The sequence below is a fragment of the Rhinatrema bivittatum genome, chromosome 2 (genome assembly GCF_901001135.1).
Source record: "Rhinatrema bivittatum chromosome 2, aRhiBiv1.1, whole genome shotgun sequence".
Lineage (NCBI taxonomy): Eukaryota > Metazoa > Chordata > Amphibia > Gymnophiona > Rhinatrematidae > Rhinatrema > Rhinatrema bivittatum.
Window position 1 is genome coordinate 687,541,500 of NC_042616.1, and position 133,884 is coordinate 687,675,383.

At 43.7% G+C, this 133,884-nt stretch overlaps 1 protein-coding gene across 1 annotated transcript; it reads left to right on the plus strand.

Moving 5' to 3' along the window:
• Positions 1 to 51,206: 51,206 nt before the first annotated feature.
• Positions 51,207 to 116,999, plus strand: LOC115083391. The gene is made up of 5 exons (XM_029587196.1): positions 51,207 to 51,347; positions 52,743 to 54,103; positions 116,199 to 116,321; positions 116,594 to 116,672; positions 116,776 to 116,999. Exons 2-5 carry the CDS (start codon positions 53,075 to 53,077, stop codon positions 116,997 to 116,999), a joined length of 1,455 nt encoding a protein of 484 aa, XP_029443056.1. The 5' UTR covers positions 51,207 to 51,347; positions 52,743 to 53,074.
• Positions 117,000 to 133,884: the final 16,885 nt, after the last annotated feature.

Sequence of the window (133,884 nt, forward strand, 5' to 3'; positions counted from 1 at the left end):
TTTGAAATAGGTGAATGCCATGTGGGTGTATCCATAGCAAAAAACCAGCCCTTTCCTGTGAGTCATAAGTGACCTCACAGCCCTGTCATAGAGTGGGTCAGACAGATTGGCAAGGAGACCAGAATGCAACCTATCAGCGCTAAGCATTTTTCTAATGCAGCGAATCGCCACTCTCACTCAGTGCTCTGCGACACTGTTCCTGATGACCCAGCACTATATATACGTTAAGCACTCGGCGAGCCACACACTTTCTTTGCAGGGGTGGTCTGGGGAGGTGGTCTGTGGAAGGTGGCTTCACTCAGAGCTAGTCTGAGTGTCTCAAATCTGTATTCAATTGCTAGCTATGTCGATAGAAAAAGATATTTGTTCGATTTGGCTGCAGTGCCAGCTACTAGTCCTGTTTTACTGCAAATTTGTTTATTGATCTGAGACGGTCTCTCTGTGCCACTGAGAAAAGATGCAAGCACTAGCAGTGGCATTTTGCTGCTTATTTTACCCCCTGGGGTCATTTGCAAGCAGCATTTGGGTGTTGTGGGTAGGATATATATTCAATTTGAAGCTAGTTTGATAGAATTGCCATTGAAACAGATATTTCATTGATTTTGCTGCTATGGCAAGCCAGGCTTTTTTATTAACTGGCATAACGGCAGTTTTTTTTTTTAATTGAACTCACTGTCTCTCTGTGCTCTTTTAATCCAATAACCGACGGGCGCTTTCAGAACATCCGATGTTTTGCAAACACTCTGCACCTGGTAGTGAAGTCAGCTCTGGGATTGGAGTCCAATCACCAAGAGAATGAATACCTGAATACATTACTACAGAGCTGCAGGAACATAGCAGTGCACTTCCACAGAAGTGTGAAGGCGGGGCAGGTTCTCCGACAAAAGCAGACTGATTTGGACAAGCCTCACAAGCGTCTTATTCAAGACATTGCCACCTGGTGGAATTCCACCTATATGATGTTGCAGAGGTTAGTGGAGCTGCAGACACCCCTTCATGAACTTTCTGGTTCAATGGACATAGGTGTGCAGAATCCCCTAGGGCATCATGATTGGTTAGTCATGAGTCAGCTGGTAAAAATCCTGCAGCCCTTCAAGGATGCCACGGAGGAGTTGAGTTCCAGAAGTGCCACCTTAGTTGACATCATCCCTATAGTTAATTTCCTGGATGAAAATTTGGAGGGCTTTAAACAGGAAGAGGGAATGACAGCTGAGGTGCTGCATTGTCTGGACCTTTTGCAGCAGCAGGTGCATGAGAGATTAAGGCCTTTAACAGGACCACACATACATGCTCGCCACAGTCTGTGATCCCCGTGTGAAAGTGAAACTCGCCAGTCCAATTGTCTCTCATTTGTGAAGGAACTGCTGTTAGCAAAATTCCGTGATCAAGAGTGCCAAAGGCAGAGACAGATTAGGCATGAAGCAGAGGAGGAAACAACTTCAGAGAGTTGTGCTCGCCCAAGCATGAGCAGCACTCTGTCAGTGACAGCTAATACCTCCTCCTCCTCCACTTCAGTACACCAAAGGCATGTTGCCCATAAAGATTCATCTTTTGTGCTATGGGCTAGAGAGAAAGCAGCTGGCATGAGTGACTCTAAGCCCACCCAAGCAAAGGAGACACCAGCACAACTGTCAGTGACACGGTATCGCTCAAAGCCCACAGAGGACATGCAGACAGATCCGCTGGCATATTGGGCACACAAGTCCAATGTCTGGCCGCACCTAGCCAAAGTGGCTCAGCGATATCTGTCATGTCCACCAACCAGTGTGCCCAGTGAATGTGTATTTTCAATGACAAGGGATATCATGAGCCCTCACCGCTCAAGGCTGGCAACAGAGTTGATGGAAATGCTAGTGTTTTTGAAAATAAACCTGCCCTTGCTTGGGTTTCCAAATTTTCCCTGTGAATGGCAAGATGAATAAAACAGTGTGCCTGTCCGACCACTATCCAGGCCGTACGTTCCTACAAGGGCCTGACGTCTAACGCTGTGCCTGTCTGAGTTTAGTTCTGGTATTTCTAATTTCAGTTTCATGTATTAGTGCATCACTTCTTTCCAGAATATTCTTTTCCCATTTTGCAACATTTCAAATGTAAGAATTTGGAATGTAGTTCATCCTCTGTCTTCCCTTAGTTTAGAGAGGCACTGTGTAAACCACAAAGTCAACATAGGTTGATATTGGAGATTTGGACTTGAGTAGCGGTTTTCTTATTTCTGAGAGCTCTTCATGTTCCTTTGTCATCAGCTGAAGTGCATAAGTACAGTTGATAGCAATTGTGTATTCACAAATAATCTCCAGATCAGTTCTTGCTTCACAAATGGCAGTCTCTATTGCTTTAAAAGCAATTCAACAGAGGATGCTTTTAAAGCAATAGAGACTGCCATTTTCAGAAATGAAAAAGATGCCATTTACTTCTAGCAATGAACCAGTTCAAGAAGAAGTGACAGATCAAACCACAACATACATGCACAAAGGAAATCCTCGAATGCTGTGCCTGTCCATCCAGGCCTTATGTCCCTACATGGGTTTAACCTCTATCCTCGATTGCTGTGCCTGTCCATTCAGGCCTTATGTCCCTATGTGGGCTTGACTTCAATCCTCGATTGCTGTGCCTGTCCATCCAGGTCTTATGTCCCTACGTGGGCTTGACCTCTATCCTCGAATGCTGTGCCTGTCTGTCCAGGATTTACATCCCTATGTGGGCTTGACCTGTATCCTTGAATGCTGTGCCTGTCCGTCCAGGCTTTATGTCCTTAAAAGGGCTTGACCTCTATCCTGGATTGCTGTGCCTGTCCATCCAGGATTTATGTCCCTAAAGGGCTTGACCTCTATCCTCGATAGCTGTGCCTGTCCATGCAGGCTTTATGTCCCTATGTGGGCTTGACCTCTATCCTGGATTGCTGTGCCTGTCCATCCAGGATTTATGTCCCTAAAGGGCTTGACCTCTATCCTCGATTGCTGTGCCTGTCCATGTAGGCCTTATGTCCCTACATGGGCTTGACCTCTATCCTCGAATGCTGTGCCAGTCCATCCAAGCTTTATTTCCTAAAGGGCTTGACTTCTATCCTCGAATGCTGTGCTTGTCTGTCCAGGATTTACATCCCTATGTGGGCTTGACCTGTATCCTTGAATGCTGTGCCTGTCCGTCCAGGATTTATGTCCCTAGAAGGGCTTGACCTCTATCCTCGATTGCTGTGCCTGTCCATCCAGGCTTCATTTCCCTAAAGGACTTGACCTCTATCTTCGATTGCTGTGCCTGTCCATCCAGGCTTTATGTCCCTACATGGGCTGGACCTCTATCCTAGATTGCTGTGCCTGTCCATCCAGGCCTTATGTCCCTACGTGGGCTTGACCTCTATCCTCGAATGCTGTGCCTGTCCATCCAGGCTTTATTTCCTAAAGGGCTTGACTTCTATCCTTGTTTGCTGTACCTGTTTGTCCAGGCTTTATGTCCCTAAAGGGCTTGACCTCTATCCTCAATTGCTGTGCCTGTCTGTCCAGGCCATATGTCCCTACGTAGGCTTGACCTCTATCCTCGATGCCTGTGCCTGTCAATCCAGGCTTTATTTCCCTAAAGGGCTTGACCTCTATCTTCGATTGATGTGCCTGTCAGTCCAGGCCTTATGTCCCCAAAAGGGTTTGAACTCTATCCTCGATTGCTGTGACTGTCAGTCCAGGCCTTATGTCCCTACATGGGCTGGACCTCTATTCTAGATTGCTGTGCCTGTCCGTCCAAGGCCTTATGTCCCCAAAAGGGTTTGAACTCTATCCTCGATTGCTGTGACTGTCAGTCCAGGCCTTATGTCCCTACGTGGGCTTGACCTCTGTCCTGGATTATTGTTCCTGTCCGTCCTGGCCTTATGTCCCTAGGTGGGATTGCCCTCTGTTCTCGACTGCTATGCCTGTTCATCCAGGCCTTTTGTCCCTAGGTGGGATTGACCTCTGACCTCGACTGCTCTGGCTGTTTGTCCAGGCCTTATGTCCCTACAAGAGTTTGACCTCGATTGCTTTGCCTGTTCATCCAAGCCTTATGTCCCTAGGTGGGATTGACCTCTGTCCTCAACTGCTGTGCCTGTTCATCCAGGCCTTATGTCCCAATGTGGGCTTGACCTCTGCCCTCAACTTCTGTGCCTGTCGGTCCAGGTGTTATGTTCCTAAGAGTGTTTGACCCCTGTCCTCGATTGCTGTGCCTGTCTGTCCAGGCCTTATGCCCCTACAAGGATTTGACCTCGATTGCTGTGCCTGTCCATGCAAGCATTAAGTCCCTAGGTGGGATTGACCTTTGTCCTCGACTGCTGTGCCTGTTCGTCCAGGCCTTATGTCCCTAAGAGTTTTTCAACTCTGTCCTCGACTGCTGTGCCTGTTCGTCCAGGCCTTATGTCCCTAGGTAGGATTGACCTCTGTCCTCGACTACTGTGCCTGTTCATCCAGGCCTTATGTCCCTATGTGGGCTTGACCTCTGTCCTCGATTGCTGTTGTTCTCCATCCAGGCCTTATGTCCCTAGCTGGGATTGACCTCTGTCCTCGACTGCTGTGCCTGTTCGTCCAGGCCTTATGTCCCTAGCTGGGATTGACCTTTGTCCTCGACTGCTGTGGATATTCATCCAGGCCTTATGTCCCTACAAGAGTTTCACCTCGATTGCTTTGCCTGCTCGTCCAGGCCTTATGTCCCTAGATAGGATTGACCTCTGTCCTCGACTGATGTGCCTGTTCATCCAGGCCTTATGTCCCTACATGGGCTTGACCTCTGTCCTTGACTGATGTTCCTGTCCTTCCAGGCCTTATGTCCCTACAAGGGTTTGACCTCGATTGCTGTGCCTGTCCATCCAGGCCTTATATCCCTACGTGGGCTTGACGTCTGTCCTTGACTGCTGTGCCTGTCCTTGCAGGCCTTACATCCCTACAAGGGTTTGACCTTGATTGCTGTGCCTGTTCGTCCAGGCCTCATGTCCCTAAGAGTGTTTGAACTCTGTCCTCAACTGCTGTGCCTGTTTGTCCAGGCCTTATGTGCGTAAGTGAGATTGACATCTGTCCTTGACTGCTGCATCTGGTCGTCCAGACCTTATGTCCCTAAGAGTGTTTGAACTCTGTCCTCAACTGCTGTGCCTGTCCGTCCAGGTCTTATGTTCCTAGGTGGGATTGACCTCTGTCCTCGACTGCTGTGCCTGTTCATCCTACGTGGGCTTGCCGTCTGTCTTCGATTACTGTGCCTATCTATCCAGGCGTCATGTCCCTACAAGGGTTTGACCTCGATTGCTGTGCGGGTCCATCCAGGCCTTACGTCCCAAGGTGGGATTTTCCTATGTCCTCGACAGCTGTGCCTGTTCATCCAGGCCTTATGTCCCTACGTGGGTTTTACCTCTGTCCTCGACTGCTGTGCCTGTTCGCCCAGGCCTTATGTCTCTAAGATTGTTTGAACTCTGCCCTCGACTACTGTGCCTGTCCATCCAGCCTTATGTCCCTAGGTGGGATTGACCTCTGTCCTCGACTGCTGTGCCTGTTCCTCCAGGCCTGTCTCTAGGTGGGATTGACCTCTGTCCTCGACTGCTGTGCCTGTCATCCAGGCCATGTGTCCCTAGGTGGGATTGACCTCTGTTCTCGACTGCTGTGCCTGTCTGTCCAGGCCTTATGTCCCTAGGTGGGATTGTCCTCTGTCCTCGATTGCTGTGCCTGTCCGTCCAGGCATCATGTCCCTACGTGGGCTTGACTTCTGTCCTTGATTGCTGTGCCTGTCCTTCCAGGCCTCATGTCCCTACAAGGGTTTGACCTTGATTGCTTAGCCTGTGCGTCCAGGCCTCATGTCCCTAAGAGTGTTTGAACTCTGTCCTTGACTGCTATGCCTGTCCGTCCAGGCCTTATGTTTCTAGGTGGGATTGACCTCTGTCCTCGACTGCTGTGCCTGTTCGTCCAGGCCTTAAGTCTGTAGGTGGGATTGACCTCTGTCCTCGAATGCTGTGCCTGTTCGTCCAGGCCTTATGCCCCTAAGAATGTTTGAACTCTGTCCTCGACTGCTGTGCCTGTTCATCCAGGCCTTATGTCCCTAGGTGGGATTGACCTCTGTCCTCGACTGCTGTGCCTTTTCATCCAGGCCTTATGTCCCTAGGTGGGATTGACCTGTCCTCGACTGCTGTGCCTGTCCATCCAGGTCTTATGTCCCTACGTGGGCTTGACCTCTGTCCTCGAATGCTGTGCCTGTCCATCCAGGCCTTATGTCCCTACAAGAGTTTCACCTCGATTGCTTTGCCTGTCCATCCAGGCCTTATGTCCCTACAAGGGTTTGACCTCGATTGCCTTGCCTGTTCATCCAGGCTTTATGTCCCTAAGAGTGTTTGACCCCTGTCCTCGATTGCTGTGCCTGCCGTCCAGGCCTTATGTCCCTAGGTGGGATTGACCTCTGTCCTCGATTGCTGTTCCTGTCCATCCAGGCCATATGTCCCTACATGGGCTTGACCTCTGTCCTCGACTGCTGTGCCTGTTCATCCAGGCCTTATATCCCTAGGTGGGATTGACCTCTGTCCTTGAATACTGTGCCTGTCTATCCAGGCCTTATGTCCCTACAAGGGTTTGACCTCAATTGCTCTGCCTGTTCAGCCAGGCCTTATGTCCAGTCCTAATGGCTGAACCCTCATTGTAAAGGGAAACCTCAGTCTCTGGCAATTTAAACTAGTAATCCTTCACTGCATGGATCCTTAAATAAAACAAACATTTTTCTTTAGTTTTAGGGCAGAGAAGATAACTTCCTCCGTCTTGCTTATGAAGTCATGTTCTGTTTGCAAATGTTTAAATCCTAACAATTTGTACCATTATACACTCTAGGGGAACAACCCATTCCAGGGAGCCCTTTACTGCTCAAAGGAAAGGGAATTCTCCCCGGTGTAGCAGCCTATCTCTTAGCACCTGTTGACCCATCTCCAGAACGAGAAAAGAGCTCCAAGGTACTTAGACTGTGGCAAACACAGTGAGATCATGCTCACAGTGAGGCCATGCACACAGTGAGACCCTGCTCCAGGTCGCCACGCTTTGAAGGCTCGTGCTCCAGTCTAGGGGCCATTCCAAGGAAGCCCTTTCCTGCTCAAAGAAAGGGCACTTTCCTCGGTGTTGCAGCCTATTTCTTAGCACCGGCTGACCCATGTTGAACCGCTGTTCACATGGCACCCTGCTCCACGTTGCCACGCTTTGAAGGCTCATGCTCCACTCTAAGGGCCAACCCATTCCGGGAAGCCCTTCCCTGCGTAAAGGAAAGGGAACTCTCCCCAGGTGCAGCCAGTCTGTATCTACCCTCTGACCCATGTTGAACCACTGTTTACATGGAAACCTCCTCTGCCTCGGCCTTGAAAATCCTCGTTTGTATATCTGCTAACTCCACCAGATTTTAAAAGACCAGCAAGAGCTCACTAGACGCCAATGTAAACACCCCACTCTAGGGGCGAACCCATTCTAGGGAGCCCTTTCCTGCACAAAGGAAAGGGAACTCTCCCTGGGTGTAGCCAGCCTGGATCTACCCTTTGCCTCTGTGCCTTGCTGCCATAAACCAGATGACTCACTCAACTCCTTGTGGTGTTCTTCCCACTATCATGGTTGCTCAGTGTGTTGGTGCTAGTCTTTCTGCTTGCTATGTTCCCCCTTCATTGTGCTGTAGGATTTTGATGCCACTTGTCTTGCCGCTTTACCTGTCATGCTGCCTTCGAAGGTTCATGCATCTCTTATCGGTGTTCTCTTTTGAAGCTGTGGTATGTTTTTGACACTCTCGCTGCTGCTTTGCACCTCTATTAAAACACTCTTCTTACCACTCCTGGTACCCCTTTGCCCCTTTAAAGTAACTTAGGCTATTCATGCCACTTTGGTGTCACTTTGCCACAGTCTAAGTACCTTGGATCTCTTTTCTTGTTCTGATGATTTCCAGAAGTTTCATCAAAATTGATAATAAAACCACAATTCTGCAGCCAAAAATATGCTGCAAATACCTCCCCCATTGACTTTAATGGGAACCGGTAAACGAATGCATGTATCAACGTATCAGGGTCGCCACTGAACGAATGCAACGTATTTGCTCACCGTCGAATACGAATACCGAATCAAACGAATCCGTACCCTCTGCACATCCCTAACTACTAAATCAGATGTGGCTATTGGAAGTATTGCATGACAATCGCTCCCAACCCAGAAAGCTTGCTGGTGTGTAGCTGGCTGCCAACCTCTAAGAGATGTGTTAGCAGCAAAAGCCATTCCTCTTGCTGTGCATGCGAATGTCTGTGGCAACTCTGCCGTCTGTCCTCCATAGAAACCCATTAGAAAGCCCACACACAGGGTATATGGCAGGCCACCAACTTGCGCAGGATACTGTTCGTGGTACCAGTGTGACAGGCTGTACAGAAACAATGTGCACCAATCTTTTTGATGCCTTAGTAATGGCCCACACGTGATGGTGCTGTGCCAGTAGTGTGGACGAGTGAAGCTTGAGATTCATCAGTGCCATTGTAAGAGCTCCCAAGGGGAGGATAGGAAGGGGGCCTTTTTGCTAATGTAGAAGTGCAAAGTGTCCAGTAGTTCCTCACTCAGCAACCTTTACATCCCCTGCATTGTCTGCCTTCACTCATTTTTCCGGCCTGTGAAACATTGGGGGCAAAAAGGCATGGCCTGGGCCAATGGCCTGCATACAAGACTGCACAAGGCACTTGACATGCGACAGATCATGTCCTCCCCTACAGCCACCTCCCATGTGGGTGCCCTTAGAGAAATAGGCATAGCCAGACATGGAATTGACATACAAAAATGTGTCTTACCTACAAGCCAACCATCACCGTACAGGCCAGCTTCAAAATTGTCAGAGAGGGCCGATTGCCTAAGGATAAAGGAATCATACGCAGCTCCCAGGTACCTGGCCACCATGTCCAGGATGCGCATTCCTGCATCACAGACCATTTGGAAATTCAAGAAGTGGAAGATCTTTCTGTTGTAGTACGTCTCCTCCCTCTGATGGGGTGGAATGATGACCATGTGAGTGCATTCGAGTGCTCCGACAAGATTGGGAAAGTGTGCAAAGGCATAGAAACCTCTCTTCAAGTCCATTGACTCCTGCATGCATTGAAGAAATTTGATGTAGCGATTAAGGTGGTCAGTGACTGCTTCAATGTCCTGGTTGAGACAGCTTGAGAAAGTGGTTTGGGACATCTCCCCCACGATCTCTACTGTGGTTTGGAAGGATCCGCTTGCTGTTAAATGAAGGGCAGCTAATAGTTTGGTGAGGCCGGAGACGTCGTGGGACCTTTGGGAGACCGGATCCAAATCCCCTCGGATCTCTTCATATAATTCCTGGATTGCCGGAGAGCTGAGGTGATACCTGCTAACCACAGGGTCCTCTAAGGACTGGGTTGCTGTGTACAAAAATGTTTGCTAATGAGCACTACTTTCTTTGATGCAAAAAGCCTATCAATTTTATACTCACAGCAACATTGGAGCAGCATGCATATAAACTCTCACATATACACACTTACTAACAGACCAGTGACGTAGTCATGGGTGGGCCATGGCCCACCCAATTAGGGCTGTCTGACCTGGAAGAGGATTGGAGCCCAGAGCAGGAATGCCGTCATGGGTTCCCATCCCCATGATGGCAAAGAGGAAGGCCAGAGCAGGAAGGCCATCGCAGGATCTGATCCCCGCGATGGCGAAGAAGAGGATCGGAGCTGCAGTGCTGTAATGGGATCCCATCTGCACTACAGCAATGAGGAGAGCCAGAGCAGGAAGATCGTCGCGGGATCCCATCCCCACAGCGGCAGAAGTAGGAGTTTGTCTGAGCCTAATGAAAAGGCCCTGTGTGTTTGGGTGAGAATGGGAGCTTGAATGTGTGTGTGAGTGTCAGTGAGAATGGGAGACTGGGGGTGTGTGTGGATTTGAATGGGAGCCTGGGTGTTTATGTGAGTGAGAATGGGAGCTTGAATATGCATCTGTCTGTGGGTGAGAATGGGAGCCCTGGTGTGTGTCTGTGTGTGTATAAGAATGGGAACCTGGGTGTGCATTTGTGTGTGAGAGAATGGGAGCTGGGGGAAATGGGGGGCTGAGAGATTGAGAGCTTGTTGTTGTGGAAGAGCATGTAAGAATGAGAGTTTGGGTGTGTGTATGTATGTGTGCGTATGTGGTAGAGCATGGGAGAGTGAGAGCTTGTGTGTGTGTGTATGTGGTAGAGCATGGGAGAGTGAGAGCTTGTGTGTGTGTGTACGTGGTAGAGCATGTAAGAAAATTTGTGTGTGTGTGTGTGTGTGTGTATGTGTGTGTGTGTGTGTGTGTGTGTGTGTATGTGGTAGAGCATGCGAGAATGAGAGCTTGTGTGTGTGGAGAGAATGTGATGGGGAGAAGAGCTTATGAGAGTGAGGGCTTGAGTGAGTGAGGAAATCTATGAGAAAAAGCATGATTCTGAGTATGTGTGTGTGCTATTGAGAAAGGGAAGAGCCCAAGGTTACCATCCTGAACTTTTCCTTTTGTAGGAACTTGTTTAAGGCTCAGAGGTACAGAATTGGACGAACGCCTCCTGACTTTTTTGGAATGAGGAAATAATGGGAATAGAACCCTTGTCCCTGTTGGGAGGGGGGTACTGGCTCTATTGCCTGTGAGTTGAGGAGGGATAATACTTCTTCCTCTAGAAGGGAGGAGTGGTCAGACAAGCCCCACGTCAGCCGAGGTGGGGAGTCTGCTGGCACGGTTAGGAAGTTGCTTTGGTAACCTTGAGTCACTATCGCGAGTATTCACTGATCTGTGGTGATTGTGTGCCAGATGTTTGGGAAGTGGCACAACCGACCGCCAACTGGTACAGATGGCAAGAGAGGATGGTCTATGTTCTCTAGCGATGAGTCAAAATCCTGACCCTGGGCCTGGCTGAGGAGCTGGCTGGGTCTTTTGAGGCCGGGATTGTCTGGACTGACCCTTCTGGTAAGGCCTGGAGGGGCGATCTCGAGTAGCAGGAGGATAATATCTCCGTGGCTTGAATGATGGCTGCTTAGAGTATCTTCTGAATGTCCTCTTGGAGGTGGATGAGAAATCAGAAGGCACTGAAGGAAGCTGATGTAGCGTCTCGTGGTGGTCCTTGAGCTGCGCTACTGTTTCTTGGATCTTGTCCCCGAAGAGATTATCCCCAGCACAGGGGAGGTCAGCCAAGTGGTCCTGTACTTCTGACCGTAAATCAGAGGACTCAAACCAGGCCCATCGACGAGCACTAATCCCCGCTGCAGACACTCTAGAGGCTGCGTCAAAGATATCATACGCAGCACAGACTTCATGATTGCCAGAATCTAGGCCCTTTTGGACCAAGGAATTAAGTTGATCTTGAAATTGGTGAGGCAAGGAATCAGAAAAATCCTGGATTTTCTCGAAAAAGTCCCTGTTATACTGGGTCATGTATAACTGGTAGGAAGCAATGCGGGAAATAAGCATTGAGCCATGAAAAACATGTCGGCCAAAAGCATCCAGGAATCTTTGCTCCTTCCCTGGAAGCATAGAAGAATGAGGCTTAGAACGACGAGCCTTCTTCTGGGCTATTCCACAACCACAGAATGATGGGAGAGCTGTGTTTTCTGGAATCCAGGGGCCATCTGCACCAGGTAGGTGGCATCTGTTTTACGGTTTACCGATGGTACAGTTGCACTTCAGCAGGTCAAGAAGGACTTCATGAACAGGGATGGACATGATCTCCTTGGGTGCATCCACAAATTGTAGCACTTCCAGCACCTTGTGCCTGGAATCCTCTTCTGTCTAAAGCTGGAATGGGATGGCCTCAGACATCTCCTTAATAAAATTTATAAAGGACAGGTCCTCTGGAGGAGAATGCCTTCTATCCTGAGGGGGAGAAGGTTCTGAGGGCAGATCACCTGAATCCTGGGAAGAATCATCTGTCCAAGGCTGGTAGGGTTGGTCTCCAGCACCCAGGGGATCCTCAGATGGAAGAAGCGGTGCAATTCCTTTGGGATCCAGACGAGGCATCGATGGCACCAGAGGGGGCATCGAAGGTGGCACCGAGCGAGGACGATGTGGCATCGATGGTGGAATCAGCACCGATGGAACCGGTGACATCGACGGGTGAGTCGGTGGCAGGACTCCCGAAGGCCTGGGGGTGGGCTCCGGCCTCGGTGCGTCTTCGACTTCCAATGATAAAGGAATCGGAGTGGAAGGAGTGGGAAATACCGGTGCCTGCGCTGGCGAAGCCGGAGGGTCCACCGGTAAAAGTGGAATTGCGGCTCCTGGCACCAATGCAGGTGGGGAACGCCTCGGTGACCTGGTCTCAGAGGAGGATGGGTGCTTCTCTGGATGGGGCTTTTTACTAGGAGGCTCTATCAACGCTGATGCCGTAGCTTGCCTGGATCGGTGGACTGAGCCTTATGATGGTGGTGGCAGCGTTTTTCTCAATGGTCACCGCGGTCCTTTTTCGGCGCCGAAAACGGAGAGGAGGTCAACGCTGGAGCAGCCGGCTTTGGGTGAGAAGCTCCGGTATCCAACTGCTGACGAGATGTCGACGGCGCCGGTTCTGACTATGTCGAGGCCTTCGATGGGGTCGGAAGTTTCGACTGAAAAAGAAAGTCCATTTTTTACGAACGGGCTTTACGGCCTTGGTGTCATCTGGGCACATTTGGTGCAAGTGAGGACATCATGGTCTGCCCCTAAACACAATACACAAACCCTGTGCGGGTCTGTGATGGACTTTGTCCGAGGACAATCGGGGCACCGACGAAAACCCGACGCCATGGCTTCGACAAAAATTTAGCCGCGGTGCGGTCGATGGCCCACAGGCCCCAAAGGGAAAACTCAATGGGAATCGACCGCAACGGAGGGTAAAGCCTTACCTTCATGACCACAGGTAAGAAATCGATAGGGGGATCCTGAATGAGGTAGAATTTTATTGAAATTTTAAAGAAAGTTCTGTGAGGAAAATTCCTGACAGGAATCTCTAGAGAGCTCCTTAACCACGTGGCTATTGCTGCATGGAAAAAAAGAGACTGAAGGGGGACCCCTGCTAGATGCAGGGTTAGTGCCATGCTGGGCAGGCCCAGTAGGTGCCAGTCAAAGTTCTAGAAACTTTGACAAAAGTGTTCCGTGATTGGGCTCCATCCTGATGATATCACCCATATGTGAGGACTACTATTCTGCTTGTCCTGTGAGAACACTAATACCCCACCTACCAGGGTTAACAGAACAAAATCCTACAGGAAAAACTATATGCCAGCAGAAATACTGCATCTCAGTTACACATGCAGAATTCAGACATGCCCTTACCTAACACAGACTAGGGGACTACAAATTAGAAAAAGAAACATGCACACAAAAATAAAGTGGAAAGCCCCAGAAACAAGATTCTGAACAGTGGAATATCAAATAAAGAACAGGATATAAATATGTAATGCAGTTGCACATTCCAAAGATGGCATATGCCAATTACTAAAAATTAAAAATATTTTTTTTTACCTTTGTTATCTGATTTTATTTTTCTTATCATTTGGCCCTAGGCTTTTTTTCACCATGGTCTCCTTTTTCCTTCTGTTTTTTCTTTCTCCACTTGTCTTCTTCCCTTCCTCCTTCCATCCATATCCACGCATTGGCAGTTTCACACACACGGACATACACACACATATCCATACACAGGCTCTCACCCAGCCACCCACTCCCACACACAGACTCTGAAACCCCACCTCCACACCACACATACACAGCCTCTCATCCACCCACAAACACACACTCAGGCTCTCACCCACCCACATGTTCTTACCCTCGCCCCCACATACAGAGGCAGGCACCCACATACAGGCAGTCATACATACATCCCCACCCACAGGATCTCACCCAGCCACACATACAGCCTCTCACCCACTCACCCCCATACACTCACAGGTTCTTAACCTCCACATACATAAAGCCTCTCTCTCACACACACACACACACCCTCAGCATCTCACCCACCGAGGTAGTCAACATCCACACCCACACACGGACAAGCAGTCACCCACATACACAGGCAGTCACCACCCCACCATCCAGGCTGTCACCCAGACACATACACACACACAAAGGGCCTGGGCCTTGTCTTCAGCCACCAGCAGGATGGAATCTGCTGGCAACTTTCATGCTCTCTTTCTTTTCTTGGCCGCCAGCAGGATGGGGTCCACAGGCGGTCACCATATCCTCTTTTCTTTTTTCAGCCTCCAGTAGGATGGGATCCACTAGTGGCCTCCGCGTCTTCCTGCTCTCTTCTGTCACCAGTCAGATGGGAGCCGCTGGTGGCCACTGTGTCCTCTCTCTTCAGCTGCCGTGGGACAGGCTCCGACAGCAGGAGTCAGGTTTATCCCAGCATCATCTCCTCTTGCCACGGGGCTGATCTCGCATTAAGAGCTGTGAGACTAAACCCCACGGCAGCAAGAAATGATGTTGGGATAAGCCTGACTCTTGCTGCCTGGAAGGAGGTGTAGGGAGGTGTGATGCCACTGATCGGATCAGGGATGGGTTTGGTTGATCCCTGCGTGGAAAACTAAAAGCTGTGCATGGCCACAAAAAAAGTTGTGTGGGGCTGCACATACATGTAGAGGAAACAGTGGACAGAAACCAGGTTTTGCCGTATCTTCCCAAGTAGGAGAGGAGGATTCTAAAATTTGAGGGGTTGGAAGGGAGAACTTACCCTATTGAGAGCTAAAGGAGGACCCAGTTTCCTACTAATTGACTCAATAAGCATGAGAAACTATATTTTTGTGCTAGATACTGAATTTCAGAATTTTGTCTTGTATCTATTTTTGTACTACTAAATTTTGTTGGTTTTTTTTGTTTTCAGTAAAGTATATTTGTTTTGGAATTACACCCAATTGTGGACTTTCTGTTTTTTGTGAGACTGAAAAGGGCTTTGCAGCTTTACTGTACCCCATGGAAGAATCCTGTTCTGGAGCTGCAGCCAGGTTTTCATCAACCTCTACATCTGAAAGTGGTCCTTAGCCTATTTCTGAGAGATCTTAGGAAAAAAAAAAAAAAGAGTGGTTACAAAAGCATACTTTCACAATAGGAACCTCTTGGAGTGCAATTTTGCTCTAATACAGAATATATACTAAGTATATATACTAGGAAGACAAGGCTATGCCAGCAGCCTATTATCAGCTCAACCAGGTAGCAAATCCAGAGGGAAGCTATACTTCTTACAGTAACTTTGAAGTCTGTAAAAGACCCACAGTGAATAATCTGACATGTCAGGAAATCCATGCTTTCTGTTTACCAGTAAACAGCTGCCAATTGTCTGTTAAAAATTACTTAGGGAGCCTTACTATAGTATTTCTTCTCATTACATTCTCAAAGTGCCCCAAAGCATAATGAAAACTATAAGAAACATATTTTGCACTCTAACAATGCATAATTTATATTACAAGATTTGCACAACATACTGGTGTAAGTCCCTTTTGTGGTCATTCTTGATCTTTTTGCAATGGCATTCAGTAGGAGAGTCTAAAATTAAAGGAACTGTTTAACAGGATGCACATTTTTCAATCAGAAATGCAGTTCACTTTAGAATTTAGTTTTGTGGACTTTTCAGTGTTTTGTAATTGTAACAGTATTCTATTTTATGAGATTATATATAATCAAGATCCTGAAAATGATTTTTGTTTAATTTTTCTTAGTCACCCTACAGTGTGATGTCAACCAGTATAATAGGGAACAACCAGTAGTTGACGAGCTACAATTTTCACTAAGCTACCTAGCAGCAAAATATATGACTATTTTTGTACCCATTAGCTTATTACAAAAAAACAATTCTTGAAGCAAAAAAACAATTCTTCAGCTCAAAAATTGAAAAATTTGCTAACAACCCAAAGCTCTATTCAACATAGTAAAAAATCTAACAAATGATAAAACATAGGCTCCCCATAACTTACCAGAAAATAAATGCAACAAAATAGCACACTATTTCATAGACAAAATCACAAACCTAAAAACTAAGATCCCAAATGCAACCAAACAGGATATTAAGATGCACAAAAGAGATGTAACACAATGGCAAACATTTGATAAAGTCTCAAATCTTGAAGTAGAATCCATGCTAAAAAAAAACGAAACCCTGACCCACATAAAATCAACTCCATACCTACCACAGACATAAAAAAAAAACTAGCGAACACAGCGTCCCAAACATTAACCAAAATCATAAACCTATCCCTTAATGAAGGATCGTTGCCAGATGTACTTAAAGGAGCTATAATCAAACCGATACTAAAGAAAAAAAAATAGCAACCCAAATATATTAAGTAACTACAGGCCAGTCTCAAACCTACCCCTACTTGCTAAACTAATAGAAAAAACAGACAGAAACAACTAGCTGAACACCTAGATAACAATAACATACTTTATCCCTCGCAACACGGATTCAGAAAACACTATAGCACTGAAACATTATTAATCTCTCTAACAGACAATGTACTGAAAGCATTTGATAGTGGTAAACACTACATTATGATACTGTTAGACTTGTCAGCAGCATGTGACACAGTAAACCATATCATACTACTAAAAAGGCTTGAAGAAATAGGACTACAATATAAAACAATTGACTGGTTCAGATCCTACCTAAGCAATAAATACTTCCAAGTACAGATAAAAAACACAATATCAGACAAAATAGAGCTAAAAACAGGAGTACCCCAGGGATCTTCACTCTCGGCGACACTATTTAACATTTACCTACTACCCCATGTCACCTCCTGGCTGGACTAGGTATCACACATTACATATACGCCGACGACATTCAACTAATTTTACCCATAAATGAAACAATTGAAAAAACATTAAACCTAGCAATGATGTATTTACATATAATTAAACAACTGCTAAACCAAATGGAGCTAGTAATCAACATCAAAAAAACAGAATTTATACACCTAGAACGAAAAAGCATTGTTTTCAAACCCCTATCAGACTTAAAAATGATAAAAAAAAAAAAAAGTAGAGCTAGCCGAGAAAGCTCGAAACCTAGGTGTGATAATCGACACGGAACTCAGCCTTAAGCAACACATATCACTGAAGGTTAAAGAGGGTTATGCCAAACTTATGGTCCTCAGAAGGCTGAAACCCTTACTAACCCTAACACACTTTCAGACAGTCCTACAGGCACTTATATTTGCCAGCACAGACTACTACAACACACTGTTTCTGGGATTACCATATTCAACAATAAGACCACTTCAAATCCTGCAAAACTCTGCTGCTAGAGTACTTACTGGCAAAAATAAAAGAGATCACCACTCAAACACTTGCCAAACTTCACTGGCTGCCAATAGAACAAAAGGTTCAATATAAAACACTCTGCACAATTCACAAACTAATTAATGAAGAAAAAGCAGATTGGTTAAACACAGCACTGCGACTGCATGTCCCCCAGAGAAATCTTAGATCAGTCAATAAGGCCCTTCTAACCATACCTTCAATCAGAACAGCAAGACTAACCCAGGTTAGAGAGGGATACTTATCCCTAGCTGGTCCAATTTTGTGGAACACAATACCCCTGGAAACTAGATTACAGAAAGATTTAAAACTATTTAAAAAAAAGTTTAAAAACCTGGCTTTTCAAAAAAGCTTTTTACAGTGAAAATGGAGAATAAAAAATATGAACAAACTGGCAACGGAACATCAACACACAGCACAAAGTCACACATATGCGTACTTGCATAGTTTATTATTTTTCTCTCATATGTTAATCCTAATGATAGATAGAGACAGTATAAAGTATTATACTTATTTGATCACCATATTAATCATACATATGGAAAGATCTATATCACCTTTCATATAGTTTGTATTATTAAAACTTGTAACCAAAACTACATTGGCACTTTGTAAGATAGCATATCCAAAGCTGAACATTAAATAATGTGCCTCTCTGTAAAACTTTGTGATGGTGCTTGACCAAACGACGGTATAGAAAAGATTTTAAATAAAAATAAATACATAATTAAATAAGTGACTTTTCAGAGGTGTAAACTACATGGGTAGTTTTCCTTAGATAATTCTGTAACATATACATGGATACAAAAGCATCTATATATTTTGCTCCTCCTGTTTCTGCATATACAGTTGGAGGTCAACATTCAAAGGATTTTTCTGGCTAATCCTCTGTGTTTTAAATTTTCCTCCCAATCACCAGCTAAATTATGTCTGGGGAAATCATTGCCTGCACAAAATTTACTCAGATAGAAAGAGGTAGTGTTAGGGTTGTACCTAGGGTGTGGTTTTACTTTGTTCTGCTAGTGTTGTTATTCAGCACTAGCTGCCTGGACAAAGTTACTTTGCCAAAAAGCTGTCCTAAAAAAGTAAGGGGTAAGATGACCCCCCCCCACACACACACACACACACAAACACACCTCCACCACCACCACACACACACACACACACTTCCTAATCCCTTTCTCCAATTTCCAAAGATTTAAAAAAAACAAAACAAAAAAACAGTGGGCCTGCAACACCAAGATCCCATTCTGTTCCCTTAAAAAAGTAGTGTACCAAATCCCCACCCCCTAATGCCCAGAAGTGTCCCTGAAGTCCAGCAGGAGGAGAACAGGGTCTTACCACCTCACACTGGGCTGACTACACTGACAGCTACACACAGAAGGACGGTAACTTTCAAACCAGCATGTGAGCATATTTGCGCTGGTTTATAAAGTAGCCTGGCCACGTGCACATGTGCAACAAATCTTAAGTGGGCACATGCATGTGCGTGCAAGTCCTGCTTCTCCCACGTAAATCAGGGGATTTTAAAAGGGGCGCACGCCGATGCCATTCCCAGTTTTACCAGTTTGGTTCCAGTTCACACAGTTAAGAGAGAGGTCCTCCAACCCCTCCCGGTTTGATAGCCCTCACGCCACCCAGTTAGCCCCGACCCTCAAAACCTCGCAGATCTACCTAGTTTTCATTAAATTTTAATTTACACAGCATCCAAAGCAGAAGTAAAGTTACATGGCAGGGGGCCTTGGTGCGCGCTTGGTCGCATCTGTATTTACAAGCACTTCTTTGGTTTATGCCCCAAGATGCCTATGCCCTTCACAGACCACTTCCACACCCTGCCCCTTTCTGAAAACTTTCAAGATGTGCATGCTGCGGGAGATACACACAAATCTCGGCAGCTTTTAAATTCCACTCGGCACGTGCTAGCCCGAATTCTTCATGCATCCCCTAGCTAATGTGCATGTCTGGCTTTTAAAATTTACCTAATAATATTCATGTATTCAGTTCACTCTGTAGTGAGTAGGCCAACCTCCATTCAGAATTGCAATAGCTTTCCCAAGTCTGCCCAGCTAATACTTCTTTATGGAATTTTCCTCCAGAAACCTGTCCAGATCTCTTTTAAATCCCATTATGCTAGTCATCTTGACCATGTCTTCTGGCAACAAATTGTATAGCTTGATAGTGTGTGGAGTGAAAAGATACTTTCTACAATTTGTTTTAAATCTTCTGCCTATTAGTTTCATGTAATGTCCCATTTATTTTGTTTGTTTGTTTTTCTATACCGACATTCGATATGGAATATCACATCGGTTTACATGGTAACTCATTGGATAATATGACAATGGTGTCTTATTATTTTTACATCTAAACATAATAAATTATTTAAAATTTGGAACTTTCGTTTGCAGAGGGGGAGCATGTAAATGCTGAAGAGGGTGGAGGAGAGTGATGATCCTTGTGGGATGCCTTGTGAGAGGGGGAATTGCTTTGATTCACTGGTGTTGAGTCTTACTTTGTATGTTCTGTTTGATAGGTAAGAGCCGAATCATTTTATGGTGGTGTTGCCTAGGCCAATCTCCCTTAGCCTGGTTAGGAGGATATCATGGTTGATGGTGTCGAAGGTGGCAGATATGTCCAGTAATATCAGAAGGTAGGAGTGGCCAGAATCTAGTCCTTTGAGTGCTGTGTCGGCGAGGGTTAGAAGGAGAGTTTCCTTACTGAGTGAGTTCCTGAAGCCGTGTTGTGTGGGGTACAGTATTTTATGGGTTTCAAGGTGTTCGGAGAGTTGGTGGTTTATGATTTTTTCCAGGATCTTCAATATGAATGGAAGATTAGATATAGGTCTAAAGTTGGCTGGGTCGGAAGCATCGAGCTGTGGTTTTTTGAGTATGGGTTTGATTACTGCACATTTCAGGGCTTCAGGGAAGTTGCCTTGTTCAAGGGATATGTTAATTATGTCTGTTATAGCTCTGGCAATGATGTCTGGGATTAGTTTGAGGGTTTTTACAGGGATCGGGTCAAGGGGATGGGTGGCTGGGTTTATTTTTTGTATAATTTTCTTTACCTCAGTTGAGGCGATGAGCTCAAAGTTGGTCCATGTGGGGACTGTTGTGACAAGAGGGTTTGGCATTTCCTTGCTTGCCTGGAGGATAGATGTTATTAATTTTGTGATTTTCTCAGAGAAGAACTGAGCTAGTTCTTCACAAGGTTTTGGGGGGTTTTCTGTTGTGGATGGGATGTGGTTTGGTTGCGTCAATTTGGAGACAAGAATGAACAGGGCTCTGGGGTTGAATTGATGGTTGTGAATTTTCATTACTTAGTATTCACGTTTGGCTTTGTCTGTGTCTGTTTTGTAGATGTAGAGTAATGTTCTATATTTGTCCAGGTGGAGTGGGGTAGGGTCTCTTCTCCATTTTCTTTTGGCTTGTCTGAGCAGTCGCTTGATATTTTTCAGTTCAGGTTTGCACCATGGTGCTTTGTGGAAGTTATTAGTTTTGATTTCTTTGGTGATGATTGGGCATTTAGATTTCTCAACCTCAGAGTTGATGGTGAGCCATGAGTTAATGGCTGTGTTTGCTGTGTTGAGGTCAAGGGATTTTAAGGCATTGGGGAGGACCTCTGTAAGGTCTTCACTGGAGCAAGGTTTCAGGAATTTGATGTATTTTTTGTTGTTGTTGGTTTCTGTGTGGTTGATTTCCAACTGAAGTGTGGCTTGAATGAGTTTGTGATCCAACCAGGGCATGCTATTTGCTGTAGGTGGGTTGTTGGTGTGTGATACTTTGTCGTTGATAAATTTGAGGTCGAGAGTGTGGCCTGACTTCTGGATTGGTGGGTTGATTATTTGTTTAAATCCAATAGCTGTCATAATGTCAAGCAGGAGTTTGCATGAAGGTGGCGGTGGAGTTGCATATATGTGGAGGTTGAAGTCCCCTAGGATAATTGCAGGAATGTCCATGTTGATGTGGGAGGGAATGGCTTCGATGAGTGAAGATAAATGGAGTTCTAGGCATTTCGGCAGGGCGTATAACAGCATTATTTCTAGGTTTTTTGCTTTAAAGAGGCCAATTTCCAGTGGAGGTGGTAAGTTGATGGGGTGATATGTGAGCTTGAATTTCTTTAGGGCCAGAAAGAGTAGGTCGCCTCCTTTTTTTTTTTTTTGGTCTAGGCAATGAGAAAATATTGTATGCTGAGTGAGGTAGTTGGTTTATTAGCGCTGTGTCTGAGTTTTTGAGCCAGGACTCGGTGATACAGAGAATGTCTGGGAGGTTGTCCATTAGGAGGTCAAGTAGTATGGGGATTTCCCCCATGTTTTAGTATTATTTAAAAGGATAAATAACAGGGGTGAAACTATATTTTTTTTCATTTTGGTTTAGGGTAGAGTCATTTTTGTGCCCAATTCATGGCTAAAATGGGTCAGGGGGTGGGGGTTCATTTTTTCTGAATTTTGTTGTTACCGCGCAGTAACGAGAGTGTGCACAGTAACTCTTGTTTTTGGCCAGTAACACTGATCTCGCACAGTAACTAGAGTTACTGTGCAGGAACTCCCATTACTGCACGAGATCTGTGTTCCTGCACAGTCACAAGATTTACTGCACATGAACAAGTTCCCAAACAGTAACCTGTTACTATGCATGAAGGCAGTTCTCACTCAGTGGCAGGATTTTCTGCACAGTAACAGGAGTTCATGTGCAATGGTGTATTCGACACCATTTTAAATTTGTATGATGTCAGCCAGCAGCACCTGCCTGTTTGAGACAGTTGTCCTAGTATTATAGACTGCCAGCACTCCAGCACTCCAGCAGGACCATCTGGGCCCACCAGCAGCACCAGGAAGTAAGTATATATACTTTTATACTATATTATAATATTAGTAAAAGTTAGTAAGTAAAAGTTAAACTTACAATGTATGTATTTTATAGTTCAGCTTCCTTGCTAAAGGTTTAAACGGTAATAATTAATTATTAAAATTAAAGTGGTTTTTAATTGTAGCCCCAGATTGATGATGGCAAGTTTGACAACACACTGAAAAGAGGAACCGGCCGCTACATATCGAGCTAATATTTCTATGTAGTGGCCAGGTCTCTCTTTTAGATATGTTATCACAGAGAAGAGGCTGTGAGTCCAGGTTCAAGTCCAGACAGGGAAGATGATTACTCCTCTATGGCCCCTGGTGCTATCATTGATCAAAAGATACTTTAGTGACTTCTCAGTAGAGTTGTAAACTAAGCAGTTAAGCACTCCAAGCAAGTACTAGTATGTCTCTTATCTGTCTTTAATTTTATTTTTTTTTACAGTAACGGACAGAGATGGAGAACATTCTTCAGTATTGAAGGGCTCTAGGATGAAGGGGCCATCCAGAAAGCCCTGCTTTATAAGGGAGGATGTGGACTTTCTAGCACACCTTTTCATCCGGGAAGAGGAAATACACTTCAGCCCCCAGGGCTCCCACAGAGTCCTGGTACAAGATCATGCAGCTTGGGAGGCCCTTCTGGAGGAGTATAAGAGGCATGCCTCTATCCATTGGGAGATGGAGGACATTCGGAAGACGGCACGAGATCTCTATCTCTATGAGGAGGAATGGTTGGAGGAGGTCCGTAGGATCTTACAAGTTTATAAAATATAAACTACTAGTCTACATGTAGTTTGTGTGATAGTATTAGTTATAATTACTATATGACTAGTCATTAAAATATTAAGTAATCATCACATGATTGTTGAAGAATTTACTAAGTTAAGTTTAATTAATTATATGTTCAATGAAATGCATGCTTTTTCTCGGCCTACTCCCATTTGCATCAGAATTTAAGTATATAAAAATAATATAGAAGTAGATTTTCAAAGGGTTATGCACGTAAGATACGTGCGTAACCCCCGAAAACCTACCCTGCGCACGCCGAGCCTATTTTGCATAGGCCCGGGGCTTTTTAAAGGCCCGGGGCTTTAAAAAATGAGCAGTCTGGAGGCGGGGCCGGGGGAGCAGCAGTGGGCCGGGGGCAGTCCGGGGGTGTTCCCGAGTCCTCCGGCACAGTGGCTGTGCAGGAGGTTCGCGCGCCGGCAGATGACCGGCATGAGCAAGTTATGTAACAGCATGAGCAGGTGTAACTCAGCGAAAAAAGTTAGGGGGGATTTAGGTAGGGCTGGGGGTGGGTTAGCTAGGGGAAGGGAGGGAAAGGTGGGGGGGGAGCTAAAAAAAAGTTCCCACCAAGGCCGCTATGATTTCGGGGGAAAGCCATTGGGGCTCCCCTTGGGCTCGGCGCACACAAAGTGCACAAGTGTGCACCCCCTTGCGCGCGCATGTTATAAAATCGGGTGTACATTTGTGTGCACCGGGTAGCGTGCACAAATGTACCCCGCGCGCGTAAAATTAAAAATCGGCCCCATAATGTGTATGCATTCATTGTATTGTTGCTGTTTGTGCTGTGCATTTTCCCAAGTAGAATATTTTAACTTAAGCATTGTTTCATACATGCAGCATATTAAAACATGTTGCTGTATTTTAATGTTATGTTATGATTGTGTATTACTATATTAAAATGATGGACTTAAAATGTAATTGGCTATTTATTATCGTGTCTTCTTGCATGCTGTTGTGTGAACAATAATACATTTAAGTTATGTTATCTTTTAACATCAAGTTACTCCACCAACATTGAAGTGGAGCTTTCTGGGACAAGGACAGAAGGACCCAGGAGTAGAGGTTAGTTTAAAAAATAGTACTAGTTAGTTTTGTCTATCTGATTTTTGTGTCACTTGGCCTAGTCTAATTTAATCAAAGAAGTCGTGTATGTGTCTGTGTGTGAGTTACAATTTTATTGCATTATTGTATTGGCCTGTAAGGGTATGTTTGATTTGGTGTGGTTCTATAACTTTAGCTTATATTGCAGATGATGAATCGTTTTCGTACGGAAAATGGCGCCGGCAGGAGATCGACTGCAGGAGGTCGTTCAGCGAGGCGCCGGAAACCCTCGCTGAACGACCTCCTGCAGTCGATCTCCTGCCGGCGCCATTTTCCGTACGAAAACGATTCGCGGCGGGAAATCGCTCCCTGACCCCTGCTGGACCTCCAGGAACTTTTGGCCAGCTTGTGGGGGGCCTCCTGACCCCCACGAGACTTGCCAAAAGTCCAGCGGGGGTCCGGAAGGACCTCCTGCCGTCCAATCTTTTTCGTCTATGGCCGCCGCCATTTTTCGGCGCCATTTTGGAAAATGGCGCCGGCTGAAGACGACAAGATTCAGGAGCAGGAGCCCGTTCCGGACCGCTGCCGTTCCGGACCGCCGCTGGACCCGCAGGTTATTTAAGTTATTGGGGGGGGGTTCGGGAGGGTGGGGGATTTAATTTAAAGGGTCGGGGTGGGTTTTAGGGGTTTTAGTGTGCCGGCTCACGATTCTAACGATTTATAACGATAAATCGTTAGAATCTGTATTGTATTGTGTTCCATAACGGTTTAAGACGATATTAAAATTATCGGACGATAATTTTAATCGTCCTAAAACGATTCACATCCCTAATATCGGACGAAATTTTAAATCGTCAAAAAACGATTCACATCCCTAATAGTACACACACAATACTATATTTTATTTATCATAATAAATATTGAATGAATAATATATTCCTTGCTGCTGCTTTTGAGATATTAATGTAATCCTTCCTTTTAACTGTGTCAGTCAATTTCTCAGAATTTGACGCTTGTGCACATCTATTACTATCAACACCAAGCAAAAGACTTGGCCAGACGTTTTCAAGCTCGAGGCTATCCACCACGCATTAAACGAGCCTACACTCGAGCCAAATTTGCCCACCGAGATTGGTTTAATGCTTCCACGTCCGGTTGATTCTACTGACAAATTGACTTGTAAATTACCTTTTTCATCTATGAGTCAGACCACTAAGAATATTATTTTAAGAACTGGCACATTCTCCAATTGCACCCAGAATTTCAGGAAATTCCTTGATTTATCTTTACTTGAGCCACCAATTTGCAGGATCAATTGGTACACTCGGACTCAACACCACAGACAAGTGTTGCAGCTAAAACTATTGGGTCCCATCAAGCATGTGGGGCATGTTCAGTCTGTAACATTATGATCAATACGTCCACTATTCTTTTTACAAGATTGAATTTCACGTGGATATTAAGAAACCACACTAATTGCTCAACATCAGGCATTATTTACCTTATTCAATGCCCATGTAACCTCTGGTATGTTGGCAAGACATCACGTTCCTTCAGAACATGTCTTGTGGAACATCGCTCCTGTCTGAACAAGAATCGGCTGTCCACACCCTTGGTAGCGCATTGCATCAAGAAATCTCACACTTTTGATTCACTGCATGCTTGTATCCTCGAGCAATTACAACCCTCTTGGCGAGGCGGTACTGCTACAAGCAGAGCAGCGATGGATCCACAGATTGAATTCTGTTCACCCTTAAGGACTCAACACGTCATTGGATTTATACGTTTTCTTATGAAGTGACTTTTGGAGTTGTTTACTGCTTGTTACCATGACAGCCCCGGCGTCATGAAATCATCACGCCGTTGAAACGGGGGCTATTTAATAATCACTTCGGGTTGTAAGCGGTCTCTGTCCCGGTTCCTGCAAAATTTTCGAGACTAGGCATCATCAATTTGAAGGTTCCTGCTCTCCGTCAATGTTTAAGCTAAGTATACTTCGCTGACCAGTGAATTATTGCATTTTTGACACGCTGTTTTTCTAACATCTTTTTTAGCACTTACATGTAACTCACCCCTGATGAAGCTACATGATATTGTAGCAAAACACCGGCCACTGTCGGGCGGGTTGAAAGTACAGCAAGTGTGACGGGACACTGTTTATAAAATATTAGTTACAACTATATATATCATCAATGAATGTTGCATACCATTAACGAATATCATACAATAAGGAGTTGTCATCTAAGCCGCAAATGATTAACAGTCCGGGCGGTTCTAATAGTTTCTATAGAACACGCCGACAGGCTTGCTGATGCGGCACCTTACAAAACATTTATTACTTTTGTTTATATCATTGAATTTTTCTGATGGGTGAGCTTTTGTGAAATTTTGGTTTGTTACCGGTTCCCCTGTTGTTACACTGACATGATAGATGGGACTGAAGTGTTGTGCTCTTTTTGATGTATGTACTTTCCCAGGTAAACCATTTAGATAGATAACTTATCAGTCTAAAAGGCCTTGTGAATATGTGTATCGTCTGGACCAAAAAGTGTTTGAAAATTCTGGTACGCTAAGTATATTTTAATATTTATTTAATAGTATTATAATATACTTACTTATGATTGATCATTCATCATCCATCCAATCAAACAAATCACAAACTTTCAATGAGGTTGAATTAGCACAAGCTGTAAACTTGTGAGCAGCAGCATAAAAAATGAAGGCTTCAACCCTTGCTACTGTTACGTGACGGGGTGTTTAGTGTGCTCATCAGCCTCAGCCCGACCCCAGATGGATCCAGGACTGAACCGAGGATTGACAGCGTGTTCCACCATGGCAGACGGTCTGACCCTCTGCCAGGCCTGCAAGCTCCCAAGGCCAACAACAAGATGATGTTGGAATGTGAATGGTCCTCCGACCATTCTGAGCCCTTTCGGACCTGCTGTTTGGAACGGCATGGAGCAGCAGGCCGGCCTGAGGATGAGGGCAGACGGAAACCTTGACACAAAGACATGGCAGACTAGGATTGATGTGACTGCATCACAGACAAAGACTTGGGTTGATGCAACGGCATCACAGACGAGACTTGGGTTGATGCAATGGCATCACAGATGAAGACTTGGGTTGATGCAACGGCATCACAGACAAAGACATGGGTTGATGCAACAGCATCACAGACGAAGACATGGGTTGATGCAACGGCATCACAGACGAGACTTGGGTTGATGCAGCGGCATCACAGACATGACGAGGAACTTGAAATCCAAACAAGGCAAGACGCAAGGCAGGAGGACATTGGCACTGTCTCTCAGGGTGCCCTACTCAGTCCACCCGCGGGACTGAGTTGCGGACCACCCTGTCCCACTGCACACCCTACACAGCCCGAGGAGACTGGTCACGGACCACGCTGGGAGCGGGACAAGTGCAGGAAGGATCCAGGCGAGGTGGGACTCCGACGACAGAGCCAATGTCATCCGAAGCACCAACACGGCTGGCAGGACAAGACTGCTCAGGAGCTCAGGACACCAGTCCACCTGCAGGCCTCTCCAACCCGGGAAAGACGTCGTCCGAGGGAGCAGGACCGACAGGACCAGAAGGCTCAGGAGCACAGATGTGAACACCAAAGAGGGCAGGACACCAGGAAGCGAAACACCAGGAGACGAACACAAGGACACCTGGACGAGGACCTCAGGCACGAAGACATAGCATAAAGATATAACTTAACATGGCGAGACGAAACAAAGAGGAGCTCCACAAAGAAGACCTGAAGGAGCTCTGGCAGGCAGGAGCCTCCAGAGTGAAGTAACTCTGATGCAAGGCAAAGACTGAAGAGATGGAGCAGCCCTTTATAGGGCTGGAGCAGGAAGTCCAATCAGAGGTGGGGCCAGCACACTTCCTGTGTCTAGTCCTTTAAATCTTGTAGAGAGACGCGTGCCGGCACCTAGGAGGAGCAGGAAGCTTGTGCAGGACCACGGACAGCGGCCTGCACCAACGTCTGTATGCAGAGATGCAGGGCTGGCCTGGAAGGCAGGCCTCGATGATGGCAGCAGCTCCAGCTGCTGCAGGAGGCCCCGGGGGCAGCTCCAGCCGCTACTTGAGCCCGGGACTTGCGGCCTCCGTGCTGCGAAGAGAAGATGACATTGACGGCTGTTCTGTGTCGCGAAGATGGACGCTGGGAAGTCCGCGGCACCGACCGTGGCGAAGGGCGGCTTGATGGGCGGCCTCCGGGCCGCAGGAAGCAAACAAGTCCGCGGCTCCAGCCGTGTGGGCAGGCCCAACGGCGGTGTCCGTGCCACGTCGGGGAAGCAGGCAGCATGAGGTAAGTGAGAGCCTGCTCGCGGGGAGACCCACAGGCAGAGGTTCATAACAGTTACTGTCCATTCACATACCTTTCAAAATAATCATTCATGCTCCATGTATACCTTCATCCACACAAACATTGGTTTTGAAATGGAAGTGAGTCTGAGTCAATGACCCCAAGGTTTTCAGGGCAGACAGACTCACAGTCTATTAACTCTTCTGTGCTATGAGTCTGTCACTCACTGTGATCCAAGATTTGTGGGGTTGACAGAGACACAGCCCAGAAGCTCATCTAAGCTGCAAGTCTCTCAACCAAGGGTTTCAGGGCACACAATAAGACACAAACATTTAAAGTATCTAAGTGTTAGAGTTCCAGCCCTGAGAGGCTAACAAACACAGATGTTTCACCAAGAGGCTTAGATGAGGCATTTCAGTAGGGTTAGAGAAATGGAGTTTCTCTAAGAACATAAGAAAATGCCATACTGGGACAGACCAAGGGTCCATCAAGCCCAGCATCCTGTTTCCAACAGTGGCCAATCCAGGCCATAAGAACTTGGCAAGTACCCAAAAACTAAGTCTATTCCATGTTACCATTGCTAATGGCAGTGGCTATTCTCTAAGTGAACTTAATAGCAGGTAATGGACTTCTCCTCCAAGAACTTATCCAATCCTTTTTTAAACACCGCTATACTAACTGCACTAACCACATCCTCTGGCAACAAATTCCAGAGTTTAATTGTGCGTTGAGTAAAAAAGAACTTTCTCCGATTAGTTTTAAATGTGCCCCATGCTAACTTCATGGAGTGCCCCCTAGTCTTTCTACTATCTCAGAAAGTACAGATGTGAGAAAGAGCTTTTCTACCCTACATACTTTGAAATAAGGAGATTTTAAAAACTTGAAAGGAATTTGGAAACATTGAAAAGTAAACTTGGAGAGTGGTGGAGACAGATGCCTTTTTACACCAGGACCAATAGTGTGTCTGACTGCTCTCTTCCCCTTTTGGTATTAACATAAACAACATAAACAACTTTCAATTTTATTGCAAATCACAGCGAATTTCTGGGAAACCAAGCAGAGGAAGGTTCATTTTGATTTAAAAAAAAAAAAAAAACAATTGTTCAACTAAGTCTGGAGACAGACATGAGTGGCGTGGACTGACAATATTCACTTCTTATAGAAAATACCCTTTCACTTGGCACATTAGTTGGCAGGTAGGAAAGGAAGTGTTGTGCTACTTTGGCAAGGTCAAGACAGACTAAAGCCTTATTTGCCCAATATATCAAGGGATCTGTGGCCATGTTCTCAATTGGCTAGACAGGTAATGCTTGACTGAAATTTATGAAAGCTTCTCCTGAGGACAGTGTTCATCACTTACACTTCTACTGCCAACTGCTGAGGCAATGGGGGCTTTGACATGGAAGCAATTTCATCAAAGATAGGTTGGATAGGTGGTGATTCATGGGAGGGGATCAGGACGCAACTAATTGGGAGCAGCTGATACTACTAGAGCTAGATGTGGTACCACTACCTAACACTTCTTCACTGCCACTGACCTTCATTAACAATACCTTTTTAACTGGCACAATCAAATTAGTTTTCCAGAGTGTAAGAGTATTGGACTTGAGCGCAATACTGCCTTTCACACATGGCTCACATATAGTAGCTATCATATATCTATCCCGCTGGGTGAAAGATGTTAACCTTTTAACAATGTACTCCTTTAAACATTTCACAAATACCAACACCTCCTTTGTCAAATCCTGTTGTTGCAGAAATTCTTGTTATACCTGTTCCAGGAATGATGCCACCCAAAATGGCCATAGTTAAACTCATTGTATCAGTATACTCTTTGAAAGGCTTGATGACATACACCATCTGTGCAATGTTTGTCTAGTCCTGACATCCAAGAGTACTTTCCAATCCAATTTCAGAGGCCAGAGTCAAATCATGAAGAGGTTTCTGCTGTTCAGACAGCTCTGCAACATAAGAAAAGTAGAATGCCATCTAATATATACATCCTGGACAAGGTTGTGCAAAGGTGCCCCGACAGCTATTTGCCTCTCTCTGAGCAACTTCCCACTCTGTTTGACGTGCCCAGATATTTTGCGACACTTCGCAGTGAACCACTTAGGAACTTGGTTGCCACCGTCCTTACCTCCAAGCCCTAAAGCATCCCTCACTACCACGTGCAGCATATGGGTGAAGCATCGTGTGCCCTTGCATCCTCCATCAGCTTGTGCCTTGGTAATATTGGCACCATTGTCAGTAATGAAATATATATTCAAATAATCCATTTCACTCTAACTAGCCCATGCCATCCTTCCATCATCCCCTGTATTACCTGCAATATATTTTCTGGCTTTTGTCTAGCACTTGAGTGTGCAGCATGGCCCATTGGTATCCTCTATGAGTTCACTTTTTAGGGGTGCTTTTTTTCAGCTAATGCCTCATTCACCTCTCACAAGTGTACTGTTAGAAACAAATAGGATGCATTGCATTCATACTAGGCCATATGTCAGTAATGACATGGATGCTCCTCCCCTTTGCCAGCAAAGTCTGCAATTGAGCGTGGAACTGTGTGTACAGGGAAGGAATCACATGATGGCTAAATGTCCTTTTGGAAGGAACTGTGTAATGGAGGCAAAGAAGTAGATCAGCCACTTAAATCCCACATTATCTACCACCTGCAGCAGCTGATTATCTAAAGCAATAATTTCACCAATCTGTCATGTAATCACTTTAGATGCTGCCTGCTTCCTGCACTGAGACAGTGAAGTGGGACACCACCCCATTTGCTCCATGGTAGCTTGACACCACTGCCGGGGAAGAGGTTGCTGCACAGTACCTGAAGAGGGAGAGGGCTGAGGGGATAACAGTAGAAGATGACTAAGGTCTCTCCTATCATACTCCTGTGACTTTTCTGTTGCTGTATTTGTTGATGCATGAGCAACCACTATTCCAGCCTCTTCTGCAAACAACAATGCTCTATATTAATTTCCCATGTGATAGACAGATGACCAAGTATCCTTCCGCTGCTCACAATTCTTTTTACAGTAGATACATTCCACAAACCTCTGATCAGCCAGCACATGATCAGTCAGATCTGAGATTTCTTTCTAGTATGCCTAAACTGCTGCTTAGTTACTGTAGTACGGGCACTAGTGGTAGTACTACAAGTAGAACTAGTTGAAGAAGTAGTAGGAGGAATAATAGTAGTCAGTGTCACTGCTACTGGCTGATGAGCATCAGATGGTGTACGAGTGTTGCACTTGGATTTTTCACTTTGGCAAACATTTTCTGCAGCTACATTGCCATTATTATTAGTAGCATTACCATTGCCATTGGTCTCCTTTCACTCCTCCTCAGAAATCTGACTAGCAGAAGTTAAACCCTCACACCCTTCTTCAGTGGTCTTCACTTTGCTAGCAAAAGCAGCAATATCAACTGATATTTGGAAATCCTCATCAGATTCTTTTTCACAGTCAGACTCATCGTCTTCATCTGAAAAATCTTCATCTGCATGAAAAACCCTATCTAGCGCTAAATCATTGATCAAACAATAAAGTGCACTGCACGGATTTGGCTTTTGTATATCCCTCATATTGTTCAGTTTTCCCTCCTTTCTTGCTGCTGACCTGAACCTACAAGCAACCTTCATTTCTATCCTCAGAAGTTTAGAATCATCACTCTTTCCCTTTCCAAATAAGCATTGTTTCTTGCTAGGGACTCGGGTGCTGATTTTCAAGTTCCTGGTGCCCCTGTTGCCACTGCCAGCACTACTGTTGCTAGGTTTAGCTTTATTAATGCCACTACCAATGCCAGTACCAGTACTTTGCTGATAATAGTTGTACTACCATATTTTAACATCTGATAGACAGCAGAACCACATTTTCTTCTGATTGGCATGATTGATTAATTATTTTAATACTTACTGTTACTACTACTACTTGCTTGTAGTGGCACACATTCACACACACTAACTCCTAATGTTTGAATTGTAATGTAGAAGGAGTGCAGTTATTTATTGTCACTGAGGTCAGTTGGCCAGTGGGCCAGTGAAAAAAAAATGCCAAGACACAGAGATACACAGTGAAACAATCTCACACTAAGGCCAAAGGCACAGTAAGCATAAGCAGCATAAGCAAGAAAAGCAGCTAGCCAGTGAGCCTTTAGAATTGAACAGTCTAGATTATTTTTATAAAATCTATTAAAGCAGCAGGGCAAATCATTCACTCAGCCTACAAAGAGAAAAAGCTGAGTCCAGGCCCAGAGAAATGCCTCATCCCCTACTTTACAAGCAGGTAGGTAGTAGGCAGGCACTGGTTGGAGCCTGTCACTGGCTACTACTGGCAATAGCCACTGTGATATTACTGGTGTGGCCACTAGTGGCTAGCTAGCTTTCGCTTCCTCCCAAGACTGACAGTAAGTCCACCAGCAACATCAATAAGTTCATTTGCTGCAGGTAACAATGACTGAAGATTAATAATTTGAAATTTGTTGTCTTTACAAAGACATTCAAATGACCAAAGAGATTTTGTCTCCTTAATTTCCACAAAGGAAAGAAGCAGGCTATCACCAGAGCAATCCTATTATGACAGGCAGTTACTGCTATTGAGTCAAAAAAAAGCAGGGTAAAACAAGAAGTGACCACTTGCTTGGCTGAATCAAACACATTTGCGCCAATCACCATGTAGTACCCCTGCCTCTTATACAAATGAAGCAGGATTTGTGAAATCAAATTACAAGCACAAAATACCAGGGCTCCTTTCCTAAAATAATTAGGGACTGGCTAATTTAAAAAATGAACTTGCTGAGCATGTTTTTGCTTATGCTGCTGACAACTTCTTGACCTTATTGTTTATTTACCCTTGTAACCAGGCAAAGAAGCAGGTGGCTCACCATCCCCACACACACACCACCTTGCCATCTTGGCAATATGAACCTGTAACTAAGGAGTCAGCTAATGGAAATGCCAAACCTTATCTCTGGCTAAGGAACTGCTCCTCCATATGACACTTTTTAACCTAAATTGTAACATTTATTTTTCTCCATGGTAACTCGCATTACTGTGCAATAGCTCAAGGTACCATGCAGTATATCTGTTACTGCATGGTTACAGTGTTTCCACACAATGACACAAAATATCAATTTTGCATGAAATATGAGGGATTTTTCTTTTGTTTTCCTGCCCCCCCCCCCCCCCCGAAATGAGATGAAATAGACAATTCTGTTGTGATTGTCTATTTCATAAAAAACGACTGCCCATCCTTAATAAATAATTGACTCTTATAGATCTGATCCACTCCACTCATGATTTTATAAACTCTATCATATCCCCTCTCAGTCATTTCTTTGCCAAAATCAAGAGCCCTAACCTGTTTAGCTTTCTTCGTAAGGGAGTCATTCCAAACCCTTTATGACTTTTGTTGTCCTTCTTTGTACTTTTTCAAGTTCCACTATGTCTTTTGATATGGGCAACCAGACCTGCATGCAATACTCAAGGAGGGGTTGCAACATGGATCAATACAGAGGAATTATTATATTCTCCTTTTTATTCTCCATTCCTCCAAAAAAAATTCCCTCCTTACATGCACACAATGGGGCAGATTTTAAAACCTACGCGTGCGGCCTACATTTGTGCGTGCTACCCGGCGCGCACAAATGTAGGCCCGATTTTATAACGTGCGATCAGCCGCGCGCATGTTATAAAATCCGGGGTTGGCGCACGCAAGGGGGTGCACACTAGTGCACCTTGTGGGCGCCGAGCCCTAGGGAAGCCCCGGTGGCTTTCCCCATTCCCTCCAAGGCCACTCCGAAATTGGGGCGGCCTTGGAGGGAACTTTCCTTCGGCCTCCCCCCACCTTCCCCTCCCTTCCCCTACCTGTCCCACCCCCCAGCCCGAAAAATATACCCCATACCTTTATCTCAGAAGTTACGCCTACCAGAGGCGCCCATTTTTTCAAGCCCAGGGACTTACGCGCATCCTGGAGCTTTATGCGTGCCGCCGGGCCTTTTGAAGATAGGCCTGGGGCGCATAACCCCCCCTACGCCCGTAAATCCACCTGGATTTACGGGCGTAGGGGGGGTTATGCCCGTAAATCCACCTGGATTTGCCCGTAAATCCACCTGGATTTACGGGCATAGGCTTTGAAAATCTGCCCCATTGAGCAGAGGATTTCAAAGTATTATCCACAAGGACTCTGAGGTCTTTCTAATATGTATCCCAGCACTGTGTAACTCATACTTGGGATTATTTTTCTCTATGTGCATCACTTTGCACTTTTCACATTAAATTTTATCTGTCATTTAGATGTTCAGTCTACAAGTTTTGCAAGGTCCATATGCAGTTTCTCATTTTTTGCTGTTTTAACAAATGTGAATAATTTCATATCACCAGAAAATTTAATCACCTCACTTGATGTTTCCTTTTCCAGACATTTATGAATATGTTAAACAGCACAGGCCCCAGTATAAATTCCGGGGCACTCCACTATTGATTGTTTTCCATTTGGAAAGCTATTTAGTCCTACTCTCTGTTTCCTGTTTTTTAACCAGTTACCAATTCATACTAGGATACCTCCTCCTATCCCATGATGTTTTTTATTACTCTGAGGAGTCTCTCTTAATGGACTTTGCCAAATGCCTTCTGAAAATCCAAAAACACTATATCAACTGGCTCACTTTATCCATATGTTTATTTATACTTTCAAAAAAATGAAATAGATTAATAAGGCAAGAATTTCCTTTGCAAATACCATGTTGACTCTTCTCCATTAAGCAACAATGGCTATGTATATGGCCATAAGAATAACTTCTATCATTTTGTCTGGTATCAACGACAGGCTCATTGATCTATAGTTTCTCAGATCATCCCTTGAACCCTTTTTAAAAGTCATAATTATTAATTGCAGAAATGAGAGATAATACATTTGGTGGTTCATGTAGTAGTTTACTGGTTGCCACCCCTATTCAAGAGTGTGCAATTTCAGAATTGTTCTTGTTTATCTAATACTAGTATAGGAATATGGCCCAGTAAAAGCTTCTAACTAACTGTAAATATGCTGACAATATGAAATTTCTCTTGCAAGGACATTTAGGGCTTGACATCTTTCTCTGAATAAAGACAGACTATTCTCAAAGCAGATTGCAAAGAAAGAAGTCTCTACGCAGGAAAATAAGAACAATGAAAGACAGTTTTCCTGTTATAAACAGACCTTGCTAGGCAGCAGTGAGACTGGGGTTTATGATCTAGCTACACAAATCTGCCTATCAGAGCCTCAAAACTTATCAAGGAAATGTTTGCCACAAACTTATGCTCAGTGTCTCTTAGACTAAAGAAGGACCTGTGGTTTGAGAAAAAAATCCTGGATAAGCTGGACCAATGGCATTGAGGGTCTTGAAGTTAAGTGCTTTGCATTAATGAACTAAGAAATGCAGATTAATAAGAGGTAGAACAAAGAAAAGAGGGATATCAGGGCTGTAAGATCATCAAGGTAGAGGAAGAGGAGCCATGTGTACCACCTGAAGCAGACCAACACTCTCTCTGCTGTTTCTCATCTTCAGAATTGAGGAATCCTGGTTACCTTCAATTGGCCAGGATTGCCCCCTGATCTGCTCTGAGGTGCTACAATTGCAGAAGGTCAGCTGAATAGGAGACATCAGAAGCATTAAGAAAGGATAACAACATTCCCAACAACCTCTAGGGGCGATGCAATAAGATGCATGTTGAAAACGGGTGCTTCTATTGAGCACCCCTTTTCCTATCACCCACGCAGCCACATCCTCTGGGCACCTGATGCAGAATTAAATGAGAGGCTGCATAAAAAAGGATGCACTAGGGGAGAATTGTACATCCCTAGCGTTCAAATGCTAGGTGCCCTCAATTACAATGAGTGCTCAATACAAGATCCATTTTTATACCACTTCTTCTGGCAGATTTTGCTGAGGTTACTGAAGACGTGTATAGCTAAGTGCCTCTTGCTATGGGTGTCTAAATTGTGCATCCAGAAGGATTATTTTTTTTAAATCAAGCCAATATAAATTTGTTTTTCAACACTGCAAGTAGTGCCACAATGATACTAAGAGGAAACATAGAAGAACATATTTTTTAATTTCTTAAGAGCCCTTGTCTTGCGGATTGACTTTACACAATCTCCGGGGCTGAAGTAAAATTTGCCACATTAAAAAGTGTGTGTTGGGTGCCCTGTGATTTTCTGCATTGTGGTAATAGCTTCATCTACATGGAATTTACAAGTGCCAATCTCCTTATTGCATCAGATGCTAGTCTAGTGCAATAGCTGCCATGACTGTGCAATAAGGTTTCATTGCCATTTGTGATGTCTCCCATAAGTCCTATTTCAGCTGAATTGATGGGTTCAGAGAGAGAGACTGGCCATAATATCATGGTGCATAGGTAGGTATTTGTATCCCTATGGTAGGCCCACCTAGTAACTCGAGGTGGGGATTAGGTACGAGAGAAGGGGGTTAGGGGCCACTTTGACATTCTACATGACACCTACGAACAGGTCTCTTGTGAAGATTTGCTGGCCTTCGGAGTGAGGAAACTCACTCCAAGATGAGATTTGGGCAAGGTTCTCTCAACCTAGCTTGATGTTACCCAGGTAGAGAGTCCATCAAGATAGGTTGAGAGAACCTTGCCCAAATCTCATCTTGGAGTGAGTTTCCTCACTCCGAAGGCCATCAAATATTCACAAGAGACCGCTGTTCTGTTCATAGGTGTCACATAGAATGTCAAAGTGGCCCCATAACCCCCTACACTCTTACCTAATCCCCACCTTGAGTTACTAGGTGGGCCTACCATAGGGATACAAATACCAACCTATGGGCCATGACATTATGGCCAGGTTCTCTCTCTCTCTCTCCCTCTCTCTCTCTCTCTCTCTCTCTCTCTCTCTCTCACTCTCTCTCTCAAATATGGGCCTCCAAAAGATATTCATACTACATTGGTTGAAGGTAATGTAGGCTGAACTGGAATTTTTTCCCTTTACTACTCACCATTGGAAAAACATTCAAATTATGTTGTCAAGTCAGTTACAGTGACTCAAAGCACCTCAATTACCAGAAACTTTGTGAAGTAACATACAAACCCTGCAAAAAGTCACTCAGAACTATATAGCAAGCCTGCCATACCAACACAGCATTAACTCTCAGAACTCAAACAGCAACAACACTGAATAATAGGGATGTGAATTGGGCTTCGGACGATATTTTCAAAATCGTCTGAAATCGGGGGCTCTCGATAAGAGAACCCCACAATTTTGTTCCTGGGGTTCTCTTATCATTTTGGGGGAGGGCGGGAAAAATGGCACACCAAAACAGTCCCTAAACCCACCCCGACCCTTTAAAACTGTTCCCTTAGCTTCCCCCACCCTCCGGAACCCCCCCAAAACTTTTTACAAGTACCTGGTGGTCAGTGGGGGTCCCGGGAGCCATCTCCCGCTCTCGGGCCATCGGCTGCCACTAATCAAAATGGCACCAATGGCCCTTTGCCCTTACCTTGTGACAGGGTATCCGGGCCATTGGCCGGCCCCTGTCACATGGTAGGATGGTCCGTGCCATTTTTAAAGATGGCGCCGGCCGTCCATTACTCCTACCATGTGACAGGGCCCTGCCAATGGCACGGATACCCTGTCACATGGTAAGGGCAAAGGGCCATTGGCGCCATTTTGATTAGTGGCAGCCGATGGCCCGAGAGCGGGGCCATCGGGAGGGTGGGGAAAGCTAAGGGAACAGTTTTAAAGGGTCGGGTGGGTTTTTTTGTTTATCGGCTCGGGCAAGGTCAATAAACAAAACCGCGATCGGGCCGCACAAAAAAAAATTAACGATGTGAATCGGAACCGGAATTAGAACCGATTCCAGTTCCGATTCACATCTCTACTGAATAAAGAGGGAACACTGTAAATATTGCACCTCAGCTTGAAACACCAATAAACCTTCTAGTGAGAAAGCAGAACTACTACAGATCCCTAAACAGAACCTACATGCTAGCAGAACACTTCACCTTTGTCACCCATACAGAACACAGACAGACCCTCACCGAATACAGAATAAGGGATCACAAATTATAAATAGAAATATGCAGATAAAAACTGAATTTTTCTTTCTCCTGCTATCCTCTCCAGGCCCCCCCTTCCCCCCACTTTCTGTTCCCTGCAGTAGGAGAAGAGAAGGGGAACAAAAGAGGAGAAGAGACTGGATTAGGGAGCATTCTTCTATTTATATTTATTTATTTATTTAAAATTTTTGTATACCGACATTCGTTAAGAAAACATCACATCGGTTTCCATGTAACAAAAAATGGCCAACTGGGCTTTACAATGAAACTGATAAGAGAACTGGGTAGGGGGGGAGAGGGGGGGAAACAAAGGTAATGCTGTACAAATAGATAAGCGCAATTAAATGGTTAGATATGCTTTGCACTGTACTCTGTCTACTCCAGACACACCTCCACCCCCCATCTAGTTCCTTGCATGCTGCCTAGGATGGGAGGGACTAGAGTAAGAAGCAGAGGGCTGATCTCTGCTACCTGAGATTTTGGGCTCTGGCCAATAGAGTCAGGCTACTTTTACGTATGAGCAGAGTCTTGTGTGCTTATGCCCATAGGTAAAAGCAGTCTTGATGATAATACCCCCTTGGACTTGACACCCAGGGTAGACGCCTCCCTTGCACCCCTCTCCCCTCCAGCCTGGCTCTGAGCATTAATAAAGGAAAGATAGTCTTCTTGCCTTTAATCTACCCTGAGGTGTACTAGAGATGGGGAGGGCTGCAGATATAGGAGCTTGGAAATAGAAAGGGGAACAGGGGAGCTACAAAGGGGTGAGAAAGGGGGTGAGAAAACTGCTGGGAGATGGGAAGAGGAAGAAAGGGCATGCTTGCTGGGAGATGGGAGGATTGGTTATAAAAGAGGATAGTACACATTCAATTTTAACAAACGTCAAAAACGCAGTGAATGAGGACATTTTTTGTTCTTTTCCAATGGAACAAACTGAATATAGCCGCCTAAGAAATTACCTGATGACATTTACTTAAAAAAAAAAATGGCCTTCAGCAGCCTTGAGAGGCCTTTCCTGGTACTGAGGCCTTGCACTGGGCTGGGGTCCAGTGCCAAGGCCTAACCTAGATTAGGACCCAGTGGCAAGGACTAGGCCTGACACTGAGGCCTAGTCCCTGGGGAGGTTGCAGCCAATATGCATATTAATCTAGCTGCTTTGGTGGTTGACTCTGGAAGTCATGACAACCCATATCAGGCCTGAGCTTTTCCCATCCTGTGCTCCTCAAGCACCTGGCCAGGTACTGGGGAAGCTGCGACCCATCTGCATACTTTTCCCAGCTACCTTAGTGGATGACTCCATAAGTTGCCACAATCCTCTGAGGCCTGAACTGCTCCCACACTATATTCCTTGAGAAGCTGACCAGGTACTGGGGAGGTTGCAGGACTCTTTCCTATGGTTCCACCACTAACACCAAATTCACTTTTCACATTCCCTACAGTCTTTATCTCATCTGACATTCTGTCACATGCACTGTCCACTGCTCTTGAACTTCAAAATATTCTTCCTCCCATACAGCGATCTCCACTGACCCTGAAAACACTTCATCCTTGTCATCAGACCTTTACCTCTCTTTCATGATTTCTCCTGTTTTCCTCCTCCTCTCAATCCCAGTCATGGACTTTCAAGGCAACTTTCATCCCATCGGTACATAGCAAACCATTACCCTTCCAGTCTTATCACTATTCCCTCTTTTTCTTCTCTTCTACTCTGTTTCCAAGAAGTTTGCCTGATGATCTCTTCATCTCTTTGCCTTGACTGAGACCTGGCTTTCCCCTAAGGTCTCTGCTTCAGTTACTGCTCTCTATCATGGAGGTTATTACAGTCATTGTTAAATAGCTCGCATAGTAAATTGGAACACAGGGAAATAGGGATTTAATACAGTTAGACATTAGCTCTGCGTCCACGCTATACCACATGACAACTTGATCAGGAGACTAAAGCAGATTGGTGGTAATGTTCTCCTATGGTTTGTTTTTCTTAACAGGCTATAACAATATGCAAAGTTAGGACACTACAGATATGGTTGGTTTAATATGGTATCAAGTATACCTCAGGGGTCATCACTATCTACCATGCTTTAATATATATATATATATATATATATATATATATATCTATATATATATATATCTATATATATATATATATATATATATATATATATATATATATATATATATATCTGAGTGTGTGTGTGTGTTTGTGTTGGCTAAATTAATTAAAACATTTGGTCTTTATTTTTTTATATACAGATGACATTCAATTTTTTATACCCTGTACATTAGAAGATGTTTTTACTAGTACAATTAGTACAATGTTTGATAATTCTATGAACAAAATATGTGATTGGTTTTGGTGCAATGTTTTAATCTTGAATGCCTCTAAAACCACCCTGTTATGTATTGGTAAGTAATCTCTTAAGACATGATTCACCCTTTGATTTATGACAACTCAATGCCGATCGTTTTTGAAGCCAAGTTTAATCGTTCATTTATTTTTAACACATAGCTAGCTTAAGTCCAACAAGTCATCATGGACAACATTAAGGGTAATGTCTAGTACATCATCAGAAGAATCATGGTATTTAGTGAGGATAAGATGCATTCTATTTTTTTAGTTAAAGTATAATGAGGGAGAAGACCCAAATCCAAATCCAAGAGATGACACTCCCAAAAAAAGAGAAGAGAAGCAGAACTTCAGAGAAGCAGCACACTAACTGTGGGGGGGAGAGAAACGAAGATAAAACAGATAAGTATAAACACAAAACGATATCACACAAGTCTAGCTAGACTCAAGAACAGAGATATAACAACAAAGCAAAGAGTGAGAGAGACATCAAGGACAGTATTAAAGTATATCGTCTCTACAGTAATAGAAAGGAGAGAAAAACACGGAACAGAACAAGAGTCACAAAGAGATAGAAAACCAAGGGAGGCATACAAGGATAGACACATACAAAAGGAATAAACATTTACCATACTTACCTTAATCCGTACTAGTACAAGGATCTGCTATACCTGAAACAAGAAACTGAATAACAAAGACTCACATTCTTTGGATAATTAACATCAGCAAGCATATTATTTACAAAAATAGGACTGAGAGTATTAAATACTGATCTGATAACCACATCTTTAGGTTAATTTATTTATTTAATTTATTTATATACCGTCGTATTTCACAGGCCATCACAAAGGTTTACAAACATAAGAAAATAAAATCTTCATCCGTAAAACAAAATAAAAGTACAATAATAACATAATAGTACCTATAACATAAGATTTGCAATCAATCAAGTTCTAAATAAATGGAAATATGTTAAGTGTTATAACTTTTATTGCAAGTGTATTATACTACTAGTGTATAACATTTTCATCAATTGCTGTTATTTCCTTACATGTGTTATAATAAGTTGAAAAGCTATAGTTTTAAAAATGTAACTTGATTCCATCTAATTTCATTATTCAAAACTCTGCCTTCCTTCCCGATCCCTGGAAGACTATCTGGGTGGGTTCTGTCCCTTGTTTCCTGTAGGAAGACCCAGCTAAAAGAAGAGCAATATTCCTCACTCTTGATTACATCAGACAGTGATTCACTCCATACCATGAGATAAACCATTAGGACCACTGCCAGCTTAGCCACTGAAGTAGAAGAGTCACTGAACAAAAGAGACAGGTTAGACAAATCTTGGAAGGATACTAAAGAATCAATGGCGTTAGAGCATCCCGATAGAGAGGTTCATGTGCTTATAAGTAAAGAACAAACTAAGGGGGTTATTTTCCAAGCCATGTTATGGGCTTTTTGCATGGACTCTCTACCTGGGTAACAGTTATTTATTTATGTAGATTTATATTTTGCTTTTTGCAGCACTTCAAAGTAGATTATATTCAGGTACTGTAGATATTTCCCTATCCCCAGAGGGCTTACCATCTAAGGGGGTCATTTTCAAAAGCGACCCCCTTAGATGGTAAGCCCTTTTTGTGTGCGATCACTAAATGGGGGTGGAGTCAGTCCTGGAAGAGGAGGAGTCGGGGCGGCACCGGGGCCGACGCTGCGGTGACATCGCTGGCAGAGAAAGGTAAGGACCCTTATCACCGCCAGTTTTGCGCCAAATAACTACACCTTTTATAGTGTATTATTTGGTACGAAAGCCAGCAGCCAGCGTACCGTAGTGGTGTGATGGCTGCCAGCTTTCACAGCCCCACCCCCTGCTTTGCACCCCCGCCCCCCGTTACCGCCGGATTTGCTAAGGTCTGTGACCTTAGAAAATCCAGGCCTAAGTTTGTACCTGAGGCAATGGAGGGTAAAGTGACTTGCCCAAGGTCACAAGGAGTGGCAGCAGGACTTGAACGCTGGTCTCCTGGTTCATAGCCCACTGCTCTAACCACTAGGCTACTCCTCCAGCAAGCTAGGTTGAGAGAACATTGTACAAATCTCATCTTTGTGTGAGTTTCCTCACTCCGAAGGTCATCAAATCTTCACAAGAGTGTACTGTTCTGTTCATGCATCTCACTCTGAATGTCAAAGTGGCCCCTAACCCCTACACTACTACCTAAACCTCACCTCGAGTTACTAGGTAGGCCTCATATTAGAGGTATAAATACCTAACTACTATGAGAGCCTTATAGTCTCTCTCCCTCTCCCTCTCCCAAATGAACCGGTTGTAGGCAGGAACTGCAACAATTGTGGTACTTACCACAAAGTGTGAAAAAATTATCGCACTCTGTGGTAATACCTATGCGAAGTGCTAAGATAGCACACTTTGCGATAAATAGGCTGTTACCATAAAACATGCCCCTCTTCCTAATACATGCAATAGTTTGATGAATCCTGGCCTAATTTAAAAGATGAGAATAATCAACTAGTTATTGATGTATAGGCACCAATAGAATTACCTACTGCTAGGAATTGCTATCTCAAACCAACTTTTAAAAATTTTTAATCAAAGGAAGTGGACCTCAGCACCGGCTCAATCATTCTGTTAACAAACAGTAATCAAATGATTACAAAGCCGAGTTAGTACAATCACAGGTCCACTGCCTCAATTTTATTCTAAACTTATTGAGAATATATATTAATTTTTATGGAATTTTTAATTTCTACATTTATTGAAAATATTTTAAAATTGAGAACCTTCAGATTCTTGATGTCCAATATTAATACTCCCTCGAAGCCTAATGATAAATTTCCAAATGAACGTTTTCACAAATCAATGCAGTAATTGAAATGAGTTTTTAACTGTATTGTAGAGCCTTCCGGCTTTTGTTCCACTCAAAATTGGCTGCAATGATGTTTCTCCAAATGAGCAACTTTTAATTTCCGATGTTGTAAATCATTGCAGTGGTTGAAATGGATTTTTAGCTTGCATTAAGAGCCTGCCGGCTTCTATTTTTCCGCTCAAAACCAACTGCAGTGATGTTCAAAAGTGCCACCCAACAGAATACAGACAGTGACCTGTTCAAAAGGGGCAGTATAGCCTCTCGTATCCCGACTTGCACGTTCCAACAGTTTCTAATGATTTAAACCAAACATCTTATTGGCTGATAAAAACTTATCTTCAAAATTTTTAGCCAATGGTCTTCTCGGCCATAAGCCGCTCCAACTTCTCGAATTGGCTTCCGTAAAGAAATTGGAAGCGTTTATAGCAGCTTCAATTCGAGAAGGCTTCGAGGGAGTCATAATATTGGACATCAAGAATCTGAAGGTTCTCAATTTTAAAATATTTTCAATAAATGTAGAAATTAAAAATTCCATAAAAATTAATATATATTCTCAATAAGTTTAGAATAAAATTGAGGCAGTGGACCTGTGATTGTACTAACTCGGCTTTGTAATCATTTGATTACTGTTTGTTAACAGAATGATTGAGCCGGTGCTGAGGTCCACTTCCTTTGATTAAAAATTTTTAAAAGTTGGTTTGAGATAGCAATTCCTAGCAGTAGGTAATTCTATTGGTGCCTATACATCAATAACTAGTTGATTATTCTCGTTTCTAATTTAAAAGATTCCAAATTACCCCTGTAAAATGATATGCAGGTTAACACAAACAAAAAATGTACTTTGAAATGTCAGTATGTGAATGCCAGAAGTCTAAAAAGTAAGATGGGAGAGTTAAAGTGTATAGCATTGAATGAAGAGGTAAACTCTTCATTCAATGAATTTGCCATCTCAGAGATCTGGTGGAAGGAGGATAACCAGTGGACAGTTCTATAACATGGTACAAACTTTATTTCAATGATAGCAAGAATAGGGTGGATCAACTTGGCAGTCTGTGGGGGGGTGGCACTTTATGTTAGAGATGGCATATAGACCAACAGGATTAAGATGCTACAGGAGACTAAATGTACAGCAGAATCTTTATGGATAGAAATTCCTTGTGTGATGGGGAAGGTATCTCGGTAGAGGTATAGTACCATCCACCTAGCCAAAATAAACAGATGGATGATGAAATGCTAACAGAAATTAGGGAAGCTAAAACATTTGGCAACACAGTAATAAAGGAAGAGTTCAATTACCCCAATATTGACTGGGTAAATATAACATCAATATATGCTAGTATAATAACAATTCTAGATGGAATAAATTATTGTTTCAAGGTGCAGTTGGTTGGGGGAACCATTTTAGACCTAATTCTTAATGGAATATAAGATTTGGTGCAAGAGGTTATGGTTGTGGGGCCACTCGCTAACAGTGATCATAATGCGATCAGATTTGACTTAATCACTGAATGGAGGACATTAAGTAATTCTACAGTTCTAGCATTAAACTTTTGAAAGGGAGACTATGATAAAATAAGGAAAATAGAAAAAAATGAAAAATGCAACTACAAAGCTTGAGAGTTTACATTAAGCATGCACATATTTTAAAAATACCATTATGGAAGCCCAGACCAGATATATTCCATACATTAAAAAAGGTGGAAGGAAGGCAAAATGACAACCAGCATGGTTAAAGGGCTAGATTAGCCAAAAAACTTCTTTCATAAATTATCTGAAGAAAATAGTTAAAAGTATACTAAGCACTGGCAAAATAGATGCAAAACATTGATAAGGCAAGCTAAGTGGGTATTTGAAAAGAAGCTAGCAGCAGAGGCAAACATTCACAATAAAAACTTTTTAAAATAAATACAAAACAGGAAACCTGGGTGGGAGTCAGTTGCATCATTAGATGACTGAGGAGTTAAAAGGGTATTTAGAGAGGGTAAAGCCATCGGGGAAAAACAAAATTAATTTTTTGTTTTGGTGTTTACTGAAGATGTTGTTGGGGAGATACCCATGCCAGAAACAATATTCAATGGTGATGATCAGAAGAAATGAAATAAATCATAGTGAACATGGAAAATGAGCTAGGGCAGATTGACAATCTAAAGAGTAGGAAATCATTCAAACCAGATGGTATACACCCCAGAATTCTGGAAGCACTCAAAAATCAAATTGCAGATCTATTACTAGTCATTTTTAACCTATCATTAAAATTGCCCATTGTACCTAAAGATTGCAGGATGACCAATGTAAATCCGATTTTTAAAAAGGGGTCCAGAGTGATCTGGGAAATTATAGACTGATGAGTCTGAATTCAGTGCTAGGAGAAATTGAGGGAACTATTCTAAAGAACAAAATCACAGGACATATATAAAAAGACATAGTTTAATGGGACACAGCCAGCATAGATTTACTCAAGGGAAATCTTGCCTCACTAATCTTCTATATTTTTTGAAGGCGATAATAAACATGTGGATAATGTTGAGCAGGTGGATATGGTATATTTGGAGTTTCAGAAGGTATTTGACAGAGAGCCCCATGAGAGACTCCTGAGGAAATTATAAAGTCATGGTATAGGAGGCAATGTCTCATTGTGGATTGCAAACTGGTTAAAAGCTAGGAAAGAGAGAGTAGGACTAAATCGTCTTTTCTCATTGGAGAAAGGTATAAAGTGGCATGCCTCAGGGATCTTACTGGGATTGGTGCTTTTTAATATATTTATAAATGATCTAGAAAGAGAAATGATCAGCAAGATGATCAAATATGCAGACGACTCAAAATTATTTCAAGTTGTTAAATCGCAAGTGGATTGTGAGAAATTGCAGGAGGATCTTGTGACACTGGAGGACTGGGCATCCAAATGGTAGATGAAATTTAATGTGGACAAGAGTTACATATAGGGAAAAGCAACTTGCACTATAGTTACCCGATGTTAAGTTCCATAATAGGAATTTCCTGAAGGGAAAGGATCTGGGTGTCATCATTGACAATACTTTGAAACCCTTAGCTCAATGTGTGGCAGTGATCAAAAAAGCAAGCAAAATTTTAGGAATTATTAGGACAGGAAAGGAGAATAAAATGGAGAATATCATAATACCTTTGTATCGCTCCATGTTGTGACCATATCTAGAGTACTGTGTGCAATTCTGGTTACCGCATCTCAAAAAAATAACTGGAAAAGGTACAGAAAAGGGCAAACAAAACAGTAAAGGGGATGGAATAGCTCCCCTATGTGAAAAGGATTAAGAGGCTAGGTCTGTTCAGCTTGGAGAAGAGACAGCTAATGGGGGATATAATGTAGGAATGTGCATTTGGGAGAAACAAAATAGGCAATGACAACAAAATTTCCTATTTTGTTTCATTTCATTCTCAAAATGAAATGATTGAAAATCTGATGATATTTTGTTGGTTTTCAAATTTTGTTTTGAAAACAAAAACAGATATATAAAAGTGATCCGTTGGGCCTAGGTTCAGTCCCGAGGCCGGGGTCTTGTCTCGGAAATAGGTCGAGGCCCAGTGCAGGAGCTGTGGCCTAGGCCCATGTGCGACACCAGGGTCTTGGCCTAGGTCAGAGCCCGACACTAGGGTCTTGTTTGAGGCGACAAGAATTATCCCTACTTCCTGCTCCATTGAGGATCCAACATTGCGACCCATGCACAGGCCCGATATTCAGTCCTTGGTCTAGGCCTGGGGTGGCCAACTCTGGTTCTCATGAGCCACATCAGACCAGAGTTTTAGGATATCCAGCATGAATGTGCATAAGATAGATTTGCTTAAAATGGAGTTTTGGGACTTTTGCTCTTTCATCGTCAGCATTTCTCATTGCAATTCTGCTGCTGTTGCAAAAAACAAAAACTGCTGCTCTCTGAACTCCAATGCTCATGGTTTTAATGACCAAATCAGAGCGAGTCTGCCATGATATGGAAACAGCCCCAGGCATGCGAGAGGCTGGTGCAGGGGTGGCTCTATAATGAGGCAGGGTTAAGTGGACGCCTCAGGTGGTAAAAGTTTGAGGCAGCAGAATATACTCCCCCAAAATACTCATGCGGTAGCTGCTTCACTGCCTCGCTTAAATGAAAGTCAGAGGGACTCCCACACCCCATTGACAGGATAAAGGAAGACAAACACGGTGCCAAAGCACTGATGAGGAGCTGGCAGAGTTCCTTCCCCCTGCCAGCAAGAAAAAGGCCCCGTGCGATGCTGGCCCATATAAATGACGTGCTGGTGGGTTTTCCACTCCCCAGCTGCAAGAAGGCCCATGGAACATCGACACATACAAATGATGTGCTGGTGGGTTTTCCACTCTCCACCAGCAAGAAGAAGGCCCTGCATGACGCGGCGCATAAAAATGAAATGCTGGTGGGTTTTCCACTCCCTGCCAGAAAGAAGGCCCTGGGCAACGCTGGCATATAAAATAAGATGCTGGCAGGTTTTCCACTCCCCGCCAACAAGAAAAAGGCCCTTCGTGACGCTGGTGCATAAAAATGACTGGCAGGTTTCCATTCCCTGCCAGCATGATGCTGAACCAGCATGGCCGCTCCGGATAGTGACTGCTGGTTGGAGGAAAAAAAGGAGAAGGGAGGGGAGGAAAGACAGGCAAGTGTGAGTGAGGAAGTAAGAAAAGAAGACGAGTGATGGAGAGGAAAGAGGTGGAATGAGAGGAAAAGGCAAGGGGTGAGTGGGGGTAGTGGTGAGTCAAAAGGAGGGATAGTAAACAGAGTAAGTGAGAGAGCGGGAACAGAAGGGGGTATGAGTGAGAGCTGAGGGAAAGAAAAGGAAGGGATGAATCAAAAAAGAAGTGAGAAGGAAGCAGGGATGAGTCAAAAGGAAAGGAAAGACAGGGGGTGTGAGTGAGGAGTAAGAGATGGAGGTGAATGACTGAGGAAGGGAAAGATGATGGCAGGAAAGGGGAGTGCATGAGAAAGAAGGGAAATGAATGGAAGGTAAAGGGGGGTGAGTCAAAAAGAAGGGATATTAAAGGGAATGAGTGACAGAGGGGGGACAGAAGGGGCATGAGTGAGCTGAGGGAGTGGCCCAAGATAGCAGCATAGCAAGAAGGACTGACGAGTCGTTCCTGCCTTGGCTGATTATTTCGAGAACGTATGCCGCATTCAGCGCGGAAGCGTATAGCCAGGGAGCGCTTAGCTTCGGAAGCATTCCCAGTATTTTCTGTTGTAGGACCTATGGATGCCCATGTCCGGCGTGAATCCATAGCTGGAGAGGGAAGCTCGCTGACCGGTGATCGGAGGGAAGCAGAGCCCGAAGCCAGTATAGAGCTGCTGACATCTCTGTCCCTGGCAGAGAGGTCACCGCCTGCCAAAGATCGCTGAGATAAGATCGCTCCAAAGACGAGGAGACCAGGGGAAGCCTGAATGGCTAATCCCTGGAGGGTATCTACCGGAGCCCATGCAGTTAGAGCAAGAAGACTCGGTTCAATATAAGATCCATGGGGCTAATGGTAGAAAGCCTGCTGGAGCTGCTGAACTGGAGACTGTAGAGGTAACAACTGAGACCTTGGTGCTTCAAGTTGCTGACCTGGTAAGGCCTCAACTTTATTCCCTAGAAGCACTATGGGAAGCAAGAAATACTGTTAATAAGAATATGATAACACAGCTGCATACCATAACAGATAATGTTAAAAAGCTTGAACAACGGATGAATGATGTGGAGAATGAAGTTTTGAAATCAAAAGAGAAGCTCGGTGAGAAGTTTGCAGAGTGGGAGTAGGTATATGTTGAAGAGGGTGGAGGAGAGTGATGATCCTTGCGGAATGCCGTGTGAGAGGAGGAATTGCTTTGATTCATAGTTGTTGAGTGTTACTTTGTAGAATCTGTTTGATAGGTAAGAGCCAAACCATTGTATGGTGTTGCCATCTAGGCCGATTTCGCTTAGTCTGGTTAGGAGGATGTCATGGTTGATAGTGTCGAAAGCGGCGGATATGTCCAGTAATATCAGTAAGTAGGATTGGTCGGCATCTAGGCCTCTGAGTGCTGTGTTGGCGAGGGTTAGGAGGAGTGTCTCCGTGCTGAGTGTTTTTCTGAATCCATGTTGAAATGGGTATAGTATTTTCCGGGTTTCCAAGTGTTCAGAGAGTTGAAGGTTTACAATTTTTTCAAGAATTTTCGATATGAAGGAGAGGTTAGATATGGGTCTAAAGTTGATGGGGTCTGCGGCGTCAAGGTGAAGTTTCTTGAGTATGGGTTTGATGATAGCGCATTTCAGGGCTTCAGGGAAGTCACCTTGTTCGAGGGATGTGTTGATTATATCTGCTATAGGTTTGGCAATGATTTCTGGAATTAGTTTCAGGGTTTTAATTGGTATGGGGTCGAGGGGGTGGGCGGCGGGGTTTATTTTTTGTATGATGTTTTTTTTACTTCTGTGGAGGCGGTGAGTTCGAAGTTGGACCATGTTGGGATTGTCTTGGGTTGTGGGTTCGGCTTCAGCTCTAGTTAACTGCAAAGGCTTGCAGTGGGTCAGGGTCGAGGGTCAGGGAGGTCCACATTGACCAACAGGGATTTTCGGAAACATGTAGTGGGGGCCTTCAGGTGAGCCTCGTGACCTCTTGAACAACAAGGCAGTTCTGAGGATCTCAGGCCAGCATCATACATTGCTATGGTCAGATATGTGCAAAGTTCGAAACTGTGGCCACATGCATGCAAAATATTTCCTATGTTATATATGTATGTATAGAGTTTGCTATAAATAATACAAATGAGCTCAGATTTCAGTAGCTTCTGCAGCAAACTTTTACAAACTTTCTTTAACCTACCAAAAGTATTTCAGGCTAGTATATCAGCCCCATAATTAATTTTGCATACACAGAATTTTACATTTAAATGTGGTACTTGTTACAGGTAAAGTAGGGCATTGAATAATGTGAATGGTATGTGAAAAATCCAGAAGATAATGATCATATTATCGAAATTCCTCGCTTTACTAGTAACATACACATTGAAAGTTAACACACTCTATTAATGTCAAAACAATTGGAGATATAGCACCTTGACATTTGAAAAATCTTGAAACATGCATCTTTACCTTTCTTTATATTTATCTTTATTAAGATTTGTTAATCGCCTTAAAACAAGGCTAGTACAAGATAAAACATTCATAAAATGAATAAAATGAACATATAACCAACCAGAACAATTACTAAAATAACATTTACAACTATAAACATTATAAAACCAAATAGTATCATGTGTAAATATATTTATAATAGACAAAACAGGAAAAATGTGTATTATCATCAGCTACAAATATGCATTTTTACTGAAAGGAGCTGTAGAAGTGTCCTAAATTCTCACATAACTAGTTCCACAAAGGACATACAGCACAAACTGCTATAAAGTTCCAGTGGGAAATATGTGGGCATTCAAAAGGAGGAAGTTCTTTATTGGAATGCTCTTTGCATGTGCATCTGTGCAAATCTGCAGCTTTAAGGAGGCCCTGCCTCTCGAGGCAAGGGCCGTATAACTGGGCAGACGTGCAGTAGGCAAGAGGGAGGGGGGCACAGCTCAAAGGAGCTAGGCTAGGTGCGGAGAGGGGCGGACAATAGGATTAAGGGCCAGTTCAAACCTGAGCATGAGCCAATGAGACAAGGAAGGCGGCGTCTCTGAGCTCAGGTTCTTAGAGGTGGGGTGGGGGGAGCACATTTGCAGCCTGGAATCGAGAGCAACAGGCTGATCTCAGCACGGCTGTGCTACAACAGTTTTGCTTTTACTTTCACTTTGCCTACAGCACGGCTGTGCTGTAAGAGGAGCAGATCAGCTATAGGAGCAGGAACGATTTCTTTGATTACATCATTGGGTAAAGTACAAAGAGTTTGTGGCTGATAGGCAAAATGTTGAGAATATTAATGGTAATTTTGTGTTGCTAAGGTCTGGAAGGTATGCTCACCCCCCCCCCCCCCCCCCTTTTGCATTGAACTGGCTCTGCATTACCAGTACTTTATTTAATGAAAAGGCTTTGAATGCATGGCTGCTTCTGCCTGGAATGTTATTTTATTTAAGGAAATGCCTTAGCACATGGCTGGTTATATATATTTTAACTAATATATATTTAGTGAAATGCCATGGGCACATGGCCACACTTTACCTGTTATTATATATATATTTTATGAACTCATGGCTGGCTTTCAGCACAATGCTTGCTCTGCATGTTGCTGTATTTATTGAAAGGGCAGTGAGTGCAGGGCTGGTTATCTTTCACTTGTAGCCTCTTAAGAAATGCCATTGAAGGGGTCTACACATGGTGAATGCATAGGTGGTTAGAGCACATGGCTGGCAGTAGCAGGCTTGGTAGCTCAGTGGTTAGAGCACTGATCTTGTAGGCTTGCTTTACTTTAAAATCGAGGTTTTCTATGTATTGCTTTACCCCTCGCTCTCTAAATTGCTAGGAAGTGGGCAGGCTTCATGTCTACCATGCTACCTCAACAACCTGTGGATGTGCTTTGTTATACCTAAGTAATCTGACAATTAAAAAGTAGCCAGCATCCCGTAGTTGGGAATTCTGATGATATGTCTATGGGACAGCGGTACGGCATTTGAGTGCTCAGCCAGGTTAACAGGATGTTTTTTATATTAATCCTAAAGGTGATATTTAGTATTCGGTTACCATTTAAAGGGACAGCTGTCCCATGTGCACGTTTATATTGAATTATAAGGGGTACAGGACCCTCAGCTTGATAGATATGATTTAGGCTGCGCTATGCAGCTCTATACAAAGTAAATTAAAATATTAATGAAAGGTCAGCTTACATCTTAGCATGGTATTGTGGTTCTTATTGGAAGGGCTTGCCAGCAGAGGTCAGCGCATGGCAGCGGCCATTTTGGGAGGTCAGCGCATGGCAGCGGCCATTTTGGGAGGTCAGCGCATGGCAGCGGCCATTTTGGGAGGTCAGCACATGGACTTTCAGGATTTTCTTTTACTATTACTTTTCTTTTACTCCCCAGGCCCCCCCCCCCATGCGCCGGCACTCCCACCTCCCCACGGAGTCCGGCTGCCCCCACCCCCATCCTATTCCCGTCCAGCCCCCCCAAACTTGCTGGGCCCAAACGTGCGCCCCCCCCCCCCCCGGCTCCTTGCCCCCTCCCCCACCCACCCCCCTTAGCAGGTGTGCGCACACCCACGTTTGGCTACCTATTCATATGCCCCCCCCCAAAAAAACTGTGCGGGATCTAACCATTTAATATGTCTACACAGCATGGCTACCACTCAGTTTGCTATGGCTTCTGCCCCGTCCGCACTTATGCCGGACCAGGCTCAGGCTCCAGCCAAGCGAGCACGTCGGAAGCCAAGCAAATTGCAGGAAAACTTCGCGGCAACGCCAGAAGTCGAAAAATGTAAGACCAAGACACAGAGGAATAAGAAGAGGAAATCCGCAAGCACACGACAACCGCGTAGCATCAGCCATTTGGGCTGCTATGTACCGGAGCAGCCCCCTCCACGGGGCATGACCCCTGCAGCACCGACCCCCTGCAGCACCGCCACGAGAGAACTTCGGCAATGTTACCGAACGACAGCTGCGTCAGCTCATGGACCAAACCTTGTCAGCGGCTGCTATCCATGGCACGGACAGGGTGAAGGCAATGCTGGATGCCTTAACGCATATCACTAGCCCATCCCCTGGCTCAGTGCCCATCGGTCCACAGCACGGTGCAGCGGGCAGCTCCAACAGTTCAGCTGGCAACACCCAGCCACCAGCACGTCAACAGACAGCTCATGGACAACACGGGCAACCGCAAGAAGGACAGAACTGTGAGTACCCTGATTTAAACCGGGGCCAGGGTAATGCGCAGGTACCCCCAACACAGCCCAGTTACCCACCACCAAGGAATGGCAGCGAAGTGTGGCTGGGGCCACAAAGCGCTCCTACTGACACTTTCGCTGCTATGAAAGCTATTTTCGATAACTGGCATGGGCAGGGTAATGCTAACACTAGCCCAACACAGGAAACAGGGCAGTCAGGACGACCCATGGGGGATATTTTACTTGTGACACCAACCCCAGCCACAGCTACAGCTGTTGGAACACCAACCCCAGCCACAGCTACAGTGGTTGGAACAACGGTGGGTCAGCTGGGGACCAATGGGCACAATACCACTGGTAGCTCAGCCACGAATGGCAATAACGTTGCACAATACACATGTACAGTGGGCTCACTAACCGCGCATGTGTCAGAGGCGTTAAAAGAGAAAATATGGCGCAGCGAATATGTAGATATATTCGAGCTGCTCAGGAAAGAAGGGGAGGGTTCCGATTCCAAATGCCACGAAGCGTGCAAACTCTCAGCTAGGGAGAAACCCTTCATCGCTAAGACGCTAGCTAATTGGTCAGCAGGATTCAGAATTCTGTCATCCATCATAGGTCAAAAATTTCCTGAAAAATGTTGCTCCTTAATTGCTTACCAGGACGTCATTTGTGGTTCTTATCGCATGTATGGCGGTACGGCTTGGTTGGAGTATGATGAGCAGTTCAGAAGGAATATGGCTGTGAACCCAGGTTTAGAATGGGATCGCAAGGATATTGACCTCTGGCTCTCAAAAATCACACCGTACCGACAGGTGCAGGAGGTTGTCCCTGGCTTCGCTGGCAATGCATACCAGCCGAGTACATGGTTAACTCCTCGCCAACATACTTTTACGAGAAGATTTCCATTTCGGCAAGGTCAGCCCTTTCGTCAAGGGCAAAGGTGGGGGCAAGCCACTAGATTTAGGGGCGGGGGGGACTCCCATCTGTAGGCTGTTCAACTCTGGTTTTTGCAGATTCGCTGCTGCCTGCAAATTCAGACACGCCTGCATGGGATGCGGTGCAGGCCACCCTCAAACAAAATGCTCAAGGGGAGGAACCATCCCCCACACAGAGCAACAATAAATTCATTAGAGCACCTACCCCCATTAAGATACATAGCTTGCAGGTCTGTTTAAAGGGTTATCAGCCCAAGGAGGCCAGATGGCTATACGAAGGGTTTTCCCAAGGTTTTCACATACCTTTCATGGGGCCAGAAACCGCCACAGAGGCTAAGAATCTGTTATCTGCGAGGAATAATGAAGAGGTCATTGCACTAAAGATCAAAAAAGAAAGCGACATGGGTAGGGTGGAAGGCCCATTCAATGACAAACCTCTACCTCATTTTAGGATTTCCCCTCTTGGGGTGGTTCCCAAAAAAGAGCCAGGGGAATTCCGAATGATTCACCATTTATCCTTCCCAGATGGTGGGTCAGTGAATGATTACTTGGACCCCGAAGCATGCTCGGTCGCCTATGCCTCATTCGACCAGGCATTAGACATGGTGAGGCATTGGGGGCAAGGGGCATGGTTGGTAGGGGTGTGCATTCGGATTGACCGCATTAGTAAAACGCAACTCATATTTTTTTTTTACTTAAAAAATTGATTCGACATAAACGATCGGATTTCCCACATATCGAACATAGATATGTTCGATATGTGGGAAATCGCGATTGTTGAGCCAAAATAAAAATATAAACCCCCTCACCCTCCTTAATCCCCCCCCCCCCGACTTACCACAACTCCCTGGTGATGGAGCGAGGAGTGAGGACGCCATTTCTGCAATCCTTGGCGAGAAGCATGTGACGTCGGCGTCACGTGATTCCCGGCTCGTTCGCGCCGGACGGCTCGTTCGGCCCAAAAAGAACTTTTGGCCAGCTTGGGGGGGTCAGGAGGCCCCCCCAAGCTGGCCAAAAGTTCTTTTTGGGCCGAACGAGCCGGGAATCACGTGACGCCGCGTCACTCGACGTGCCACCGACGTCACATGCTTCTCGCCAAGGATTGCAGAAATGACGTCCTCCTCGCTCGATCACCAGGGAGTTGTGGTAAGTCTGGGGGGGGGATTAAGGAGGGTGAGGGGGTTTAAATTTTTTTTTTTTTGCACATATGTACATATACCCAACTCATTGGATTTTTTTTATGTCCATATTGGCCGCAAGTGGGACCCCCTTTCGGACATAAAAAATATGAACATAAAATTTTGCTCTGCACATCCCTAATGGTTGGCAAAAGCCGACATTGAATCAGCCTTCCGCTTGCTTCCAATACATCCAAGCTGCTTCCATCTGTTGGGGTTTCAATTCCGAGGTAAATATTACTTCGATAAATGCCTCCCGATGGGCTGCTCTATATCTTGCGCCTACTTTGAGAGGTTTAGCACATTTGTGCAATGGGCTGTAGAGCAGGACATCGGGAAAGGGAAAATCATACACTATTTGGATGATTTTCTGTTTACCGGCCATAGGGACACACAGGCCTGTGCGCAAGCCCTCGAAGCATTCACCCGGAAAGCTGACGAATTAGGTATTCCGCTAGCTAAGCACAAATCAGAAGGACAGTCACAAAAATTGTCATTTCTCGGTATCGAAATTGATACTCTGCAAATGGTCACATGCCTACCGCCCGCAAAACTAGAAGCGTTACGCGCCAACATATCTACTACCGAACAATCACGCTAAAACAAATGCAGTCACTCATTGGTCACCTCAATTTCGCTTGCAAGATCATGCCCATGGGTCGCCCCTTCATTAGAAGATTGTCCCAAGCCACAGCAGGTATTTGCAGGAGCCATCATTTCATTAGAATCACCAAGGAGCTCAGGGAGGACCTCATAGTATGGAAGACATTCCTAGGGGAATATAATGGGCGGACAGTTTGGAGGGATCCAATCATGACCAATAGGGAGCTGCAGCTCTACACCGACGCAGCGGGGAGCGCTGGATTTGGGGCCTATCTGGCTGGGAAATGGTGCGTGGAATGATGGCAAGTACAGTGGGAAGCCATGGGTTTACTCAGACATCACTTTTCTCGAATTGTTCCCCATTGTTGCAGCAATACACATGTGGAAAGCATGTTTCCACAACAGAAGAGTGGTTTTTTGGTCAGACAACATGGCGGTTGTACAGGCGATAAATTCTCTCACCGCTCACTCCCCTAGGGTCATTAGGCTATTGCGGGATTTAGTACTGCTCTGCCTGCGCATTAACCTGGTCTTTAAGGCTAAGTACGTTCCGAGGGAAGCTAACGGCATCGCTGATGCATTGTCTCGTTGTCAGTGGTCTCGTTTCAGATTCCTGGCCCCGGAAGCAGAGCATCAACCTTATCGCGTCCCTCCTCGGATTTGGGAATTAGGGCGCCCGGAATCGCCTCCATATGGAGATCGGCTCTGGCAGAGAGTACGGGGAGAGCATATGCACGCGGCTGGAGCTTGTTCCAAAAATTTTGCCAATCAAATAACACGCAAGTTCAGGGGACAATGACAGAGAGAAATGTAATGACAGAGAGAAATGTAACAGAGTTCTTGCTCTACCTCAAGAACTCGGGGGTATCAAGAGCACAGGCAGGGCAACATGTAGCTGCTATTGTTTTCGTCTCCAAACTATGGGGTATAGGCACAATTAGCAACTCCTTTCTCATAAAAAAGATATTAGAGGGTTGGCGGAGACAAGAACCAGTTAGAAGGGACGCCAGAAAGCCTATCACACCAATGCTGCTACAAGCACTGGTAAAGGAGCTCCCCAGCCTAGTTTGGGACAATTATGAGGTAAAGCTATGAACCGTGGCTTTTTCACTAATGTTCTTTGGTGCATTTAGAAACAGCGAGCTTATCCCGAGGGCAAAGGTGACCACCAGGGCATCGGATGGGGGTCTCCTGATAGAAAACATAAGGCTGGTTAAGGAGACAGTACAGATCTTTCTCAGGCGAGCAAAAACTGATCAACGGGCAGTAGGTCGCTGGATTACATTATACCCGGCTCATACGGGGGAGATATGCCCCGTAAGGGCTACAACAGAATACCTCAAATTACGCCTGCTGGGGGGAGGGCCCTTTCTAAAACACAAAGATGGCAACGCGCTATCGCGTTACCAGTTTATCAGTATACTACGCAAAGGCTTGGAAAAGATAGGGGAAGACGTGGGAGCTTATCACACACATTCATTCCGAATAGGCGCAGCATCCTTCGCCAGCAGCAGCGGTTTAAGCGAAGATCAAATTAAGGCGCTAGGGCGGTGGAAATCCGGTAAATTCAAAACATACATACGACCCAATAACCAGACAGCCCAATGAACAGTTTCACTGGGAAACATATAAAGTATATATTTACTGTCCTGTTACACATAACCGTTTTATTTTGTCCATCATAGACTCGTCAGCGGGGAGCGCGAAAGTGATATGGATCATGGGGCACTCGTACATTTATTGGGCGCACATTAGAACCAAGAAAAAGACCTCCAGCGAGCAGATGGGCATACCGCGTAGCAAGGCCAGCTTATTCTGGCTCGGCAAACGAGGGATGAGGTGGGTCCAACTAATACCTTGCATCCTCCAATACGCCAGGCAACTACCACAGCCTGATATTATCATCTGTCATTTGGGCGGTAACGATTTGGTCGCAGTCAAAAACATTGACTTAATAATCACGACCAAGAAGGACTTGACTGCAATTAAGGCTATATGGCCAGCCGTGGTATTGGTGTGGTCCCACATTATCCCCCGATTGGTATGGAGGGACGCGAGGTCGCATAAAGCCATCGAAAAAAGCAGGCGCAAATTGAACAAAGAAGTGGGGACGTGGTTGAGAGCTATAGGGGGATATGTCATCAAGCATGATGATATTTCGCTCTCATGTTCAGGCATGTATAGGCCGGATGGGGTTCACTTATCAGACGTTGGGGTAGATATCTTCATCCTCGCCCTGCAAACGGCCACAGCAGCTTTAGTAATTAGTGGGGGTAGGAAACAAATAAGGTTTTACTGTTTCCTACTTTGGCGGGTGCCCTCACCGGAGCATAAGGGGATGTATCGCTGCATAGAGGGGAAGTTTTTGGTGTTGGGGAAGGGGAGGAGCACAGCACCAAGGACTTTGCATAGGGGGAAAGCGGGGGCATGGATATAACTAAGCATGGCGGAGACCGAGATAATGGCCGGTCGGGGGTGGCCCAATGAAGGCCTGGCAAATAACTAAGCATGGCGGAGACCGAGATAATGGCCGGTCTGGGGGTGGCCCAATGAAGGCCTGGCAAAAGCAATAACCGCGGCCCGCAAGGCCAGGGGTGGGAGGAGGCGGCAGAATACTGCACGGAGCGGCAGTAGCCACGGAGGCGTTCACGGAGCGGGATGCCAGTAGCGGGTGTTCCCCTTCACGGAGCGGAAGGCGGGATTGGCATTCACGGAGCGGGGTGCCAATGGTATACCACCTTCACGGAACGGAAGGATGGAGGGCTGCCGTCTCCAAAAAAGCATTGGGGTGGGAAGAACAAGAAGGTACCGGTGAGGGCGTGGCATTTAGCTAATGCCAATGGCGTTTAAGCTGCCGCAATATAAAGTAATAATGTTAATTTTGGCTGTGGCCGTTTCTTCCACTTAATAAAAGTTATCTTGGTTTACCTACTCTGTTGTCGTGTGGTCAAGGGTGGGAGGGGCGGTCGGCCGTGAGCTACGGCGTGCCAGAGTTAAGTAGGCCCTGCCTCTCGAGGCAAGGGCCGTATAACTGGGCAGACGTGCAGTAGGCAAGAGGGAGGGGGGCACAGCTCAAGGGAGCTAGGCTAGGTGCGGAGAGGGGCGGACAATAGGATTAAGGGCCAGTTCAAACCTGAGCATGAGCCAATGAGACAAGGAAGGCGGCGTCTCTGAGCTCAGGTACTTAGAGGTGGGGTGGGGGGAGCACATTTGCAGCCTGGAATCGAGAGCAACCCTCCCACCACCCCACAGCGCAAGGGGGCACTGGGATTGGGGGGATAAGTCGTCACAGCCATAACAAAAGGAACAGCGGGTGCCCTCACCGGAGCATAAGGGGATGTATCGCTGCATAGAGGGGAAGTTTTTGGTGTTGGGGGAGGGGGAAGGGGAGGAGCACTGCACCAAGGACTTTGCATAGGGGGAAAGCGGGGGCATGGATATAACTAAGCATGGCGGAGACCGAGATAATGGCCGGTCTGGGGGTGGCCCAATGAAGGCCTGGCAAATAACTAAGCATGGCGGAGACCGAGATAATGGCCGGTCTGGGGGTGGCCCAATGAAGGCCTGGCAAATAACTAAGCATGGCGGAGACCGAGATAATGGCCGGTCTGGGGGTGGCCCAATGAAGGCCTGGCAAATAACTAAGCATGGCGGAGACCGAGATAATGGCCGGTCTGGGGGTGGCCCAATGAAGGCCTGGCAAAAGCAATAACCGCGGCCCGCAAGGCCAGGGGTGGGAGGAGGCGGCAGAATACTGCACGGAGCGGCAGTAGCCACGGAGGCGTTCACGGAGCGGGATGCCAGTGGCGGGTGTTCCCCTTCACGGAGCGGAAGGCGGGATTGGCATTCACGGAGCAGGGTGCCAATGGTATACCACCTTCACGGAGCGGAAGGATGGAGGGCTGCCGTCTCCAAAAAAGCATTGGGGTGGGAAGAACAAGAAGGTACCGGTGAGGGCGTGGCGTTTAAGCTGCCGCAATATAAAGTAATAATGTATAATGTTAATTTTGGCTGTGGCCGTTTCTTCCACTTAATAAAAGTTATCTTGGTTTACCTACTCTGTTGTCGTGTGGTCAAGGGTGGGAGGGGCGGTCGGCCGTGAGCTACGGCGTGCCAGAGTTATGGCAGTCTGCAGTGTAATACACAAAATGCACTGTAATGCCATGTACTATTGTGAGGCAGCAGTAAAAAGGACACTAGCTGGCTATTGTGCTGTATTGCCTGTCAGGAGGAAATAAACTATGTGGTAATTTATAGCAAAAATTACCATAAACCTTTCAATTAAGGAAATAACACAAAACTGTAGTCACTAGAGAATTGCAAGCCTTGCGTATTTGCTTCTTTATACATTATTTGAAGTTTCAAAGTATTCAGATTTCATGGAAATTATCTCTTTAAATTAGCTGGGGAGTGGGGGGGGGGGGGGGAAGTACACGTTAAAGGAACAACAAAAAAAGCTGCTGTGGCAGGGAACTTTGAAACCCTAACAGATCATTTTTTTCAGACATCTTAAATATCTGTGAGACCTCTACAGCTTATGTACTAACTTTTTTTTGTTGGTCTTTGAAAATGTAATATACTCCAGTTTCTCCAATAGGATCACTAAGTCTGCTTTCCAAAATAGCTTATAACTCTTAAAAACAGAGAGTGACCCTTTGATGGGTGCAAAGTATGGTATAACATAGTAATCATTCTTCCATTAATAAAGCATTTATGTCTAGCTTTGTGAAAGAAGTATAGCATAGCCATAGAAAGTAAGGCTTAATTTTAACATTCACAATAAAGTTCCAGGGCTTCCCAGTCAGTCAGGTTTTCAGAATATCCACAATGACTATGTATGAGATAAATCTGCAAGCACTGGAGACTCATCATATGCAATGTATCACATGCAGTCATTCTGGCTTGCCTGAAAACCCAACTAGGGAAACTGGAGTATCCTGATTCTTCAGGATTGAAAAGGTTCTTCCATTGACTTCTTTCTACACACTGTATAGACTAGAGGTAGGCAACTCCAGTCTTGGATTGCAACAAACAGTTCTGGTTTTTAGGATACCCACAATCATAAATACATTTGCATATAATGGTGGCGTGCATGCAGATATACCTCATACATAGTCATTGTGGATATCCTCAAACCCAAACCCCTTCGTGGCACTCCAAGACGGGACAGCCTACCGTTGGAACAGAAACTCATTTGGTTTACTTTGATGAGCACAACTAACTTCGAAATATCGATAACACCCCCCCCCCCCCCCCCCCAAAAAAAAAACAACAAAAAACAGACAGGAAACTTTGGGGGATCAATTTCCAACTAAAAATAGTCACCTTCCCACTGCACGCCAGCCTCACCTGCTCCTTTCCTATCTGCAAAACCCTCACAATTCTTCCTGAACCCATTCGCAATAAACAACCGAAGAAAAGAATAAAAACATATTTTAATAGACCTGTACCAATTTTGAAATTCTCATCTTCTTCCTTTCCCGCTTGTTTCATTGCATAGTGTAGATCTGACACTTTCTCTGGTCGTTTATCTGCCTGACTGTATAGCGATTTGATAATAACAATAACAATAAAGTCGTCTAAACCTAAAGGGGGTGAACAGAGTATATAATTACCTATACGAAGAAACTCTAACTTTTGAGTTAGGGTTCTTCTAAAATCCCAGCTGTGTGTGTTTTTTTTTTTTTCTTCTCCATTCTCAGACTGCGACTGCTATCGCGGATCTCTAGCACATGCCAGCACGCGCCTGCCTCCTCCTCCTCCCCCCCCCCCCTCTCCCTCCCTCCTGCGCTCTTATGTGGTGCGCGCGGCGCGTGGCAGAGTGAGAGCCCGCGCGTCGCTTTGAGAGCGCCTGCACCTGCTTCCCCGGCCGCGTGTGCTGCGGGCGCCAGTCTGGGCGCCGGTGACTAGAGTTGGGCTCCGCTGGGCTTTCCCCCTTCCTTTCTTTCTTTGCACTGCCTGCGAGGCCGCCTGGCCCCGAGTCACGTGTCAGTGCCCGAAGCAAGAGACTGCGAGAAAAGCGCTTCATTCCTTCTTCCACCGCCATACTGTATTTTATACTAAATCTCATTTTTATTCCAACATTTTACTCCCTCTCGGTGAGTACCTTTTCAGTGGCATTCTTGTCTTTTTTGTCTTTTTTTTAATTATTTTTTTTTTTACTTCTTTCATTATTGTTTAAAATGGGAGCTGAAGCATGGTTTTTAGCTTTTTTTTTTTCTGAATACAAGTTTTTATGGCATGCGATGGTACTGTGTAAAGGTGCTGTGTCTGTGAGTCAGTGGCGGCAGTCACTGGGAAATACTTGCAGTCCAACGAAAATGTGCAACTGGTTTTATTGAGAGGCGATGTATGCATTTTTACAGAAAGGCATGTTTCTAACTCTTTTTGTATACCTTTTTCTGGTGTTTCTTTTTGTAGAAATGGCATTTGCGATGCATTTTGCAGCAGCGGTGTTTACAAGAGTTTGTGGTCTTGCAGATCTAGTGCAAACCTCTAAGCAAGACGTTAATTTTCTTTTTCTTTCCTTTTTGAGCCCCAGTGCAACTGCAGTTTTTCTTCTGGATTTTAAATCCATTATAACGTGAAACTTTTCTTGCAGCTTGTTTCTGTGATCATTTTGAAATTCTTGCTTTTTTTCCCCCTCCCCTCCCTTAAAATTGCCTTGACTTTTGCACATTTTACTTTTTTTTAACTACTCGCAATGATTTTATGATATAAAAAAAAACGGTGTGTGCATTTTCAAATGATGGCACTGGAAGGTTTCTCTGGAAAAAGGAAGTGCGGTTTGGTTTCCTTGTCAACGGAAGATGAACAACCGAGCAGCTCCCAGTGCAGGTACTTCATCTCCTTGTAGGCGTTTCCACTCGTTGCAATTACAGCAGACGTTTACATTCGCAGCAGCCCGATCCTGCAAATAAAATGAAGCAAAAAAAAAAAAAAAAAAGCAACCAAATTCCTTGTGCTTCTTTATGGCTTTGGGCTTGCGACAATCTGTTAAAGTGACAGGGCGACTCGTGCCGCTAGTTGTGCAAGCGGAAGAGTGTGTGTCAGGATGGGAGACCTGGTTTTAAAAGCTCGGGATGTCCGTTGATCCTATCTGTCTGTCTATCTATCTAATCTATTTTTAGGAAGAAATGACTGGTTAAAAAATACTGGCTTGTATAGGTCTAGGTTTCGTGTAAATGTACATACAGAGAGTAAAAAGTGGGCAGCTTTAGACTGTTCAGAACTGAATCAGATTAAAGGGCTCTTTGACCATTTTGGAAGCTGGTGTTAAAAGACCTGTTAAAGAGTGCTTCCAAAGAAACAGTAATTTTCCTTCCAGTTATTGAATTTCCTGCTCCAGTAAGAATACGAACAAATCGGAATGGATGCTCTTTGGGCTTATACTAGACCACAGGACCTCGTTCTAGGAATGTTTTTTCCATTCCTTAGGATTATTAATTCACTGGATTGGTAAAGCAGTTACTTTCCGTGAGGGCCACAGAGAGTTCGGTACTGGAAGGAAACTATCACTCTCTATTAACGGCACTTCTGGACAGAATCTGTAAGAGCCCAGTCTTGAAAGAGACGGATTTCTGTAATAGAAGAAAAATGACCGTGACAGATCTCCCACTGATAATTTATCTAGAAATAGACAAGCGAAACTGTATCATTGAAGCTGAAGAGGCAAATGAAGTGCTGAGAGCATTAGGGTTTAGAGGGCATGGAGTAGGCATAAAGCTTAGCATTCTACCTAAATATTAAAGTGCTGTTTGGTAGTTAGAAAAGTACCTGCTTTGATTTTTACTACCAAAATATACATTGTGGTTATATAATGAATTTCATAACTATGTTGTGAGGCTTTTCTTTTCTTTATTTTTTTTTTTGAAGATGCAGTCGAGATTTCCTTATATATATTTTTAAACTGATTGTACTTCCAAATCAAATTTGTCTAACTTTCTTAATATACCAATACAGAAGGCGTTTGAATACTACGTAGAATACATTTTGCCTGATAAGAAACAAAATAAATCTCACAAGTACCACAGAAACTATTAGGATGTCCCCAGTAGAGTTTTGGTTCTTTTAGAAAGCCAGCATGAAGGAAAATCAAAGGCTTTCTGCTCACTAATCTGTCCAGTATGATACTGAGACATTGCACCCTACAGAGCTTGATGTAAAAGCCTCTTTGAATGCGGACAAGTGTATGGATGGACTTGTTTGTGGCTGAACAAAAATCATAGATTGACTATAAATTGAAAACTGTGCTGTGCTTGTTTAGTATTTGGGATTTCATTTAGAGAATAGAAAGCTTACCTTTGCCTGGCATGATTACTGAGGCTGTGGATTCTGTGCTGACTACATCCAATAGATTCACTTATTTCTCTGCTGATGTACAGTAATGCACTGTAGCAATCGGACAAATTTAATTAAATGTTGTTCCAAGATCATTTTTGATTATTTCATGCATCTCGACTGCTAGTTATTCAGATGATGTTTTGCTGCCAAACTAGATGTTTTGTGTTCTTATACAGTTGTGTTTTTTTACTTTTTTCGGTTTTTTTTACATTTCTTCACAGGTGTTTTAAGTATGTTAGATCAAGTCCCTCCAAATTAGTATGATTCAATGTTTAGTAGAGAACATTGTGAAATATTTGAAACAATCACCAATAATTAAAAACAAGATCAAAATTACTTTTTAAAATGCCACACAGATTTTTATCCCATAGGTATATATAGATACTTCTGATAAATAAAATATTATTGTAAGGTATAATGTGTTCCACAATAGAAGAAATAATAGGCACACTTTGTTTTTAATTGACTTATCTTGTATGCTATACAGATAAAACTGGGTAAATATAATGTTGCATGAAAGGTTTCTATAGTCTTGTACATTATTGTAGTATTGTGTTGGGCATATTTATGCCATTGTACAGTACTGTCAAGAGTTGAATCTGGATTTTAGAACAACATTTTTGACACTTTCCCTGTGGGTTACTTGATATAATATACTGTACTGTCTGAAGAAAATATATTCTAGCATTTTCTGTGTGGCACTCTGGAAGAAAGGTCAGTGCTGTTTTTGTTGTACAGAATGTAAAGATATCAACATGCTTTATTGCTGAATGTTGTCGAGGGTGTACCAAACAAAAGCTGAGGGCCAGTAAACTATAACTCACAGAGGATTTCTACTGACCATTTTTCTTTTGGCTAACTATCCAGTCCTAGAATCTGTTCTTCTATTCTGAGCCTGCCAGCCAATGGAAACTAGACTGCCTTAAGTTTCAGTACCTTTGATTATTTATTTATTTATAAACATTTGATATCTCTCCTCATACGAAAAAATGTCCTCAAGGTGGATTACAATTCGATTTAAATGAATAGTAGATACAGTAACATTAATAGGTTATTTATAGCCAGGAGAGGAAAGGGAATAATCCCTGAGACTGACCATGAACCCTGTGGTGGACTTTGGATGTGCTTCATTGCCTTAGAGTTCCCTTGTAACTGGATGCTCCCACTTTAGCCATTCAAAATAGGTTCCTGAGCAGCTTCTTTTTTTTTTTCTTCTGTGTCCTTCACTTCTCTTACATCTCTCTGGGGGAATATCTTTGAAATGTTATGATTCACCCTTACAAGTTGTTAAAATGTAATTTTGCAAAAGTTTTAGTATGTTTTGGCACATTATTGTATGTTTGTGTTGAAAAGTTAACACCTTTACACCATGACATTAATTTAGTTCTATTTCATTTGTAGTTAATCAACAAGCTTGGGTCAAGTGAGTTTGAAAACCTTGCTAATCCCCTATGTTTTGGTGATGACTGGGGGTAGAGTGCATTTAGGACTTCTCACATTTGTATAAGTAGAGAACAATTGTTCTGAGAATTTTTTTTTTTTTTAGTTCTCTTATCCCAGTCTGTCTGCAAGACATAAAGCTCACTCTTTATTTTAAAAAAAGGCAAGTTTAATTTTCTTACTTTCAGACAGATGAAAAGAACTCTTTTAAGTAATAGCCTAGGGAAAACATGTGATACTGAACAGTGCAAAGGATATTATTAAAGGATGAACCATTGTACTAATATAATGGAGCAAACTGTTGCACAGCTGATAATGTCATAGTATGTTTTATGTGATGGATTTCTTACGTTCAAATTAATAAATGCCTTCTGCTGTGTGAGTGTGTGCTCCATTTTGGTAGGAGGGACTATGGCTTTGTGGTGCACTTTTGTTTCTTACAAAAGTTGAATGTTAATATTTTATGGGTGGACTCGGCACTAGGCGAAGCATGAATTATATTTTAAGAAAAAAACTCATGCTATTCTCTTTTGAAAACAATTATCTATGTATAGCATATTATAGTCAAAACTTTAAGAACATGAGAATTTGCCATACTGGGTCAGATTTAGGGGCCATCAAGTCCAGTATCTTGTTTTCAACAGTCACAAATACCTGGCTAGACCCCAAACAGTAAATAGATCCCATTGTACTATCGTGCAATGATAAGTAATGGCTATTTCTTAGGGCTACTTAGTTTTTTGTTTTGTTTTTTTTTAAACTATTTTTTATTGATTTCAAGGTGTACAATAGAACAAATAACCAGAACATCAACAATAATTTTCAACTATTTTTCACCCTCTTCCCTTACCCTACTCCCCCCCCCCTCCCGCCCTTCCCTATAAATCCAGAATAAAGATCTCCATTGCAGCGATTGATCAAGTTCCTGTTGGTGTTTCTTGCGTGGCTGTATCCTCAATGGTGTCCAAGTCCACGTTCCATGGGTCCTGGCTGGTGCCTGTGTGAGGAGCTAAATTTTGTTTAAAAGCTGACCAGATTTGAACTGTATTTATAGACTTCTTTGGCATGGCAGTAGTCAGAATGGCATGCTCCATGGAGCAGAGGCGTAACTAGGGCTTCCAGCACTTATCCAGTTAGGATGATTTTTTTTCCCCACCAGGCCCGCTTTAGTGAGGAACCACTGTTCTGAAGTTGTTAAATGTAGTTGGGCTGTGGAGTCCAATCCAAAGAGCCATAATGTAGGGTCTAAGGATAGCACCCTTTTTAGAATTTTAGCGCAAAACTTACGTATCTGACCCCAAAATCGGGCAATGACTCCGCAGTCCCAAAAACAGTGATAAAAATTACTATCCTCATCCAAACACTTTGGACACTGTTTGGAGTTTGTAATCCGCATTTGTTGTGCCTGTAAGGGGGTAATATAACTCTGCCAACTTACTACGGTTTCACGTAGTAAGATATTGTCAGACACAAAAAACAACTCTGTAAAGCAATTCTGAAATTCAGTGATCATGAGTGAGAATAAAGGCCATACCGTCCATCTTTTGTGGAGGGGAGCTAATACATTTATCTCCTGCAAACGTACAATCTCTTTGTAGTAATAAGATGTGGTAGGCCTTCTGTTTTTCCCCATTTGTACTAAATCTTTAAGCCTTTGAGTTTCTATAGTCTACTAGTTTAGGCTGTAAAGCCCTTATAAAGTGCTGGACTTGAAGGTATGCATAGTGATCTGTGTGCGGCAAGGCGTAACGTTGTTGGAGTATAGGAAAGGAGATTATTGCTCTTGTCGCTCTGTCATACAGATCGGATATGAGGGTCAAACCTTGTGCGTCCCACCGATGGAAAATTCCCCTGTGCTTGCCAGGTAGAAAAAGGTCATGACCTGTGATGGAGATAAGTGGAGTCAGCCGGGTCGGAACTTTCCCGATTTTACATAACATTAGCTAGGCTTTTCTACACGTGCGTAGAAGCTCCTGTGCTTTAAGGTAGTGGGGAACCAGCAGGATGTCTAGTTGTAATAAAGGATTTAAGGAGGTTACTCCATACCATTTAAGAAGATAGTTATACGGGGTAAACGTTGACATGGAGAACAGCCAGTCCCGAATGTGTCGAAGGCTGCATGCCAGGTTATAACCAGCCAAGTCTGGACAATCTAGTTCCCCCCGAACCTTAGGGCGGGAAAGAATTTTCAAGGTTAATCGGGCCCTCTTTCCCTTCCACAGAAAGGATCTCAAGGCCTGACGTATCTGGTTGTGATCGTGCTTTGTGATCCAAAGTGGCGCCATTTGCAAGACGTATAACCACTTAGGAAGCAAGATCATTTTAAATAATTGCATACGTCCTGTCAATGGTAGTGGTAATGTTGTCCATCTTTGTAGTGTAGCTAAAGTATGGGTAAGCAGAGGTTGTATGTTAACCCTATACAAATGGCCTATGTTGGTGGGGATCCGGACGCCCAAATATTTGAGACTTCCTGTTACCCAGCGAAGGGGAAAAACACCTGGCCATGCTTTGTGTATATGCCCTGTGATATCTATGGCTTCGGATGTATCGTAATTGATCTTGAGGCCCGCAAATTTGCCAAAATCTTCCAGAAGTTCCAGTACCACCGGGAGTGATCGTAATGGCTGTGTGACAAATACCAAGAGGTCGTCTGCAAAAGCGGCTATTGTAAATATCTGTGTGGGGCCGCCAAACCCCTTCACTACTCGGCATGCGTCTATCTTCCATAAAAGTGGATCTATATAGAGTATATATAGAACGGGTGAGAGCGGACATCCTTGTCGGACCCCCTTTTGAATCTGAAAAGCCTCTGATAGACAACTATTGGCTAGTATATGGGCCGACGGGCGGTGATATAGGAGGGAAATGTAATTAAGAAAATCACCTTTGATGCCAAACCGTTGTAGGACTGAATATAAATAAGGCCAGGCCACTCGATCAAACACCTTTTCTGAATCGAATCTAAAGGCCAATGCCGGAATATCTTGGTGTTGACAAATATGGTGGGCTGTTAGAAGTTTAATTATGTTAGCTGTCGGTTTTCTCCCCCTAATGAAACCCGTTTGATGGCAAGATATTAAAGTGGGGAGGAATACATTCAAATGCTCTGTCAGAATTTTTGTTAAAATTTTTAAATCACAATTTAGCAAGGAGATTGGTCGGTATGAGGAGGGTTGTTGTGGGTCCTGTCCAGATTTTGGAAGAACTGTGATATGGGCCTCGTTGAATGAAGCTGGGAATTGCTCTTGTTTCAACCCAGCTGTGTAGTAGTTAGTCAAGGGCATACTAACATGAACGTGGAGTAGCTTATAAAAATCATAAGAAAACCCATCTGGGCCTGGGGACTTCCCTGCTTGGGTGGCCATAATAATCTGCAAAACCTCGTAGTTCTGAATTGGTCTGTTCAGAAATTCAAGTTGGGAGGCCGTTAGGGTTGGCATTTGAAGGTCTTGGAAAAAGGACTCCTCATCTGTGTGGGCACGTAGCAGGTCCGAGGTATATAGAGTATTGTAAAATTGTCGGAACATTGCACATATTTCCTTTTCTTTGTTTGTGTGCCCCCCAGGTTGGGTTTTTAAGGTAGCTATAAAGGACTTCTGTCGTCTGATCTTCGTGAGATTTGCCATTAGTCTGCCGGGTTTATTTCCAAATCTAAACAGGTTTTGCTCCCCTTTTTGCAAGTACTGACGCGCTCGAGTGTCTAAGAGAGTGTTTAAATGACCCAGTACCCCGTAGTACTCTGTTCTATGTTTATCCGTGTTCTGTTGCGTCAGCTGCTCCTTCGCCTGACGGAGCAAACCCTCTAGGTGTATTATACTCTTATTGAGTTGTTTATTGCGGAAGTGAACATATGCTATAATCTCCCTGCGAAGTATGGCCTTCCCCGTCTCCCAAAAGAGTAGGGGATTATCTGCGTGTTGTTGGTTATTTTTCGCAAAATCTTTCATTTTTCTCGGAGTATAGTCTTGAATGAAACATCATCTTTGAGAGAACTGGGAAATCACCAGAGACATGTTTTCGCAGTGTGTATATTCGAAGTGATGGTGATAGATATTGGGGCGTGATCCGATATCACTTGGGGTTCAATGGTTGCCTCGGCTATTTCAAAAAATTGGGTTTGAGAAATGAGAATATAGTCTATACGTGACAGACTGCCATGGGATCTCGAAACATGTGTGAAGTCAAGTTCACTAGGGTGAAGTGTACGCCATACATCAAGTAAACCCAATTGATGGCAGAGATATGCTGCACCTTTCTTCTTCTTCCCTGTTTTCATGAATTGTGGGGAGGATTTGTCAAGAGATGGGTCCAGGACACAATTAAAGTCCCCTGCTACATATACTCTCCCTTGCCCATGTGTATTCACTAAATTGCTCAAATGAACGAAAAACTCATGGGAATAATCGTTTGGTGCGTAAAGGTTACATATGGTCATTAGGGTATTGTTCCGTGTTCCCACCACTATGATATAGCAACCCGCCGGGTCTGATATACTTTGGATGACCTGGAAATTTGCGGTCTTACAAATGAGAATTGCTACCCCTGCTTTCCGATGCACCGCTGCAGCATAAATACAGGTGCCTACCCACTCTCTGTGCAGTTTTTGGCTCTCTTTGTCTGTGAGATGGGTTTCCTGTAGGCAAGCCACCTCGGTCTGTAAGTGTTTAAGGTGGGACAGTACCTTCTTCCTCTTTATCGGGGTTCCCATACCATTGACATTCCACGATATAAGCTTAGACATATCAGATAGTTAGTAATGTATCAAGGGAGCAAGAATGTACAATTTTGCCAGGCTGGGGGCAGCCTGGCAACTCCCATGAATGGCTTAGTACTCAACCTTATGAGAAAACATTGCATTGAGAGTATCACCACTTGGAACCTTATGAGAAAACATTGCATTGAGAGTATCACCACTTGGAACCACAGTATCAGAAATATTGCAATCAAACATCTGAGATCACACAGTCCCATTACTTGATGGCTCTTCCCTCCCTCCCAACCCTCCCCTTCCCCCCCAATTGTAAAACAGCACCCCCAGTAGGAGGTAACTAGGTCACGTGTCCTGTGCCCGAGTGCCATACTCCCCCAGAATCCAAGATGCGCCGTTTCCATCATTGGTGCGGGGGAATGCTGCGGAAGTGCGGACTAAAAAGACAACAGGCGCTTGGTTGTACCACTGGCTTGCCACCTTTGCTAGGGTCATTCCATTCCGTTTTTCCGGTGCGGTCAGATGTCCTTTAGCAGTTCTCCTTCTGCTCTCCCTCCGCTCGATGTTAAGAAGCATATGGTGTGTGTTCACACTATCATGGCTTCCTGGGTTCCCTCTATGGGGAGTGTGTCTTTTACTTCCAGTTAGGGCGAAACGTTTGGTGCCAGGTCCTCAATTTATCCTCGAGGTCCAGGTCAACAGTGAGTAAATGTGAGAACGGCTAAGAAATAAACACAGCCTGTAAAGGGGGCTATGGGATCTTGTATGCCCCTCTCCAGTTACTTGTGCCATATCCAATTGCCCTGGGTATTTTCCCTCAGTCTGTCAGGGCATCCAAGTAAGCTTTCGTGGAATCTGGCGTTCTGATGCCAGATTTTTAAGGTGGCCGGATACTGCAGGGCAAACTTTATTTGTTTGGTATAAAGGCAGGTGCAGATCTGAGCAAATCCTTTGCACTGCTCTGAGACCTGCACTGAGTAATCTTGAAAAATCCTGATTTTATGGGTCTGGTATCTGATTTCCTGTTTTGCCCGATATGCCCTCCAGATTTCAATCTTCTGCGCATAGTTGAGGAGCTTTGCGATTACTAAATGGGGCCTGGTCTCTGTATCCCGCTTGGCTCCCAGCCTGTGTGCTCGTTTGATAGCGAGTTTCCCCTGCAGACCTGGGAGTTCCAGCACCTCCGGCAGCCATGTTTCTAGTAGGGAAACTAGCTCTCGCTCCCCCACAGTCTCTGGAAACCCCAAAAATCTTAAATTTGATCTTCGTGCCCGGTTCTCCAGGTCATCAAGTTTCTCAGTAAGTTCTTTTATGCCCTTGCCATAGATATCCAGGGTCCGTGAATGGCCGGCGATATCATCCTCGGCCGCGCTTAGCCTTCCCTCCAGTGTTAAATCATTGAGGGCAGTTCTAACCTCCGTCAGCTGGCTAGCGATACCGGCTAATTTGTCATCGAGTGCCGCCCGTATAATATCCTCAATCGTGGCGAGCGTGACCCCCGCTGCTCCTGCGGCCTGTTCCGAGTTAGTATCTTGGCCGTCGCCATTTTGGGATCGGGTCCCCGGGTCTTGTCTTTATCCTTTTTGGTTCCTTTGGCAGCCATTATCAGCGAAGAGCGCTGCATATATCGAACTATGGACATAAGCTGAGTCTCTCCCAATCTTTTTTCACGGCAGTCTTCGGCTAAGCAGTTATAGATGCGGTTGGATGGGTTGTAGGCACTCGGAGCCACGGATTCAGCGTCCTCCCTGACTCACCACATCACGTGACCCCCCACAAGTGGGCTACCTAGTTAATAACAGTTTATGGACTTCTCCTCCAGGAACTTGTCCAAACCTTTTTTAAATACAGCTATGCTAACTGCCTTAACTATATCCTCCGACAATGAATTTCAGAGTTTAATTATGTTTTGAGTGAAAATGAATTTCCTTTGATTTGTTTTGAATGTGCTACTTACTACCGTCGTGGAACAAACTTCATGAAAACACTTAGATTTTTAAAAACTACGCGCGCACATCCATGTGTGTGCGCTACCCGGCGCGCACACATGGACACACGATTTTATAACATGCGCGCACCAGTGCGCATGTTATAAAATTGGCGTGGGGCACGCAAGGGGGGTACACGACACATCGGGGCCTTCTCCAGTTCCCTCCCAGTCCGCTCCAATTTATGAGCGGATTGGGAGGGAACTTTCCTACCCCCCTACCCTAATCTCCCTTCCCCTTCCCCTCTCCTCCCTACCATCTAAAAACCCATTTTACATTTTTTTACTTTTTTTTCCGAGTTACTTCAGGGCCCGACCTGAAGTAACTTGCGCACGCTGACAGCCAGCCGGCGTGCGAGGCTCCGGGACAGCAAACGGTGCTGTCTTGGACCTCCCCCCCCCCCCCTCACCCCTCACACCCCACCCAAAACACGCTGTCTGGCCCGCCCCTTCCAAGAGGCCTGGCTCTTGAGTGCATCTTGGCCTTTACGCACATGGCCAGGCCTCTTGGAGGATTCGCCCGGCGCGCGTAAGGCCCGGCCACGCGTGTAAAGGCCGGGATTTACATACGCAGGGCTTTAAAAATCTGCCCTTTATTGTACCTGAATGTAACTCACCTTGAGCTACAATGAAAAGTCATGAGCTAAATACACTAAATAAATAAATGGAGTGTCCCATACCTTTTGTGTTTTTTGAAAGCATAAATAACCGATTTACATTTACCTGTTCTGTTCCACTTATGATTTTATAGACCTCTATCATATTGCCCCTCTTTTCTCCAAGTTGAATAGTCCTAACCTCTTTAACCTTTCTTCATAGAGGAGCTATTGTATCATCATTTTGGTAACCCTGCTGTGTACCTTTTCCGATGCAACTATATTATCAGTCTGTTTTATTTGTTAGTCTTTTTCCTGTAGGATTCAAATGTTCTGTTTTTCTCTGTGCTATCAGGTTTTATACCATCTTGGTATATTTTTACCATTGTGTGTATGTGTATATATATATATATATATATATATATATGTATATGTATATATATATATATATATATATACTCAAGTCTGAAAAAAAATGTGAAACACTCAAAACATTATTTTGCTTACAGCTGCCTCAATTGGCATTTTATCTCTGTGTCAATTATAGCTCAGTGAACAGCACCTTCACTTCATATTCAGGGGATCATATGTTCAGGTTCCATATCTTGACCTGCTTTCATTTTCCTTACTGACATTTGATGTGACATATTAGGCAGCAAAGTGTGATCACACTTAAAAAATATTCTTTTATATTTAAGGTAGGTTTTAATTTTTGGCAAAATTGCTGGCAAAAATTAAATCTTTGATTAATTCTGGGAAGAGATTGTTAATTATGCACTTGAAATACATTTAAATCTTGTACTTAAAAGTTCCACAATCATATAAAAATGATTGAAGAAAAGAAGAGTCAATATACAGGGAGCCTACTTTGCTGCATGGGCCAACTAGAGTAGATCAGTGGATGGGCCTAGCCATACTTGGAGAAAGAGGAAGGCGAAGGAAGGACAGAGGACAGGAACGGGGGAGGAGAAGTGCTTTGTCAGAAGCAATATCCCAGCAATTGAAATGCAAAGGACATGGGGAAGGGAGGAAGCATTATGAGCTGTCCTAAAAAAAAAGATGATGATGTTTCTATTTATATCAGTGTGGCCTACAGGCCTCCAATTCAGACAGAAGATCTGGAAAGAGATCTGATCGAAGACATAGAAAAAATGGGGAAGAAGGGAGAAGTGTTGCTTGTTGGAGATTTTAGTCTGCTGGATGTAGACTGGAGTATCCCTTCTGCGGAATCTATGAGAAGTAGAGATAGTGAATGCCCTCCGAAGGGCTATGCTGAAACAAATGGAATGGAACCCATGAAGGAGTATGATACTTGATCTAGTGCTCACAATTGGGGATAATATCTCTAATGTCTGGACTGTTGCCCATCTGAGTACAAGTGATCATCAGACGGTATGGTTTGATATCATGAATAAAATACAAAGAAGTCACTTGAAGACCCAAGTTTAGAATTTCAAAAATACGTCTTTGACAAAATGGGGATGTGCCTGGAGGAAGAACTAAGACCGGGAGAAAATGGGCGAGGTGGAACAGTGGGCTAAATTAAAAAGAGCTGTTACAAAGGCAATAAATCTTTGTTAGAAAAGTAAGCAAATGTACAAGGAAAAAGAAACCAATTTGGTTCTCAAAGGAGGTGGCCGCAAAAATAAAGGAAAATAGATCATTGTTCAGGAAGTATAAAGGATCCCAAAAAGAGGAACACAGGGAACAATACCTAGTGAAACTGAAGGAGATGAAGAAAGAATTAGGAAAATCAAAAGGTCAAGAGGAACAAAGGATTGCCAAAGTGATAAAGAGAGGTGACAAAACATTTTTCAGATATGTAAGAGAAAGAAGGAATGTAAGAGAAAGAAGGAAAGCCCAAAGTGGTATAGTGACACTGAAAGGTAGTGAGGAGCAATGTGTCGAGATAGGCAAGGAATTGGTGGAAATATTAAACTAACCCTTCAGTTCTGTGTTCAATAAAGAAGACCCTGGAGAAGGACTATTGTTGGTTGACAAGATCATAGAAGGGAATAGGCTAGACATAACTCCTTTTACAGAAGAGTATGCAGTTAGTATAGCTGGGTTTAAAAAAGGATTGGATAAGTTCTTTGAGGAGAAGTCCATTGCCTGCTATTAATTAAGTTGACTTAGAAAATAGCCACTGCTATTACTAGCAACGGTAACATGGAATAGACTTAGTTTTTGGGTACTTGCCAGGTTCTTATGGCCTGGATTGGCCACAGTTGGAAACAGGATGCTGGGCTTGATGGACCCTTGGTCTGACCCAGTATGGCATGTTCTTATGGGAAGAGCTAGGAAAACTGAATGTGGACAAGTCCATTGGGCCGGATGAAGTACATCCCAGGATTCTCCGAGAACTCAGAGATATCCTGGCGGGTCTGCTAAATGACCTGTTCAGTGTGTCCCTGGAAATGGGAGTGGTGCTGTGGAATTGGAGAAGAGCGGTTGTGGTCCTGCTTCATAAGAGTGGTAGCAGAGAGGAGGCTGGAAACTACAGGCCAATTAGCCTCACCTCGGTGGTGGGAAAATTAATGGAGACGCTGCTGAAAGAAAGGATACTGAACTATTTACAATCCAGTAAGTTTCTGGACCCGAGGCAGCATGGATTCACTAGAGGAAGGTCCTGTCAGATAAATCTGATTGATGTTTTTGATTGGGTGACTAGAGAATTGGATCGAGAGAGCACTCAATGTTATCTACTTGGATTTCAGGAAAGCTTTTGATACTGTCCCGCATAGGAGGCTTGTAAACAAAATGAGAAGCTGCGGAGTGAGTACCAAGGTGGTAGCCTGGATTACAAACTGGTTGACTGATAGGAGACAGCATGTAATGATAAATGGAATCTACTCTGAAGAGAGAGCCATATTAAGCAGAGTGCCACAGGGATCGGTATTGGGACTGGTTCTATTAATTATTTTTGTGAGCGAAATTGCGGAAGGGATAGAAAGTAAAGTTTAGCTAGATCTGCCACAGAATGGACATGCCTGAAGGAGTAGAGAGAATGAAAAGTGATTTACGAAAGCTTGAAGAGTGGCCGAAGATTTAGCAGCTGGGATTCAAAGCCAAGAAGTACAGAAACATCTAGGATGCGGTAATCCAAAAGAGCTTTATGTTTTGAGGGGAGGGGGAAGCTGATGTGCACAGACCAAGAGTGGGACCTTGGGGTGATAGTATTTGGCGATCTGAAGATGGTGAAGCAATGTGACAGGGTGATAGCTAAAGCCAGAAGACTGTTGGGCTGCATAGAGAGAGGAAAAACCAGTAAGAAAATGGAGGTGATGATGCCCTTGTACAGGTCCTTGGTGAGGTCTCACTGTGTTCAGTTATGGAGCCCTTATCTCAAAATGGATAGAGACAGGATGGAGCCTGTCCAGAGAAGGGCTACCAAAATGGTGTGGGGGTCAGTATCAGAAAACCTATGAGGAGAGACTGAAGGATCCAAATATGTATACCCTGGAAGAGAGGAGGTGCAGGGGTGATATGATATAGACCTTCAGATACATGAAAGGTTTTAATGATGTACAAATGTCAAACCATTTCCGTTGTAAAGAAATCCGTAGAAATAGGGGATATGAAATGAAACTCCAGGGAGAAAGTTTCAGAACCAACATCAGAAAATATTTCTTCACAGAGAGGGTGGTGGATGCCTGGAATGCCCTTCTGGAGGATCCACATTATTTATCCCAAAAGGGCATGGAATAAATACTGTGGATCCCTAAAGGCTAAAGGATGGAAAAGAAGAAAAGAGTGCATGGGGGTAACTTGCTGATGCGGTGGTTACTACCCTAAACCAATAAGCCTGATACTTTGATGCAACTCAGACATTGCTCTCTGCTTCAATGGCCGGAGTAAAAGGGGAAATGGATTTATACAGCAACCAACAAGGGCCCCGACTTTTAGATCTGGGGAAACAAAGAAGTATGGGGGTAACTTGTTGATGCGGCGATTAGTACCCTAAACCAATAAGCCTGATACTTTTATGAATTCAAACATTGCTCTGCTTCAAAAGCAAGGTGTTTTGGTGATTTGGATTCATGTCAACCAACGAGGGCCCTGACTTTTACAGAGTGGGAAACTGATAAGCATATGGGTAATGGGGAAATTGGATTCAAATAGCAACCAACAAGGAAGGGCCCTGACTTTTTCGGTCTGGGAAACTGATAAGCATGGGGTAACTTACATGGCGCAGCAGATACTACCATAAGCTTACTGGGCAGACTGGATGGACCATTTCAATGTTTCTTTGTTTCTGTGTTAAGTGAAGAAAAAAGATGTCATGGGGAAGGGTAAGAACATAAGAACATAAGAAATTGCAATGCTGGGTCAGACCAAGGGTCCATCAAGCCCAGCATCCTGTTTCCAACAGAGGCCAAAACCAGGCCACAAGAACCTGGCAATTACCCAAACACTAAGAAGAACCCATGCTACTGATGCAATTAATAGCAGTGGCTATTCCCTAAGTATAATTGATTAATAGCCATTAATGGACTTCTCCTCCATGAACTTATCCAAACCTTTTTGAACCCAGCTACACTAACTGCACTAACCACCTCCTCTGGCAACAAATTCCAGAGCTTTATTGTGCGTTGAGTGAAAAAGAATTTTCACCGATTAGTCTTAAATGTGTTACTTCCTAACTTCATGGAATGCCCCCTAGTCCTTCTATTATTCGAAAGTGTAAATAACCGCGTCACATCTACTCGTTCAAGACCTCTCATGATCTTAAAGACCTCTATCATATCCCCCCTCAGCCGTCTCTTCTCCAAGCTGAACAGCCCTAACCTCTTCAGCCTTTCCTCATAGGGGAGCTGTTCCATCCCCTTTATCATTTTGCTTGCCCTTCTCTGTACCTTCTCCATCGCAACTATATCTTTTTTGTGATGAGGCGACCAGAATTGTACACAGTATTCAAGGTGCGGTCTCACCATGGAGCGATACAGAGGCATTATGACGTTTTCCGTTCTATTAACCATTCCCTTCCTAATAGCAAGGGAATGAGAGAGATGGTAGAGGAAGTGGGAGAGGTGAAAGGGGAAGAATAGCAAGAGACAGAATTTAAAGAGACTGAAAGAAGGATAAAATATGGAAGGAAGGACAGAATTGGAAATGGAAGAAGCAAATGAAACACTAAGCTTGTAAAGATTGATAAAAAAAAAACAAAGAATGAAACAATTGAGAAAGAGAGCAGTGCAGCAAGTAGATAAAATGCTACAAGGGATCTACTAAAAAGATGAAACCCATTTAATTAAAGCAATACTAATTGGGCTGAATTGGTCCAGGCTTAGTGGCAATGATGTGCAGTTCCATAAGTAGAACCTGGGTTTGATTCTTGGTCAGTTCTTCTATTTCTTGGGCCTTCTGGGACTGGGATATTACAGAGGCAGTGTTGACGGTCCATGTTGGAGTGAAACCCTGCCATTACATGATGTCAAAACCTAGTTGCTGGATTTAACACCCAAAAAGGCAGGGTTCTGGAAGAAGCCCTGGTGCATGTTTCCTAGCCAAGAACTGTCACTGCAATGTCTAGGATAGGTGAGCTGGGAAAGGGTAAAAATAGGAAGAAAGAATTCCTGAATATTTGCTAGTGGAGCTGATTATGCTGGAATTCTGCTCTGTTTCTATTTGAGCTGGAAGCCCAAAAGGAGCAGGAGGAAATTGCTTCCTCTATCTCCTAAACAGCAACAATATTAATCAAAATTAGGGGTTTATTTTTCAGATTATGCACTGGGGTGGGAGGAGGGTGTTTTGAATCACAGAAACCTCCTTGTTAGGAATTTTTAAAACTTGGCATGCATGTAAAAAAGAGAGTATTTACTGTCATGCTTCTCTGAGGAGATGGGTGTATAATTTTCAACTATTTTTAATTATGCAGATTGGTTCTCAATTGAAGCCTTAATTTGCCTGCTTCTCATATGGAACATTTCCTTACCTCATATCTCTACTGCTCAAAATTCTTGACATTAAGAAATGCAAAATCAGTAAATTGAGGTTATGGAAACTTTTGGAGACATTAAAGACAATGCGTCTTATTTTCTAAACAGATTAGCAGCAAGCAGTAGGCAAAGAATGAAAAATACTAATCTTGATCCACAAATACAGGAAAAATCACAGTTTTATTTGGGGCTACCCAAGAAAAGAAAGTTTATCACCAAATGCAACTCTTCAGTAAACATCCCTGTAGCAACAACCCTCCCACAAATTGCTAATTTTGTGATGCAGTGTACTGTGTCAACACTGAATTATGGGAACAAACCGTTTTTGTCACATCTCATATTTTAGAGGCATAACTTTGATTATGGGTTCCTTAGACACTTGTATGTGATATGATGGATCCAAATGTTAAACTCTGTTTTTTCGCATGCTATTGTGGAAGACAGTAGTGCTGGTAGTTCACTGTTCTAAGGAAAACTCATTACTGTACTGAAGTACAAGTCAATTATAGGGCTGCATAAATACTAAGGGAGTCATTTATCAAAATGCTATAAGGCGTTTTTGCATGTGTTAAGGGCTTATCACATGTGATAGTACCATAACATATGGTGCGATGCAAATCCTGAAGAGAGGAGGGGTGGGTTTAGTGGTCCTATTGCACAGCTTTACTGCTGATTTTAGCTATATCTGTTTCAGTAGTGTTAAGGTGCAATAGGTTGTGTTAAAGCTGCATTTTGTGATGTGTTCTCAAAGGCCTGTTTTAGTAGTTTTGAAGGAGAAAGAAAGAGAGAGAGAGAGAGAGAACACCTACCCAAGGTGCCCTCACCCTAGGTAGGTATTTATATCTCTATGGGAGGCCCACCTAGTAACTCGAGGTGAGGTTTAGGTATTAGTGTAGGGGTTAGGGGCCACTTTGACATTCAAAGTGAGACGTATGAACAGAACAGTGCTCTCTGGTGAAGATTTGATGACCCTCGGAGTGAGGAAACTCACTCAAAGATGATATTTGTGCAATGTTCTCTCAACCTAGCTTGATGGACTAGGTACGTCTCACTTTGAATGTCAAAGTGGCCCCTAACCCCTACACTAATACCTAAACCTCACCTCGAGTTACTAGGTGGGCCTCCCATAGAGATATAAATACCTATCTAGGGTGAGGGTATCTTGGCTAGGTGTTTTCTCTCATGGAAAAAATTTTTCACAATTTGTAGTAACTTATCTCTTCACATAGGTATTATTGCAATAAACTGCCTATTACCATAAAACATGCCCCTTTTTCTATCACAGGCAATATTTAGTGCATTTTGATAATCCAGGCCTAGGTTTCTATAAGTATGAAATCATTTATTCATCTGGACTGATTACAATCACGATATGGACCATGGACATACTATGACAGTTATCAATAGTTCTGAGTATCATTTCATTTTTGTTTACAGTTCTACACTGTTATATTTTTTTTCGAAGAAAGCCCTAGTTTCAAAACTGTTTCTCCAGCTCTGTTCTTTTGGCCAACACCATTTGAAAACTGGAACCAAATGAATTTTTCCTTGATTTATCGGGTTTATTCTCTCTTGCATTTATGCATAGTATCACTACATTTTGAATGCCCTTCAACTGATACATGTTCAGCAATAATAATGTATAAAGAGAAATACAATTTTAAATGTAATAGTTCTATATAATATTGTACTCATATGATTTAGGTCTGAAAAAGTGGACAATAATCTGATGATAGGTGGCATACAAAAAATAATCTTGTATTATTTTAGCCATTTTTTGACGATTTTAGCCAAAAAACGTCCTTCAAAAATTGGAAGAAGGATCCATCTGAAGAAAATAGGAAGAAGCATAATCATTGGCAAGTTAAATTTAAAACACTAATAAGAAAGTCTAAGAGAGAATTTGAAAAGAAGTTAGCCATAGAGGCAAAAACTCATAATAAAAACTTTAAAAAATATATCCAAAGCAGGAAGCCTGTGAGGGAGTTGGTTGTATTGTTAGATGATTGAAGGGTTAACGGGGCATTTAGGGAAGATAAGACCATGTGGAAATATTACATTAATTCTTTGCTTCAGTGTTTACTAATGAGGATGTTGGGGAGATATCCTTTCTACACATGGTTTTCAATGGTTATGATTCAGATGAACTGAACCAAATCACAGTGAACCTGGAAGATGTAGCAGACCAGATTGACAAACTGAAGAGTAGAAAGTAGCCTGGACCAGATGGTATACATCCCAGGGTTCTGAAAAAAACTCAAAAATGAAAATTCAGATCTATTACTAGTAATTTGTAAACTATCGTTAAAATCTTTTATTGTACCTGAAGACTGGAAGGTGACCAGTGCAACCCCAATCTTTAAAAAAGGCTCCAGGGGTGATCTGGGAAAGTATAGATTGGTGAGCCTGACTTTAGTACCAGGAAAAATTGTGGAAACTATTCTAAAAAACAGAATCACAGAACATATATAGGGTTATTCATCAATCTGCGTTAGTACCTCATTGCACGATAAATGGGGTTTAATGAGCAAAAGAAGCGTGATATTTATCATGTTGTGTGTTAGTATTTAAATAAGATCAAGAGTATGCAAAACCAGGAAAATGATGCAAATGAGGGACATTTATTGCATTTTGTGGAAAAATATCGCATAATAGCGCTAGATTTAAAGTGAGATATAACAGCACCTTTTTGAGGTGTGGTAAGGTAGAAAAAGTTTTTATTGTTCGACAACAGCCATTATTGCGGATCACGGATAATATTGCGTGCAATAAAAAGAGGCCTTTTCTTGGACACAACTATACAGCCCTGGTAAGCCAACAAAAATACCTTTTGTTACCTGCCCTGTCTTCCTAAAGCTACGATGTTAGGGGTAAGTGTGCTAGTAGTGTGATATTGTCTACTTCAGGCTGCTCAACAACAACAACTACAACAGACAAGTGAGGTTCAAATGCATCCTGGGGAAGTATCCGCACTGGAGCCAGAATTGCAGTCCCCACCGGGGAAGCACGCCCTGGCCCACTTCAGGGCTTACTACGCAGGAGGGTACACAGGCAGTTCAGGGAGTGCATCTTTCATCCCCGCAGCACATTGCTGGGGTTGCCAGAGGACCACTTGGTTATGAGGTACAGCTTCTGCTGTCAGGCTATCATGGAATTATATCAAGAACTCAGAGGGCATCTGGATCTGGACACAGAAAGGTCCCACACTATAAAATGACTCACCAAACTATTGTACGGCCTGCATTTTATGGCATCTGGTTCATTCCAAACATCAGTCATGGTTGTTGGGGGAATGTCCCAAATGTCTTTTTCCCGCTGTCTGGGCCAGGCTATAAGAGCTGTACGTAGCTGCATTATTCATTACATGAAAGGCAGGACTTGCCGGACTTGAAGAGAGGTTTTTATGCCTTTGCCAACTTTCCAAATGTTGTGAGAAATATTGACTGCAATCATGTTGCCATCATCCCAGCCTGTGGTAGGGTTGAGATTGACTACAACAGAAAGCTTTTCCACTTCATCAGTGTGCAAGTGGTCTGTGATGCTCAATTGTGCATCCTTGATATGTCGCCAGGTACCTGGGAGCTGCACACGATTCCTTTATACTTAGGTAATCTAGCCTGTTTGAACAATTTGAAGATGGCCTCTACAGAGACGGTTGGCTCATAGGTAAGAGCCGTGCTTCTTTCTATCATCCCTCTCCAGCTATGTGTTTGCAGCAAATGGCAGTGACATGGGGGGCTGTCAGGGATGTGACTTTATCAGTTAAATGACAAGTGGCTTGCACAGTTAGGTCAACGAGCCATCGTGCCAGGGCCCAGATTTCTCTCTCCATGCTTTAGAGGCCTGCTAATGTTATGTATCCATACAAAGCACTTTCCACTAAGGTCTGTGTGTGACCGAGCACGGCAGACTTTCAACTTGTCAGTTTAAGACAAGTAGCAGCTCAAATCCTCTCTCTTGGAGATGTTGAAATGTCACTTGTCTACCCAAACACTTTTTTGGGCGCACAGTGCAGGGACTCCCAGGTCAAGTGTGCCTGTTAGTGCTCTGTTGAACCTCAGCTAATGGTTCCCATACTGGTATCCTGTCTGCAGTGCTTCTACTCTGACAGCCACAATGTCAGCCACAATTTGTCTTCAAAATAACAGGGGTACAGGGGTTCAATGGAAGCTGTGGGATGTATCATTTGTCCCAACCCTATTCAGTGTGTCATGTCTGAAAAACGTTTATCTCTGAAGGACTTACTGCAGAACAGCCAGGGACATGAACAATCATACCATGAGACTGATGTCTTTCTGCAGTGACGTGTGGGAGCTGAGGTGTACAGCTTCATTGTTACAGGAGTGCTAGAACTGGGTACAGATTGCTTGTTTGTGAGTGACAGGTACACATTTTGCATACACTCCAGATGCATTTTTCCATTCATGAAGATCTGACATACCATAACAAAGTGCTATAGCATACATGTAGTGTTACAGTAAAAGGCAGCATGAACTTAGGGTTTGGAAAAAGCTTTCCATGGCTCACATCAAGCTATAGCTTAGCTTCTAGTGTCTTATAGCATGCAGTGGGTTGGCAGTGAGGTAACAAAGTCACGGGGGCCATTCTCTCTATGCCACAAGAGATTTGAATTATGAGTGCAGGACCTGGCTTCTCAACCCTGTCACAAATCTGAACATGCCAGCAGAGACAAGGTTAAACGAAGCCTTATGTTCTATGTGCTGTGTCATTGAATGCACCTTCTGAGTTCTCAAAAGTAGATTTCACTGTTTGGACAAAACAGGGGGAGCTTTAATGTATGCCCCGTCCAGAGTATCAGAGATAGTGCTTGTTTGCTGTGTATTTCATAATCTGGCTATAGGTTATGACATCCCATTAGACGCTTATCCAGCTCTATCTCAGGATTCCCCATGTTCCCCAGCAGAAGCCGGGGGGAATTACACAGAGTGGCAGCCAGCTTCATCAAAGCATTGTACAATGCTACTTTGCCTGTTAGTCATCATCTTCTACTTGCATGGAAGAGAGCCCAGCAGAGTGGTTCTAGCTGGTCACATGAGTATCTTTCTTTTACTCACTGATCCTCTGAATGCCACAAGCTACCTGTTCGCGTTCCTGCCTGAGATTGACCAGTCAGGAACGCGAACAGGTAACATGTGGCACCTAAAACGCAATGAAAAACTTTTCCCGATGGTACATTGACTGCACTTTTCAAACAATTCATCCTCTTGCAGCTCATAACTTTGTGTTCCCTGAAGAAGAAGTATTTCGAACATTGCAGTGTCGGTAGACACAAAAGCACCATTGATCCGTGATTTCAAAGGACAAGTGTAGAAGATTTCAGTACAGCTGCATTCTTTGGATATCTCGTTGCAAGATAAGTACATCTTTATATAGCCCCCATTAACTAAAGAGAAGAAAGGGGGAATATACATAAGAAGTGACCTATGATTATAAAGCCCCAGTGCTCATAAAGCTTTCTCAGCATAAGCTTTCAGTTGCAAGGGTGCTGTATGATGGTCACTCTTTACACACAATAACAGCCTTTATTATATAGCGGAATTTTCACTATTAGTATTGATTCGTTTTTCCAGCTATTTTTGGGATAATTAGCATTTCACTAAATTATTCAGAGCAGTTAAATTACAGGTGGATAGTGATAAATTGCAGGAGGACCTTGTGAAACTGAAAGATTGGGCATCCATATAGCAGATGAAATTTAATGTGGACAAGTGCAAGGTGATGCAGTTAGGGAAAAATAACCCATGCTATAGTTACGCGATGTTAGGTTTTATGTGAGGAGTTACCACCCAGGTAAAAGATCTAGGTGTCATAGTGGACAATACATTGAAATCATCGGCCTAGTGTGCTACAGCAGTTACAAAAGCAAATAGAATGTTAGGCATTATTAGGAAGGGAATGGTGAATAAAATGGAGAATGTCATAATGCATCTGTACCACTCCATGGTGAGACTGCACCTTGAATACTGTGTTCAGTTCTGGTCGCCATATCTCAGAAAAGATATTGATGCACTGGAAAAGGTACAGAGAAGGCAAAAAAAAAAAAGATAAATGGTATGGAATGACTCCCCTGTGAGAAAAGGTTAGGGCTGTTCAACTTGGAGGGCTGAGGGGTGATATGAAAGAGGTCTATAAAATCATGTGGGGACTAGAATGGGTTAATGTAAATAAAGTTTACTCTTTCAGATAATAATACAAGGACTAGGGGACATGCTATGAAGTTAGCAAGTAGCATATTTAAAACAAATAAAAGAAAATCCTTTTTCTCTCAACGCATAATTAAGCACTGGACGTCATTGCCAGGGGGTGTGTTAAGGCAGTTCGCTTATTTGTGTTTAAAAAAGGTTTGGACAAGTTCCTAAAGGAGAAGTCCATAAACTGCTATTAGTCAAGTTAACTTTGGAAATAACCACTGCTTATTACCGGCATTAGTAGTATGAGATCTATTTGTTTGGATATTTGCCAGTTCCTAGCATCTTGAGGATGCTGGGCTTTATGGTCCCTCAGTCTTACCCAGTATGGCAACTTCTTATGTTCTTATGCTCTTATATTCCACCAGGATATTCCTAATTTTTCTCTTAGCATTTCATCGTCCATTTTATTATTTTGGCCAAGTAGATGGTAGTGTACTCCTATTGCTATACTCTTCCCCAACACACATCGATTTCTACCCATAAAGATTCTACTGTTCATTTAGTCTCTTGCAGGATCTTTATCCTGTTGGGCTCTATGCCATCCCATACATAAAGCACCATCCCACCCCCAAGTTGATCCACTCTATCATTGTGGTTTAATTTGTATTCTGGTATAGCACTGTTTGGTTATCCTCTTTCCACCAGGTCTCTGCATTGCCAGTTATGTCTACTTCTTCTTTCAGTTCTTTACACTCTAACTTTCCTATCTCATTTCTTAGACTTCTGACATTGGTATACATACATTTCAAAGTATGTTTTTGTTAGTATTAACAACCTGCTTATCAGTTGACAGGAATATTATGGAATCTTTTAACTCGGGGAGCTCTTTACTTATAGGCACATGGACTACTTTTTCTTATATTGGAATCTCTCTGTTGGAATGCCTTAACTCTCCTGTTTCATTAGTATCCTTTGAAGATACCTCCCTGCAAACCATGTACTGCTGAGCGACTGTCGGCGTTCCCCTTTGTTGGTTATATATGTTAAATGCTCAAAAGCTTTGTAAGACCATTTCAAAATCAGCCTAAAACTATCACTGCATAGCTGCAAATCATTGGACTGTATTGCTATATTTTTTGTATGATTTTTTTGTAATCCTATGCATATCAAAATTATCAAGAAATCTAAAATAAAATGAACCAAATAACTGAAGAGATCTAAAAAAAAATACTTGAACAATTGTCTAAAGCTCCCTGACCTAGAGCCATATTTTGTAATAAACTGCTTCATGGGGTCTTTTAACTTTTGTTTAAGCTCACCAATGAATAGTTCTTTCTCTTCTGCTTTCAAAATCAGACCTTTTTCTCCAGTAATTTGTACAAACTTTTTTAATACCAGCTACTCTAACTGCTTTCACCACATTCTCTGGCAACAAATTTGTGGAAAAAATACTTTCTTCAATTTTTTTTAAATGTGCTATCTATTAGCTTCATGAAGAGTTCTCCTGTCCTAGTTCTATTTGAAAGGGTAAATAACTGTTCCCTGTTTACCAATTCCAACTCCCCCCCCCCCCCCCTTCAAGATTTTATGGATCTCCCAACTGTGTTTTCTCCAGATTGAAGAGCATTAACCTGTTTAGCCTTTCCTTACAGGAAAGCTGCTCCATCACCTGTTAGCATTTGCTGTTCTCTGTACTTTTTCTAGTTCCACTATATCTTTCTGAGATAGGGTGACCAGAACTGCACTAGTACTCAAGATAGTCATACCATGGATCAATACAAAGGCATTATGATATCCTCTGTTTTATTTCTCATTCCTTTCCTAATATTACCTAACATTGTATTTCTTTTTTGTCTGTTGCTGCACACTTGGCTGAGGATTTCAAAGCATTGTTTGTCGTCAATGATTGCAGGATCCTTTTCCTGGATGGTGACACTTAACTTGGAAACTGGCATCTTGCACATATAGTTTGGATTATTTTTCCCCTATAGGCATCACTTTGTACTTGTTTACATTACATTTCATTTGCCATTTAGATGCCCAGTCTCACAAGGTCCTCTTGAAATTTTCCACAATCGGCTCATGATCTAACAACTTTGAATAATTTTATGTCATCTATGAATCTATCATCTCACTCTTTTCACTCCCTTTTCCAGATTATTTATAGATATATTAAAAAGCACCGATCCTAGTACAGATTCCTGGGGCATAGCACTATTTACTTTTCTGTGTTTCTATCATTTAGCTCAGTGGTTCTCAAACGTTTTCCTATCGTGGCACACCTGACAGACAATGCTCAAATGTATGACACAATGCTCATTACAATCTACAGCAGAAATAAAAAATAAAGGCCCAGTATTATTTTTATTGTTAAGAACGACACAAGGGAAAGATAAGTACTCCGCGTAACCAGAAATTACATAAATAGTAAACCTCCCATACCAAAACAGCATCAACTTCCAGCACTCAAACAGTAACCACCTTTCCTAAGAAAAGGCAACACTGAAAATATTACACCAGGCCTTCAAACACCAATACACTTCCTGTTAGGAAAACGGTACAAGCTAGGATGCTATAGAGCCCTACATAGGAACTACATGCCAGCAGAATACCTCACCTCAGTCACATGTGCCAGACCCTTACCTTTCAAAGAATAAAGAGACCATAAAGCATAACTAGAAATATGCAGACAAAAACTGAACTGGAAACTGCAACAATCCAGAGAGACTGTATGCAGTATAGCACAGGAAAAAAGAGAAAATCACCAGTCCTCTTAAGACAAATCAAGAAATATAAAATCAAAAGCAGTAAAACCATACTAAGAAAAAGAACAGATAATTTCAAAACAGCTGATGAATGGAATATCCAATAATTAAAAACTCAATAAAAAATTTCCAGACACCAATAAAATATTTCAAAATAGCAGACACAAAAAACAAATAATTAAAAATTGCTTTGTTCTCCTTACCTGGGAATGTTTGATATTCACGCGCCCTGAGATTGTTTTGAATTAGCAGGTTGGGGAGGGGTTTGCTTGCAACTTTCTCCTCTCTCTCAGTTAAACACAAGCTCTCTCTCTCACACTGGCTTTCAGTCACACACGTATACACATGCTCTCTGTCTCACTTAGGCTCTTAATCACACATTTACACACATGCTGTCTGTCTTTCTCACACTTCACACAAGCTTTCAATCACACATACATGCTGTTTCTCACTCACTTACACACATAGGGGCCAATGCAATAATCTTCGCGGAAAGCGGGCACTGACTTTTCACTCACACTTTCTTAATGCATGCATAGCACCCGCAAGGGGGGCGCCATGCAATATGTAAATTAGGGGGCCGCGTTAGCAAAGAGGCGCTAAGATCGCTTGCGTGACCATTGTACCTCCTTGCTAACGCGACCCGCCGCTGCTGCCGGTTATGAAGACTGACACCAGTAAACTCGGCCTTGGTTTTCATAACCTGCCTGTCTGCCAGTAATGAAAACGGCCGCCGACTCTCAATTTCATACTCACATAATCTCTCATCTACACAGGCTCTCAATTACACACAGACACACATGCGCTCTCTCTGTCTTACTTATACACTCAGGCTCTTAATCATACATACACATGCTCTCACTCACACATACAGGCTCTCAATAACTCACTTACATGCTGTGTCTCTCATACACAAAGGATGTCAATCACACACACATACACACAGGCTCTCAATCACACATACACACATGCTCTCTCACACACATGTTCTCAATCACACAGTTACACACATGCTTTCTCTCACACACCATATAGACTCTCAATCACACACATATACAGACTCTCAATCACACACTTACATTCATGCTGTCTCAAAAACACATGCTCACTCACTGATTCTCTCTCTCTTCCCCTATCGAAGAACAACTGGTGGCAGCAGCCTCCTCTTCTTCCAACCCTCATGGCCTCGAGAAAGGTGTCCCATCAGCCGCGGGGGCTGACATTCCTCTTTTTGCTCCAGGCTGACACTTCCCACACTTGTAAATTACCATGGTCTCTTCTTCCCATGCGCACGGCAGCTGTACACCACTTCCTCTTCTGGGTAACAGGGGCGGGAACAAGAGACCATGTTGCTAGTGCCGCTAACTCCAGCTATCCTACCATGTTCCTTACTGGGCTAACAGCATTTCAAACTTGGGCAGAAGAAGAGTTTGCATCTCACAGGTGTAAAGGGGAGCAACTGGACCAATGAGGAACCAGTAAGTGTGGCTACACACCTGTGTGTGCTTGGCGACACACTGGTGTTTCGCGATACACCAGTTGAGAACTGCTGCTTTAGCCGGTTAGCAATTCACAATAGGACATTGTCATATACCCATGTCTTTTAATTTCTTGATGAGTCTCTCATAAGAGACTTTGTTAAACACCTTCTGAAAATCCAGATACAGTACATCAACCGACTCAACCATGTCAAGATGTTTGTTAACCTCTTCAAAAAAATCTAACAGTCTTGTAATATAATATTTCCCTTTGCTAAATCCATGCTGGATCTGTAACATTAGTCTGTGTCTATTCAGATAGCTGGTAATTTTTTCTTCAGAACAGTTTCTACCATTTTGATTGTTACCGCATTCAGACTCACTGTATGTAATTTCTCAGATCACCCTGGAGCCCTTTTTAAAAATGGACATTATGTTGGCCTCAGGTACCATAGCTGATTTGAATGAGAAATTAGGGATTATTAGATAAAAGTTGGAAATTTTATTTTTTTAGTTCTCTTAGAACTTTTGGGTGTATACCATGTGGTCCCATTGATTTATTACTTTTTAGTTTGTTGATTTGCTCTAGACATCTTCCTGGTTCACAGTGATTTGATTCAGCTCCTCTGGATCAAATAATTTTTCCAGTTTTGGTATCTCCCTAATACCATCCTAAGTAAAGACCAAAGAAAATAATTAATGTACTTTTTCTGCTGTGGCCTTGTTTTTCTCGAGCACTACTCCTACCCCCCATGGTGGTCCAGCTGACTCCCTCAAAGGCTTCTTACTTCAAAAATAGTTTAAACATTTTTCTTTTTAGTTTTTTGCCTCTCTGGCAAGCCTCTTTTCAAATTCTCTTTTGGTTTGCCTTACTAGTGCTTTACACCTAACTAGCCAGTACTTATGCTCTTTCTTATTTACTTCATTTGGATCCACCTTCCTGTTTTTGAAAGATGACCTTTTGACTTTAATAGCTTCTTTCACCTCACCACTTAACCATGCTGCTAGTTGTTTGGTCTTCTTTCTCCCTTTTTAAATATATGGAATACATTTAGTCTGGGCTTGCAAGATGGTGTTTTTAAATAGTGTCCTTGGCACAGTTCCTACACCTAGGAGCGGATTTTAAAAGGGTTATGCGCGTAATCCTTTAAAACCCCTCCTGCGTGCGCCGAGCCTATTTTGCATAGGCCCGGTGATTGGCGCAAGCCCTGGGACGCGCATATGTCCCGGGGCTTGGAAAAGGGGGCGGGGAGGGGCAGGGCTGTCCGGGGGTGGGGCAGGGGCAAGGCCGGAGCCTCCAGGCACAGTGGCCATTTGCTGCTGTGCCTGGGATCGCGGGCCAGCTGTCAGCCGGCGTGCACAACCTACGCCTGCCTGGAGGCAGGCGCAACTTCTAAGTTAAAGGTAAGGGGGAAGGAGGGTTTAGGTAGGGCTGGGTGGCGGGTTAGGTAGGGGAAGGGAGGGGAAGGTGGGGGGGGGGCAGAAGGAAAGTTCCCTCCAAGGTCGCTCTGATTTCGGAGAGGCCTCGGAGACAGCGAAGGAAGGCTGCGCGGCTTGGCGCACGCAAGGTGCACAAGTGTGCACCCCCTTGTGTGAGCCGACCCCAGATTTTATAACATGCACACGGCTGCGCGTGCATGTTATAAAATCGGGTGTAGATTTGTGTGCTCCGGGTTGCGCACACAAATCTAAGCCTGCACGTAGCTTTTAATATCTGCCCCCTATTGATTCCAACTTTATGTTTTCAAATCTTTGTATGTTTCGTCCCTCCTGAAGCAGCCTTAGGGCGAAACACGGGACCGTATCAGGGGACTTGAACACTATTTGAATTTTACTACTTTGTATATTAGGAGCCTTTTGCAATAATAATAGGAAAATTCTTTGGTTACAAACTTGTTCAGATTTTGCTGAAGGACCAGTTTGCTTAATCCGCTGTAGCTTCCTATGTGACATGTGATTCTTCTAACGTGAGAATCTCTCGTTATTCCTGGTTGCATATGCAAATTTTTAACCTTTGCAACCACTCCTTTTTAGATTTTTTCTAAACAGTTTCCTAATTTTATTATTGTCTCTTTTTTAAAGTTAAATGCTACTGCAGTAGTTTTCCTTAATGTCCTCCCTTCAGTGATTATGTTAAATTTATTATTTAATGATTACTGTTGCCAAGCGGCCTCACCATTATTTCCCCTCGCACCAAATCCTGTGTCGCAGTTAGGATTAGTGTTGCGTTTGCCTCTTGCAGTTGGGCCCATTAGCAGCTCGCTTACTCCTCAAAGTCGCGCTGCCAAGCCTTTGCGGTCCTGCCGCTACTGTGGCTGAGTCTCTGACACCTCTCCTTCACATGGCTGTGGGATTCCACTGACGCTCTTTATGGTCTGGAGCGCTGCTTCCCCCGACACTGCCTCTGCCAACATGTGGCAGAGGAATGCCGCTGCTGTTGCTGTGTTCTTTGCGGCCAGGATGCCGCTGGCACCAACTCCTTAGTGTGGCCTGGAGACACTTCTGCCTCACCGCTCCGGCCCTGTTCATAAAAGTTCCACCATCCTTTCTGATGTCATTCCTGCAGCCCTATAAAAGGACTTCTCTGTCAGTTCATTGTTGCCTTTGCAAGGAATCACTTGCTCCAGGAGTTCCTGTTCCAGCCTTTACTCCTGGAGTTCCCGTTCCAGTCCTTGTTTCTTCAATGTCTTCATGTTCTTTGTTTGGAGCTCCACCATATTCTTCATCCCTTTTGTCCTGGTCTCTCGTTGGTTCCTGTCTTCAGCATCCTTATTTATTTATTTATTTTATTTATGATTTTTCTATACTGATGTTCATTTCAAAAAGAGATATCACATCGGTTTACAATAAGGTACAATAGGTAATTCACTATCCCCTAAAAGGGCTTACAATCTAAAATTTTTGTACCTGAGGCTAAGAGATTACAAAAATAAAATCATCAAAATCAAAGTTCTTAACAATTAAGCAAAAGGTATAACAAGGAGCATATTAAACAAATAACACAAAGGGTGCACAAAGGGGAGTGCCTTTCAAACTGCCCGGATACGTTTGCGATGATGTCTTCTAAGTCTTCGCCTCGTTCAAGTCTTCTGAGTCTTCATCTTGTCCAAGTCTCCTTAGTCTTCCAAGTCCTGCACCCAAGTCCTGTGAGCACATGGACCGTGACCAGCCCACAACGGGCTGCAGAGGTTGCGTTGCTGCCCAAGTCCTGGGGCCAAGTCTCTCATGTCTTTATCGAGTCAAGTACCTGAGTTTCCTCATGTGCCAGCACGTGATCTGCAACCACCCAAGGTGGCTATGTAGGGTGCATCGCTGCACAAATTCCTGAATCCAAGTTCCCGCAGGTATGTCAATATCGTGGTCCATGACCACCCACGGTAGGGTGCCTCATAGTACAAGGCCTGCTTCCAAGTTTGTCTTCGCTGGATCAAGTCCTCAGAGGCCATCCTCATTCTGATATTCCAGTTTCCTAGTTCCAGTCTCGGGGAGTCCAACCAGTGGATCTCCATGTTCCTCATTCCAAGTGATGTTCCTCGTTCCAAGTGATGTTCCTCATTCCAAGTTGAGTCTTCAGTGCCTTCATCTAAGTCCTTGTCTCCATAGTCATTTTCTGTCCTCGACCTCCATCTGTCCTGATGCACAGCCATTCCCCAGCCGCGGGTCTGAAAGGGCTTTCAAGTGGCCTGAGTGCTACCCCAGAGACCAGCATTGCATTGCTGGGCCGCATTCCTATGCATGCAGTTTCAGCGGAGTCTCTGAATGTTCCAAGTCTCCTAGTATTCCAAGTCTCCAAGCCTTGCCTAGCTCATAGCTGGATGCGCTCGCCTACCCACAGTGCGTACCTCAGAGCTTTACCCTGGGGTTTTGCCATGGTCTAAGGACTCATACTCTCTCCGGTGATCAGGTCCTGCAACAATTAGATCTAGAGTATACCCATCTTTTGTCAGTTTGAGGACCAGCTGCTCCATGAAGCAACCATTTATGGCATCTAGAAATTTTTCCTCCCTAGCATGCCCTGATGAGATATTTACCCAATCAATATTGAGGTAATTGAAATCTCCCATTATTGTATTGCCCAGTTTGTTAGCTTTTCTAATTTCTGTTAGCATTTCACTGTCTCGTTGTCTTGGTCAGGCAGACAGTAATATGCTCCCAACGCTATAATCTTCCACAGCATGCATGGAATTTCTATCCATAGAGATTCCACAATGCATTTTGCCTTTTGCAGGACTTTTTCATTTTTGACTCTATGCCATCCTTAACATATAGTGTCACCCATTCACCAATTTGTCCTGGCCTATCATTTTAATGTCATTTTTACCCTGGTCAACAACCAAAAAATACACCGTGTACTAGTTCAACAATTGACATAACACCCAGAAACGCCAAACACATTTTGTAAGACCCTCTATTCACGAGTAGACATGTTATGTGTTCTACTCGTTTTTCATAGTGGTCACTATTACTTTAATCATTTATGTACTCAATTTTTGTTATGTTTATCAAAGTTTTTTTCAAAGTTCCTCAAAAAATTTTTGACACTTGCCAATCAAAGATAAAAACGGGTACTTATCCGCACTGAAAAGGTCCCAGGTAACCCGACATGGCCATGTTTCGGACCGCTGTCCTGCTTCAGGGGAAAAGGAAGGAAACCGATTCAGGTAATTGTAGAAAAACTTCTTCTTGCGGCGTCTTTATTCCGTGCAGATCAATTTCTTCCGAACAGGCTGCATTTCAGCCCGCTGTATTTCAACAATGGCAGACAAACGGAAGGTATTTATACAAGTATCAGCGCTTAGAACCACCTCTTCCGGTGACGAATAATGGTTCCCTCTCACGTCCTCATATCCAAACGCTGTCATTCCTCATATCCAAACGCTGTCAGTCTGATTATAATCTTTTATGTAACTCAATCTCATGTTCTCGACTCACAATTGTAAAAGACGGCAATCTCTATCACATCCGTTCTGAAAAACAGCATGATGCGTCCCAGGAAAGCAAGGACTTGTGATATGTGTGGACAAACCCTCACAGGAGAGCAATGGCGAGCACCCCATTCAGGGGTTGTGGTTCGGCATGATAGATGGACTTCGTGTGATTCAACGAGTGTTGTATATGTCATACAGTGTCCCTGCAACCTGGTTTATGTTGGCCGCATGAAGAGAAAAATCCGCACGCGGTTGATTGAACATAGAAGTTGCATTAGGACATCAAAACTTGCAGCTCCTTTAGTACAACACTGTATTCAGCAACACCACCAATTTACTGATTTGCGGTGGTCCATTTTGGAACAAGTGGATCAAAACCCAAGGGGGGGGGGGACATTCAGTTCTCCTTGAACCGACGGGAACATTTCTGGATTTTTATTTATTTATTTTATTTATTTAGCATTTTTCTATACCGACTTTCCAATAACAGAATTATTGATCAATTCGGTTTACATTCTCAACAATAACAATGACAAGTAAATGTCTTACAATGAACAGGTCGAATTAACTTGGGTTAAGATATATGGGGTTAATAACATAATTAAAAGGTACGGTGCCTAATGTAGACTAGCTAAACAGGTGGTATTATAATGTTGTTAGATAATTAGACTGCCAAAGAATATGTGATTTCTATTCACCTGAATACTGTGAATCCTAACGGATTAAATGAGAGAATCAATTGGTACTCTCTCATTTGACTAATATGGTAGTTTTACCAAGACTGGAGCAGCCCACTACATCTACATTTGATGAAATCGATTTTGTTCTAAAATCTCTGGATGGATGGTGTGTGTGTAATTATATGGTTGCGTTATGATTTGCATGGTAAAGCCGTAATTTTTGCAATAAAGTTTTCAGGGACTATTTCCAGGTAGTATGGGCAAGAGGATGTGATGGAGAATGCAATGTTACTTGATGCATCAGTATACCCCGGGACAGGACGTGACAGAGGATTGCCGCTTTGGGATGTGCTATGCAGTTTTCAATCAAACAGCGTGAGAGGACGTGACAGAACACAGCCAGCACGTATCGGCAAAGAACGTCACAGAGAACTGCTTTCCTGGGACACATCATGTTGTTTTTCAGAACGGATGTGATAGAGATTGCCGTCTTTTACAATTGTGAGTCGAGAACATGAGATTGAGTTACATAAAAGATTATAATCAGACTGACAGCGTTTGGATATGAGGAATGACAGCGTTTGGATATGAGGACGTGAGAGGGAACAATTATTCGTCACCGGAAGAGGTGGTTCTAAGCGCTGATACTTGTATAAATACCTTCCGTTTGTCTGCCATTGTTGAAATACAGCGGGCTGAAATGCAGCCTGTTCGGAAGAAATTGATCTGCACGGAATAAAGACGCCGCAAGAAGAAGTTTTTCTACAATTACCTGAATCGGTTTCCTTCCTTTTCCCCTGAAGCAGGACAGCGGTCCGAAACATGGCCATGTCGGGTTACCTGGGACCTTTTCAGTGCGGATAAGTACCCGTTTTTATCTTTGATTGGCAAGTGCCAAACATTTTTTGAGGAACTTTGAAAAAAACTTTGATAAACATAACAAAAATTGAGTACATAAATGATTAAAGTAATAGTGACCACTATGAAAAACGAGTAGAACACATAACATGTCTACTCGTGAATAGAGGGTCTTACAAAATTTGTTTGGCGTTTCTGGGTGTTATGTCAATTGTTGAACTAGTACACGGTGTATTTTTTGGTTGTTGACATTGGTGTGTACTAGAGTACACCAGTTGGTGTGGGTGGGTTTTGTTGTGTGATTGATATCGTGATTTTTACCCTGGTGTCACAGTGTCTCATTGGTTATCCTCCTTCCATCATGTTCCTGAGATTCCTATTATTTTTGTTCAGTGCAATATATTCTGACTCTGAAATCTTATTTTTTAGATTTCTGGCAGTCACCAGAACCTGCCACAAAGTTGAAAAAGTTAGTTTGGAATCATTTATCTCTTTCTGCTCTTTTTGTAAATGCACCTGTGCTACTTCTGCCTCTATCACAACCTCTCTATTAGGATATTCTATTATGCCATTATCTTTTGAAGACACCTCATTCCAAACAATGCACACCTGAGCAACTATGGCTTTCCCCCATGATTTAATTTAAAAGCTGTTCTATCTCCTTTTTAAACATTAGAGCCAACAGCTGGGCCCACTTTGGTTAAGTGGAACCCATCCTTTTAGAAAAGACTCCCCCTTCCCCAAAATGTTGCCCAGGTCCTAACAAATTAGGTACCTTTTCCCTGCACCCTTGCCTCATCCATGTATTGAATCTCCAGCGTTATGCCTGCTTCTGGGGTCCTGCACATGAGAAATGAACATTTCTGAGAATGCTATCCTGGAGGTTCTGGATTTCAGTTTTTAACCTAAAATCCTAAATTTGTTTTCCAGAATCTCCCTCCCACACCTTCCTATATTGTTGGTGCCCACATGTATCATGACAACCAGATCCTCCCCAATAGTGTCTAAAATCCATCTAAATGACGCATGAAGTCTGCCAACTTTACATCAGGCAGGCAAGTTACCCACCAGCCTCCTAGTTATCTATATTCCTAATGATTGAATCTCTAACTACAACACCCATTCTAACCCTTCTCTCCTGGGCATATACCCCCTAGAGACACTTCCTTGGTGTGAGAGGACACTGAGCCACCTGGAATGCAGGTCTTAGCTATATAGGATCATTTGGTGCCACACCAGAGTGATGCTCCCCTTCCAGGTGATCTTGCTTCCAGGGCAGCACAAGGACTGCCAGGTTGGAAGTGAGTCTGCTTTATTATATCCCACAGGGTATTCTCTATATACCTCTCTGTCTGCTTCAGCTCCTTCAGGTATGCCACTTTAGTCTCTAGACTAGAGACTGAAGTTGTTCTCTGAGAATCAGGAGTTCTTTGCATTGCACACATGCAACCTCTCACCAAATGGTGTACTTGGTGCAAAACGGTTGATAGCCCCAAACTTGCTGATGGACTGCTGTCTACATCTTAATATTATTGTTAGTTACTTATTTTATTTTTATTTATTTAAAAATGACTTCTTTACCGCTTCTTCAAAAGATCACAGTGATTTACAAATACAACATACATAATAAAAATAGTACTATATATTTACAGTGCTAGGCTGCTGGATTTAGATCCATGCCAGAATTCATTATAGAGTTGTGCTATCAATTGCAAATTCCTGTTGATACAACTAGGTTTTTAAGTCCTTCTTTAAATGCCTTTGTGTCTGCTAGCATTCACAGTTGTTCTGAAAGTTTATTCCACAATGCAGGGTCAGGAATGGAAAAGGCCCGATCCCTTACTTCTTCTAAGAGGCCTTTATTTTGCAATCGTAGATTTTTGGATGATGTATAAATACACAATATGGCGCTGACCTATAGTACATTTGAGGTATTGATTAGCTTATGGATCAGCATTAACACTTTGTATGTATTCTTGCCTGGATTTGAATAAAGTAAAATAAAGTAAATAAAGTAGCAATAAATAAAGTAAAATAAAGTAACAAGAACTGGGGTAATATGATCATACTTTATTTGACCCGAAAGAAGTTGAGCTGCAGAGTTTTGTAAAAACTGAAGGGATCGCAGGGTTGACATAGTTATCCCCATCAGTAGAGAACTAAAATAATCTATGCCCGTAAATATCAGCATTTGCAACACTGTTCTGAAATCATCTGTGGTTAGCAGGGGCTTTAGGTGTTTTAACATATGTAGTTTCATGTATCCTAAGTAGATCAAATTCATGGAAAGATTGGGGACTAAAATTACCCCCAAGTCGTGGAGAGTTGTAGAGATGGGTATGGAATGTTCATGAAATTCAAACCTTAAGGGTAGATTTTCAAAGGCTGGCGTTCGTGAAAACCGGGAGATTTGTACATGGCCGGGCCGAGCACGTGCCACAGGTGTTTTCAAAGGCCCGTGGCCACGTGCCTATCTCCTGGTAAGCGCCGAAGTCCATATTTGGCTAAAAGGGGCAGGGTCGTGGCGGGGTGTGGGAGGGGCGTGGGCAGGCTGGGACAGTGCAATTAGGCGCTGTCCTGCTGAAGCAGACGCTGGCAGCCGGCTGGCCCGCACAACTTACTACTGCTCCGGAGACCAGGTAAGTTTTAAAATAAAAAAGGGGTTTTAGGGATCAGGGAGGATAGGGGAAAAGACATGACAGGAACTGCGCGCACATGGACGCCCACTTTCGGTTCTTAAAATTCACTTCTTATATTCTTAGATGTTTATTTAGTTTGGGATGATCTCAGTTTATGAAATATTTAATGCTAAACCGTTACGATACATCCATTTGTTGATTGCTCCCAGAAAACTTTGTTTCGGTTATGGAATTACTTATGGAGATAAAAAACAGAATATCATCAGCATAAATGAAAAAATGTAATCAGAAACCTGTGATTAATTTGCATAGTGGAAAAATGTAAATATTGAAAAGCATTGCGGATAGTGCTGATCCCTGTGGCACACCTGATGTCTTCCCCCCACCCCCCACATATCTGAAAAAATCTTTCACTTAGGTTTCTAAAGGAATAGGGATGCTTAATCTAAATTAAAGTCACATTTATTTGGTGTATTTTATGTTAGTTATAAATGTCCAGCAAAGGGATAGCAGTTAATTTATTGATAAGGACAAGATTATTCCCTTGTTTATCTAAATCTTTATTTTCTGCTTGTCCTTTTAATTGGGATAACAATCAATAAATCAGAGAATATTCATGGGTTGGTTGTGAGTTGGGGAGGGAGGGTGAGCAAAAAAAAAAAAAAGGAATCTAGTTTTTAACTTCTAAAGGCCAAAGAATAAGGAATAAGCTAGTTTTTGACTTCTGAAAGGCAAAGTATACAGGCATAAGCTAGTTATTAATGTCTAAAGGACAATGGAGAGAAGAATACGTTAGTTTTTTACTTCTAAAGGCAGAGGACCAGGAATAAGTTGTTTTTTAACGTTTAAAGTGGAAGGGAAGAGTAGTTTGTGGAGGATAAATGGAAGGAAGTTCACATGGAGGACAGAAGTGAGAAAAAGTGAACTATGTGGAGAGATGGCATGGGGAGGGGGCAGGAAGAGGAGAACCATGGGAAGAGATGGTGAGGAGAGAAATATATGTGAGAAGTGCAGTGTGAGGGGATGAGGGAATGTGGTTTATGTCTGTTTCAGAGATGATGAATTCTGATTTATCATGTTTATTACTCAGGGCTGCTTCTCAGGATTTCCACAGTGAATATGTGGGTCAAGATTAAGATATATTTGCATAATTTGACTAAAGTTTATCATCCTAAGAATTATCTGCTGGCGCCTCATATTTTCTAATATTTGTTCAGCCCTGTATTTCAGAAAATAACACACTGGGATCAATATTCAATGGCATTTAGCCAGATAATTAACTTTTGAATATTGGTGGTACTTATCTGGCTACATTTTAGCCGGACAACATATTATCTGGCTAAAATTTTGCCTGATAAAAAAAAAGAGGCATTCTGGAGCTGTTCCAGGGTGGAATAAAGTTATCCAGTTAATTTAGCTGATCTAGGGGTAAGTTAGCCAGATAACTTTAGTTCTGCATCAGGTTTAAAATTATCCATTCTCATTTGGCTGGATAACTATGAGCTTAACTGGCTATATTCAAAAGAATATAGTTGGCCATACAATTTAAAAAAATAAAAGTTCCGCATGGGGCCTGTTTCCCAAATAACAGCCTGTATCGAAAAAGTGACAAACAAGAGTCCCCCACCCCACCCGTAACCCCTTCAAGTCCAAAAAGCTGTAAGGGGTTCTCTTGGCAGATTCCCACCTCCCTACCCCACCCCTAACTTTCCCACCCACCTTAGCAAAGGCAGAGTTGGATATCCCGGATAACTTACCTGGCTAACTTTAGCCGGTTAAGGGAATCATGTTCTAAACCTTGTTTTCCCATTTTGTGTGTATGAGAAAAATGCTTAGTAAATAAGTTAGCACCTAAGTGATCCATTTTAGAGGTTTTTGGATATTGGCCCCACTGATTACAATATACCTTACTTTGTTTTGTTCAAGATGCCATTTCAAGTTTACTTTATTTCCTTTTAGGTATAGCTCTTCCCATCATGTCTTTGAGGCTGTTTATTTATTTTGTTAAAGGTTAAACTTTTAAATTACATTTTCAAATGTAGTTGTGTTAGGGGCATCATTACACAAATATGAGCATGTTTATTCCTTATGTCCAGGTGAGAATAGACATGTAGAAAGACTGCCAACTGCTATAGGAAAACAATAAGTTTTGGCTGATACGACTAGTGTGCAACATTGTGGGGTAGATTTTATAAATTTGCGCCAGACGCGCACCAGACGCGAACAAAAGTAAGCTGGATTTTATAAGATACGCGCGTAGCCGCGCGTATCTTATAAAATCCGGGGTCGGCGTGCACAAGGGGGTGCACATTTGTGCAACTTGCGCACAAGGGGGTGCACATTTGTGCAACTTGCGCGCGCCGAGCCTGGCGCACGCTGCCTGCTCCCTCCAAGGCCACTCTGAAATCGGAGCGGCCTCGGAGGGAACTTTCTTTCCACCCCCCCGCACCTTCCCCTCCCTTCCCCTACCTAACCCACCCCCCGGCCCTATCTAAACACCCCCCTACCTTTGTTGGCAGATTTACGCCTGCTGAAAGCAGGCGTAAATCTGCGCGTGCCAGCAGGCTGCTGGCGCGCCATCACCCAACCCGGGGGCTGGTCCGAAGGCCTCGACCACGGCCCCGGGCCGACACCACGCCCCCGGTCCTGCCCCGGGCACACCCCGCCCCTTTTACGAAGCCCCGGGACTTACGCGCGTCCCGGGGCTGTGTGCGCGCCGGCGGCCTATGCAAAATAGGCGCGCGCGTGCCCTGCGCGCGTAAATCCGGCCAGATTTATATGCGCAGGTCTTTTAAAATCCGGCCCTGTATGTATCATAATATATACTAACTAGAAGGGCAACTTTAACAGCATGGGATATTATATGCCTCTGGATTATAAATTTAACACGGCATAATAAGGGTCAGATTACAATATAATAGTTTGCAATTCAAACTTGCCAAACTGAATCTCATGCTAGTGCTGTGATGGCACAGTTTTGGGAACCCATAAATAGTATAATACAGTGTGAGTCAGTGAATTATGTAAATTGATTCTTCAGATGGTGTTGTTTGCTGTAGATGACAGATGTCTTAGTAAACTGTTGGCGCCCAATAGTGTATTATGTGAATCAAGCCTTAGAGTTGTACTGTGTGGTGCTAGTGTCTGTAGCCAATATGGTACTTGTCTGCAAGCTTTGTTTTTGATATGGTGTGATGTAAGTTAAATCCAAACATGGTGCAGTTTGTCATTCAAAAAGAAATTATAATATGAATTAACTCCATATGCATAATAATCATAATATTTAACAATGTTAGCTGTTGTACAAAATATTGTACTATTTGTGCAAATCACAGTAGGCCAATTAATATAATAATATTGGCTGTGTATTCTTTATAGAGCCAGTCAGTGAGCCAAAGTAGTTGAGAAAACTAATAGTATCCTTGGGTGCATAAACTTTCAGATATATTAATGGTTCCTTTCCCCTTTGGGGTCTGATTTAGTAAGGCTTTTTCCCATTCTGTTGGAAACAGGATGCTGGGCTTGATGGACCCTTGGTCTGACCCAGTAAGGCAACTTGTTATGTTCTTATGGGAAAAATACTTATTATATTGAGCCCAAAGAGTGGTATCACTAGTCGAAAGAGGGAAGTAATACTACCTCTTACAGGTCTCTGGTGAGACCCCGCCTTAAGTACTTGTGTGGAGTTCTGATGATCACACCTAGAAAAGAACATTGATTTGTCAAATGCTTTCTGGTACTTGTGACTTGTATTGGCCACTGTTGGAAACAGGATATGGGCTTGATGGACCTTTGGTCTGACCCAGTATGGCATGTTCTTATGTTCTTAAAAAGGCGGATGTGGTTCAAAGGAGCATCATCAAAATGGTGCACAGAGTGCTCTATAAGCCATATAGATATAGTTTAGGAATCTAAAACTGTATTACCTAGTAGGGATGTGCTTTCTTTTAAAACAATATAGACAGTGTCAACAATATTGTCTATATTGTGTCATTTGTTTTTAATAAGAAATAACTACCCCCCCACACAACATTTCATTTTTTTCTTTCTTTGTAATGCACGCTAATTCTAAATAGTGTGCACCAAATCAAAAGTGTATATGCTAAATCAAATAGTGCACACTATTTAAAAAAGATAAAAAAGATTAAAAAAAAGATAAAAAAGAATGTGAGAAAATAAATTTTCACTGAGTGGGTAGTGGACAGCTAGAACAGGTTTCCAGAGGATGCAGTAGGAGTCAAAAAAATGATAGAATTCAAGTTTACATGGGAAAGACATAGAGACCTTAGTGGTATAGACAAGGAGAATACCACAAATCAAGCAAGAACTGTGATAGTACAATATATGAGAAAAAATGGGCAACCTGCGTAGACCAATTTACTGACACTGACCCTGTTTTTCGGTTTCTATATTAGAATGTAATTAAGCAAAATAAAATGAGAAATGATACCCATGCTTCCATAATCAATACAATCCTGTATGTAATGAGCTATCCCTTCAGCAGTTACAGTTATATACAGTGTTATACCATATGTAACGGAGCCTAATATTCTTTAGTGTGAACAGAAGTCAAGTACTAGTAATATGAAGTGAAATCCAAGAAATGTACCTCATGCTATGGCCTGGAAAAGAAAGTTAGAATGGACAAGAACTAAAAGATATGGAAGGCAGTCTAATCCTCTGCACTGTCAATGGGAAACAAATACACTGCTATAGGAAAGGGATTCTTGTATGTGATGGTGTGAATAGGAACTTAACATACTGAGATAAGAAAGGAGCATGGTACATAATGATGTGGAAATGAAAACAGAATGGTGTGATGTTAGTAGAATCCTAATGTATAAGGTAAGCTAGTGTGCAGTGTGGATGATATATTGCAGTGCTGTATTACAAGAAGAAGCCTAATGTGCTATGCTATGATTTGGAACCTAACGCGCTCCATCTTTGAAAGGTAGAAAGGTATCTGATTCAATGCAGCATGGGTTGGGAATACAAAGCTTTTAATTCATTTACTTTACCACACATAGTTGCACTAGAAAATAAGATCTCAAAAGTGGATGATTCTAGATTGCAGATGCTACATGATAAAATCCTATCAGAAATGTTAATCTGGAAATTGTAATTACAGTTTAAATAATATTTGGATGTTATCTTTTTTTTTTTTATCACAGTAAGGTTATTTGAAGAACATTTATCATAGCCAGCTGTGGTTTTGGTACTTCAGCTGTGCTTCATAGCCTTTAACAATGTTATGTGCTAGATTGTTTAATGTTTCCATTTACCAGATTACTGTGTTTTTGTATTAAAAAGTTGTTTCCAACATAACATTAGGAATTATTATAAGACTTCCAGCCTCTATCATTAGGGAAAAATGGTCTAATATTATTGAAAAGGCAATAAGAAAGTTAATGTTCCCATAGCAGAAAAAAGTGTTTTATTTAAATTATTTATTAAAAGCAACACAGTCATTACAGTACATACTTCAGTACTTTGCTATTGCATTTGTTTGAGCTCAGCCAATTAAGATTCACTTTTTACAACAGGAAATAAGTAAACTATGATTTCCTTATCTGTCTGTTCCTTAAACTGTAAATGGTCCCTTATGTCCTGCAAACAAATCACTGTTGAGATGTAGAGTCTTCTTGTAAGTTTTAAACATATATAACCCCTGGGCTGAGATCTGTTCGCTTTCCATTGGAGATGTGCATCTGGTATAATTTTCGTTTCGGGCTTCGTTTTCGGCCCGCCGTGGGAAATTTCGTTTTTCCGCGGTTTGGGCCTTTTTTTTTTCGGGGACCCCCGATTTTTGGGTTAGTGCACACTAACCCGAAAAATGATTTTTCCCAAAATGTCAGAAAAAACCTGATCGTTTTTCAGGTCCTCCGAACCAGGACAAATTAGACAATTTCATTGATATTGTCTAATTCGTCTAAAACGATTGCACATCCCTACTTTCCATACAGTCAAATAGGCTTGAGTTCTCTAGGATTCCCCATAGGAGGAGAGAATATTCTCTTAGGACATAAATGCTGTTCTTTCACAGTTTCTATAGCAAATAGCAATAATTACACTGGACTCTGGATGAGGTTCCAGCATAACTTTACTGATAGGATGATATGAGGTGAAGCAGAATACTCTTTACAAATACTGTTTCTTCATACAGTCCATAACTCAAACATTACTGAGGTTAAATCTTTGACTCTGCAGTTCCTTCTATAATGTAGTTTCCATCCACGTTTTCTCCCAGCTTAGGGATCACTGCACTGGTGGCTTGGTGGATCAAATCAATTCTCAGTTTTACAATATCTCAGATTAAATATCTTGGTGGTCAAGTCTCACATTCCTATGGTTCCTGCCACTTCTTGTTATACCTGAAGGCTACCATTCCAACTCCTTTCCCAAATTGCCTTTGGATATTTAAGTGGATCTACAATGGTGTGGTGTCAATCTTCCCCTTAACTACTCCACTTTTCCTCCGGGACATTGGATAGCAGCCCAAGCTTCCAAAATCTTGGATGGATAATTTAAACTCTCAAAGGGTTCAGAATAGTCACATAATACAAGTCAGGTGAAACACATCCAAAATCGAAGGAAGGGTGAGTTGAGAACTTCCTGCATTGAATCCAAAAACGGAAAATAAGTTCCTCAAGAGAAAATGAGAAGGAAAAGAAATGGGAATTAAAAAGAAACACTCCTGCTTCCACCAAAACCAAACTGAAAATCCTCACTTTCACTAGAAGCCTCTTCATTTTACAGAGGCTGGCAGCAACCACTACAGCAGACCACATGAGGGAGCTGGAAAATATGAGGTATGCTTTCCTCTGCCTGCAGTGATGGAAAAATCTTTTTAGTAGAGAACCAGTAGGGCTGTAAACATATTTTGCCCCTTATAGGTGCTCTTGGGACCGCCCTTATCTTTTCTTTGAAAGGCAATAGGGAAGAGGTATGATTAGAACCGATAAAACCAATAATTTAATGGTTTATTGTTAGGCATTTACCTGTATCACAGGTATCGCACGACCCATGACTTAGAGCACTGTGTGATTTGAGAGCTCTGAAAATAAACGCCCTATTGTGCAAAGTAAGATAAAACAAGCATGCTGTGGAGTTAGCGCAGTAGCCACCCACATACATTACATCACACGCAACAAAAAAATATGTCTGCTATATCAGCATTGAAACTCCTGAATTTTTCCACTTCCAGTCATAAAATTAAAGGTGAAACACTGTAGTAGTTGGGTAGTGATGATTTATCTATCTATCTATCTATCTTATCTAATGATGTACATGTGAAATTCACTGCAGATTTCTGTAATTGATTTGCATTCCAAATTATTGCTATATTTAATTAGCCCTGTTTTTATGTTTTCTCAGATTCTTAACCTATAAGAAAAAACAGTTTTACAATTCTTTATACAGTTTTATCTAGTTACTGTTCCCAGTATACATCATGATGGAAAAACCCCTTGATGAACAGCAGCATCACTGTATTTTTATTGGTTGATAAATAATATCTTTTGTTTCTTGGGTTTTATAACATGTATGTTTATCTGTGTGTGTGTGTGTGTGTGTGTAAGAGAGAGTGGTGTTGAGAAAATCCCTCTAAATGTATTTATTTTTTGTTTCGTATGTCAGGTTGCATCTAATGGATTTCCATTTTTTTTCTGGCTGTTGTTCACACCTTTGAAACATTTTATATTGGCAGCCCTTTAAAGAAATCCTTTATCTCAACATGAGTATCAGGTTTATGATTTGCACATGGGCTCTTTAAATTCCTCTGCCACACCATCTTTATAGCTGTGCACAGGACACTCCAGCTCGATGTTCCTGCAAACATATGCAGTGGACCTCCTTCCCATCTAATGCCAATCCAGCGTTGTTTGCGTTGAACTTTGTGGGGCCTTGTGGTCTTGCAGAATTGTTGTCTGAGTAAGGTTGAAACCAAAGGAAGACTAGAGCAGTGCCAGGAAGTTTGAAGGAAGCTGGATGTCCCATATTCTAGTTACTACTACTGCTACTACTACTACTTATCATTTCTAAAACACTACCAGACATATACAGTGCTGAACAAATATTGTACACATAGGAGTCCCTGCTCCATGGAATTTACGTTATAGTCATGATAAACATACATGACAAATAAAAGTCTACAGAAAGTGTATTGGGTTTTTCAACCATACTAGAAAAGTCGGGATATTGAATAAGCATGCTTTTTAAACAATTTTTGACACAAAAAATATTTAAAAGAAAAAATATGCAGTTTCACCTATGGTGTATGTGGTGATTGATTAAAATATTGGATGGAGGAGGTTTGGTTAATGATTATGCATGGAATGAGTTCACCCATGGGGGTTTAATACTCTAATATATGAAACCCTTCCTCTGTCCTTTCAAAAAAATGTTTCTTGTTAAAAAGGTGGGCACTAGGAGTCAGAAGAGACTCCAGAGCCTATTGTGAAATTATTCCAATTATTGTATGACTCATTGTTTTGAGCACACATAGTGAGTTTTGATTACGTGGTTAAAAGACATCAATGGGGTATTGATTTTTGATTAGTTAGTACAGCATAAATTCCCCAGACATTTTGGTGCTTTTGAGTTTTGGTTTATTATACTGGAGACATTGTTCTTGTCTCACCTGCCAGGTGATTTTCATGAATGTCTGACTGATTGACACTTGACTGCATTAGTATAACCCCATCCCAGTCTTGCACAGGTGGGACCATAAAAGAATTTCTCTTCAGGGCTGGAACCATTCACTGGCTAGTTCTTTCACAATCCTTCTTACTTCCAGAGCTCGATCCTTTGTAGGTCGGGGGAAGATATTCTTCCAGGGCCCAATGTGACAGGGCTGGCCTTTTTACACATTCCCTTTTCCTTTGTGTCACTTTGGAACATAAGAACATGCCATACTGGGTCAGACCAAGAGTCCATCAAGCCCAGCATCCTGCTTCGAAAAGAGGCCAATCCAGGCCATAAGAACCTGGCAAGTACCCCAAAACTAAGTCGATTCCATGTTACTGTTGCAAGTAATAGCAGTGACTATTTTCTAAGTCAACTTAATTAATAGCGGGTAATGGACTTCTCCTCCAAGAACTTATCAAATCCTTTTTTAAACACAGCTACACTAATTGCACTAACCACATCCTTTGGCAACAAATTCCAGAGTTTAATTGTGCATTGCGTGAAAAAGAACCTTCTCCAATTAGTTTTAAATGTGCCACATGCCAACTTTATGGAGTGCCCCCTAATCTTTCTATTATCCGAAAGAGTAAATAACCGATTCACATTTACCCGTTCTAGACCTCTCATGATTTTAAACACCTCTATCATATCCTCCCTCAGCCGCCTCTTCTCCAAGCTGAAAAGTCCTAAGCTCTTTAGTCTTTCCTCATAGGGGAGCTGTTCCATCCCCTTTATCATTTTGGTCGCCCTTCTCTGTACCTTTTCCATTGCAACTATATCTCCTTTGAGATGCGGCGACCAGAATTGTACACAGTATTCAAAGTGCGGTCTTACCATGCAGCGATACAGAGGTTGAATTAAATTGAAAAGAGAACCATTCTTTTAGCAATGCAGAAACACACTGCATAAGAAAGAAAACATAGAGCATGTGACAGAGGAAAACAAAGAAATACAGATCATAAAGCAAGGGATTGAGAAACTGCCACCTGGAAATCCTGAAGAGGAACAGAGATTTTTTCCAAGGATGTCCTGTTGGAATGAGTTCCAGAAATAGTCTGCCTCGAGGAAGAGGATTACAAATCGGAGCTTCTTTTGGACACACAAAATCATATTGGATAAATGGTTTGTTGTTGCACTCATAAAGAGAAAGTGTGGGGGGGAGGGGGGTTGAGTTATTGCATATCAAGTTGTGTGGGACACTGGACAAAGAGAACAGTGGGTGGTTTTTGCATTTTGGCCAATATTAAGAGTAATATTTGTGAGAAGGGGAAATGATAACCCTGTAGCCCTTAGCCTGGATCAACTTGGTAAGGTGTCTTGGGAATTTCAAAGAAAGCATGTAAAACAACTTATTTTCAGACAGAGGATTGCTTGCTTTGTCCCAAACTAGCAACATGGAGGAAGGGTCAGCCAGGGTGGCTTACAGATTATACAAAACTCGGCAGCAAGACTCCTTACCAGCATTCCCTTGCAAGATCACATCTCTCCTGTACTCAAAGCTCTACACTGGCTCCCTATTTCTTACTGAGTAAAATACAATGATACATGATCTTAATTCACAATCTATACTCCCCATGGTTCTCCTCAGCAATAAAAATCCACGCCCCCACCCGTCCACTCAGATCATCTAACCTAATGCTACTAGATACCTTTCCACCAAAGCTCACTCACCTTGAGGAAACCAGAGAATGAGCATTTTTCTCCGCAGGACCATGCCTATGGAACAGCCTACCTAAGGAAGTAAGATGTCTCCGAGAAAGAACTTTCTTTTAAAAAGCCCTAAAAACTTTCCTATTCAAGAAGGCATTTTCAAACCAAAATGATAATGGAATACACCCAACATGTCTCTCAGATGGCTCTACATAGCAGACTTCTGTCCTAGTTTTGGTGCCTAACTCAAAATAGGCTCCCTAGGTGCCCATTTGTTTTTCCCCCTTCCTGAAGAATTATGTTGTTCCCCTTTTTAGTAAGAAAGATACATTGTCTTGTCCTCTACTTTCACTTGTCTGTGTGTATGTTCATAATGTACCCCATTCTGAACATAGGAAGGGCAGGTAAAATATGCTTCAAAATAAATAAATACATAGATAAATAAATACATATTTGGGGTGGAATGAAACCCATAGAAAGTCCATCTAGCTTTTTGTTTCTGTTGACACAAAAAAACTGGGGATTGCCATTGCCAAACAGACTTTTTCTTAATGGCTATCAGATTTCATCTCCTTCTCTTATAACTAGGCAAGACTGAATCTGGTGGATCATGTCAAGGCTCACTCTGTCCAAGCCATAGCAGCGTCTGTAGCCCACCTAACATCTGTCTCTATGGAGGAGATCTGCAAGGCTACAGCATGGAGTTATTGCCATACATTCACTCACGAATACATTCGTGAGTGAATGTATGGCAATACGAATACATTCACTCACGAATTATTTACAAAACCCTTACACTCATTCACAAAAGTATCACTAACGATAATTACAACTGGCTAAACCCACCTTTCCTCCCTCGTACCTCCACAAGACCCACCCGTTCCTCTCTCCGTGGAACCCTTATTCCCCCTTCCATAAAATCTACAAGACTCATCTCCACCACCAATAGGGCCCTCTCCCTCGCAGGCCCTTCCCTGTGGAACTCCATGCCTCTTGACCTACGCACCGAAACCTCCACACCCACTTTCAAAAAGAAACTCAAAACCTGGCTCTTCCTCCAAGCATACCCTCAATCATCAACATCCCCTACTAACACCCTAACCAGACCACCACCCCCCACCAACACCCCCCCACAGGACCTACACACAACACCCACCCCCTCCTAGGAATCACAAACATAAAATGCTACTTAGTACAACCGCACACATTATCCCACCTCAATCATTATTGTCCTGCGATTATACTATTTTGTATATAACCTCTGTACATATCATTTGTTCCTCGAACCCCTGTACATAGCTTTTCCTTATGTATCCTCTGTCAGCCTCCCCCCGCCCCCTCCTGTGTCTCGCCTACCCCTACCCCTCCCTCCCTTACTTATCTAGTTAATTGCTCTATTACTGCGTTTTTTGTTACACACTGTTCCTTGTAAAGGCTTTGCCTATATATTCTTTGGTTGTAAGTTCTTTGTAAACCGGCACGATGTGCAAACGGTTGCCGGTATATAAAATAAAATAAATAAATAAATACATTCACATCAAGGCATGCCAGACATTGTTGACAGGACTAAAAGTTTGGCCAGTCAGTCTTAGGAAATTTGTTTGAGGTGTAGAACCAGTCCCATTCCCTCCTAGGGCCTGTTACTTTTGTAACAACTTTAGGTAAGAAGATGTGACCTCACTAGACATCGTGCTTTTTCTGCTGCCGGCCCTTCCTTGTGGAACTCCCTCCCTGATCACTTTCTAACTAACATCAAAGATTTCAAGAATCAGTTAAAGACTTATGTATTTACGATTGCCTATAAACCTCCATAAACCAACCCCATCTATTTTCTCCCCCCCTCCTTTTTCTCCTGTGTCCTTCTCCCCTTTCCTTCTGTTTTTCATCAAACTTTTAAGCTTATTAACTGTTTTTAACATGTTTGTTTATAGTAGTATGTGATTTATTACATAGAAACATAGAAATGACGGCAGTAGAAGACCAAATGGCCCATCCAGTCTGCCCTGCAAGTTTTGCACTTTTTTTTTCTTTTTTCTTACCTGTACATTAATATGTAAACTGCCTAGACCTACCCCTCAATAGTTAAGCAGTATATAAGAGTTTTTAAACAAATAAATAAGTAAATAAATAAATGAGGCAAAAAAGGCTGATTGGCAACAAAAACAGTTTGCTATTTGGCTGTTTATTCCTTTTTTCGTTCAGTGCAGTCTAGCTAGGGGTTCCCCACATGTGAGGACTGCCTTCCAGCTTGTCCTAGGAGAAAGCTGAGTTGCTTTCCTGTAGCAGGTGTTCCCTGAGACAGCAGGATGTCGGTACTCACAATATCCATGCCAGCTCCCCTTGGCATTGGTTTCCCCTTATAATGCTAAACAACAAGACTGAAGGGGGGGCCCCTACATGAATGCGTAATATAGTGGCATGCTGGGCATGCCCAATGAGGCACAGTCAGTGTTCTAGAAACTTTGACATAAAAGATCTGAGCTGTCACCTATATGTGAGGACTGCCATGCTGTTGTCGTTGAAGAACATCTATTACAGGTAAGAAATTCAGCTTTATATTTATTCCATTTCAGAATAAAATGTGATAGTTTTTCATAAACATAGAAATGACGGCAGAAGAAGACCAAACGGCCCATCCAGTCTGCTCAGCAAGTTTCGCACTTTTTTTTTTCCTCATACTTATCTGTTACTCTTGGCTCTTAGTAACCTTTTGGTTCTATTTCCCTTCCACCCCCACCATTAATGTAGAGAGCAGTGTTGGAGCTGCATTTAAGTGAAATATCTAGCTTAATTAGTTAGGGGTAGTAACCGCCTCAATAAGCAAGCTACACCCATGCTTGTTTGTTTACCCAGACTATGTAATTCAGTCCTTGTTGGTTGTCTGTATATAGATCCACTTTTCTTTATTCCCCCTGCCGTTGAAGCAGAGAGTTATGCTGGATATGCATTGAAAGTGAAGTATCAGACTTTCTCCCCTGCCGTTGAAGCAGAGAGCTATGCTGGATATGTTTGAAGTATCAGACTTTCTCCCCTGCCGTTGAAGCAGAGAGCTATGCTGGATATGCGTGAAGTATCAGACTTTCTCCCCTGCCGTTGAAGCAGAGAGCTATACTGGATATGCGTGAAGTATCAGACTTTCTCCCCTGAATATGAATAGAATATGAAAAATCCCATGTATGGGATTTCTATTCTGTTAGGCAAGTTCTATATTTTTCATACTTCCCATTCAATATCCTTTGCATGTCATAAGTAAATTTTATATGATATAGGCCTGATGGGGATGCAGCTGTTCTAACACATCCATTAACTTTTAATGCACTAGAAATCAGCAGATGCTTTAAGGAAATCTTAGGAAGGTGTATGTTCCTGAAATATTTGCTGGTTTTGAGTTCTTCAATAAAAATTGGAATTATAAAAAGACGCCAAAGCCCAAAGAGAATGAAATGGTGCCACAGAACATTCTCACTATTATCGCTGCATTTTTTAGTCAATTATAATTTAAATTGACATAATTCATATCAATTATTATAATAATATGGGATAATTAAGAATATCTTTAACATACTAATTCATTTTCTGATAATTATGCTGTCATAAATTAAGACAAACTGAAAAATGTTGTTATAAACAAGCTTATATAGGTTTTGATGTACACTAAAACATTAAATAAATCAATATTTTATGCAACATTTTAATTTTTTAAATTTGTATATGATCTTGTTTGAGAATAATACTTCTACAATCCATACATATGAAAATATATCAAAGTAATATGTCTATTGTTCATTTAATTAAACTGCTAAATTCTTCTTCAAATCTCTTCTTCAAGACGTCATGCTATTAATTTCAGTAATTTAAAATAGTTCATAGACATGCACAATTCTGTTTGATTTCTACCTTGTAACAGATATCCCGTGCCAGGCATGGAATCTGAGTAAATGTTTTTCATGACCATAGTTGTTTTAAAGGGGCCTGATTGCCAAAGTGTGTTAATGCTAACATAGGCAATACATGTTAAATGTCTGCATTACTGCTAAACATTATCAATGGAGTGTTAGCCCATTAATAATGTGGTGTTCTCAACATCAACCAATATTTATGTATCTGATTTAGTTTTTCTTTGAGCTAGTAGTTTCCTTCTGCTCCTTTGTACTTCCAACTCAGTCAGAACTAGTACTGGATTCTGGTACCCGGCACCTTCATTTGCCACTTCCTGGGGATTTTTCTCGTATTTTATATTCCCCTTAGAAGTTAATTTTCAAAGGAGTTAAGGTGCATGCAATTAGCATAGATGCTCATTAGTAGCTTCTATTTGTGTACATGCTATTTTATAAACATCAAAAGTACACATGTATTTTCAGTTTCATGCACACATTTAACTACATAGGAAAAGGGGCAGTCTAGGGGTGTTGTGAGGTGGGGCCAAGAGGTTTGCACAAAAGTCGCTATTTTATAAGAAATGTATGTGAATATATTAGGCAGCATATTTGCACAATTTTACATTTGCTAATTAACTAGTGCAGTTGATATCAGACTCATCTTTTTTCTGCTATTTATGTGTGGGAGGTCTGGGTGAACTGGGGGAAATTCAGGTTGAAGTAGTAGGAGGGTCTTGGTGAAATGAAGACAGACCTGGCTACCTGTATATTTCCACATTCAGTACAAAATTGTTACAATGATTCATAACTTGCTTCATAATAACTCCTCCATTTGGTTATGCACAACTCTCTGCATTTATAAACCTGGAAGACACCTCCGGTCCGCAAACTGTAATCTGGATATTCCCACTACCAAAATAGCCAAACTTGACCTTACTCGAAAGCATGCCTTCTCAATTGCCAGCCCCACTCTCTGGAATGCACTGCCTCACCCACTCCATTTAATTTCTAATACCAAAGAGTTTAAGAAAAATCTAAAAACAAACCTCTTTAAAAAAGCTTTTGACAATATGGGCTAGCATTCTTTATTTCTATGTTACCAATTGCACTGACTTGCTCTTTAAGTTGAGGCACCTTTATGAAACCTATTTTAAACTGATTGTATATTGTTATATTGTGACTGCTGTTACATTCGCCGGTCGCGGCCTCCCACGACCGGCCTTTTGTACTTACCTGCACCATGGCGCAGCTCGGGTAACACTGGTGGCAGCGGGGAGCCACTGCTGACGCAGCTGCTCTCGGACTTTCTGCTGGGCAGTTATGGCCGGCCTCTCCGGTGCTGCTCCCTCCCGGCACACGGATGCAGACTTCCTTGGGCTTCTTCCTCTCCCCGATCCCTTTAGGCATGCGTGCGCACCACCTCCCGGGATTTAAAGGGACCGCGGCAGGAAATTGCCACGGCTCCTCCTTCCTGCTATTAGCACCTTTTTTCTATTTAAGGCAAAGTCTGGCCTGCAGACCTTGCCTTGGCTTCTTGGCTCTTGCTCCTGTCCCTCCCCAGAGGGTGTCTCCGAGCTCCTGACCTGTTTTGCGATTGGACTGCCTTTGGATCCTGACTTTTGCCTGAATACAACTATGAGATTCGCCACCTGCCACGACTACAGCCTACGAGATTTACCACCTGCCCCGACAACAGCCTAAATATCCGACCGCGAGATTGCTTGGACTCCGACCCTCTTCTGTATCCGGACCCTGCACCTGGCTCCAGCCAGTGTTACCACTCCATCGGGACTTCCAGAGACCCTACGTAAGTCCAGCCACTCCTGGTACCCAAGGGCTCAACCTGAGGAGAATGGGGGCTGGTAGTGGTGAACCTCCAGCAGGGTCTATGCTCCTCTACGGCCTCGCCTGCTGACGGTAGGAACCTGTGGGGCCCATCCCCACACATGGCACCAACTCCTCCTCTGCCCTGGGGTCAACAACCCGAACAACTGCAATGTTTCAAACCCCTCTGATCAATATTTTTTGAAGGGTCAAATAAAGAAATAAGGTGGTAGAGGTATCATTAAACTGGTGATTTCAAGTACATGCATGTATTTTTAAATATACCTATTTTTGTGTATAAATCAGGGTTGTATGCATGCAAGTTATATTTATTTTGCACATAAAGAGGCCGATGCAATATAATGTGCATAAAAAAAATGTGTACATTATGATGAACGCATGTGTTCTTAACGCGCACACAATCTATCGTCTTTTTCTTGGATGCAATATTCAAATGAATCGGAAATGAAAAGAGCGCAAAAAAGACGTGCGTTGTTCAAAAGAGAGTGTCCGTAGTGCCATACATTTTATTGCATTGGATGTCCAATATTGCATTGCATGTGCGATCTTTGTATGTGTATATCTATCAAAAAAGCTTCTGTCAACTTTAAGGCAATAATACAGTAAAATTTAATTCAAAAAGCAATGATATTTTAACTAAAAAAGTAATATTTGAAATTGGCTTTGCTCCCCCACTGTGATGTCAGCATGTGCGTCATAATCCTATTTGCAGGGTATATAAATCGCTGCTGTGAGGCAAACTTTCTTTCCTTTTGTGCTCAGTTCAATTGGACCTGTACTTGTTACAGTCTGGTGTGAACTGGTGCCTTGCATTCACACGATTTTTGCTTCAATTTCTTCATTTTCTAAAGGTAAGAGGTGGTTGCTTTCGCTTATTTGTATGTCTGCAGACTTGTTCATTGTTTTTTTGTTATATTTTACCTTTTGTTGGCCTGGAGGAACAATTGGATGTCCTGAAAAGTGTTATTGATGCTCAATTCTTGGATGTCGATTGGTAGAGGGTGTCCATAAATGGGTTCCCATTCATGGATCTCCATTTTAGCACTGTATGGAAGGTGGGCGGGTGGCCTCTGGGCACCAACATTCTTTCCCAGCATTGAGCGTCCTTGCATTCAGGTCCCCGTAAATTGCTTTAGCGATGCCCAAGTCTTGTATGTCGATTACAGGCCAAGGCCTTGTGTGTCGGTACAAGGATTCCACAGGCGTTTAAGAATTGGTCGTCTATAAACAAGCCTTTTTTAACGGACGTCCAATTCATGTATGCCAAAAGGAGTTGGATTTTGGTGCCGTTAAAGGCCACATTTTTCCTGCTTCCAAGGGATCCCTTGTAATTCCAGTGATTGCCTGTCCATGCTCTCTGGGAGGCCTGTGTCTTTGTTGTTCTTATGAGTGCTTGTTTTTTTTATCCGTCCATGCTCTCTGGGAGGCCTTTGACTTTGTCCTTTCTATGATAGTCTCTGTTTCTATTCGTCCATGCTCTCTGGGATGTCTGTGTCTTTGTTGTTCTTATGATAGTCTGTTTTCTTCTCTGTCCTATCTGTTTTATCATGTATCATGCTCTTTTTGAAATCACCAATAATAGGTGTACAATACTCTTGTTCCCTGTCTCTGTTTTAGCAGCAAGCAAATGAAATGGAGAACAACGGTCACAATGCTGATAGCAAAGTGGATGGACAGCTCAATGGAGGAAAACGAAAGTTGCTTCAGGAGGATAGACAGGCAGCTGTGCAGGAAGAGCAGGCATGCCCCTGTTATCTTCTCTGATGCCAAGAAGGAGCAGCTGTGATAGAGTGTCTGTGAGAACTACAGAGTGCTCTTCAAATCCAAGGCTTTCTCATCGACCAAAAAGCAAATCTGGGCATGGATTGCATAAGAGGGATGTGAAGCAGATTCAGCACCACTGGCGTAACACCCGCAGGAAGGTTAAAGAGAAGGCAGGGAAAATTGAGGCTTCACGAAAAAGAACAGGTGGTGGACCTGCTTGCACTCTGACATTGACTCCTCTGAAATAGCTGATCTTGTCAACTCTGCACCAAGAGGTGGTGGATGGAGTGTCTACACCCTATGGGTGTAAATCAGGGCAAACAGAAGGTATGTTTTTCGAACTGACTACCGTGTTTGCATTGTTTATTCTTTTTTTGGTGCTTGCTTGGTTAACATAACTAATTATTGACCGTCTTATCCTTTCCTGCAGCTCCACCATTGAACAACGTGACCACTCAGAATGTGGAAGATGGTGTGGAAGGAGATTCAGACTCTCCTTCCATGGTGGAATTCATGTTCCCAGACATTTCTGATGAGTATCCTCCCACTGAGAGCCAATTGGTTAAGGAGAGCCAGCCTGAGGAAGAGTGGACACTAACCTGCAGGAGGATACCCCGGAAACACAGTCGGTGGAGACTACAGGGGCTCCAGTAGAGTAGCAGGAGGAAGTGGTTAGCATGCCCATCATTTGCCTGGATGAGCTGGCCAACAACATGGTGACCGACCTGATTTCAAGGCAAAAGGGTGTTCCCTGTACGTACAAGGATCAGTCCAGACTGTGGGTTATGCTCCCAGTCCAGCAGGTGGAGTCAGAAGCAAAAATTCGAGGGGGTTCTATATGATGTGACCCCCTGTGCCTCAATCCTCAGTATCTTCTGACTCCAGCAGGTGTGAGCAGGGGACTGTTCAGTCCCCAGCACAGCTTCTTTAGATCTTTTCCTATTCTTTTGAGGGATCAAGAAATAAAAAAAAAAAAAAAGAAAGGGCTTCATAGTTTTAATATTTTATTTGGCTATAGCCTTTATTTCAGACTTTTGTCTGCTACTATTTAACAGGACCTTGTTGGCTTACCCTTTCTGGGCACTTTCCCTCTTTTATTCTCTTGGGTCGGTAGGAACTCTCTTTTGGGTAAGTGTTTTAAAATTTTTTATTTCAGAGACAGTGAATTTCACCTCTTGCCGCTTCTGGCGGCACTGGAGGGCAGCTTTCTGACTAAAATTTTTCCTGTCAGTTTCACCACCCTCCTCCCCAGTCCGTCGTGTCTTCCTACCCGCGGCCCCGCGACGCGCCATTCCGCGGGGCTGCCGCCTTCTGGGAGGTCCTTTCCCCGGCAGTGCTTGGGTCGGTAGGAAGAGGGAGGGTGTTTTAGCGTTTTTCGCTAATTGATAGTACCTTTTACAGGTCTCTGCCGCACCCTCTGGTTCCTGCCTCCCTGGGGGAAGAAACTCCTCCCTCATGTTGCGTACTCCTTCTTGTGCTTCCTGCGGGCGTTTGGGGAGCCGCCTCTCTGCCGAGGGGCTGTGCTCCAGCTGTAAACCCCCCGAAAAAGTTAGCACACCATCGGGGGAAGGCACAGGACACCACTTGGAGGACGGCACTCCTCGTCAGCGGCAGGCCCCGTTCCCGCTGAGCGCGGGAACGGCGGCCATTTTATTTTCTGAGGGAGAAACCGGCGCTTCTGATTGTGATGAACCGGGGGACTCAGTTTCTCGTCCACCGGCCGTTCTGACACCCACGGTCGGCTCAGAAGACCAATTTACGGTAGGGGAACCCCCGGGGGGGGGCTACCTACAGGACTACCAAGTTTTTCCCCGGAATTTGTAGTTTTAATGCACCGCACCTTTTTACAGAGCTGCGGTCAGCCCCTGGGTGCGGCCTGGGGTCCTCCTCCTGCCAAGTTACCACGTTTGTATCCCTCTTTAGGGGGACCTTCGGCACAGGGTGTGGACCAAATTATAGATTCTACTCCAATGCCTCACAAGCCTCCCGCGGGTCCACCACGGAGTTCTTCGGTTATTCCACAGGGAGATGTGCTTCAGGACTCGGTAGGAGATGATCCTTCTCTTTCAGTTCAACTTGAAGGGGACGATCCCCGGGTGCTTCGCATCTTTCAACTGGAGGAGTTGGAAGGTCTCATTCCACATATTCTCCAGGAGATGGACATTGATCCTCCCCCGGACCCAACACCCTCAGACCCTAAAATTAAGAAGGGAGACCCCCTCCTTGCGGGTCTTCGACCTATGGCGAAGGCTTTCCCTACACACCCCAGTTTCTTACAACTGATTTCTAGGGAATGGGATACTCCAGAGGCCTCCCTCAGGGTCAGCAAAGCTATGGAAAAATTATATCCTCTTCCGGTGGATTTTCTGGATCTCTTAAAAGTACCGACAGTGGATTCTGCGGCCTCTGCGGTGACTAAAAGCACCACCATCCCTGTAACGGGCGGAACGGCCCTGAGGGATCTACAGGATAGGAAGTTGGAGGTTTTTCTGAAGAGAATTTTTGAGGTTTCGGCTCTCGGAGTGCGTGCGGCCATCTGCACTGCTCTTGCGCAGAGGGCTGGCTTACGTTGGATTCAACAACTACTCACCTCGCAGGATCTCCCTACTCCTGAAGCTCAACAGGCTGATAGGTTAGAGTCTGTGATAGCATATGGTGCAGACGCGCTTTATGACCTTCTTAGAGTTCTCTCTCGGTCAATGGTTGCAGCAGTTTCGGCCCGCCGTCTTCTCTGGCTCCGCAACTGGTCGGTGGATTCCTCTTCCAAGACACGTTTGGGTTCTTTGCCTTTCAAGGGAAAGTTCCTCTTTGGTGAGGATTTGGACCAGATAATCAAGTCCCTGAATGAGAATGCGGTGCATAAGCTTCCAGAGGACAGACCTCGTTCAGCTAGGTCTTTCAGTTTTTCCAGAAACCGATCTCGGAACCAGCGTCGCGCTCGGTCAAACAGGCAACAACCAGCTTCAAGGACTCCATCTTATCGCTCACAGGGCTGGAATCAGTCCTTTCGAGGTCGGCGGACAGGCAAGGAGGCTACAGCGACTCGCTCAACCTCTAAACCAGTGCAATGATGCCAAATTAGCCCACGAGCTGACCCCGCGGGTGGGGGGCCGGCTCTCTCTCTTTTACAGGGAGTGGGCTCGCATCACGTCGGACCAGTGGGTCCTGGACATTCTAAGACAAGGTTACGCGTTGGATTTTGTCTACGCCCCCAGAGACAGATTTCTCTTCTCGCCTTGCGGTTCTCTCCACAAGCAGAAAGCCGTCCGTCAGACTCTTCAGCGTCTGCGTGCCTTAGGAGCGATAAGACCAGTGTCCGTCACCGAGCTGGGTCGAGGTCACTACTCCATTTATTTTGTGGTTCCCAAAAAGGAGGGATCTTTCCAGCCCATTCTGGACCTCAAGACCGTCAACAGGGCACTCAGGGTACCTCGCTTCCGCATGCAAACGCTCAGGTCGGTGTTAGCGGCGGTCCATTGAGGAGAATTTCTTGCTTCTTTGGATTTGACGGAGGCGTACCTCCATATTCCGATCCATCCAGATTTTCAACGCTATCTCCGTTTCAAGATTCTGGGGCAGCATTTCCAATTCAAGGCGCTACCTTTTGGTCTAGCCACAGCTCCTCGAGTTTTTACAAAAGTTATGGTTGTAGTCGCAGTGGCCCTTCGTCGGGAAGGAATTCTGGTTCACCCGTATCTCGACGACTGGCTTATTCGGGCAAAGTCCCGAAGACAGGGGATTCTTGCAGTAGAAAGGGTAGTGTCCCTGCTTCAGTCCCTGGGCTGGATAATCAACTACGACAAAAGCCGTCTTACTCCTTCTCAGTTGTTGGATTTTCTGGGCGCTCACTTCAACACGAGAGAGGGAAAAGTGTTCTTACGTCCAGAGCGAGCGCAGGCTTTGAGAGAACAGGTTTTTCGTTTCTTGACTCTCCAAGTTCCAACAGCCTGGGATTATCTACAGGTACTGGGGACTATGGCCTCCACGATCGATCTCGTTCCATGGGCCTTTGCACATCTTCGGCCTCTACAGAAGGCTCTGCTATCCCGTTGGAAGCCGGCATCTCGAGATTACAGTGCAGTTCTTCCAATTCCACCTGCAGCTCGACTCAGTCTCCGTTGGTGGTTGGATCCTCAAAATCTGGCTCAGGGAGTATCCTTGGAGACACCGGATTGGTTGGTAGTCACCACGGATGCCAGCCTCACGGGTTGGGGGGGCGGTATGCCAGTCGAGCTCCATTCAAGGCATTTGGACACATGAGCAGAGACAGTGGTCCATCAACCAGTTGGAGACAAGAGCCGTTCGCCTTGCTTTACAGGGGTTCCTTCCTCTTGTTCATCAAAGAGCAGTCAGGATTCTCTCGGACAATGCAACCACGGTATCGTACATCAACCGGCAGGGAGGCACGAGGAGTCACCTGGTTGCGTGGGAAGCGGAAAGGCTAATGCAGTGGGCGGAACAACACTTGTTTCGGCTAGCCGCCTCTCACATCGCAGGCGTAGACAACGTTCAGGCGGATTTTCTCAGCCGACAACGTCTGGATCCGGGAGAGTGGGAGCTCTCCAGAGAAGCGATGATTCTCATAGAAGATCGTTGGGGTCCCCCCCACGTAGATCTCATGGCCACAGCCAAGAACACAAAGGCCACTCGTTTCTTCAGCCGCAGGCGAGAGCACGGGGCAGAAGGGGTAGATGCTCTGGTCCTCCCGTGGCCCAGGCAGATTCTTCTGTATGTCTTTCCCCGTGGCCCCTAGTGGGATGGGTGCTTCGTCGCATAGAGGTTCACCCAGGACCCGTAATTCTGGTAGCTCCGGAATGGCCAAGGAGACCATGGTTCGCGGACCTACTTCATCTAGTTCGCGAAGGACCGATTCGTCTCAGTCATCTTCCTTGTCTTCTCAAACGGGGTCCCATATTTTTAGAGGAAGCAGATCGCTTCTGTCTTGCGGCCTGGCTTTTGAGAGGCGCAAGTTGAGACGTCAAGGATATCCGGAGGCAGTTATTTCCACTCTATTGCGGCCTAGAAAGACTTCCACCTCGGTCACTTATGTCAGAGTTTGGAAAGTTTTTGAGGATTGGTGTGTTGGTCGTGACATTGTACCAGTTAACGCCTCGGTAGTACAAGTCTTAGCTTTCCTTCAAGCTGGCCTTGACATGGGTCTTGCATATAACTCCCTTCGGGTACAGGTGGCAGCGTTGGGAGCTTTGTTGCAGACGGGAATGCTTTCACCACTCTCCTCTCATCCAGATATACTCCGTTTTCTCAGGGGTGTACGGCAATTGAATCCTCCTTCCAGATCGCCATGTCCCTCTTGGAGTCTCAATTTGGTGCTCGAGGCTCTTGTAGGACCTCCGTTTGAGCCTTTACGCGCGGCCACCATCAAAGACCTCACCCTAAAGTCTGTCTTTCTGGTAGCCATAAGCTCAGCGCGTCGTATTTCGGAACTCCAAGCTTTGTCCTGCCGAGAACCTTACCTCCGTATTTTAGAGGATGGTATTTCCCTAAGGACTGTTCCCTCTTCTTCCAAAGGTGGTTTCTTCTTTCCACTTGAATCAGTCGGTAGAACTCCCTTCTTTCTCCGTGTCGGATTCCAGACAGCTACGCAGTCTGGATGTTAAAAGATGTCTCATGCAGTACTTGGAATCCACCAATGATTTTCGTCTCACTGATCATCTTTTTGTTCTATGGTCAGGCCCCAGGAGGGGTCAGATGGCTTCTAAGACAACCATCGTTCGATGGTTGAAGGGTGCGATTGCTGCTGCATATATAGGGAAAGGGCGCCAACCTCCTCTGGGTGTTAAGGCACATTCCCTTCGGGCGCAGGCTGCGTCCTGGGCAGAAAGTTCTTTGGTGTCTGCTCAAGAAATTTGTAGAGCGGCCACCTGGAAATCTCTACATACTTTCTCTAGACACTATCGTTTAGATGTTCGGGCTCCGGGTTTCGGTTCCTTTGGAGATAGTGTCTTGAGAGCAGGGCTGGTATCGGCCCACCCGGAGTAGGGAAGCTTTGGTACATCCCACAGTCTGGACTGATCCTTGTACGTACAGGGAAAAGAAAATTATTCCTTACCTGATAATTTTCATTCCTGTAGTACTAAGGATCAGTCCAGATGCCCTCCCTAGTATTTAAGGGTTGTATTGGGGATAAGCCTCTGCTCTTCACTCCTATTCTTTCTACTTCTTCTAAACTCGTCCTGGGGTTCCAGGGCTCTCTGTTTTACACAGTTCGGTTTGACAAGTTCCTTTTGTGAGTTGTTTGTTATCAGTTTAATCTTCGTTCATTATTGTTGAACAAGTGTTATTCTTGATCCCTCCGTCTCTTCTCTTTGGCTTTTTAAGTTTAGTTACTGAGGATTGAGGCACAGGGGGTCACATCATATAGAACCCCCTCGAATTTTTGCTTCTGACTCCACCTGCTGGACTGGGAGCATAACCCACAGTCTGGACTGATCCTTAGTACTACAGGAACGAAAATTAGCAGGTAAGGAATAATTTTCTTACACCACTGCTGTTGCCGAGGAGTGTACTGCAGTCCCCATAGTTCTCCAGCAAATGCAGTGTGAGAGCGCTGAATTCATAACCAATATGACCTCCCTGATGGGGCCAACTGGTCATAGCTGTGCAAGACTTATCAAAAGCCTTCAGGTCACCAAACCAACAGTGACACTCTATTTCTTACTTTTTCCAAAAAAATAGTTTTGTTGTCTGTTACTGCTGGGTTATGTGTGTTATTTACAGGCTGCAATGTCTCATTATACCAGTGCTTCATAGCTGTCTATTTGACCCATCATATGTTATATTCAGCTAAGATCTAAAGTTTCCCCAAGCGTGGGAAGCCTGCAAAGAAAAACACAGGACATAGTGAGACAACCGAACAAGGGGCCATTTTATTGTAGCAGAAGGCCCCATTTCCCATTATTACTTTTCTTCCCTCTTCCCCCAGCTTTATACATCATTACCATCCTCATTATCTTGCTTCTCACCTGGTATCCTCATCTACCTCCCTTCCCAATCCCCACCCTACCCTAGCATGACCATTGTCATCATTCCCTTCCCCTTCCTCTTCCATTTCCATCGTAATTTTGCACCTTCACATTACCTTGAGGAATGGGACAGCACTAGAGGCTGGTTCTGGTCATAATAGTTGGAGAGCTAACAGGACAAGCAACAAATTTCGAAATGTTTATATAAATAACTATTTACAAATATATATAAAAATATATATTTCAAAAAAAAAGGAGGGGGTTGGAATGGAGGGCAGGGATTGTGTTGGGGTCCGTGGGGGACAAGGAAGAGCATCATTGTCCGAGCAGCTGGGGCCAGGACAGGGCCATGAGCACATGAACTCCTGCCATAGATGACAGAAGCTCAATCATCTGCTGCTGGTCTTGTACCAGTTCTGACAAGTTCCCCCCCCCCCCCCCCCCCCGCATACACCAGGAGCCCTTCCATTGTGTCTATCCTGCAGTCCAACTGACCAATCAACCATTAGGAATAGCCTAATGGTAGAGCAGTGGACTATGAGCCAGGAGACCAGGGTTCAAGTCCTACTGTTGCTCCTTGTGACCTTGGGCAAGTCACTTTACCCTCCATTGCCTCAGGTACAAACTTAGATTGTAAGCCCTCTGGGGAGAGAAAAATACCTACAGTACCTGAATGTAAACCGGTGTGATATCTCGAATGAGATCAAATGTTGGTATATAAAAATAATAAATAAAACGAGCACAGCATCCAAGCATGCCTCAAGTGAAGAAAGCCTTCCTCCCTCACGAGGCATGTCCTCGGCTGCAGCCTCTTGCTCCTGTGGACAGCGGGCCGCAGATGGAGTATCAGTGGAGGGCTCTTCATCGTCAGGACTACTACCTCCTTGTTCCGCAGGGACATTGGGAGGGAGGGGCGGCAGTGTCTCGGGCCGTGGAGGTGGTGACGGCAGAGGTGGCGGTCTGCCCACGTCTTCTTCCTCCTCCTCTTCGTTGGATGTGCTAGAGGTGTCTGAAATAATAAATACCAAAGTGTTGGGGAAAAGGAAGATGGAAGGAAGGGCAGAAGGTAAGGTAGGGGTCAAGATGCATCAATTTTGCACACAGCTCTACTCACAAAACCAAATATTAAGATTTTTATGGAGCAAAGAGCAAGTAAAGCACTAGTGCGACCATCAATCACTATTTTCTCAATTTTTGGGGTTCAATAATCTGTTTTGATTCCTAATATACTCACCATACAACTGCCCATGTCTGGCATGGATGGCCAGGAGCCATTCCTTCTCCTCCCGTCTTAGACGCCTGACCCCCTTTTTCAGCGCCTCCACCGGGTGGCAGGAATTAAAAATGCAAACATTACTATATTAAAAAAATGATGCTGGGCCTGCACCTCCCACCCATTTCACAATTCAAGCTATTTTTAGCGTTTTGTGTCGGTATTGAAAATCTGCTATAAGGTCCAAGCTACATTTCCTGCTTTAATAGCCTACTTTTGGCCTCATCCATACTCACCTCTCCCAGGAAAGAGGTTTTGGCATTGAATCTTGCCCTGAGCACCAGCCAGGCAGCATCTGCTCTTTCCTGGTTTTACTGGTACCCAGGGCGAAAGAATAGGTACCTGTTGTCGATCACTATCATGGTGGCCAGTAAGCGCACATCCCTCGTGGTAAAATTTGGCAGCTGGCTGCGAGGCATGCTACCAACAGTTTTGCACAAAATGGATGTCTGTGTGTGGCCGTGGGGAATGGACATCCTAAGGGACATTGAGTCCAGGGCGTCTCTGAAAGGCACCAGATTTGGGCATCCAAACAACCTGTGACAAGCGGGCCAAATCTTGGGCCTTTAAGAGATGCCGGGACTTCAGAATCCGTCTCTATGCCCCTCATGGATGACGAAGTCCAGGGCATCGCTTAAAGGTGCCATATTTGGGCATCCAAACACCCTGTGACCGGACGGCCAAATCTTGGGCCTTTAAGAGATGCTGCAGACTTCAGCATCTGACTCTGCGGCCCCTCATGGATGATGAAGTCCAGGACATCTCTTAAAGGTGCTGGATTTGGCCATCCAAATACCCTGTGATGGGTGGGCCAAATCTTGGGCTTCAAGAGATGCCACGGACCTAAGCGTCCGTCTCTGCGGCCTCTCATGGACATCTTAAGTCCAAGGCACCAGATTTGGGGGTCTGTGAATGGCCTAATCTGATGGGTGGGAGAGTGAGGGGCCACTGGTCAGTGAGGGGAGTTGTCGAGAAGGCACGGGATCATTGGTCAGTGAGGGGTGTTGGCAAAAGGGCGAGAGGACACTGGTCAACGAGGATGTAAAGGACATACATTAATCCACAGATACACTCAGCTAAACAAACACAATTTATTCACTAAAAGAAATCAGAAAACTAAAGATATCAATAGAACATCCTGGAACATCCTTCAGTGTCTCTCTCAGACTCCAATTACAACTCCTGAAATAGAAAACAGAAAAGAATGGATTTAGATTATTCCAAATATTTTTGACAGAGGAGAGGGGTTATTTGAAAGACCTCTAAGAATCTACACAATAAATACTCCACAATGACCCTTTGGCGAACCTCCGAGCCTCACACTGTGTTGTCCGCTTCCACAGCTGGCTGTAGAGGTGGATCAGGGGGCAAGTTTTCAGGGACATCCACTTCCAGCCCAAAGCGAAACGTGAAGTTATATAGCATGCAGCAGGCCATAAACAATGCATGCAACCTTTTCGGGACTGTACTGGAGGGTACTACCTGACTGGCCCAAGCATCTGAATTTTCCTTTCAGCATGCCAAATGTCCGCTCGATAGCAGACCTAGTTCTGGTATGTGCCTCGTTGTACCATCTTTCTACTGCAGTGCGCGGGGTCAGGAGTGGAGCCAGCAACAACGGCTTACAGCCATAGTCACCATCACCTGTAAAAGAGGTAAGCAATATTGCTTCAAAAAATACTGACAAAACACCACGAAACCATATATTCACTACTTCATATGGCATATATACACTACTCCATATGGCATGTACATAACTGGTTCATTATATGCCACACTCACCTTATCAATACGATAGTACCAAAATACTTTCTGGATAAAACAATTAACTTGTACAGGGTCCTGCATTCCTCCTTGCCACCTGGTTGTCTATCATGCCTTCCGATAGCTACTATTACTTATCTAGCAACCAGCCATCGTTGTATTTCCCTTCAGGCAAATCAGTTCCAAGCGGTGAACGACCAAGGATGTAGGAATCATAACAGCTCCCCGGAAACCTTGATACTATATTCAGGATCTGTTGATGTGCATCACATACCACCTGCACATTCCTCAAATGGAATGACTTGCAATTGCGGAATGCACTCTCCTGTTCCGAGCTGGGGGTAAGTGCAATATAGGTGCACCTAATACATTGGGCATCCCAGCTATGTCAAAGAATCCATGCTGGATCTCCTGAGGTTACCCTGGGTCCACTGGGAAATAAATATACTGTTGCATATGTTTCATCATAGCCCTCAAGACTTGTCTAAAGTGCTGATTCATCCTGCAAACCAATCCTACTAAATTCTGGAAACTTCCTATGGTGAAAAAATTCAAGGTGCACAGAAGTTTTGCCAGCACAGGGACCACTTGGTTGCGAGAGGTGATTGGATCAATATCATTCCTCAGCTCCTCATACAGGGTCTCAGTTGCCCTAGAGCTGAGATGGTATCTTCGCACTACTTCTGACTCAGGCAATCCAAGGAGAGTTGTGCGTGGCTGAATAAGAAGCTGCCTGCAGGATCTACGGATGGCTCTGGCTGCACCTGAAAACATAATAACATAAGGAACATGACATGCCATTCTGGGTCAGACCAAGGGTCCATCAGATGTTTTGAAAACCCTGTTAGACCAATCACATCCTCAGTTTATCACATCTGTGTGGCGGGTGGGATCCAAAAGCACACATTTTTAAACACTCAAGACTTCAGGGTTCATAAAAGGCCCTTGCTAATTAAAGACACCCAAGGCCTGAGGCTTTCACAGATGACTTGGACTTTGGCATCCATTATTCTAGTAATAGCTGTTCAACTTTTAGGTATCCTTTTGACAATCTTAACGATGCCAAAATCCAGGGCATCTTGTGATGGCACCAGAATTGGATGTCCAATCATCAAGTTAAATAAGGATTTGAAAGAATTTTAAAGGATTCAAGCAATTTGCTAACCTGTGCCTGCCGCCGCCGCATGGTCCTCTGATGTTCTGTCACTGGCAGGATTATTTGCAATCACTCTCCCTCGTGTGGCTGCCCTAATTCTTGCTCGCAGATGCAAGAAGAAGATCAGCATGACAAGGAATTAAACAGTTTTCCATGATTGAAAAAACAGGAAACCTTCACGAACCGCCAGCTACCACTAGCTCCAGCATAATAATGCCAGGGTAAGGCAGGCGTAAAATTTAGAATGTAAAAAAAACTTGCTCTGGATGCACAAAATTTCGGTGCGCATTACTGCATTGGGTACTAATGGATAATTGTCACATTTAAATACGATTAGCATGCCATCAGCGCTATTCACTGCGCAATGATTTTGTGCGTATGTTATGGAAGTGGTAATCCAGATATTGCATTGGCGTTCGTTTAGCGCTTAAAAAATGTGCGTCCAATCATGCACTCATCACCACGGTAAACGGAATGCCCGATATTGCATTGGGCCTAAAATATATGCACGTATATTTATAAAATAGATAGAGAAAGTATGTACTTCAGTGCATTGCAAATGTTTGTGCATATGTTGGTATATTGCATATGCGTATTTTATAATCTGTGTGGACCAGATATGTGCAGATTATAAAATACTAGAGTAAATTTCTGCGAGCCCATATATGTGCAAATATGGGACCACATGGAGATCTTTAAAAGTTATCCTTTAAGTTTGGTGTCAGGTTTCACCTGCTATGCAGTCTCCCTGTACCAAGGTTCAGCCTGCTGCACAACCTTCCTTCCATCAGGGGTGCTCAGTGAGCCTTGCTCACAGCACTGCCAGTTACCTCCTCATTGGTCACACCTCGCCTCAGCCCCAGCCCTACATAACCCAGCCTGCTTAGTACTTCAGTGCTTCTTCCATTGAGTCACCTTGGCTCTCTGATCCTGCCTTCTTCTTACTTGGTTATCCTGTCTTCCCTTGCAGCCTATCTAGGCATTCTGCCTTGCCTTGTGTCCTATCTGGGCCTTCTGCGTTCCCTTGTGGCCTCTCTTGTCCTCTTGCCTTGACATTTGGCCTATCTTGGCCTTTTTCCTTGCTTTCTGGCCCCCTGGACCTTACTGCTTGCTCTGTGATCTTCCAGGTTTCCTTGCCTTGCTCTGTGGCCTCCTGGGTCTCTCTGCCTTACCTTACAGCCTCCAGGCCTTCTAGGATTTCCTAGCAGCCTTGCGCTCTGTTGGGCTTCCCTGTTTATTGTTGCCTGCTCTGTCTAGTCCAGTTCCATGTCTGTCTAGTCCAGTTCCTTGTTCTGTTTCTAGTCCTTGCCCTGGTGCTTGGCTCAGCAATGGGTATATCCAGCCCCTGCCTGTCCTCAGTTCTGGTTCCAGCTTTCAGCCAATTCCTGGTTCCAGCAACAAGCCTGTGCTCTGAATCCAGCCCCCAGTCTATGCCCTGTATCCAGCTCCCAGCTTTTACCTGTACCCAGCTCCCAGTCAGTAACCTGTGTCCAGCCTGTGCCTTCCCTTAGCTTCCAGTCTGTGCCTGGCGTTAGCTTTTAGCCTGTGCCTGATTCCAAATTCCAACCTGCACAGAAGCTCCCATTTCGTGTCTGCACCATGATGTTCTGCCAGAAACAAGTCCTACTGGCCCCAGAACCCAAGAGCTCAACCTGTGAGGGAGGGGGTTGGTTAGGCAGAAAACCAGCTCTAATCCAGCCCTGTGGTCCTGAGCTGCTTCTGAGGGGGAAGCTAACTCCAACATGCTGTCCTTGACAGTTAGTCATAACAGAAACAGTCCTGGGCCAGGGGACTTGTACTGGGGCACCTTCCAGAACCCTGCATTCATGTACCCTGAATTTGATCTTGACTCCCTCCCCTCCAGTTCCTGGGCTGTGAATGCTGCCACTGCAACATCTCCAGCCCGAGCCAACCCAGGGAGCGAAAAATTCAAATCGGGAATCAAACTGGAGACCTTCCCTATGGCAGTGCACAGCACTTGCCATCTTCACTGCTGATACATAAAATTATGCAAAATTGTTAATTTAATTATAATACAGTTTGTATAAATGCAGATATTGACATTAATGCCATCATTAATTCAAAACAAGTGCAGCATTAGATGTGTAGTTACAGTGTTGGTGTTAAAAGCACACATTAACATGGAGATCCATATTCAGCTGCTGTTCGGCTCCGCAAGATAGCTGGTTAAACTTATCCAGCTAACTTTTCCTATATATTCAGTGGCACAACCATGCCACTGAATATATCCAGCTATCTGGCTAACTTAGGCGAGATCTACAAGATGACCAGACTTAGCCAGATAAAGTTTCTAGCTAACTCAGCTCCTTCCAGTTACACCCCAGAACACCCCTAACTTTTCTGGCCATTTTAGCCAGATAAAAGGTTATCTGACTAGAATTTAACTGGAGAAGTGCCAAATATAATTATATTGGATTTGTTTATTCCAGTGGGGGACCACCTTTGGATCCAATGAGGCTGGAAGCAGAAGCCAGAATGGAGAGGGGAGTCCTTCTCTAATGTTGTGACTGACTGGGGATGGGGTCCCCCTCCATATTGCTGCTGACCAGGGGGGCTTTCCCTCACAACATCCCGTTGGCTGTCACCACCTCCTCTGGTTCTCCTTTCTTGCTGCTCTTCAGCCAGTGTAGATATGATGCATATATGCATTTATATAGCTTCCACTCTATTGCCATGCTTTACCTGTTCTACTACCTCTCTACTTCCAGCACCCCTTCTTAGCTCCTACCCCTATTCTCTTGTCCCTCTCAAATTACACTGCCTCTGGCTGTCCTTACCAACGCCTAAGGCAATGAGAAGTGTTCTCGGTCTGCAGCTCTATGCCTCCACTCCTCCCTCTGCAATACTCTTCCAGCTGCTGCTACATTGAGGTTGATATCCTTCCCCCGTGCTGTGCTCTTCCTGCTCTTAATGGGATTGACCTTCCCTTCTGCTGTGCTCTTCCTGCTTCTGGCTATGCCATGTTTTCCTACTCCTCTGCTATGGAAAGAGGAGGGCCATTCAATTTCGGTGGCTATCAGGATCTTGATGTTCCTGCTCCTCTAGCATTAAGTGCACTGCAGAGCCAAGTTGGGAAGGAGATGGGAGCAGGGCTCTGTCTTTGCAGTACAGTGGTCTGCCTCGCTAGCTCTTTTCTGACTCACAGCAGGACCAGGTTGAGATGGTGGAGTGTTCTTTGCTACCATGATTTGCCTCTCCTTCTCCACTACAGTTAACTCTGGCCTAGGCTGGGCTAGAGCAGGGACATGGATCTTCTTGAAATCCCCTGCATTCTCCTGCTACTCTCCAGCTGTGCAGGGAGTGGAGAGGCCTTCAATTGTGGTTGGAGCATGTGTGTGTTTTTTTTTTCCTCAGTGGCAGTGAACCAATTGGCCATTCTAGAGTTTCACAGGAACCACCACTGGCCCCCTTTGCTTACCTTGAAGAACACTGTGCTATTTGAGGATAACTTTCAGAACTGCTCATGTGGGCACACGGTATTTTACTACTGTACTTTATAACCTGTGCGCAAATTTTATGCATAGGTTCTAAAATATGAGTACATATGCGTGTATACATGCTCACGAATGTAAAAATTGTGAGCCATGCAAGTTCTGATATATCTGGAAAAATAGCGGTACTTATCCAGATAAGTTTTGATTTATGCAGTTAGCCGACTAAATCTGAAAAGCATGAGTTGTCTATCTAATTAGCACTTATATGGGTATTTAAGATAGCTGGAAAAGTAAAAAAACAAAAGCGCTATTTATTAGGGGTGGGAAAGGAGGAAATTTTTGTTTTGGTTTTGTTTCATTTTTGTGGGGGGCTTTTTCCCCAAATTTTGTTTGTGTAATGTTTGTTTCTTAGTTAAAAAAAAATGAAATAAATATTGAAAAATACTCCCCCCCCCAAATGGAAAAAAAAAGAAATCGAGCCTCATTGCCCCCTATCCATTCTTTCCACCTGGAAAAATGCCGGGGCCAGGATCCTCCCTGTCCCGCACTTATCCGGTTTGGAGGGGATTCGTAGATGAGCCTATGCCCTGGATTAAACTGGGGCCTTGCATAGAGCCTAGGTTGAGGTCACGAAAACCTGCTGTGGCCTAGGCCTACATAAGGCCTAGGCTTCAGCCTAGGCCCAGGCCAAAGCCTTGGCCTTATGTAGGCCTAGACACTGATAGGTTAAGAACATAAGAAATTGCCATGCTGGGTCAGACCAAGGGTCCATCAAGCCAGCATCCTGTTTCCAAGAGGCCAAACCAGGCCACAAGAACCTGGCAATTATCCAAACACTAGAAGATCCCATGCTACTGATGCAATTAATAGTAGGCTATTCCCTAAGTAAACTTGATTAATAGCCGTTAATGGACTTCTCCTCCAAGTACTTATCCAAACCTTTTTTGAACCCAGCTACACTAACTGCACTAACCACATCCTCTGGCAACAAATTCCAGAGCTTTATTGTGCATTGAGTGAAAAAGAATTTTCTCCGATTAGTCTTAAATGTGCTACTTGCTAACTTCATGGAATGCTCCCTAGTCCTTCTATTATTCGAAAGTGTAAATAACCAAGTCACATCTACTCGTTCAAAACCTCTCATGATCTTAAAGACCTCTATCATATCCCCCCTCAGCCATCTCTTCTCCAAGCTGAACAGCCCTAACCTCTTCAGCCTTTCCTTATAGGGGAGCTGTTCCATTCCCTTTATCATTTTGGTTGCCCTTCTCTGTACCTTCTCCATCGCAACTATATCTTTTTTGAGATGCAGCGACCAGAATTGTACACAGTATTCAAGGTGTGGTCTCACCATGGAGCGATATAGAGACATTATGACATTTTCCGTTTTATTAACCATTCCCTTCCTAATAATTCCTAACATTCTGTTTGCTTTTTTGACTTCTGCAGCACACTGAGCCAACGATTTTAAGTATTATCCACTATGATGCCTAGATCTTTTTCCTGGGTGGTAGCTCCTAATATGGAACCTAACATCGTGTAACTACAGCAACGGTTATTTTCCCTATATGCATCACCTTGCACTTGTCCACATTAAATTTCATCTGCCATTTGGATGCCCAATGTTCCAGTCTTGCAAGGTCCTCCTGTAATGTATCACAGTCTGCTTGTGATTTAACTACTCTGAATAATTTTGTATCATCTGCAAATTTGATAACGTCACTTGTCGTATTCCTTTCCAGATCATTTATATAAATATATTGAAAAGTACCGGTCCAAGAACAGATCCCTGAGGCACTCCACTGTTTACCCTTTTCCACTGAGAAAATTGACCATTTAGTCCTACTCTTTGTTTCCTGTCTTTTAACAGTTTGTAATCCACAAAAGGATATCGCCTCCTATCCCATGACTTTTAGTTTTCTTAGAAGCCTCTCATGAGGGACTTTGTCAAACGCCTTCTGAAAAACCAAATACACTACATCGCCGGTTCACCTTCACCTTTATCCACATGATTATTAACCCATTCAAAAAATGAGGTAGATTTGTTAGGCAAGACTTCCCTTGGATAAATCCGTGTTGACTGTATTCCATTAAATCATGTCTTTCTATATGCTCTACGATTTTGATCTTGAGAATAGTTTCCACTATTTTTCCCGGCACTGAATTGAGGCTCACTGGTCTATAGTTACCCAGATCACCCCCTGGAGCTTTTTTAAAATTGGGGTTACATTGGCTACCCTCCAGTCTTCAGCCGCAATCTTTGCCTAGGCCCTAGGCAAGGCCAGGCTTGGAGACCAGGACGACTCCTGGGCCTCGGCCTAAGCTAGCACACAGACGTAGGCTTGATGCTGTAGCCCGCCCTTGAGCCTGTATCCCAACACTGGGGCCTCTGCCCAGACCCAAGCTCTATGCTGGTCTCAGACTGGAGGCAGGGTCCAGATGGCTGGGCCTAGGCCAGTTCCCAGACCCGGGCTGGACACTGCAGGCCGGCCCAGAGGTTGGGTCCTGTTGCTGGGGCCCTTGATTTGGACCCTGTTCTGATGCTATACATCAAAATTGGCACCCTTTCTTGGGGAAGATGCGCAATGACCCTATCAAATGGCATCAGTTGGCAATGAAGAGCCAAAGACAAAAGACACAAAAGAGGAACTCTAAGGCTACGGTGTTGGAACCTGGCCTTTGGGCTGGGTGCAGCATTAGGCTGGACCTGGGCCCTGACCAAGGCCCAGGCATTGGGTCTGGGCTGAGATACCGGTGTCAGGACCAGGCCAGGATTGGTATGAGATGGTTATCGGTAATTTCCTGTCTCGGCCTAGACCCTGGTATTGGGTCAGGGCCTAGGCGGAGTCTTCGTTAACCCCCTTGGGTGTAGGCCGCTGCCCCTTTATCAGGTCGCAGCCTATGCATA

What these genes read in the sequence shown, in the direction of transcription:
- LOC115083391 (XM_029587196.1), top strand. Translation starts at nt 53,075, where the DNA reads ATGGACCAAACCTTGTCAGCGGCTGCTATCCATGGCACGGACAGGGTG. An exon ending in CAGCTGTGCAGGAAGAGCAG is followed by an intron (nt 116,322 to 116,593) that starts GCATGCCCCTGT and finishes CCTCTGAAATAG; the next exon opens with CTGATCTTGTCAACTCTGCA. An exon ending in TAAATCAGGGCAAACAGAAG is followed by an intron (nt 116,673 to 116,775) that starts GTATGTTTTTCG and finishes CCTTTCCTGCAG; the next exon opens with CTCCACCATTGAACAACGTG.